Source organism: Bubalus kerabau, chromosome 4, assembly GCF_029407905.1.
Source record: "Bubalus kerabau isolate K-KA32 ecotype Philippines breed swamp buffalo chromosome 4, PCC_UOA_SB_1v2, whole genome shotgun sequence".
NCBI classification, from domain to species: domain Eukaryota; kingdom Metazoa; phylum Chordata; class Mammalia; order Artiodactyla; family Bovidae; genus Bubalus; species Bubalus kerabau.
The window spans coordinates 20,255,663-20,366,414 of NC_073627.1; the positions used below are offsets into that span (position 1 = coordinate 20,255,663).

The following is a 110,752-nucleotide window of genomic DNA, read 5'->3' on the forward strand; positions in this document are numbered from 1 at the left end:
GTTGTAGACGAGGATGGCACCGAAGCCAGGGACCGAAAGTCTTCCTTTTGAAGGCCTTGGACTGTTACAACCCTGTCCTGGCCTTTCCCAGTCCTTTTTTTTTTTTTTTTGCTTGACACAGATTTAATGTGTGCGGTCGGAGCTGGCGGGTTCGAGGCTTGTCCCAGACACCCACCCCCAGCATGGCCCCCTAGCTGGGGCCTCCAAGGCCCTCCCAGCCCCTAGGACTCCATCCCCAGGTCCCCTCCCCCACCGCGGGAGGGCGTGTTAGGGAGAAGCTTAGGCAGGCAACGATTGCACCATCCATGGTCTGAAAAGGAAGTGGAGGAAGCGCAGGGAGGAAAATCGTGCATCCCAAGGGCCGAGCCCCCAGGAACCAAACCCGTAAGCCCGCAACGCTCCTTCCAACATTGCTCACAGGGCTCGGATCCCTTGCCTTCCTCCCCCTCCCCAGCCCAACCTTTTGCGGGTACTGGCCCTTTAAGAAGCTGTCACGGTGGCGTTGTTGGCCCCGCCCGGCGGGGAGGGCCAAGAAAGAGGGGAGGGGTTGGTGGCGGCTGAAGTGGAGGTGGGGGGGGCCTGGGTCTATTTTTAGCACGGGGCAGGGTCACGTGACGGGAGTGACGTCTCCGAATGTTGTTGTTGGTGGCGGCGGCGAGCGGAGCCGGAGGAGCCGCCGCAAAGATGGAGGAGCCGTCGAGGAGGTGCTGCCGCTGTTGCCGCCGCCGCTGCTGCCGCCGCCGCCCGCGAAGCCGGAGCTCGAGCCGCAGGGGGTGAGCGCGCCGCACCAGCCCCGATCCCATCTCCCCCAGGCTCCCCGGACGCGACACAGCGCCCCCTCCTCCTGCCGTCGCTGCCCGCGGGCTCCCCGAGCGCGCGCCGAGCTCCGCGCCCCTCTTCCTTCCTCCCGGCGCCCGGGTGCCAGGCGGCGCCCCCCGGGAGCATCGCCAGCCCGGGAGCCGGGCCTCGGGGTTACTACCCGCGCCCCTCCCTGCCCCTCCCAGGCAGGGGCGCCTTCCCTACAGGTAAGGGAGGGGCCCGTCTTCCCGCGACCCACACCCCCAAATGGCCGGGAGACCGGCCGGGGCTGTCTGATTTGCCCTCTCCCGGGCGGCGCGCTGTGCGTTGCAGAGCGATTTGAGCCCTGCACCCGAATTCTTTGCAGACCCTTCTTGGACAGCCTTTCTTGGTACTCTGAGGTGAGGGGCGCCCCCACCCCACAGCGCTTCTACCCATACCTCGGAACGCATTCTTGATTTTGTGTCCTTGACTTACATGCCCGAGGAGGGGGCCGGTGGGCCCACCTTATTTCTCTCTCCCATTATTCGCACCCCCTCCCTAGTGAGGCGTTACTGCGTTTGTTCCCACCCTCTTCTCCCGTCTGACACCCTGGAGCCAGAGAGAGAGCTAGGAGATGAAAGCTACCCGCCCCCCCGCCCCACACACACACTTCTTGTCTGGGGTGGATGCCCCCCATTTTTCATCCTGGGTCTGTGTCTCACAGAGGGAGGGGGCGCTGCCCGTGCCTTTTAACTTGGGGGGAGCTGCTTCCTTACCCCACCCTTCTCTGGGGTCCTGGAGGAGATGAGAACTGGCTGGGTAATAAGTAATTAATCTGGGAGGCTAGTTGGTGGGGGAGAAGAGGGGAAGGTGGGAGTGCCGCATTTTGGGGAGGAGGTGACCACCTGATACTCCCCGGTTGGCCTTCTGAGGTGAGGTGTATTCCTAAAGAGGAAGGGTGGCAGCTGCAGCTGCTTTGGGGTGCTCAAGAGACCCACCGCTCTGACAGTGACCACTGTGCTTCTGGGGCCTGGAATTAGCTTCGGCGGTTGGGATAAGTGGGTTTGGTGGTAACTGGGTTCCAGGTCCAACTGGGAGGGAAGGATGGAGTCAGACCATAGGAACAAAAGGAGGCAGGGGATGAGAGATCCAGGAGTCTTAGCCAAAAGGACCCCTGACCAGTCTGCTTTGGAGGACTGGAGCCTGGAGATGGGTCCTGCCTTGGGCCTCTTCAGGTTTAGAGGATGTAGGCAGGAAGGGTCCTCCGTTTGAGTTCTAGGCACCAGAGTTCCTCAGCCTGTGCTGGCTGTTGAGACGCTGGGCTGGGCTGGGCATGGTGGGTGAGCCATGTTGGGGGCTGCCTTCTTTTTCATTTCAGTCTTCCCTCCTTCCTCTTCCTCCTAAACACAAAGCTTGGGGAGCTCTTGGTTTGCCTTCTGCCCCTTCTCTTGAAACCTCCCTTTGCTCTTCTCCCCTTGGACTTGCTTGTGGGCTGTGTCCAGACAAGGCAGGCGGGGGTCTCTGAGTTAGAGGACTGGGTCCCCAGCATCTCCACTCTATCCTGGGAAGGTATGCTTGTGCGGGGCCGGAGAGCAGATACAGGGTGCAGTTTACTTGGGGGCAAGGATGGAGGACACATTAGCTTTGTGCCAGCCTCCCCTTCCCAGTATACCCTCCTCTGTGGCTGGATGGAGTAACGGGGTGGGGGTGGGGGGGTGGCTGGCAGTATCACATGCCCCACCCACTCTAAGTAGCTGCAGAGACAAAGGTTTGCTTTCCCTTCCCTAGGGGTAGCATGTTAGCTGTGTGTTTAGAAATGGGGCCTGGGGATGTTGCCGGGGGCGGGGGGGGGGGCACGGGTAGTTTGTGTTTCTGCAGGGGGGAGGGGGGCAACAGCTATAGGAGCTGGGGGGAGTGCAGTTGGTGCTGAAGTACCAGCTGCTCTTTAATAATTAATTCTTCCTACTCACATCCCTTTGAGGAGGGATGTCTGGAACACGGCATCAGGCTCAGCCAGCCTGCTAGAGGACGCACTCCTCTTGGTGGGGGGTGGGGGGGGAGACGGCTAGGGGGGGCGGTTCTTGGCGTTTTTGGAGCACTGTCGCTTGCTCATGAATGAAAACCTGATGCAGCCCGTGAGGGGGCCTATTGTAGCCGACTTTGGCTAATTAAACTTTCTCTGCCTTTCTTCTCCCCCACCCCACCTCACCCCAGCCCCAGCCCCAGCCCTTTCTTGAATGGGGACCCTGTCTGGTACTGCTGGTGAGGGGGTATCCTTCTGCCTGAGGTTTTAGGGCAAACAGACCCGGTCTTCTGCCCTCTGCCTCATCCCTCCCTCCCCTCTCACCACCCCCCCTCTTTTTTTTCTAGAAATAGCAGCCTCCCTCCATCTGGCTTGTGCAGATGCCTGGAGCTGCGTCTGAGCAGACAAACAGAAATGGGCCGATTGCAAAAATGAATTTGTCAGCCTGGTGCCTTTTTTCCTCCCCTGTCGCCCTCCCCCCTCCCTTAGTTTGGGCCCTGACATCCAAGTCAGCCACCCCTCCTGGCTCTGATCAGCCTCCAGGCTTCTGGTGGGCCAGCTTGTGGGAAGGCTCCAGGCTGGAGAAAGTGATCAACCAGGGCCCTGGTCAGGAGGGGTCAAGATGAGAGTTCCTTTGTGCCTTAGGATGGGATGTTTGGGCTCCTGGCTTTCTGATGAAGACTTTGGGGGCACATCTCAGACTGGGAGTAGTCTCACAGGATTTGGCCTGGACAGCTCACCTGGGAGGGGAGGGGGTCCCTGGCCAGCCTCAGTGCTCAGGACTTGGGCTTGTCTTGAGCAGGGCTGGAGCTGGTGTGTTGGGAGAGGGAACTGCCTTGTGGTGGTGGAGTTCAGGTTCCTTGAGGGATGAGATACCTGTGGGGCCACATTGTGAACTTGGGGCTTTTGAGGCAGCGCATCCTTGCCTGTCCCTCACTTGTCTGCCCTTCTCCTCCCACCCTCCACCGGAGATTGTATTGCCTCTGAGTGGAGTGGGGCATATCACCCTAGGGTGTTTTGCCCTTCCTCCCCCGGCTTAGCCATGAACTTGTAGGGTGAGATGCAGCTGGTTTTCTGCCGCCCTGGCTGGAGGTGGGAGGTGGGTTTGGATCCTGGAGTGGGACAGAGGTCGGACTGGAAGACAAGAGTTCTCAGGGGGCGCGGACAGGACCCTGGGGTCTGCCTGCTTGTGATGTCATGGAAGCCAGGCTGCTCACTGCTCCCGTGCAGGGAGCCACGGAGCTCTTGGTCCCCAACTGCCCCCCGCCCCCGACCTTCCTATATCAGTGGTCAGCAGTGAGTTTCTCTGGCTGAGGAGGGACCAGACAGCTCAGGTTTTCACCATTAAGCTCCCCTTTTCCCCCTTCAGCCCTTCCCCCCACCCCCAGTCAAATATCTATGCCTGTCCCCATGAACGATCAAAGTGAACGCTGCTTTGTTTCCCAGGGAGGCTTCCTGGGAGTGTTGGCAGACACTCTTTGCAGGTGGACGGGGGCCCAGGGGTCCTGTTACATGCGGTAGGGTGGGCCGGAGTGCAGCCTTTCAGAGCCCAGAGCCTCCTGGGAGTTCTGGGAGCCCCTCCCTTCCTCTTCTCTCCAGGGGTTGAGGACTGATGGGGGCTCAGGGCGGATCTTAACCTAGTTTTTGGCGAGTGGAGACCCTGCCGCTCCTGAGAGCCCTGTTGTGGAGGTTCCTTTCACTGAGGAGATGGGCTGGGTCACTCGGGCTGCTGGGAATCGTGGGAAATTCTGAACCTGTGTTCCCCAGCCCACGGGAAAGGGTGTGAGCAGGACCGGGCGCCAGCCCCGGGGTGGGCATGGGCTGAGCTGTCTGCCCACACGGGCCCTGCCAGGGCACCAACAGCCCCACCTGCTGCATTCCTGAGCTTGGCCCCAACCCTGCACAGCCTCTTCTGACCTTGCCCTACACCTGTGCCTGCTGGGAGCCATTCAGCCCCTTCTCTCGGCCTACTCCCATCTCCCAATCTGAGCGCACCTTTCCCTGGCTACCGAGTCAGGGATTGGTTGGCTTTGTGACCTTTGTTTTGGTTAAGCCTGTGCCCCCTCCTGTTGCCCTTTCCATCGTGACATTGTCCGGGCACAAGACAGAGTAGAATGCCAGCTGGGGAAGGCTGGGCTCCTGAGATTCACCAAGTCAGCTTTGTCGATGGGCCCCTTCCTGTTGGGATTGTGGTCCCCACTCCGAACCTCCTGCCAGAGCCTGCCTTCGTTTCCCCTGCAGGGGCTGTTCCAGGCGTTAGATGTAGAGAGGTCTGTGTGACTCTAGTGCTGGAGGGTGGGCTACCTTGACTTCCTGCTTCTTCCTATGAGGCTGGGCTGGCGAAGGGGAAGGAGAGGCCTGGTGGGTTCTCAACAGTCCCTTGGCCAGTCCCAGGGGGCAGTAGAAGACTTGAGATCTTCCTAGTATATGTGCAGTATACCTGTGTGTGTGTCAATGTTTGTGTTCTTGTATCTCTGCCATGGCTGAGTCCTGGGCTCCTCGGCCCTGTATGGACCTCATGCCTGGCCATCCTTGATGAGAATGCAAAGTTTACCAAGAATTAATCCGGACAGGAGGTAGGCTGTCCAGGGGCAGAAATGACTGCCTCTTCCTAGTTTTGGGAACAGAGTTAGGGTTTAAAACTTGGCCCCTGCCTATTGCTTCCTGTTCCCTCCATTTCACTAGGTGTTGGAAGGCCTGCTTTCGTTTGGAAAAAAATGAATGAGATCATGTCTAGGGTGGATCATGAACTCTTTAGGGATGGGCCCAGGTGGGTGCGTGTATAGTGTCTGAGGCTTGAGGGCTAGCTGTGGGGCTAGAGGGTGTTGGGGAGTTGGAGGAGTGGAGACAGTTGGCAGACACATGGTTCTGTAATACTGGGACATCCTCTCTTACTCTACTGGCCTCAGCAGGCCTGTTGCTGGGTCTCTTGGTGTCTTTGTACAAACTGGAAAACAGCATCCCTTATTCTGGGTGGATTCAGCCTGTGTAGCTTGGCAGGCAGAACAGAGGCTGGATTTCAGACCTCCTTGCGTGGGGCACAACCTATACAACACATGCAAGGCCCTGGGTGTGGGCCTTGGACCCCTAGTCCAGAGGGCACTGGATGTGGGATGAATGCGTCCGTCTTTCGAAACTCTTAGAAACAGCATGGTTAATGGGTAGAGAAAGAGCAGTTGTTGCCCTCTTTCTCTGAGGGCAACCTGTTGTTGAATGGGGGAGACCAAGACAGAAAGAAGCACGTGGCGTTTTCAGGGTTGGGTGACGTCAAGGTCCGGGAGTAGGGAGAAGATGAGCACCAAGCTCAGGCTGTGGGGCTGGAGGACCAGTCTCGCCCTTAAGTTCTTTGAGGGGCTCCAGATCAGCCCTGCGTCTCTCCACTGCCCTGGGCAAAGTTCAGAAGCCTTCCTGCACTTTTACCTTCGCGCATACCCTATCCCGCATTGGGCACCCTTGGGAGTCTCCAAGGTCTCCCCACCGACAGTGGACATGGTCACCTGAAAGGGAGTTTGGATGTGGTTACCGTAGCCATTTCCCTTCCTGTGAGAGCCGGCAGCCTCACCAGTTAGAAAGAGAAGAAACTAGGTCTGGTCCAGTGCTGTGCTGCTGGGCAGGTAGCCCTCCCTCTGTTCCCTAGGTGTAAGTGACAAGCTCCAAGGTCTCCCTCCACCCTCAGGTTCCTGAGTTGGGGCCCGCTAACCCTGCTCCATCTCTCCCCAGGAATGCCGTTCTGAATGCCTGACTGCCTCGCCCCGAAGGATGGCCTCGGATGGGCGTTAGAGGCACAGCGGCCCCGGGCTCCTGTCCCGTCCGTCTGTCTGTTATCGTCTGTCTCTCTTGACATCACCGCAGCTCCACCCCCTCCCGTCCCAGCCCCCAACGCCAGCTTCCTGCAGGCCCAGAGCCGGCATGAACTCTCCCACCGAGTCGGGTAAGAGTTGGGAGGCTGGAGAAGGCACCTGGGGTGGCTTTGGATGTAATGGGCTGTATGGGTATATATCCACCCCAGACCAGCTGATCTTCAGGGTCTGAGCCATAAGGGAATGAGGGGTCAGCAGTGGAGAAGCATAGTGAGAAAAGGACAGAGGCAAGCCTGAAGTGATTGACTAAGGGGTAGACCTGAAGTTGATGGGTCGATGGTCCAGCCTAGCCCTGGGAGGGCATGGGTCCAACTGTGATCCCAGGCTGGCCCTCTTGACTCAGGGGCTTTCAATTCCATGCCACCCTGCCCCTGTTCACCAAGACAGGCAGGGGTAAGGGGACTGTGTGCCCCTGAACCCCTCTGGGAGGTCTGGGGATAATGTTGGAAGAAGTTCCCTCTGATAGCTGAATGCCCAGCTTCCTTGTCGTGGTGGTGTCCTTTCTTCTTGCTGAAGTTCCATACTTTTTTCCATACTCTGTGTTCCATACTCTTTTTCTTGGTGGAGGTTTGCAAGGCCTCCAGCCTTAGCCTGTGCTGGGATGAGTGGTTTTGGGGTGAGGAGTGGGCAGTGACACGTTGGCAGAGGAGACTTGGCTCTCTTCTTTGAGTCCAGGTAGACATGCCCTGGACAGGGGAGATTCTTAATTTGGGGTCTCCAACTCGGAGATTTCTTATTCCCCTCTGCTCCTAGGAGCCTGCCTAGTGCTGCCAGAAATAGTCTGTGGGTGGGACTCCAGGCAGCTCTGTGCACGGGTGAGTCTGGATGGCTGCCCATGTGGTTGTGTCCAAGCAGCCTGAGCTGGACCCTCAGGGGTTTCACAGGGGGGTCATGGGTCAGTGTGGTCAGAGTAATAACTGCTTTCCCTCCTTGGCTGTCTCCTTCGGCACAGACTTAAAAGGGTCAGAGTCCATCTTGCTCAACTTTAACCACCACCCCCCCACCACCCCCCAAGTCCTTCCTATTACTTACATCTTTTTCTACAGGGGTGGGAGATACCTTTCATTCTTTTAGAGACAGGGAAACTAGGGCCTGGAGACTGAAACCAGTTAGCAGGACGGTGCAAAGCAGGATCAGGGAGGAGTCGAGGCCCATCTCATTCCCTGTCATCATCACTGTGTTCGATCTGGTGGCTTCCTGTCGTGAGGACCGCGTGCTGGTGACGTGTGGCCCTGACCACAGTCCTAGGGCTTCCAATAGATTCAGGGAAGCCAGAAGCTGGTGGGATTGGTTGGCTTTGTGACTTTTGTTTTGGTTAAGTCTGTGCCCCCTCCTGTTGCCCTTTCTATCGTGACATCGTCTGGGCACACGACAGAGTAGAATGCCAGCTGGGGAAGGCTGGGCTCCTGAGATTCACCAAGTCAGCTTTGTTGATGGGCCCCCTCCTGCTGGGATTGTGGTCCCCCCTCTGAACCTCCTGCTAATGCCTGCCTTCGTTTCCCCTGCAGGGGCTGTGCCAGGCGTTAGATGTAGAGAGGTCTGTGTGACTCTAGTGCTGGAGGGTGGGCTACTCTGACTTCCTGCTTCCTCCTATGAGGCTGGGCTGGCGAAGGGGAAGGAGAGGCCTGGTGGGTTCTCAACAGTCCCTTGGCCATCTCAGCTGGATGCTGCCCCTCGCAGGGTTGGTTGTGCCTAACAAGAGTGCCAACTGAGCTACAACACTGACCTGTTTGGGAGCCATATCTAGGCACACCAGGCCTGGGGTCTAACCGTTGGCCAGGGGAACGGGAGCTGGCCAGAGGCATCTGCTGGTGGCTCCAAAAGGACATTTTCCAGCTTTGGGATTTTAGTGCCTTACGGTGAAAGGCTAAGACGATCAACCTCGGCTGGATCAGGTCAGAGGGTTGTCTTTCTAGATGCAGGTGGGCTGAATCTTCCATGTAGCCTTTTTGTCCCAGAGCTGGCAGGGGCTTGAGGGGTCCATCAACCTTGAGCCTGGCCGGGAGGGGCCCATCGAATTGGCCGCGCCTCCTGGCTGGCTTTCTCGCTCCCCCCAGCAGGGGGAGATGCCGTCTGCTTGTGTTCAGCAAGGAAGAAGAAGGACAGGGGGCCAGAGATTGGAAAGCTGGTTTTAGGACTGTTGCCAGGCTCAGACTGGGATCATTCTTCAGGGGCAGCGTCCCGAGGCCCTTCCTACTGAGTTTTTCCAGGGCTCCAGGCCTCCTCTCCCCAATGTGGAGTTCTAAATGCTCTGACTGGGGGAGTGGGCCAACTTCTGCACAGCCTCCCCCATCGAGGGGCCCAACATCTGCCATTCCCAGAGCGAAGGGTGTCATCTGGGCTGAGGCTGCGGGTGCTGGGCACCTGGCAAAAGCCTGGAAACTGCTTGCCTGAACTCCACGCAAGTCCAATGAAACCACGAGTTGTAGTTGGTGTCCCTCGCAGGGAGCTTAGGAAGAGCATGAAGCCACAGGCCTGGGGCTAAAAGTGGGGATGAGGAGAGTGGTTAGTCCCCCAGGTCTCTGAGCACCCCACCCCCACCCTCTCCCAAGTCCCTGAAGACTCACCCCTCTCTTCCTCAGGACTCAGAAGGGCAGGCCTGGGTGAGGGGCAGTTTCCCTCCTTTTGTCTCAGGGCAGGATCTTTCCTGTTTGGAAAAGAAAAATAGGAGATGATCCATCCCTGCCCTCACAGCGGACAAGTTAGTGAGAAAGCGTCTTTCGGGTGAGGGGTGACAGGTGGAGATCTCGAGAAATTTACTTCTGGGGCTCCCCAGTCTTCCCCGGGGAGTGGGAGCTGATCCACTTCCCTCTGGGCTGGGCCAGATGCCAGCATCTAACCTGATTTGCCTCTTTTGCAGTCCTGGGAGGACAAGCAGAGGCCATTGATGGGGCTGCCCGCTTCCCTGAGGAGGCTGCTCCCTGGTATCTGGCTTCTCTTTAGGCACCGGGAGGCTTGAGGACTGAGGCTTCATTTTCATTCCTGCTCCCATCAGTGGATGTGAAGGACTGACAGGATGTGCCCCCTGCCAGCCTGGAGGAGCTATCCTGGGGCCTGGGCCCACTCTGGTCCCTCACCGCCCTGTCCTCCGTGCTGTGGCCAAGAGGCGTGGGCACTGGGAAGGCCTGCCTCTTGAGCCAGTCTAGATGGCTACAGGGCCCCAGGAGGCGGCGGCCAGGTTCCTTAGCCCTAGCGTGGGAGGGAGACAAGCTTCATGACAATACCTGCCTGCCCAGAACCTCCCAGCTCGCTGCACACTTTCTCTCCTTCCCTTTCCCGGCTGCCCCCTCCTTTCTGGGTGACCAGAGAAACTGGGGCATAGGCGTGGGGTGGAGCCAGGAACCTCGGCGTCCTGCCTCCCAGCCTCAGGCTCAGCCTCTGCCTCTGTGCCGCCGGGGAAGGAAGAGAAAGTGGGTCAGAGGCATCATGAGGCAGGGGTCTGGGAAGTGGACTCTGGTGTCCCTTCTCCACTTTGATGCCCCCTGGCATGCCTCTGAACTCACTGTAGATTGAGATCAGCGCCATCCTCCCCTGTCCCACCATTCCAAAGGGATTGAAGGCTTAGCATGGAATAGTCGGAGGAGGCAGGGTCAACCCTGAGGGGATGTGGAAGATGCCACAGTAGGTGTTCACATTTTTTCTGGGCTGGGTCTCAAATTAGAGGGTTTAGCCAGCACCCAGCATGGGACCTGGCATATGGCGGCTCCCGGGCCATGCTGACAGGCTCCAGCATGACTGACTCCGAGGACAGGAGAGAACTGGAGGGCAGGCAGGCCTGCCTCCAGGGCCCCATGGCAGCTTGCACCCTGCACTCCCCCCCCAGCCCTCGGCTTTTATACTCTGTACAAAGCAGATTTCACTTTCTTCCTTACAGTCAGGGCCCCACCCCGGCCTTTGGGCCCGAAGATGGGAGCCTTCGCAAGCTCAAGGAACCACTTTAGGTCCTCCTTCTCCACATTTAAAGGGTTAGGAGGCCTGAGCCCAGCCTCCAAGGGAGGGAGGGAGGGAGCAAATGAGGTCATGGTGGCTCTGGAGGGGATGGTGCCTGCTTTTCCTGAGGCTACTGTGACCCGTTCTTGGTGGGTGCTCTGTAAGATCGGTGGGGTGACACATGCATGGGAGAGCTGGGGAGGGGGCATGGAAAAGAGACATGAACCCCGAGGAGAGGAGCTATAAAGCAGGAAGGATTGAGGTTAGACGTTAGGAAGATGTTGCATCACTTGAACCTCAGAAGAAGAAAAACGAAACTTGTCCCCATCCCAGGCCTCCTCTCTTATTGCCCTGAAGGATTCTGGGAACTATGCTGAGGATCATCTGGCTGTGTCTGACACTTTACTTCCCACTTCAAGCTGTTGCTGAAAGTCGTAGCAGTGCTGGGAACTGCCCTGAAACCCTGGCTCTGGCCACCTCTGGGTGCCCAGCCTCCCAGGGGCTCCCAGCTTCCCTAAACAGGGAGCTGTGTTTCCTTAGGGTTCTGACTGCTCCACGTTCCGGGGGCCCTGCCTTTTGAGTCATTGTAACTGATGATTTCCTCTCTTCCAGAACAGGGTTCCCCTACCATACTCTCCTGCGCCTGGGGCAGGCAGAGAGAGAGCCAGGACAGGGCTAGCCAGCCCTTCTGGTTGCTTTCAGCGTGGGTGGGTGGAGTCTTGGCTGGGATGGGCTGCTGCCCCCAGCTTTCTGGGCTCCATCGAGACTGCTGCCTGTCACCCTGCTGAGGAGACCTTGACCTTCCCTCCCCTTGCTCTCTGGGGATCCTGGTTGGCCAGGATGAGTTTGGGGTGCATTGTGCCGAACGGAGTCCCCAGACCTACTCTGAAGTGTCCACCAACTCCAGACCCCTGTGGGGAACACTGCTCCATCACCAGTTTTCTGGAGTCTGTCCTGACTAAGAAGCTGAGGCTCAGAGCTTTCTTTAGCTCCTGTTAACCTCCAGCTTCCCTCATACCCATCTTACTTGCCAGTCTAGCACCTGGGACAGCCCACCTCTGCCCCTTCCCCATCCATGTGATCTCTCCACCTGAGGGCAGGAGGCCCCTTTGCTCTCCCCAGCTGGCAGGAGCCACATCTCTCGTGTCCTTGGTTGGCCAGCTCCTCCTGGGCTCCCGACGGGAGGGTGAGGTCATCCAGTCCAGGGAGAGGACAGGTGTCCCTGGCTCCATGCCTAGAGTTGGGGGCAAGGAGGGGCCAGGAGGGGGCTCCAAAATAGCAGCTGTGACATCAGGAAGGGGGAGGGGGACACAGACCCAGGAATAACCAGGCTATTAAAAGGCTCCAGTGAGGTCAGGGGGCCAAGTGGGATCTCTGTATCAGTGGGAGGCACAACCTCAGGAGAAGGGATGGGCCAGGAGTGGGAAACGTAGGTGGGGGTATCACCGGTCCTCATGGCACACCAGTCTTAGGTCCCAGCAGGGCCTCAGGAGCGGGCCCTGCTCTGCCAGGCCTGAGGCTGATGGGGAAGGGCTGGATGCTGGCAGCCCCTCAACTCTTCTTACAGGGGCTGCAACCCCAGGTCTCCGCCTACCTGGGTCCCGGGGAGGGGGGGGGGTGGTCATTATACCTGTTATGGGAAACCCTGGGGCAGTTTCATGTGCCTCCTGTGCAGGAAGCAGGGGCTGTGGTGGTTAGAGCTCAGACATGAACTTCAGATGTCCCAGCCCTACCATTCAAGCGGCTGTATGACCTGAGTGACTTCATCTCTCTGTGCTTCTGTTTCCCCGTCTGCACCTCTCTCCCGAGGTCATAGTGCAGAATAAACGAAGTGATCTTAGTGCTACTTAGCATTGCACTCACCGCGGGAAGAGCTACCTGTGGTCTGAGCACAGGCAGGTGCTCCCAGATTCCCTTCTCTGGGTGGAGTGAGGCCTGTCCCAGAAGGGTCTCACTGCCCCCTGGAAGGAAGCTGAGCAGCCTCTGGAAGTGACACCCCAATAGGTAGGAGGGAGCCACTACTTAGCTGCTGCTCAGGGATCTCCCTGCTGGTCGAGGGGGGCGGGGAGGCACCTCCCAGGTCTGAAAGAGGGCAGAAGGTAAATCAGCTCCCATTGGCTGTTAGGACTACCGGGAAGATGCACGATTTGGCCTGGTGGCCCTGTCTGCCCACCTGTCCCAGACCCTTTCAGTTGCTTTATCTGCTCTGGATGGTGCGAGGGAACATAGAGGACGGAGTCGGGCTTTTGGGGATCTAGCCCCTTGTCTGCCAAAAGCAATCCCAGAGCTGCTCCCAGATGTGTGGCTATTCCAGCCCGAGCCTGCCCCAGCGCAGCCTCTGGCCACCCGGCTCTGTGGCCTTGGCCCTGAGTGCAGGCTCTTCCCGGTTCCCATCCCCCTCCCTGGCGCTTCCTCCTGGGGTGGAACGCGCCTCCCCCTCCCCCCCGCCATGGGGCCTCCGCCAGGCCCGGGCTCCTGGCAGCCGGCCGGCGGCTCCCTGAGCATGCTCCACCTATTTATAGACAGGGCCCTCCCCCAACTGCTATTTCAGTCTCCTGCCAGCTGCCGGCGGCTCATTCGGGAAGGAGGAGCAGGGAGCCGGGCCCAGAGCTGTCACCCAGGGCTGGGAGGGAACACAGAGAGCCCGCCTGCCTGCCCAGCTTCCCTTCCTGTCCCCTGAGTGCTCAGCCAGACCCCGCTCCTGGGACCTCTGGAGAGGCCAGTGGTCGGATGCCCCTCTAGAGGGGCGCTGGGCCCGTAGCTCTGGGGCTCTTGGCTCCTCCTGCCGCCAGAAGTGCCCAGGCCGGATGAAGCACCTCCCCATCGTGCTGGTCCCAGCAGCTGTGGCCTGAGGGAGCCCCCGAGCAGCCTCGAGGGCCCCACCCGACCACCTTCCCTGGGGCTGACTCCCCGCCTCGGGCGGCCCCTCCCGGGCATGCTGCTAGTGCCCAAGGCTCAGGGGCTGGTGGAGATGCTGCAGACCATCTATGAAACGGAATCCTGTTTCTCAGCAGATGGGATGCCAGGCCGGGAACCAGCCTTGGAAATCCTGCCCCGGACCCCTCTGCACAGCATCCCCGTGACAGGTAAGTGCCTCCGTGTCCCCGCCTGCCCTCTGCCATTGGGCATCCTCGTTTCTGCGGCTGAGCGTCTGGCTCCAGGTCTCACCCAGCTGGGGTCCTGCCTAGATCTTTCTAGAGGTCTTTGTTGAGAATATGTGCAGTCATGGGAGGTGTGCTCTCTGAGGTGGGCTTCCCTGCTCTCCCAGACCTGCCCTCCCACCACGCCCTCCAGCTGCACTGCGCAGCATCTCTTTGGCCGCTGGCAGGGTCGGCATCCACTGCTGGGGGCTGTGGATTACTAGACGGTCCTGGCCTAGTTGGCACCGTGGTCAAGAGGGGAGAAAGTGGGTCAGTGACCTGCCTCCAGGCCGTCCGCTTCCCAGGTCTGGACAAGAGAAGAAACTAGAGCCGGAGTGTCCATAAGAATAAAGACTTCCCCCCGCCACCCCGCCGGCTCCTCTGGTGTGTTCTTGAGGTCAGAGGGTCCATTGCAGTGATTTCTGCCAGTCCATAGGTAAGAGTATCCTGGGAATCAGACACCTAGGGAGGAGGCTTGTCCAGTCTGGTTGAGGAGGAGGAGTCTGGTCGAATTAGGCAGAGGCTGGCAACTGAGATGTTGGGGGCCTTAGCTCCCTTGACCACCCCTGCCCCCATATCTCTGCTTCCCCCAGGCCTTGGTTTATTGTCAACACATGAGGATGAAGGAATGTTACTCAGGCTCACAGGGCTTGAGGACTCCCTAACCCTGCCCCCTTCTCAGCAGGGACTCTTGGCTGGGGGTGGGATCCCCCAGGGCTGAGCCACTCCCTCTCTCCCTCCCAGGAACCTGTTGGCAGCATCAGGCCTTCCTGGCACAGCCTCCCCACCAGGCCGGCACCACCAGATGCTTCCTTTAGGGAGGGGCCTGCTGGACCCATGCCTGCTTGGCCCCTCCTGGCAGTGGCTTGGCACTTGGGTGTGGGTGTCTGTGTGTGTATGTACGGGGAGTCTTTGCCTCTGGGTAGGTGGGTGTGGGTCCCAGGCTTTGGATTGGAAGGTGGGAGCCATGTGCCTGCAGAGGCACCCGTGATTTGGCTCTAAGCTGTCCAGGGATAAGGTTGCAGCTGGACTGAGATGTGTCAGAGGATGAAGGTTTGGGGAAGATTGGAAAACCCTTCAAACAAGGCCAGCTATCTGCCTGGGCAGGGATGCCCATGCGGTCTCCTGAGGTCGTGGCATAACCCTGGGGACCAGCCCTGAGGATGCCTGCTGTGCAGGCCTCTGGGATGGGACTGGAACCCTAGGGCCAGCGGTGCAGAGTCTGCATAGTCCTCTGGGAAGGGTGTAAACACAGGGGGCCAGTCTAGCCCTGGTCCAGTCGAGCCCACAGCTCTAGCTGAAGACCCTATCTGCTGACTTCTGCCTTGAACCCCCTGGGAGTCAAGGTGGTCTCTTGAAGAGCAAAGGGATGACTGTGCAGAGCATCTCTGCTTGGGGGAGCCACTCTACCCCATTTGGCAAATGCTGTATCAGTCCACCCATCCTGCCCTGTCCCCACTGTTCTTGCCTTCCAGAAGCAGTTGGCCGTTGGCCTGAAGTTTCCTCCTCAGCATGTCCTCTCTTCTTTCAAGTTGGACCCCAGAATCTTTGCAGGCTGGATCCCTGCTGCCCCCATCCCTTTCCTAAAGGCTCCCCATCTCTACATAGACCCCTGCTGGCCCCCGCAGCCAGCCCGGCTCTCTAGATCCCTGTGGGCCCCCCCACCCCCCACCGAAACCGACACACGCGCACTGCCTAACCTTCTGAGCGGTGGCGTGGTCCATGCTGGCAGGAGGGAGGCGTGAGTCACCTCAGCGGCTCGGGGAGAGGGCTAAGAATGTTCCCCCTGTGCAGCTCTGATGCTGTGTCTGTGACGCGGCTGGGGACAGATATAGGCCTGGATCTCGGCTGCCTTGTTTTTTTTTTGGACTCTGGAATGTAAATAGATGTTTCAAATAGAAACGCTTTAACCTTTGGGTTAAAAAAAAAATCCACCCTGGATAAACACAGCCATGAGGGCCAGGCAGCCTGGTGTTCCCCCCTACTATCCCCTGCTCCCGCCCCACCCCATTCCCCGCCCCACCCCCTCTCCTCATCTCTTGATCAGTCTCCAGACAGGATGCAAAAGCCTGTGGCTAAAAAGGCAGGTGTCCAGGAGCACTTTGTGGGTAGTGTGTGTCGCCAGGCCTCCCCAACCCTAGGGTTTGAGGAAGGGGAGCTTTCCAGGGTGGGTGTCTGCCCTGAGCTCTTTGCCCACTCCAGCAGCAAGTCTTTGGAACCCTATTTGAGGGGTATCCTTGGCTCTCTGGACTGTGTTGTGCAGTCTTAGCACAGTGCCTGGAACATGGATGAATGAATGTTGCTTGAGGGGGCTGGCATCCGGGGTTGGTTGACAACAGGATCCTTGGACTCTATTCTCAGGCTTGGCCCTCTGGGTGAATAGACAGATATGGTAAGTTGCCCCAGTGGGTGAGCCAGAGTCCTGGCAGGCGAGCCCACGAAGGATGCCGGGTGCTCTCCACTATTCCTGTTGAAGGAGGGGGACAAACCACAGCTTCTTCTAGTGCTGTCAGGGCTTCCCTGATGGATGGGGTCTCTGCCTTGGCTCCCCCTGCAGCCCACAATGGGCACCCTTCTCATCCAGGCTTGGTCTCGGCTCAGGATACCCAGGAGTTTGAACTCTGGGTGTGGGATTCCCAGGGACGTGGTGCTGGGGGTTCCCCTGCCTCCATTCTGTTGGGCCTTGGGTTTCCCTCTGGCCTGGATTGGGCAGAGCTGCTGCTTGGGCAATGTGCAGGATGTTAAAAGCAGGCATGGAGGAGGAGTTCTCTTTCCCTAGTGAGGGAGGGTGTGAATTCCGCTTATGCCGGGAAGGAATGCTGTGGATGTTAGGAAGTACCGTGGGGTTTGTGTTTGGTATTGGGGTTTCCCCTAGATATTCTTTTTTTTTTTTAATTTATTTATCTGTTTGACTGTACCAGGTCTTAGGGCATGTGAACTCTTAGTTGCAGCATTCCTAACCAGGGATGGAACCCAGGTTCCCTGCATTGGGAGCTCGGATGCTTAGCTACTGGACCACCCCCAGATAGTCCTCTCCCCTGGACATTCTTGTTCACATTCTTCATACCATTCCAAGTTTGGCTATGTAGGTGGGTATGTAGGTGTCAGGGTGTGGGACGATGGAAAGGGTGAAACTAGGTGGGAAGGAAATTAATATTATAATGTACTAAATGATGGGTATCGGTGCTTTCCTTACCTGTTTCCTTTGGAAAGGTATTAATAGTTATGTTTTACAGTTGAGAAAGATCTGAAAGGTTGTGGAACTTGCCAAAGGTCACAGAGTAAATGACTTTGGGCTTTGGACTCGGGTTTTTGTGTAGGGCCACCGCTAACCTACACAAGAGCTTCCCTGTGCAAATTTTTAAAAGGCAGCCTTTCTTCCAGGTGGCTATATACTCATACCAGAGTGGATCGCTTAGCATGCTTGGAGCACGCTCTAGATTTTAGCCCCCAACTTGACCGTTCAGTCGGGGGCCCTTGTACAGTCACAGCCTGAACCACCGGACGTGGTGTGCCTGTCTTTGTGCTCCCAAAGTTTGTGCTCCTCGACAAGAGAGACCAGTCTGGCCTTGCGGACTCCTGAGGTTTCCGAGAGGAGACTCTTTTCTCTAAATCCTGGGGGCCACTGGATCAGCTCTTTTCCTCCGTGTAAGGATTTCGACCCAAGGGAGAGAAGCGGGCTCAGGAACAAAGTTGAACACCCTGTCATCCCATTCAGACAGTCTCCCCTGCCCCCATCCCCTCCTACCTCATCCTCTCCTCTTATTTTTGAGACCCTCAGCTGTCCCTTCCCTGCCGCACAGCTGCCAGACAGGAAATCAAATTAACTGTGTCCAGGCACACAGCTGTAACACCTGTCAGGTTGGCAGCAGAAATGAGTGTCGCCAGCCGGGGGACACTGTGAGAAAGTACTTCTCAAACTTCCAGCCACAGAATTACCAAGTGGATATGTTAGGATGCAGATTTCCAAACTACTGCTCCCCTCAACCCTAAGTTTCAGATTCCACAGGGCGGCCCCAGAACCAGCATTTTAAACACATCTCAGATGATTCCGATGTGAGTAGGTAGGCTCAGGCCATGCTTGGTGTAAGGGCTTTGTGGACAGGGGTCCCGTGGACAGGGGTTGTGGGGCCTAGCAGCCTGCCAGTGGGTGTCACCTGTCTCCCTAGAAGGCCTGGGTGAGCTTTGGGACTCTTGGGAGAAGGGCTTACAACAGAGGGATGGAGGCCTTTCCCCTGGTCAGAGTCAAATCCAGCCCCCAGCAGCCTGGCAATCTTGAGACGGAGGGCATCTTGAGACCCTGGGGAGCAGGTGTCTAAATGCCAGCGGGGTTGGGGATTAGGACAAGTGGCCAGGGACACAGGGCCCAGGGCTCAGGGCTGGGCTGTGCTTGTGGAGGAGAGACAGAGCTCCTGCCCTGGGGCCCCTGCTGTCCATCCCAGGTGTGGAGCAAGCAGTCCCAGCAACAGCTGCAGACTCTGAATGTCTTTAGTGTGCCTTTTAATTGCCTCTAGTATAGTGCCCGAGTGGTTCCTGAAAATGGCTGGGCTGAGAGAAGTGAATCTACTTCTTCAGAGAGCAGCCCAAGACCAGTGACTCCTTCCGTCTTCACTAGCGAGAGATGATTTGTGCCTTCCACCAGGGCCCTAGTCAATCCTAAAGGAAATCAACCCTGAATATTCACTGGAAGGACTGATGCTGAAGCTCCAATACTTTGGCCACCTGATGGGAAGAGCCGACTCATTGGAAAAGTCCCTGATGCCGGGAAAGATGGAGGGCAGGAGGAGAAGAGGGTGACAGAGGATGAGATGATTGGATGGCATCATGGACTCAATGGACATGAGTTTGAGCAAACTCCGGGAGATAGTGAAGGACAAGAAAGCCTAACATGCTGCAGTCCATGGGGTTGCAAAAGTCGGCCACGACTGAGCGACTGAACAATAACAACATCCAGGGCTCTGCATCCCTTATGCTTAAGACTTTGCTGCCCTTGAGAGGCACAGTCTACCTCCAGGTTTCTGGGATTCTTTTCACTTGGTCCCCTTTTCCCTTGCACTCCTGGCTCTGGTGTTCTGGCGGCCAGCCAGGTGCCCCGTCTAGATCCCTGGACCCTCATAGAGTCTAGCTTTCTGCCCCATCTCGCATTAAATTTAGGAACAACTTTCTAGATTTCTCTTGGTTTTTGGTGCAAGGCAAGGAGAGCCGGGCTTCTCTGATGGCTCAGTGGTAAAGAATCCGCCTGCCAATGCAGGAGAAGTGAATTTGATCCCTTTATCAGGAAGATCCCCTGGAGAAGGAAATGGCAACTCACTCTAGTATTCGTAACTGGGAAATCTCATGGACAGAGGAGCCTGGCGGCTATAGTCTGCTGCTGCTGCTAAGTCGCCTCAGTCGTGTCCGACTCTGTGTGACCCCATAGACGGCAGCCCACCAGACTCCCCTGTCCCTGAGATTCTCCAGGCAAGAATACTGGAGTGGGTTGCCATTTCCTTCTCCAATGCTTAAAAGAGAAAAGTGAAAGTGAAGTCGCTCAGTCATGTCCGACTCTTAGCGACCCCATGGACTGCAGCCTACCAGGCTCCTCCGTCCATGGGATTTTCCAGGCAAGAGTACTGGAGTGGGATGCCATTGCCTTCTCTGGGTGGCTATAGTCTATGGGGTCACAAAAGAGTCAGGCACAACTCAGCGACTAAACAACAGCAGCAAGAAAGAACCAGAAGACCCAGGATTAAGCCCTGCTGCCTCCTTTCCGGGTGACCTTGGATGAATTTCTTCCGTCTCTGGCTTTACTTTACTCTTCTGTCAACTGGGGGAGTTGAGCTGCGGATCCTGCTGGCCCTTCCTTCAGTGACATTCTAAGAGTCTTTGAAATCAGTTTCATGTTGCTTTTTAAAAGATTTACTTATTTTTAATTGGAGGATAATTGCTTTACAATGTTGTGTTGTTTTCTTCCATACGTCAACATGAGTCAGCCATAGATATACATATATTCCCTCCCTTTTGAACCTCCCTCCCACCTCCTACCACATCCCACCCCTCTAGGTTTCATGTTGCTTCTGACTAGAGGGAGCTTAGGGTCCCCTGGAGTCCTGGCCTCAGGAGGATGTAGAATGGTACCGGGGAGAGGAGTGTTGTGTGCAGCAGGTACAGAAAAGTTAGATGCCTTTATAGGCTTTCCCACCGCTAGAACCTGGTTCCCCAAGGGCACAGACCAAAACTTGTATTCATCTGAGTTAAGAAGTGCTTTGCAGGGACGGAAGGACCCCACTGCTGGGGGGTGAGCCTCAGAGGACAGTGTGGTCCTTCTTGGAGGTAGCAAGGCAAGGGAGATGGGAGAGACATGCTGCCCTTGGGAAAAGGCTCCTCCCAAGGGGTACCTCCTCCAGCTCTGGGATCCAGTTTCCAGCCACACCAGCTTGTGTTGTGCGGGGCCCACCAGAAGGGATTTGATTGGGACAGGACCACAGAGTGACCTTGGGACAGTCTGACATGAGAGGGCTAAGGCTTCATCCTGGCAGAGGTCTGAGCCTGACTTCATTAGAATTCAGGCCATCTATGAACTTGTCCCCATGGAATCCTGAGTATTTTCTTTCATGCACTTTAGAAACATTCTGAGAAGTGGTCCATAGACTCTGCCGAAGTGGTCCAGGACATACAAAAAATGTCAGGAGCCATTAATAGCCTCCACCAGTACCTCCTGAGATTTTCCCAGGCTCTGTGCCAAGCTCCACTGCATGTCTTATCTCTCTGGAGCCCCAGCAGCTCTGGGAGGTGGGTGCTTCCTCTCATTTCACAGATGCCCGCCTAGAGCCCAGGGAGGGGGCTCAGTGTCTTGCCCCAGAAAGAGCCTGGTTTGAACCCTGGCGTCTCTTACCCCAGAGCCCTTACTCCTCACCATTACGTGATGTGTGTTGGCTTGCGTTTCAGGAGGAGTTGGGAAAATTGCTAGGTGAGAGTCATCCCCAGCTCGCACATGTGGAAATACTGTCTGCATTGTGGTAGAACCTGTCGAACCTAAATTGGCCTCGCTAGTCACGTAAGAGCACAGAAATAGATCATGGGAAACCGTCCTCAGTGGGGAGGGGTCATAGGCGTCACGGGGAGGAGTATGAAATGCTGTTCCCTGCTTTCTTCCAAAATCCCTCCAGGCCAGGAAAGGGATGAGAGCCTTTCCCATTCTCCAGAGGGACAGAACGAGGTCACTGGATGTTTAAGAAAGTTGCTGACTCCCCGGCCTGCTGAGGGAGCTCCTGGGGGCCTGGGTGCTGGTGGAAGGCACTGCCCTCCAGGATGGGCTGCTAGTCTATTACTCTCTAGAGGGGTCAGTTCTCCAGGGCCCGGGATGCCCCATTGGGGTTCGTGAACCCACTTGAGCCAGGAGTCAGGACACCTGGGTTTGAGGCCCTGCTACTTCCTTGGAGGGATCTCCTGCAGAGCCGCCTCAGAGGCTTGGTCTTCTCGTCCATGTTACGAGCCTGCTGAAACAGAATTCCTTTTCTCCCTCTCCCCTCTTTTTGGTGATTTAATTTATTTATATGGCCACGGCACACAGCCTATGGTATTTTAGGTCCCCCGACCAGGGATTGAACCCATCCCCCCTGCGTCGGAAGGACCGAGTGTTAACCTCCAGACCATCAGGGAAGTCCCTTCCCTCTTATTGTTGGGGGTGTGTAGACATTCCAAACTGCTTAATGCGCTCTTCCCTCATATTCTTTGTGCCCTGGCTCCCCTCCTTCCCTTAGCCTTCTGTGGCTGATGGCTTCCAGGAGCGGGGTCTTTTTAGAGTCAAGTGTTCTGCCGCTTAGGTCTGCTGGGTGGATCCACACGCTGTGGAGTGCCCCAGGACTTTTCTCCAGGGGAACTCAAGGTACCGTTTCCCTGCTGCTAGCGTTTGGGTCACAGGCACACTGGAGTTGGTGACTTCTCCAAGAGAAGGCCTGGGAGCTGGGGCATAGCTTGTGGTCTGTTCAGAGCAGGAGGCAGGCTTGACCTTGCCCTTGGGCAGCTCCATCTGTTTTTTGTTGTGAACCCTTTTCCCAAAGGTGCTGCTGAAACCCGCTCCTCGTGTCTTAGAATCCCTTGTCTGCCTGGGGGCAGTGTCCCTTTGCCTGGGCACTCTCTTTTTAGTCTAAGCCTGTGCTGGCAGTCATCCCAGAGGTTACCCTGTCAGCACCTGCGTCATCTCCCCCGCCCCCCCCGCTCCCCCCCCACCCGTCTGGTGCGCCAGGAGCCAGGCTATCCCTGGTTGTACCGCCCAAAGAATCTGCTGTGGGAGCCCCCACTGGGCTGATGGGGTGATGGGGTTCATGGAGAGACTGGAAGCCCAGCGAGATGGGAAGGAAGTGTCCACTAAAGTGTCACTGGTGCTGCTCAGTTGTCCCCATGAGCAGGGCAGAGCGGTTCCCTCTGAGCCAGAGCCTGGTGTGTGCAGGGCCACACTCTTGACGGCTGCCCACCTAGCTGCCTGGGCTGGGGCTTCTCCAGGGAGACAGTGTTGGTTAGTCCTGCCGAAAGCTGGGGGACAGGATGCTGTTACTGCTTGTTCCTACGGCCGCGGCTCCTGGCCGCGGCTCCCGGGAGGCAAAGTCAGAGCTCCCGGAAGGGGTGGAGTATGGAGCAGGGCAGACCTGGTCCCTTCTGTCTCCCTTTGCAGGAGGTCCCTGAGCCAGCTGCTGGCTTCCTTTCGACTTCCTGCAACTCTGTCAGGCGGAGGCATGGGATAGGGGACTGTGCCCTCCCACGTGATCCCTTCCCTGGCCTTGGCTAGCCAGGGTCCCCAGCCTGCCCTCTTAGGGTCCAACAGTCCTTGCTTCTCCTTTCTTCCCTTTCCAGAAGTCCTCCCGTCCTCCTCCTTCCACCAGGAGGCGGTCAAGAGCTTCCTATCATGACACACCCATTTCCCCTCCAGGTGTTTGGTTCTCATGGCCGCCACTGCCACCTGCTCTGCTCATGCCAAACTGGGCGAGGGCACAGACCCTCAAGGGGAGGCAGGCTCTAGATTTTGTGCCCAGAAAATTACATCTGGGGGGCTCTGTGTCCCCCCCCACCCCACCGCTGACCCTTTCCCTGACTCCAGCTGTCCAGTCTCGGCACCGTCCATCTTGGATGGAGCTGGGTTACTACCTGGCAGACCCAGGGGGTGCCGCATCCTGTTTGGGCCCCACAGGGCCTGCAGATTAATATTCCCCAGTTGCCTGTGCTTCTTGCTTGTATGGGAACAAAACTGCGGTGGAGCCCGCTGGCCGCCCCACCACCTGCATACCAGCGGGGCTGCGGCTGCAACGGCAGCGCAGGACCCAGCCTCTCCACTGCTGCTGTGGCGGCGGCGGCTGCACAGGGGCCCCGGTGGGAGAGTCCCCACAGCTGAGCCCGTGGCCTCTCTGCAGGGCTCCGGCAGGGGAAGCCCGCACTGCTGGCGGCAGTTCCAGCCCAAGCAGGGTTATCTGCTGGGAGCCAGGAGCGCTTGGACCCTTGCCCTTCCCTGGATGGGCGGGCTGGCATCCGGCTCCTGCAGCTCTGGAGCTGCCGGGAGCAGCAGGTTGAAGCCTGTCCACCTCTTGGCCGAGCGATCAGAGTGCCACAGGCCAAGCCAGCCTTGCCGAAGAACAGATAACTCTCCAGCCAGCCTGGGGCCCTGCTGGGTATTTCCAGGGCTGGGGACACCCGAGCCTGGCTGCTGGCTCCTTGCTGCCACCCTGCTTCTGCACCCCGGACAGGGCCGTCCACCTCCAGAAAGGGCCTCTGTAGTTCCCTAGGATCTTTCCTCCTGGTGTTGGGGCAGGACATGGGTTGGGAAGGAAAGTGAGCGAGCGTGTGTGTGTGTGTAACCCCACCCTCCTGGCCACATCTGGCCACTCCTGCAGATGTGGCTCTGGCCTTGTGGCCGCAGAGTCGTCAGTGTGGCTGGCGGGCAAACCACAGAGGAATGTGCCCGGCTGTGCTGGGGGAAGAAGGGCTGCTGGGGAGCGAGGGAGATCCTGTGCTCAGGCTACCTTCCCTCTCCCACCTCCAGTGGGCCTGGGGGCCACGTACAGCCATGAGGATAGCATGACCTTGGCCTTCAGCAGGCCTTGCCCCTGCCTTGATGACATTCATTCAGGCTTCCTGGAGAGAGCCAGGCTCATAGACCGCAGAGGGTGTGGGAGCCTTTCTTATTAGCCCTTCACCCCCCTCCCAGCTCCCTCTCCACTCCTGATAAGGGATGGTGGTAGAGGCCTGGGCCTGTTTGCAAGGGCAGGGGACTCTGGCTGCCATCAGAATGGTAGGGTCTTTCCGTCTCCAGGCCTGGGTTGGCGTGGGCTTCCTTGCCACCGGAAAGTCTTCCCAGCTCCCCGTGACCTCCCTGGATCAGAGTGGGGGAAAGTGAGGGCTGTCTTTGGAGAAAGAAATGGAAAAGAACAAGACGGCTTGGCTCTGCCTCTCTCACTTCCTCCTTCCCAGGCAGTGGGTAGCCTGCCTTCCCTTTCCTGCAGGCGTCAGGAGGCTTTGTGGGGTTTGGGCTGGGCTTGGAGCTCCCTGCTGGCGTGGTGTTTGCCCAGTTGCCCTGGCAACCACAGGGCAGTGGTGGGGAGTGATGACATTGAGCGGCCAGAGGAGAGTGTACAGGGATCAAGAGGTCGAGACCCATCTTTTCCCATAAGTCCATTGGAATCTGTTGCCATTCCCTGGGGCCCCTTGGCCCATTGTCCACTTGGGGGCCTGGACCCAAGGTCTGGGGGCCCAGCAGGTCCCTCCACTCCTTTTCTCTTCCCAGCGGGTTCTCCCTGGGACTGGAGTTCTGAGATCTCTGCCTAGGCTCCAGCCCCCCGCACCCCTGCCATTACCCTTCTTCCTGTCTGATTCCCTTTCCTTTCCTGTCTCCTCCTCCCACCTCCTCCCTGCGCCTGCCCGCCCATTCTCTCTCTCTCCTCCCCCCTCCCCCCAGGCACAGCTGCTGTTTGGCTCACTCTATATATAGCGGCATTTTCAGGGTAATTACAATAAAACTGTTGAAAGGAGATAATCCAGCAAAGGAAGCGAGTCTGACTCCCAGCCCCCTCCAGTCCCTGGTTTGGTGCCGCCCTGCACCCCCTTGCCTTGCAGCCTCCTGCTCCCACCCCACTCCCTGTTCCCATAGCCTCACCCTCCCACCCCATCTGCCCTAGCTGAGTGTGAGGTAGGGAACAGGAGAATGGATAGACTGTCCATTGTCCATGGGGGTGTCCACAGACCTTTCCTAGACTTACTGAGGCCCCTGGCTGCCAGCCCCATCAGTTCTAGAACCAATGTCGATGCCTTGGTTTCTCCTGTACTATAGGCTTTTTGGCAGGGACTGTGTGGTGTTGAGAGGTGGGGGAGGAAGCACAGGAAGGATGGTGGTTAAAAGCATAGGATTTGGATTCACATCTTGGTTGATTGATCACCTGGGCTGTCTTTGATCATGTTACTTAAACCTCTATAAAATCTCAGTTTCCTTATCATGAAAGTAATTCAGGAAGATCCCCTGGAGGAGGACATGGAAACCCATTCTAGTATTCTTGCCTGGAGAATCCCATGGGCAGAGGAGCCTGGCAGTCTCTACAGTCCATGGGGTCGCAAAGAGTCAGACACGGCTGAAGTGACTTAGCACACGCACACGCCAAATTCACATAAAATGTCCAGTGGTCATCTTTGTTAAATACTCATGATCTTCCAGGTACCCTGCTTTACTTATGCACATTTTTGTAGTGAAGTTCATGGCTTCAGTCTCATTTAATGAAGGCAGAAGGCTGTATTCACTGAGCAGAGGGATTTGACTCCCCTCACCCCCATTCTCCATTCTCTTGGGGTCTAGTAATCCTGCCTGGCAGCTTTCTGGGCCCCAGGCATGGCAGCCAGGGCCCAGTGCGGATGGCCTGCTGACCCCTTCCTGGTTCTTCTCTCCACAGTAGAGGTGAAACCGGTGCTGCCAGGAGCCATGCCCAGCTCCATGGGGGGCGGGGGAGGAGGCAGCCCCAGCCCCGTGGAGCTGCGGGGGGCTCTGGCAGGCCCCGTGGACCCTGCGCTGCGGGAGCAGCAACTGCAGCAGGAGCTCCTGGCACTCAAGCAGCAGCAGCAACTGCAGAAGCAGCTTCTGTTCGCTGAGTTCCAGAAACAGCATGACCACCTGACCCGGCAGCATGAAGTCCAGCTGCAGAAGCACCTCAAGGTGAGCGTGGGGGCCAGGGCACCCAGACCTCTGAGCCCTGCCCTGGACTCAGCTCACCTTGCCTCCCCACTGCCCCTGCAGCAGCAGCAGGAGATGCTGGCAGCCAAGAGGCAGCAGGAGCTGGAGCAGCAGCGGCAGCGGGAGCAGCAGCGGCAGGAGGAGCTGGAGAAGCAGCGGCTCGAGCAGCAGCTGCTCATCCTTCGAAACAAGGAGAAGAGCAAAGAGAGTGAGGCTGGGGTGCCTCTGGGTTGAGGGGGTTGCAGCTGGGATTACTGCCCCTCCCACAGCCGTGGGGTCCTGGCCCCCACCTCCTGGGTCAGCTGTGGCCTATCCCACAGGTGCCATCGCCAGCACTGAGGTGAAGCTACGGCTCCAGGAATTCCTCCTGTCGAAGTCAAAGGAGCCCACACCAGGCGGCCTCAACCATTCCCTCCCACAGCATCCCAAATGCTGGTACGACCCTTGACAGGCATGGGTTGCAGAGGTGCCCAGCTCAAGGGCTGCCTGGCTGCAGGCAGACATGGGGCTTCTGGGCTGAAGTCATGTAGGGGCCCTGCAATCTCTCCTAGGAGATGGGACCCCCCCCAGCCCCCCGCACTCCTGGTTTGTCTCCTCGCTGCCCTCCCCAAGATCCATTTCGTATCACCATAGGCAGTGGATGTTTCATAAATGTAGATTGCTCGGTTGCGGGTCCAGCTGGCTGGGTGATCCCCTAGACCTGTCTCCATCTCCTCCCTCTACCCCAAAGGCTGGGTGATCCCCTAGACCTGTCTGGCTGGGTGATCCTCTAGACATGTCCCCATTCCTTCCCTCCACCCTGCAGGGGAACCCACCATGCTTCTTTGGACCAGAGTTCCCCTCCCCAGAGCGGCCCCCCTGGGACGCCTCCCTCCTACAAACTGCCTTTGCTTGGGCCCTACGACAGCCGCGATGACTTCCCCCTCCGCAAAACAGGTGAGTACAGCCTGGCCGCCCAGGTTATGGGGGGGCGGGGTTAGGCAGAGGTGGGAATGTGGAAGGGCCAGGCTGCAGGTGTGTCCGCTTGCATGGACATGTCTGAGCCCCGGCTGCCTTCTCCCCAGCCTCTGAACCCAACTTAAAAGTACGTTCAAGGCTAAAGCAGAAGGTGGCCGAGCGGAGAAGTAGTCCCCTCTTGCGTCGCAAGGATGGGACTGTCATTAGCACCTTTAAGAAGAGAGCTGTTGAGATCACAGGTGCTGGACCTGGGGGTAAGCGCTCGTCTCTTGTCCCTGTTCTGAGGGCCGGGGAGTGGGGGGGCTGCTCCGAGCAGGCCCAGGTGACAGCCGCCTCTCCCGTAGTGTCCGCCGTGTGTAACAGCGCGCCAGGCTCTGGCCCCAGCTCTCCCAACAGCTCCCACAGCACCATCGCGGAGAACGGCTTTACGGGCTCGGTTCCCAACATCCCCACCGAGGTACAGGCCCACCAGGGACTGGGTGGGTGGGCCAGAGCTGCTTCCTGTCCCGTGCGGTCGGTCTAGCTGAGAGTGCCCAGCAGGGGCCTTTCTGCCCCGCATGGACAGACTGGAGGGACCTTTTGCCCTGAAGTGGGATGTGTCCTGTGGGCCTCTGCATGGCTCTGACCTCTCAGTTCCCCCAGGTGGGGCTTGGTGTGGGAAGTGGGGTGCCATTCGGAGCCCTCCGCCTTGCCCTGGCCCCAGGTGGCTGTCCTTTGCCTGCTCTCATGCCTGTCTCTCCCAACTGCTCCCCAGATGCTCCCCCAGCACCGGGCCCTCCCTCCGGACACCTCCCCCAACCAGTTCAGCCTCTACACGTCTCCCTCTCTGCCCAACATCTCCCTAGGGCTGCAGGCCACGGTCACTGTCACCAACTCGCACCTCACCGTGAGTACGGGGCACGTCCCCTCTGGTGTTGAGGTCTTTGGTCCTGGATGCCCCCAGCTGGCGCATTTGTTCTCCCAAGGTCCTGAGGGAGATCAGAAGGTCCTCCCCAAAGGTGGGGGTGGGCAGAGGGTAGGTGAGGGATGCTGGTTCAACATTGGCAGACCTTGGGGGGCAGTTATAAACCCTTCTCTCATCGCCATCTCCCGTCCCACCCCAGGCCTCCCCGAAGCTGTCGACGCAGCAGGAGGCCGAGAGGCAGGCCCTCCAGTCCCTGCGGCAGGGCGGTGCACTGACGGGCAAGTTCATGAGCACATCCTCCATCCCTGGCTGCCTGCTGGGCGTGGCCCTGGAGGGCGACTCGAGCCCCCACGGGCACGCCTCACTGCTGCAGCACGTGCTGCTGCTGGAACAAGCCCGGCAGCAGAGCACCCTCATTGCTGGTGAGTGGCAGGCAGCTGTGCGAGGAGGGGGTGTGGCCGGACCCCATCCTGAGGGCTCAGCTGGAGGGACCACTTGTCAGGGAGAAGTAGCCAGGGATACTCACCAGGCGTGTCACAGCGCCCCTCAACGGCATCATTGATTTTTTCCGCATTCTACAGATGCTATTGAGTCCCTGCAGCCAGCCAGGCACTGTACCTGACCTCTACCATCCTAATGGAGCTCCTATTCCAGGGCAGTGCCATCCAGTAGAAATATAATACAAGCGGCACATGTACTTTAAAGTGTTTGTTCTAGTAGCCACATTAAAAAATGCAAAAAGAAATTGGTGAAATTAATAACTTACACCTAACTCAGTCTATCTAGGATGCTATTATCGGAACATATAATGAATGTAAAGAGTTAGCAGTGAAATATTTTATTTTGTTTTTCATACTGTCTTTTAAACCTGGTGGGTATTTCATACTTAGAGCACATCTTAGTTTAGACAGGGCACATTGCAAGTGCTCAGTGGTCATGTGTGACTGGCAGCTATAGGATTGGACAGCATAGCTTTAGACAGACAGCCCATAAGGACCTGGCAGCATCAGAAGAGGTTCTGCTTAAAAGTCTCATGATCTTGGCCCCTAGGCTTCTCAGCCACGTGGGATCCATGTCCATGATCAGGGAGGTCTTACAGCTGGGGAGAACTAGTCATTGTTCATGCACAAGAAGGGCCCAAAACTGTGTATTTGTAAGTGACTTAAAGGGAGTATGTAGTGTGTGTTTGTTAGTCATTCGTTTCCGACTCTGCGGCCCCATGGACTGTAGCCCGCCAGGCTCCTCTGTCTGGGATTCTCCCGGCAAGAATACTGGATTGGGTTGCCATTCCCTTCTCCTAACCTACGGATCAAACCTGGGTCCCTGCACTTCAGGCAGATTCTTTTGAGCCACCAGAGAAACCCAGGAACTCTGATAGGTTGGTAAAAATGTTCCTGGGCCTACCATAAAAGTTTGACTAAATGAATTAAAGGGAGGGAACAGTGAATCCAGGAAGTCTTGCTGGAGGTGGTGACTCTGAGCAGCAAGACTGTTCAGTTGTATGGAGGAGGAAGAATAGGTCTCAGGTCTGGGGGCAGAGTTGCTCCAGGCCCCTCCCAGGTTCCACCCTCTGCCCCGCCCCAGGGGGTAGGGTGCTGTTCCAGAAGGAGGAGAGTCTGGGGTGGGAGTGGGGAGCCTGGTGCCCTAACAGTAATGCTTGCTCCCCTTCCCCCACCTCAGTGCCGCTCCACGGGCAGTCCCCGCTGGTGACAGGTGAGCGCGTGGCCACCAGCATGCGGACAGTGGGCAAGCTCCCGCGGCACCGGCCCCTGAGCCGCACCCAGTCCTCGCCGCTGCCCCAGAGCCCCCAGGCCCTGCAGCAGCTGGTCATGCAGCAGCAGCACCAGCAGTTCCTGGAGAAGCAGAAGCAGCAGCAGCTGCAGCTGGGCAAGGTGAGCTGGGAGAAGCCGACATCCGGTGCTGTGCTGGGGGCAGGACACAAGGGTGCTGGGCTGGCTGGGCAAGGTGAGCTGGGAGAAGCCAACATCTGGCGCTCTGCTAGGGGCAGGACACAGAGGGTGCTAGGCTGGCAGAGAGGGAGGCGCATCTGACCTCCTTGGCCACTCCCTGCTGCATCAGGGGAGTCACCTTGCCCTTTTTCTTTAGAGAATATATTGTGTGGTTTTTTGTGTGTGTGGGGGGGAGTATTTATATATTTTTAAAGCTCATTATTTTATTTACTTATTTATTTTTGGCTGCAGGCTTTCTCTGGTTTCAATGCACAGGCTTATCACTGCAGTGGTTTCTCTTGTTGTGAGGCATGGATCCTAGAGTGCGGGCTCTGTAGTTATGGTGCGAGGACTTAGTTTGCCTCTGAAAAGTAGGATTTTAGTTCCAGGACCAGGGATCGAACCTGTGGTCCCTCATAGGTTGACAGGTGGCTTCTTAGCCACTGGAGCACCAGGGAAGTCCCCACCTTGCCTTTTTCTGTCCACATCAAAGCTCTGTATGGGCTGGGTGGCTACTGGGGAAGGAGAAGTGCAGGAATAGACTCTCCGGGGGCTCGGGCTGCATGGCTGTGCCCCCCTCCCAGCTGATGGGCCTCCTGGCTCTGCTTCCAGATCCTTACCAAGACGGGGGAGCTGCCACGGCAGCCCACCACCCACCCCGAGGAGACAGAGGAGGAGCTGACGGAGCAGCAGGACGCCTTGCTGGGGGAGGGAGCCCTGACCATACCCCGAGAAGGCTCCACGGAGAGTGAGAGCACCCAGGAAGACCTGGAGGAGGAGGAAGAGGAGGAGGAGGAAGAGGAGGAGGAGGAGGAGGAGGACTGCATCCAGGTCAAGGACGAGGAGCGCGAGAGCGGTGCTGAAGAGGGGCCCGACTTGGAGGAGTCTAGTGCTGGTTACAAAAAGGTGGCCCCCTGCGCCCTGGCCCTTGACCACCAGCCGTCTGTCCTCCCGCCTCCTCTTTCCGCCTTTGCCCTTCCCTCTCCGCAGTCTGCAGTTTCCAGGCTGTGCCCAGGGGAGCAGGAAAGAGACAAGGGGCTGTGGAAGTGAGAGAGGTGGTGTCAGTCTTAGAGCTGTCTCTGCCCCGTCTGCCAGCCCCTCCCTCTGACTGTGACTGCCCCCGCCTGTCTGCTTCTGTGTGTGTGTGTGTGTGCGCGTGCGTGCGCACACGCACACTCGGATGCACATGGTCTGTGTATATCTGCGTCTCTGCCTACGTAGGGCCGGTTGTGCGTCGGTCTCTGCGTGCATGCGTGTGTACACACCCGCCCCCGCTGTTACTACAGTCTGCCCTGGCGCCGAGCGAGCGCACACTCCATTCATGGCGGACACAGCTGAGCCCTCGGGGCCTGACTCATCCCACCCCCTCCCACGCCCCCGTCCCTCCCAGCAGCTTACCTCAGTGTTTCTCTGGTAGCATGACTCATCTCGTCCCCCCATCCCTCCCCATCTCCTCGGGGATGGAGATGAAGATGGAGATGGCTAAGACTGGAGTGTCTCCTGTCCCTGGAGGGAGGAGCTGGAGGAAGGAGGAAATCTGGAAGAGAGGGTTGGATTCAGGCCCCCCGGGAGGCCCTAGGGCACCTGTCCTCACTTCTGTCTCGGCCTCAGCCTCACCCAGGCTCCCTCCCGCTCTCTCCTTCCCAGGCATTTGCAGACACCCAGCAGCTGCAGCCGCTGCAGGTGTACCAGGCACCCCTCAGCCTGGCCACTGTGCCCCACCAGGCCCTGGGCCGCACCCAGTCCTCACCTGCTGCCCCTGGGGGCATGAAGAGCCCCCCAGACCAGCCCACTAAGCACCTCTTCACCACAGGTGAGCCCTTCCCCCATGAGCTGTCTTTCCATTGTGTGTGTTGCGGCGGGGGGTGGCATGCTGTGCATGGCATGGCATCTGGTCTTGGGCGTTGTGAAGGGATGAGATATAGCCTCTGCCCTGGAGGGATGGCCAGGGACCCTCAGAGCACCCTGAAGGGAGGGAAAACAGGCCTTGGCTGTCTCCCTGTGTGCACAGCCACCTGGTCATGGTGGCAGCCTTTGCTTCACTGAGCAGGTGGGGGTGAATATCCATGTGCTCCGGGAGCAGCATCTTTCTCAGGGCACCCCTGCCCCATACCCAGGGACCACTGATTTTGCTTCCTCGATGCCTCTGCCCTAGAGGCCTGGGTGGAGGGAGCCCGCTATCTCAGTGGGGCCGTGCTCCTCTGGCTCTTTCCCCTCCCTTTGAGGTTAAGAGTGAAGGCCTCAGTCAATTCCAGAAGGCTCTTCCACGTGAAACTGCCAGAGCTGGGGTCTGTAGGGGCACGGATGGTCCCTTTGAGGGACCCCACTTGAGGATGGTCCCCACTCACTAATGGGGTGTGGGGGTGGGGGGCAGCACACAGAGGCTCTGACGGGGGATGAAGGGAAGGAGGAGGCGCCGTGAGGTTAAAGCGGATGGCGGTGTCAGGCAGCCTGGTGGAGACTTGAGGAACAGGGAGACTGCTGACAGGCGGTGATGGGGGAAAGGAATTTCAGGAAGAGCAGAGGAGCAGGCATGTGGGAGGGCAGCTGGAGTGGCCATGAGGAGGGGCTGGGACCAGGGTGGGCCAGGGAGAGCTCGGTGAGCTCTGCTGAGGGTGGCGGGCCGGGCTATAACACAGCCCGGAGCTGTGCTGGCTGACAGGTGTGTCTCCGGCCCAGGTGTGGTCTACGACACGTTCATGCTGAAGCACCAGTGCATGTGCGGGAACACACACGTGCACCCCGAGCACGCTGGCCGGATCCAGAGCATCTGGTCCCGGCTGCAGGAGACAGGCCTGCTCAGCAAGTGTGAGGTAAGGGGGTCCCCCCCTCCTTCCAGCTTCCACCTCAAACCCAGCGAAAGTCCTGTTTCTCGTGTCGAGGATGCCTCTGTCTGTGTCTCTTCCTCATTCTCTTTTCAACCCCTGACTTCAGGGTTAGGCCCCCATGTGCTTCCCAGTTTCATCCTTTGTGGCCTGGTGCCCGCCATGGTCCCCAGCTGAATGGGGGAGGGTCCTGGGCTGGGGTCCTTGGGGGACTGAGGCATACTTTCTCAAAACTTTGTATCTCCTGGGACTTCCCCGGAGGGCCATTGATTAGGATTCGGCACTTCCACTGCAGGGGACCCAGGATCCATCCCTGCTTGGGAAACTAAGATCCTGTGTGTTGCATGGCATGGCCAAAAATAAAAAGAAGAGCAATGTATCGTCGATTAATAAAAAAACCACAACCACCTTTGGATCTCCTGAGGCTAGAGGGTAGCTTCATGTGCCCAGACTGTGGGGCGGAGAGAGGTGTTGGGCCTGCAGCGCCAGCCTAATCACCAGCAATCCCCTCTTGCTCCCCGCTCTTCCGACAGCGAATCCGGGGTCGTAAAGCCACGCTGGATGAGATCCAGACGGTGCACTCTGAGTACCACACACTGCTCTACGGTACCAGCCCCCTCAACCGGCAGAAGCTGGACAGCAAGAAGCTGCTCGGTGAGCTGAGTGGCCAGCAGGGAGGGGTGGTGGGCCACGCTGGGTCTGCTGCCTGGATGGGATGGGGGCTGTCAGGAAGACCATCCCCTGGTAGGCAAGTGGGTCTCCGTGGTTGCCACATCACAGGCCTCCAGAGGGCGCCATTCACACAGATTACAGCACGTGGGTGGGGTGTGTGCAGGAGGGTGTGTGCAGGAGGGCGGGAAGAGACTGGTCAGACCTGGTGATGGGCTGTGCCCTTCTGCCTCACCTGTCAGGCCCCTTTCTCCCTGCCACCTGCCCCCGGGGAAGGATCGCCCCTCAGGATGGGGGACAGTCATCTCCCACCTGGCGTGGGGTGCAATGGCCTGTTCTCTGCTGGGGTCTGCCCTTCTTTCTCTGTGACTGAGCTCCCTGCCCACTGCACATGCCCACCTGTGGCCCTGGCAGCAGAGGCGCCTTCTAGCGTAGGTCTGTCCCTCTTCCTTTCAGGCCCCATCAGCCAGAAGATGTATGCCATGCTGCCTTGCGGGGGCATTGGGGTGAGTAGGGCACCGGCCCATGGGGTTGGGTGGGTGGTGCTCCCAGCTCCAGCCCCTCCCTTCCCCCCACCACGGTTGCACCCCCCTTCTTGCCCTCCCCCTGCAGGGGGCACACTGAAGCCCACTCTCCTGCCCCTGCAGGTGGACAGTGACACTGTGTGGAACGAGATGCACTCCTCCAGCGCCGTGCGCATGGCGGTGGGCTGCCTGGTGGAGCTGGCATTCAAGGTGGCCGCAGGGGAGCTCAAGGTGAGTGTGTGCGGGCTGGCCAGGGCGGGGGTGGGGGACGACTTGGTCTTGCTGCCTGAGCAGCAGGGGATTGGGCAGCCTCAGCTTTCCCACCAGTAGGGCACTGTCCTCTGTAATCTCACCTCGCAGGTGCAGGTGTGAGGAGGAGGTGACAGCTCCAGGCGGACTAGGGGGTGAGGGGTAAAGAGAGACGACCTCAGAAGGTCGCTTCTGACCCATGCCGCCCTCGGCTGGCCACACTCCTAAAGGTTGTGTGACTGATGTTTCTCACATGTGTTCTTTTCCTGGCTTATGCTTCTCGTCTGTGTCTACCCCAATCCATGGCCACTTTGCCTGCCTGTCTGCCTCTCGTCTCTGTCCCTCTGTCCACACCTCTTCAGAATGGATTTGCCATTATCCGGCCCCCAGGACACCACGCGGAGGAATCCACAGCCATGTGAGTACCACCTTATCCCTGCCCTGCCCGCCTCTCCCTCTCAGCAGAGCCGACACTGTGTATCTGTGGCTCCCGGCGCGAACGTCCAGTAAGGCTGACGCCCTGCCCTCTTCTTCCCCATCCCGCAGGGGATTCTGCTTCTTCAACTCAGTAGCTATCACAACCAAGCTCCTGCAGCAGAAGTTGAACGTGGGCAAGGTTCTCATCGTGGACTGGGTAGGCAGTGCCTGGCGGGATCAGGGTCAGCCTTCAGGAGTCCCCCACCCCAATCTTGTCCCATCATCCTCAGGGCCTGGAATGGGCTGGGCTGCTGACTCTGGGGTGTTAACCCAGCCCTCCCAGTCCCCTGGGGCTCCCTCTTCACTAGGGGAGACTCAAAAGTGGTTTTAGCTGCTGCCCCCCCATCCCCCGCAGCCTTGAACAGCTGAGGAGGTTTTTTTGCCTCAAGTGATAGAGATATCCCCTGCCATTGCTAGAACCCCTCTTGCCTGGGGACTGACACATGGTACTGCTTCATGGTCACCTCGCTTCCTAAGAAGTAGAATGTCTATTTGATAAATGGAGACACGGGGCTGCTGGGGGACTCACCCAACTAAAGTCACTTAGCTTCTCCACCCCTGTGTTTCTCAGCAGAGGGAGAGGCCCCTACTGCTCCCTGTGAGCTGGGGAGTAGCCAGGAGCAAGCCTTGGCAAGAAAGGATCTGATTTCTCTAAAGCCTAGCTTGGGCTTCAGGGTTCATCACACTGGATTCTTCTTCAGAATGTTTCAATTCCTGCCTAACCTTACTGTCCCCCTCTGCGTGGGTAGAGGGGCCTTGCAGGGGGAGCCACCACCATTCATCCCCTGGCTTTGTGTCTCCTCTGTGCAGTGCCACATCCTGGCCCATGGACCCTGGTTAAAGAAGCATGGGGGGATTTCATTGTGAATGGAATATGGATGCCCTGTATCTAGGGGCAAGCTGCACCCCCAGAGTTCACCACAGGGTGAGGGTTGGGGACAAGGTGAATTTTGACCTTTGGGTCAGAGCCTGGGCCATTTTTCCTGATGCCTCCACCCTTCCCCACTAGGACATTCACCATGGCAATGGCACCCAGCAAGCATTTTACAACGATCCCTCCGTGCTCTACATCTCCCTGCATCGCTATGACAACGGGAACTTCTTTCCGGGCTCCGGGGCTGCTGAAGAGGTACAGCTCCTGGGCTCAAACTTGGGGCCCACTGGGAGGTAGCAGAATGGGACCTGGCAGGGAGCCGTGGAGGCCCGTGGTGGTGCTGGTAACCTGGGGAGTCTGGGCTCCTAGTGGGAGGACCACGCCGGCCAGCTGCCCCTCCATGCAGAACAGAGGTCAGTGGAGTAAGGGCTGGAGGCAGGGCTGAGGGCGGGGCGACGTCTGGGCTCCCCAGGCACTGAGAGTAACCCCCTGCCCCCCCACCGTGCTGCCAGGTTGGCGGAGGGCCGGGCGTGGGGTACAATGTGAACGTGGCATGGACGGGAGGTGTGGACCCCCCCATCGGAGACGTGGAGTACCTAACGGCCTTCAGGTGGGGACTGAGAAGGGCCTGGGGACGGGTGGAAGCCTCTGGGCCCTGCCGTGGGAGGGGTAGAAAGCACAGTTTGGTCTGGGTGGAGGGGTCGGCCCTGTGGGGAGACAGGCCTGGACGAGTCACCTGCCAGGGTCAGCTCGGGCCCTCCCTTTGCAGGACAGTGGTGATGCCCATTGCCCACGAGTTCTCACCTGATGTGGTCCTGGTCTCCGCTGGCTTTGATGCTGTTGAGGGACACCTGTCTCCGCTGGGTGGCTACTCTGTCACCGCCAGATGTGAGCCTGCTGGGGGACTGAGGGAGGCTATGGAGCAGTGAAGATGGTGGGGACGAGCGGGAAGCTGGGAGGAGTGCTGTGCGTGCTTGCATGCCAAGTCGCTTCATTCGTGTCCAGCTCTCTGGCAACCCTGTGGACTGCAGTCCACTAGGCTCCTCTGTCCATAGGATTCTCCAGGCAAGAGTACTTTCCTGGAGTGGTTTGCCATTTCCTTCTTCATGGAAGCTTCCCCTTCTCTTATGTCTCCTGCATTGGTGGGCGGGCTCTTTACCACTAGCGCCACCTGGGAAGCCATGGGAGGAACGCGGGGACAGGTCTAGGACTTGGAATCATCCTGGCAGCATCCTCCATTCTTCTGCAGCCCTGGCCTTGAGGGGCCGACAGGTGGGGGAGTGTACCTCCTCATGAAGCTGTAGAGTGACGACCCTGCGTGTTTCAGGGGTGGTTTCTCATGATACTCCTTAGGAGATCTCTTCCTTTTGTCTTTAATGGAACATTCAATCCATGACATTGCGTTTTATTATGGATATCTGTTTTAGGTTTAAAGCTGTTTGTCTCATCTCTTGTGTTTCTTTTTCTCTTTTTTTTTTGAGTTGATTTTCTTTCATTAACCATTTCATCCTCCTCCCTTCACCCATCCCTGAAGGTTTTGGCCACTTGACCAGGCAGCTGATGACGCTGGCAGGGGGCCGGGTGGTGCTGGCCCTGGAGGGAGGCCACGACCTGACCGCCATCTGTGATGCCTCTGAGGCCTGTGTCTCGGCGCTGCTCAGCGTGGAGGTAAGGGGCGCACAGAAGGGCTGGGGTAGGTGGGCCGGTAGGTCAGGGACCAAGGGGCCAGTGGGGTGGGGGAGGGACCCTTTCTTGGGTCAGGCAGCACCCAGGGTCCTTGGGGAGGTTTTTTTTTTTTGGTTCCCAAGGATAGCTGGTAGCCAGAGAAGGCTTTCTGAATAGAGGTTTCTCAAAAGGCTCTGCTTGCCCCTGTCATGGGGCTGACTCGGGTGGTTAGAGGGGCAGCCACGGCAACTAACCCTAAGCTTGTTTTTCTTTCCCCTGCCAGCTTCAGCCCTTGGACGAGGCAGTCTTGCAGCAAAAGCCCAACATCAACGCAGTTGCCACGCTGGAGAAAGTCATCGAGATCCAGAGTACGTGGGGACAGGCAGAGGGGCTCAGGCCCCAGCTTGCTGAGTAGAGGCGAAAAACTTGACTGCATGCCAGGGCTGGGGAAAGTCCATACGGTTGGGGGTTTCTGCCCCTCCTTGACCCCCTGCCCACCCCTCATCCACAGGTAAACACTGGAGCTGTGTGCAGAGGTTCGCTGCTGGCCTAGGCCGTTCCCTGCGGGAGGCCCAGGCAGGTGAGACAGAGGAGGCTGAGACTGTGAGCGCCATGGCCTTGCTGTCGGTGGGGGCCGAGCAGGCCCAGGCAGCTGCAGCCCGGGAGCACAGCCCAAGGTGAGGCTCCCCCCCATCTCCCAGCCCTCGCCCAAGCCACCCCCACCACCATTGCCTCAACGCCTCTCCCTGTGCTTGTCCCCACAGGCCAGCAGAGGAGCCTATGGAACAGGAGCCTGCCCTGTGACGCCCTGGCCCCCATCTCTCTGGGCTTCATCATTGTGATTTTGTTTATTTTTTCTATTAAAAACAAAAAGTCACACATTCAACAACGTGTGCTGTGTGGGTCTCTCAGCCTTGCCCCTGCTGCTCCTCTAAGCTGCCTCAGGCCCCCCTTCCACCTCCGTGGCCCAGGTCTCAGCTTAGAAGTTTGCTCTTTCTGAGGGGTGAGGGGTATCCCGTCCAGGCCTTCTCCCATGTTCTTTCCCACACCCACTTTCTGCATCCTGTCCTTGTTCCCCCTGGAGCCTGGACCAGCTCAGGTGGGTATGGGGCCCAGAAAGTACCTTCTGGCTCTGGGGGCTCCCTGAGTGAGGAGGGAAGTTTGGTGCCTTGGCTTCAGCTGACTTAGGGAGAAATGCCTTAATTTCACTTTCCTCCCCTCTCCAGCCCCAGGGGAGGATCCCGAGGGTCTCTTTACAGTCTTAAGATGTGGAAGGGAGGGGAGGTGGGCTTCCGCCCTGCAATTCTCACCATTTTTCCTGGTGTCCTCAGCATCTCCACAGAGCCCCCCTCTCCTCCATCTTTCTCCTGGCCTCAGCTCTGTGCTCTAGGATGTGGGCAGGGCAGCCTTGCCTTGCACTCCTCAGGGCCTGTTTCCCCTTCTCAGGGGCTGGAGAGAGGGAAAGTGTGTGGGGAGGGAGGGGGCTGGACTCTCGGGTTCTGCGGGACCAAGAGGAGCTGCGGAACCAGGCCTGCTCTCCCTCGTAATCTGTCAGCCTTCCTGCCCCTCCGCTGTCACGGTGTGGGGAGGGGGAGAAGGTGGTTCCTGCAGGGGGACTCCAGGCTGGTGAGAGCCCCCTTGCTGTTCAGAACCAGATTTCCCCAGCCACCCAGCATATTGCAAGCAGAAGGGTCAGGGCCCAACTCCCTCCTAGGACCTTTGGCTTTGAAGCCTGGGGAGGGTGAGAGTGGGTGCGGGTTCTAGAAGGAACAGGGACAGAACCCAGGAGCCTGCCCTCAGCTTTAGCTTCCCTTCTGGGCTTCCTTTGTGGGCCACACCCAGGGAAACTAAGACCTGGATGAGGCTGGGAGCTGTCCTTGCTCTCCCAGGAGCCCGGCCTAGCCTTGCTTCCAGGGCTAGGAGCCCACAAGACTTTTAGGGAATGCTGTCCAGCCTGTGGGAAACCAAAGATGGGAAGAAGCTCCTGGGGGGCTAAGTCTTCCTCCTCCTCCCCAACCCTGCATAGTCTTTCTTTCTTCCCTTCCCCAGGGCCCCACCAATCTGTTTACATATTTATTATCCTACTGGGGGCCTGAGCAGGGTTGAGGGAGCCAGGGGAGGGGCAGGAGTCCCGCCACCACAGGTTTATCATGCACTGTGTCTTGCGTGTTGTTAGTGTGTTCTAGATCTTCCTGGGGTGTGGGGCTGAGCCCCAGCTCTGGGCCCCTTCCCCTCCCTCTTCCCATGGCCTGTCTGGTTCTCATGTAAACCCACTCCCTGCTTTGTCTCCCTGGACATATTTCAGTTAAGTATCCTGTAACCTGTTACACTGTGTGTCCTTGTAGAAATAAACTTGTTTCTGACAGTGCCTTCTGGGGCCAATGTCTCTGTTCTCTGGGGTTCCTACTCTTCTTTTCTCCAGTCCCTGGACTAAACAATTTAGGAAACAGAGGCTGGGATGGGAGGGAGTGGGATCTCTGTCCTGTAGGTTAAAGAACAAGGTTTCCCTGAATGTAGCCACAGCATCTCATGGGACCTCTGTGTGGCTGAGGTGGTGGTGCTAGGAAGGGGGCCCAGGGCTTAAGGGCTTGCTTTTCCTTCTGACTCTCAGCCTCTGTGGGCACAAGGTTGGAGCGGGTACAGAACAAGCAGTCCGGCAAGGGTTGCCCTACATGTGCATAGCCAAGTCCAGTGGAGATGTTCACGGAGGCATGAGAGGAGTCCAGAGGTGTGGAAGGGCTTTATTGGGGCTGCTCCGAGCCCCTCACAGTGTTACAGAAATCCACTGTTCTCACTGTTGCCTTTGCTCTTTGGGGACTTGGGAGGGAAGGCAGGAGGACCTTCCTGGGAGAGAAAAGGCCCCTCTTTGGGGCTGTGACCAGGTGGTGGGAGAAGTAGAAAATTCAACATGAGCAGGGTCGCTGGGGGCTGGAAGTGGACGGAGCTGCCTCCCAAGGGTGGAGGTCACAGAGCACGGGCTTTGTGAGGGGAGGTGGGTGTAGGAGGCACCTAGAGTCAGGAAGAGTGGATGGGCGGTGCTTCCTGGGCACTGAACATGTGCACCAGCCAGGGTACAAGGGCCAGGACCAGGCATGGCCAGAGGGTATACTTGAGGAAATTGAAGATGTAGAAAAGGCTGATCTGAGGGGGGTAGCCCAGCCAGTTCAGGGGGCCCAGCAGCCCCATGGCCAGCACAAGACAGACTAGTTTCTGGCCATATCCCAGGTGTGCCCGCCGTACCTGGGCATAGCAGGGAGAGTGCAGAGCGATGCCCAGACCCAGGGCGGCTCCTGAGTCACGGCTCAGGGAGGCAAAAGGCCGGCTGTCCAAGTGCACCCACTCGGGCCGCTCACACCACTTAGAGGCTAGGTTGATGGACCTGTGGAGAGCAAGAGTCTTTGCCAGGAGAGATATTCCCCTAGGACTCAGAGGGTGGATGGCTTTCTATCCCTTTGGGGTCTACCGCCACGTTCAGAAGACTGTATGTGAACTGGTAACGTGTCCCTATTTAACAACAGCGAACCAGAGAGCCACCAGGCCAGATAGAGGGGAGGCAGGAGAGGCCCCTACTTCCCCAAGCTTCAAACCAGAACTTACCAAGAAAGATCCAGGCCCAGTGTAAAGAGGGTCCAGTAGATGAGGCTGGCACCCAGCAAGAGGGCCAGCGAGGTCAATCCATAGAAACTTAGCTCCCGCTCCATGGGCACCTGAGGGGTCATCAGCCAGCCCAGGACAGCACCTAGGGAAGCAGGGTGACAGCAGCTTCAAGGAGTTTGGGGATATGACCCTCACCCCGAACAGCAGGGTAGTTTGTCAGAAGGGGGACTTGGGGTTGGCCGTACAATGGGAAAATCATACACTGGTCCTCCCACTGTCAATGGCACCCTCTGGGTCCATCCCGTTGCCCCAGTTGCTCACCAGTTATTAAGCCAGCCAACACCTGGTGAGGGAAATGTGCTAAGAGGAAGACCCGAGATAAGCCGACCGCCAGCAGGAAGGTGCAATAAGCCAAGCTAGGAATCACCCTCACCCAGCGGCTAAAAAGAAGAGAAGCAGATGGTTCATGAGATGTCCACGCACTGCTGGGCTTCCCTGAGCACCCAGGCACTTGGACCAAATAACCCGGGGTCCCCAGAACTCCAGCTCTCAGGCCACCCTGCTGCGGGGCTTTTGGGTCCAGGGTACCTTCACCCCACCCCCACTGGTGGGCGATGCCAAGGTGTACCTGTGGGCCCGAGTGGCCATCTGGGAAGAGATGGCCGTCATTATGGGCCAGAGGGCTGCTCCTGTGATCATACAGTGTCCAGAAGGGCTGCCTGCCGGGGGATTCAGAAACTCAGTTCGTGGTGGGAGCTGAGTTTGATGGGAGCCCAGGTACACCTGGTGATAGCTCAACACAGCTGCTTCCCTGTGGCCGTGACAGAGCCTTCCTCCAGCGCTGGCCATAGCTCCCTCTGCCCTGAAGCCTCCCCCCGCCCCCAAGCCTACAGTCACTGCTGTCAGACTTCTGCCTTGACAACTTGGCTCTAGTCAATACAAGGTTGGCATGGGCGCTCCTAGCACTTCTTCCCTGGATTTCTTTGTTCTCTGGTCCAGTAACTGGGAGACTAGGCCTCTGATGATTAGGTAGTCCCGGCTGAAAAGTACTATTGAACACTCACCAAACACTAACCACATTGGGCGAGGGAGGTTTGGGGCTTCTCACCTGGGCCAGTTTCACAAGAAGAGGGGAATTGGTGAACTTGGGCTGGAGCCTGGCTGTAGTACCCAGACTCATGGACCCACCAAAAGGGCCTGTCTCCAAACAGAAACCTAGAAGAGAGCAGATGCCATTATACACACACACACACACACACACACACACACACACACACACACACACACACAAAGGCCAGGGGAATGGGGGTGAGGCAGATGGACACCTGGAATACTCTGAAGGGCTTATAGGGTGGAGTCAGGACATCTGATTTTGGGTCACTGCCTTGCCATGGTTTTTTACCTTGGAACAGGAGAAAGTGTGCATTTTTTAAAAAAGTGATAAGGAGGCAAGAGATTGTGGTGTGTGTGGGCGTGCTCTGAGATGCTCAAGTCCCATTCTTATCCCTCCCACTGCAAGGCCAAGCTCTGTTCTTGTCATTTACAGAGAGCCCGGGACCTGACTCTCCCTCTCCTTCCCACACCCTCACTCTGCTGCTTCTCTTTTCTCCATTTCCCAAATTCCAGCCTCAGTTACTTAGGAAAGTCTCTCATGTTTGAAAATGGTAGTGGGGGCGGAGCTTCCCTGGTGGTCTAGGGGCTAAGACTCTACACACCCAATGCAGGGGGTCCAGGTATGATCCCTGGTTAGGGAACTAGAATCCCCTTGCTGCAACTAACAGTGTGTGTCCTGCAACTAAAGATACTATGTGCCACAACTAGGACCTGACACAGCCAACTGAGAAATAAAACAAATAGAAGAAAATGGGGCGGGACTTCCCTGGTGGTTCAGTGGTTAAGAATCCGCCTTCCAACACAGGGGTTGTGGGTCTGATCCTTGGTTGGGGAATTAAGATCCCACATGCTGCAGGGCAACTAAGCCCATGTGCTGCAGTCACTGAACCCACGTGCCGCAGCAAGAGAAGCCTGAGCATCCCCCAAGGAGAAGCCCATGTGCCTTAACTAGAGAAAGCCCATGCACCACAATTAAGAGCCCCCACGCCACAATGAAGACCCAGTGCCCGCCAAAATAATAAATAAAGTCCTTCTATTAAAAAAAAAAAAAAATGGAGGCGAGGAATGCACAGGAAAGCTGAGGGAGAATAAAGAAGACAAAACAGTTTTAAATCCCCTGGCTTAGCTAGGTGCTTCGCTGGACCCTGGAAAACATACAGCAGACTAAGAGGCTGCTGTGGCTAGAAAGAGAAAAGGTTGGGAGAACAGCAGAGATGCTGACCAGGAAGCCAAGGGCTGGGAAAGGGACCTGCCTCTCCCCGCCAAAAACTGAGCCTGGTTCACACACCAGATGCTCAACACATACTTAGGAAATGAATAGGGGCTTTGCCATGTGGGAATCAATGGTCTTAGGGGAACAGGACGAGACGGGAAGGCTGATACAGACTCCGAGGGAGAACAGCACAAAGCAAAGGGCAACTCAGTAGGAAGGAAATGATTAGACAACTGCTTTACCGTTTATAGTAGGGATGAAGGCCTGGTAGAGAGAAGTGGAAGGGAAGGTATTTGGTTTTTCAGCAAGTCATTCTAGCCCATTCAAGTGTCTCCTATGAAGCCCCCTTCCCTCCCCCAGGCTGGCAATATGGCAATAGATGGTGAGGTGAGGAGAGGTGCAGTTGCACGCCCAGCGGGAAGTATAGCTCCCTTCTGCACCCAAGAGAACAGGTGGCACAAAGAGATAAGCCCCAAGGGCCCTACCCACTTGCCTGAGTCTGTGTCAGAGCCTACTAGTGAATGAAGGTGAAAAGCGAGAAGAGAAAGTGTTCCCTAAAAGGCAAAGCTTTAGCCCCAGTGCTTCTTGAAATTTACTGTGCACACGAGCCACTTGGGGTCCTTGCTAAAATGTAGATAATGATTCAGGAGCTCCCACCTAGAGCCTAAGATTCTGCATTTCTAGCAAGTTTTCAAATGCTCCTTATGTTGATGGCCATGGCCTGGTGACCACACCTTAACTTGGAAGCCTTTTCTGTCCTGAAAAGCCAGTGTTGAAGCCTGGCACAAAGCAAGCTTCTTTAAAACTCTATCAAATAAATGAATGAAGAAATGAATTAAAGAGTGAGTTGAGAAGCAGGACTTTCTGCTACTTAAGTCACCATTGATTTTTTTAAAAATATAGATTCCCAGGCTCTCCCCTGGAGTTTCAAAATCAGTGTGTCTGGGATGGGATGGGATCTTTGCATTTTAAACACGCCCCCTTAAGTGATTTATCTGATCAGGCCCGTTAAACACTAGTCTAATGATTAGGACGGGGACTCTGAGGTCTGAGTTCAAGATGCACAAAGATGCTCAAAGAGGAAAAGTCAGTGGCCATGGGGTAGGGGTGGGGAGGTCTTAAGGTTCCCTGGGGGTGGGGGTAGGGGTGGAGGTAGGGGTGGAGGGGGGAGCCAGGCCTTTGAGGCAATTTCTGAGAGGAATCAGGGTCTGCACAAGGCTCAGGGCCCTTGGCGGTGGGCGGCCAGGCCGCCGGAGGGCTTAGCTGTCTCACCACTTGAAGACGAGGTTGAGCCACTCGGTGATGAGGCTGATCCAGAGCACCGCAATGCCCACCCGGCGAGACGCATAGTAGGCCGCGGGGAAGTAGAACAGAAAGAGGCTCTTGGGGTCCCCCAGAAAGGTGACCCAGAGCCACACGTTCTCCAACCAGGGCAGCTGGTTCTGCAGGGCCTCGGCCATCGCGATGCCCGCGCCCAGCGTGGACTCCATGGCGACTCCCGGGCTGGTCCGGCCAGGGTTTGATGCAAGGCGGAAGCCGAGGAGTCCAGGCGACGAGTAAACTGCTACTCACTGCCGTCCAGAGCCCACCCTTCGGAACCGAGGCCCCGCCCCCTGGCGGCGACCAGTGTAAACCCCGCCCTCGACCCCGCCCCTCGCAGCCCTAGGTTCGCGCGAGCCGGGCCTCCAGCCGGTACCGTTTCCTCCTGCGCTCTTCTCAGCCCTTCCTCTCTACTGGGCAGCGTAGGGGACAAATCTTTGCGAAGGCGTTTCCGCAGAGCCCCACGTGGCTGCTATTGCCGGCACGTGGACGTAAGGCGTAGAGGCGGCTCTAGCTGCTCTTCCGGGTCATGGGACGGACTAACCTGAGGATCGGCGGTGCGTCCAGGGTTCTTACTTTGCTGCTGTGAAGACGGACATGTAATAGCCAGAGCTAGGATTCCTTCCGGACCAGACTTTTCTCTTCCAGTACCGCTACCCTCCAAAGATATTTGGAGATGTCTTGGAGAGAAGGCAACCCCTGCTCCGGGAAGCCAGGCATCCCCTGTCAGCGCTGAAGTGGGACCCTGAATTTGCACACTCAGGTGGCTAAGCCGGCCCACACCTTCCTCCGCCAGTCCAAGACTTTCCTGCTTGAATTCATCCGCTGTTGATTTGGTGGCCGACAGATCAGCTTCTTGATTTTGAGGAGTCGTTCCTAAAGGCTTTGAGAGTTCTTACACGTAGCATAGACTTAAGTCACACTTCCTCCCAGTTCTAAGCTCGCCTTGTCCCTCTCCTTTCGTCATCCTGTCATCTTGCCTTCCAAAACCCCTCTGGGGAGGTAAACCTTGAGATAGCTAGGTTGGTGAGGGAGGAGAAGGAGCACACACCTACGACAAAAATTAGAATAATCCTCTGGAGGAACACACACAGAAAACAGAAATCTCAGCTACTCTAGGTGAGGTCTTACCTAGAGGCAGAGTTGAGGTGGGAGGAGATTGTTGAAGTGGTTGCTTCCCTACCTCAAGCAACTTTATTCTTCGTCAGTTCTTTGAAAGGTGAATATAAGGATATAAATCTGGGTTCTAATTGGAAAGAGATTAATTTCACTAATTAAGAAGGTATGGGGAAGGGAATCTGGATTCATATCTCATTTCATTCCCTTGCTAAATGTTTTTCAATTGCCCCAAGGACAAAATTCACATTTTCTAAGTCTTTTGAAAGTTTGCTAGTGCTCAAGCTAAGATAGCCTTTATCAGTCCAGTCCCACACTCAGTTTAATGATATATTTCTAAGCTACTTTATGCTCCCTGAAAGCACCAAGCTCTTTCCTTTTATGGGTCCTGGCATCTGCAGTTCCCTCTTGCTGGTACCTGGCCACTCTTTCTCTGCTTGTCCATCAGGTCTCAGATTTATCACTTCTTCAGAAAGCTTTTCCTAACAGTGCCTGGCTCTGTGCCTGAGAACCTATAATCACAATGTTACATGAAAAGCTGAGTGGCAGTTACGTATGACTTGTTATGGGGAAGACAAGAAAGTTCTCTGAAATAAGCCCAAATATACTTATTTCTGTTACAATGATTGTAGTAATATGAAGTTGATGTCCCTTGCAAGGCATGAAAACACTTTTGAAATTTGTTCATGTTAAATAGTGCCAGGACTGGTCCTTTGCCATCTTCTCTTTGCCTGTTGTTACATGAGGCTCTAGAATTTCTATAGTGGAGGGGTAGTTGGGTTAGGGATGGCGACTGGTGATATTAGGGTTGAAAATACATCTGCATCTCACTTACATGTTAAGAAAACTGTTTTGTATATTAGATAGTCATTAATGGGGGGGGGGGCCCAAAACTGTTGCCCCAAGGCTTCCTTTGTCACTACCACTGCTCCTCCTGGCTCTGGAGAGGGCAAGAGGGGTGATGGGGAAGCATCTTGAGTTTCAACGGTAATGGGTGATCCTGGAGAAACTACCACGTAGTAACTATATGTCATGCATTTGTACACATTATTTCATTATCTTCCACTCCTCCTAACTACTATGTGAAGTGTTACCTAATAATAGTTAAATAGCATAAAAGTTAATAGCACCATTTTTGGAAACAGACTGAATCTTTGCTAGTTGTGCAACCCTGGACAAAGTTTAGTGTAAGACTTAGTTTCTTCATCTGTAAAATGAGGCTATTGATTCCTACATCGAAGGGTTGTTGGATGCTCAATAAAGGAATAAACAGAATCAGGCTTAGTAATTTGCTCAAGGTCATGTAACTCAGTGGAATTCCGATTCTGGTTTAGCTAACTCTGTAGAAATGTCCTTTCCACTACCACTCTAATTAGGTGTAATCGTTTTGGGCAAGTTTCGTTTAGTCTTCTGAACCTCGGATTCCTCATATGTAAAAGAGAGTTCATTCATTAAACTCGTGTCAAGGTGTGTACATAACGGAGACTGCAGTTCTCTCCTGTCTCCCCTTTTCATTCCACATAGGTCATTTATCTTTAACTTCTAAAATGGACCTTGCAAGCACTTTACCAAGTCGGAGCAGCTGCACAAACATAATGATTCAGATCCCTCTTTTATTTCCTCTCCTTTCCTCTTCCACCTAGGCTCCCGCCCCACCCAGTCCAGGCCACGCCCTGGCGTATGACGTCAGCACGCCCCGTGCGTCGCGGCGCGGCGCTCACTGGGGGCCCGGCTTTCGCCCGCTGCTGCCGCCGCCGCCGCCGGCCGCGGCTGCTCTCCCAAGATGGCGGCTCCTCCGGGCGAGTACTTCAGCGTTGGGAGCCAGGTGTCGTGCCGGACGTGCCAGGAGCAGCGGCTGCAGGGCGAGGTGGTAGCCTTCGACTACCAGTCCAAAATGCTGGCTTTAAGTATCCTTCCCTGCGCGGAGCCCGAGGCCGGGCTGGCGTGTGTGTGCGGTGGTGGGGGGGCGGGGGACGACGGCGGTGGCTGGGGCCCTCTCCGGGCCTAGGGGCGACCGGCTACCGCGGCGCCCGGAGCGCATGCGCACGACCCTGAGCTCCCCTCCCCCTCTCCCTGGACCCTTGGTCCGCCTTGGGGGACCCTTGTCGCCCTCCCCTTGTGGGAGCTGGGCCGCGAACGAGGGTGGGTGGAGGGGGACTTGACACGCGGATGGCTTATCGGGGGGAACGCTAGGAGAGGGCACCCAGTGATCAGGAGAGGGGTGGTCGTGGGAGAGGGCTGGTGATTGGAGCCCAGATGGAAGAGGGGCGGGTGGAATCAAGTGGGGAGGGGGTGTGTTGAGTAAGGAAATGCTAGTGAGTGGGACATGGGTATGGAGTTCAGGAGGGGTTGTGTACTGATAGGACGTGGTCCACGGAAGGGCGGTGGTGTGTGACCAAATGGGCCTCGCTTGTTTGGGGGCGAGTTACTGCAGGAAAGAGTTTGTAGCAGAACTGGGGATAGGGGCTTGTTTTGCTGGTGCTGGTGTGTGCGTGGTGCCACTGGGGACGGGGTGATGAATTGTAGGCTTCTCAGTCATTTGGAAGTTGCTCTTTTGGAGATGTTTGTACTGGAAACCTGGTCCAGAGAGAGGACCACGTTTTTCAGGGGCTTGTGTATGGACGTGTGGGTTACAGGTGAAAGAGTAAGTTATCTTTTGCTCAGGCCAGCACAAGGAATCCTGACTTCTCCACAGTAGTAGCCTTGCCTTTTAAATGTGGCAGTGTTAAACAGAGTGGAAAAGGTGGCCTCTTTCTTTGGTGTGGAAATGATTTCTGAATTACTCCAGGAAGCTCAATCTTGGAAACAAAATACTTCCTGGTTGTAATACCACCTCCTCCTTATATTTGAGCCACAGGTGGATTTATTTGGATTTTTTTCTTTTTTTTTTTAAGAGTTATTTTTGTGGCACCTTTGAAAAGGAAGTTTCTTACTGGGTCTGCTGTCTTTGGCAAGTATTTTAACCAACTTCATTTAAACTTCACCACTTCATTTAAACACTGGTTGTAGATTTCTAGCTTAGGAAAATGTCCTTTGAAACTAATTACAGCTCGAATAGTTGCGTTTTCTCGGTTTTTTTAAACACAAGAATTTGTACCTGGACCATATAAGATCTTTTGCATTAGTGGTTTAGTTGGAAGGGTTTTGGAATGAGGAATTACTCTTTCAATTGACATGCAATATGCTTTTGAGAAATGGCTGGAGAATGAATGGATGGATGAGTGGGTTAACTAGCTGGGTCACCTTGAGTGAGCTTCCTTTCCAGTGCTGTAGTTTTTGCCTCTGCAAAATGGAAAGTCTCAAATCAGAAAAAGTGAAAAGAGTTGTTCAGATATAGGAAGTATACCAAGAACAGAAGGTACTTGCTCTCCTGTGTGGTTCGTTAGGTTCAAGACAGACAGTATACATACAGCATTAAAACTACATTAAGCCTCTTTGTAAAACCAGTAGAGAGAACGTGATGGAAACCCTGTTGAGGCTTCACGTTTTGGGTTGTGTTTGGCTTTGAAAAGCTTGAGATCTTTTGGTTATGGGGTTGAGCGGGAGGAAGGTGATAGGCAAAGATTTGCTGAGAAGAGCTGTGATTCTTGTGGGACTCCCACCTTTTGCTTGTGGCACACCTTTTACACAAGCCTTATGAGAACTGTGTTTTCCATGCCCCTTTGGGATGTGTCAGTGCTCTGCTTGCCCCTGTTTTCCTTAACTTTCTTTTTTTTCACCAGAATGTCCTTCTTCCAGTGGAAAGCCCAACCACGCAGACATCTTGCTTATAAACTTACAGTATGTTTCAGAAGTGGAAATAATTAATGACCGAACAGAAACCCCTCCTCCCCTAGCTTCACTCAACGTTAGTAAGGTAAGGACTTGAGGGCAGTTCTGGGTCTCCAAAATGATGGGAAATTTGAGTCTCATTGACTCTTGATGGTACATATATTGTCCTTTTTTTTTTTTTTTTGAGTGATTTACAATTGGCTTGCTTTGACATATTTAAAAATATACTTATATCACTGTAGTTTTTATCTCTTTGTTCCCTGATATCTTTCGAAGATTTTAAGAAAAGTCTTAATATCTGCTGAATAGAGAAATAGAATTGAGAGCTGGCTTTTGTCCTTTGTGAAAGAGAGCTCCCCGCTCACCCTTAACCTGTAGCCCTTGTGTGAACTTCCAGTGTTGGTGGGGTTGGCTATGGGCTTTCCTTCCGAACCTCCTGAAATTGTGTATGTGTGCACACAAGAATATACATGTATTTCCTGGGTGAAGATCTGGAGTATTTTTCAGATTCTCAGAGGGATTCATGACCTACAAAAATTTGAAAACTACTGACATAGAGCTTCATTTTTGTCTTTGTGCTTGAATTTCGAGGTCTAACAAATTTAGAGGCTTAGGATATTTTAATCTTGGCTATATAAATTGGTCTCTGGGAACTTGCAAATAACTTTTCTGATTCTTCAATTCTGTCAGCCGAAGTTCACGTTGATCAGTATTAGTACCCAAGCCCTGTTTGAGTTTTGCTGTTCTCTCTACTTGGAACACCTTCTCAAAATGACTAGAACCATATCCATCAGGACTGTTTAATGGCACATCTTTCAAGAAGTCTTCTCTGATCACCCAGGCTAAAGTGGTGCCTCCGTTATTTTCTCTTACAGTACTCTAGCCTTCAGAGATAAGGTGACGTATCATTTCCAGTCCAGTATGGGACATTTTCGAGAGTAGAGGAGGGCAGTGCTTTTGTTTTACACTGAGACAAGTTTAGATTGGTGTATCCTGGGCAAATTGGGACTTGTTATCCTATTCATAGCTTTTTTGTGATTATAATTGTGTATACTGTTCTATCTCACCAAACTTTGTTTTGTGGGAATGGTAACTATACCTGTTTTGTTCCTTACTGAATATATAGAACCTTGCACAGAGTAGGTGCTTCATAAATATTTGTTGAATGAATAAGTTAGGGCTTCAGTTTTTGTAGCAGCTGTCTTTCATTAAGTCTGTTGAATTAGTGTGATGAAATTTTTCCCTCTATAAAATTATAATAATGTATATTCTTTTGCCCCACTTGGGAATGTAGTGTGTTTGCTGCAATTCAGCAAAGCAAGGGAACACTCAGGCAGCTGAAACAACACAGGGTAACTGAGGCTGGCAGAGTGTAGTTGCCTCAAATCTGGAGCTCCCTTTTTTCTAAATTCCAGGGAAATGCCCCATGTGGTTTTTTGTTTTTTTTTTTCTTTTCTTTTTTTTTAGTGATGTCTCAGGACAGATTCAGAAAGGTCTTGGGTTTCATATTAAAGACTGTTGCATACAGACTATCTCATTCTTATACCTGTGGATTTTTGAAACTTGGCTTACTTCTCCTAAGAGATCTTAAAAGGTTTAAATAAAATAGCTTATGCCTGGTGTGTTGAAGGGAGAAAAGGCTCTGTGTTATTCTTTAATGTTAATAGGGTATGAGAAGTCTGTCACCAAGTAACAGCCTTTAGTAAGTAGTTGAGGAAAGATTATCTGAAAGAAGATAGATTTTTTTTTCAAATTTAAGAGATAACTAGGATTCTGCTCTTGTACCACAAAGTGCCACCATTTGTGTGAGAGAGGCTGGAGTGGCGTGGATGGGACTGTTAAATGTGGGAGCTGTTAAGAAGCAGTTCTTTGCTTACATTTGACCGTAGGTATAAATAGTTCTTGGTTATTAATTTGCAGATTATCTTTGCCTTTAAGGTTTTGCTTTCTGCTGATCAGTTGTCTTCTAGTATTATTGTAAACTAGTTGTTTACCCAGTCTTTCAGAAAACAGCAGGAGGTAATAGATTAGGGAATACCGGAAATCTTTACTTTTCTTACTCTCAGCCCTTACCACAAGGTCTGATTGCCAAGTCTTGAAAAAGGAGTCCGAAACAAAGACTAAAATTAGGTTGAAGAGCTCTCTTTGGGTCTTATTTATTCATTCTTCATTTGTTGAGATGTTTATGAGTAAGCTATATTGGTTTTCCCTTGAAACGAACCTTTGAGGATGCTTTGTGATTCTTGCTGAGATTCAGTTAGAAGAACCTGTTGGGCTCTTTATGTTACTGAAAACAGCTAATCTGGGTAGCTACATGTTGCTGGAAGGACATGAAAAGTTCAACTCATTTAAGAGCATGAGCCTGGGTTTTGTTTTGTTTTTAAGATGGAGGATTGTTTAAGCATTTTAGAAGGGAACTAAAAGTGCCCTGAAATCCCTGGAAGAAAACTGGTCTTGGGGAGTACTACCTGTGCAGTGGGAGATCCCATCACATGATGGCTCATCTTGCTGAAATAGTAAGTGCTGTGTTCAATTAAACCTGTTGATACAAACTGGATGTTGACTCTGACCCAACAGGAAATGGAAGAGCAGGCCTTTTAAAGGAAATACTTAATTCCAGCTCAAGTTGAGGATGGTGTGAACTAGCAGTTCTTGGAGATGAGCTTGTTTTGCTTTCGATTGGCACTTTCACTGTAACTAAGAGTCCTATGTCCGTCCACAGCAGTGGGATGTAAGAGGAAGCTTGAAAGAGGACAATGGGGTTGTAGAAGGTGGAAGCTTTGAATATTGTTTTATCTACTTCACAGTTAACATTGTACTCTGTAAAAATTGTTTCGAATTTCCTGACTTTAAAAAGTACAAAAGCACACGTGGCTTATTAGTTTACTTTTTAAAAAAATAATTTAGTTTGGTTGTGTCGGGTCTTAGTTGTGGTGCACAGGTTTCTCTCTTGTGTGGCGCGTGGGCTCAGGAGTTGTGGTATGGGCTTAGTTGCCCCCATTGCGTGTGGTATCTTAGTTCTTTGACCAGGGATTGAACCCATGGATTGGAACCTGCCCCTAGCATTGAAAGGCGGATTCTTAACCATTGGACCACCAGGGAAATATCCTTATTAGTTTCCTTTCATGAGGAAGGTTTAAATATTGCATGAGGATGAGAGTCCAGGGTCCGTGTGGTAGAGTGAAGTAAAATGTTTCTTAAGTTTTTTTGAATTGACTCCACATCTTGTTCTCTGGGCATAAAGATTGACCATCAGTTGTTAGTGCTCTCAGGTAATTTGGTTCATGTCAACATTAAGAAAGTTTTATGTTTGTAGCATTTATCAAACATTTACTGAAAATTATTTTATGCACAGCATTGTGGTAAGCTCTGTGGGGACCATTCCTTACATATTTCTAGTGCTTTACAGTTTACAGAGAGCTTTGACACATCTTGTTTCATCCTCACAACCATGCTTAATGGCAGTCCACTCCAGTACTATTGCCTGGAAAATCCCATTGACAGAGGAGCCTGGTAGGGGTCGCAAAGAGTCAGACACGACTGAGCAACTTCACTTACACTTTTTTCCTTTTAGTTTAAGAGATGAATAAACAGGTTTAGCAGTTTAAGTGACTTGCTCTAGGTTATATGGCAAGTAGCGTGAGAACCAATATTTTTACATGCCACCCTCTGAAATAGCAATCAGCAAATATCTCATTTACTTCTAACGGTAGTTCTTATGATGTGGGTACCATCATCATCTTCCCTGATAGCTCAGTAGGTAAAGAATCCACCTGCAATTCAGAAGACCCTGGTTCTATTTTTGGGTTTGGAAGATCCGCTGGAGAAGGGATAGCGTACCCACTCCAGTATTCTTGGGCCTCCCTTGTGGCTCAGCTGGTAAAGAATCCGCCTGCAATGCGGGAGACCTGGGATCGATCCCTGGGTTGGGAAGATCCCCTGGAGAAGGGAAAGGCTACCCACTCCGGTATTCTGGCCTAGAGAATACCATGGACTGTATAGTCTATAGGGTCGCAAAGAGTCGGACACGACTCAGCGACTTTGACTTTGACTCACCATCACCGTCTTACAGAAGAGTAAACTGAGTCTCAGGATGAGTCACTAGCTTAAGGTCATTCAGTTAGTAAGTAAGTGAACTGAGATTTGAACTCAAGTCTGATGTTTTGATGGCCAAGTCCCATGTATATTCTGCTTCTGTGTGCTTACCCAAAGAACTTTTCAGAGTGGGTTGGTGAAATGAAATGAGTATGTGTTTATAATCCTAAGTAATATTTCTGAGTAAAGAGAAACGTCTGTGTTGTGTGGTCAGAAAGAACATTAAAAGCAAGTGGGTATGTCTCATGTCACTTCTCTGCCTGTTAACTTTACTAAGCATCAGTTTTCTCACCACAGAAATAGAATCCTGTTAGTACCTATCTTATAGAGTTGTTTGGAGGATTGGTTCAGGTTGACCAGCGTTGACACATGTTAGTCCTATTCTCCCACATTAGCTATGTGCAGCCAGTGGGTGGATGTTCCTTGAATTATGGTTTAGGAGCAGGATGGGGGGAGGAGGGCATCATGACAAAGGAAAGCAGCCAAGAACATGGGCAGTGTTAGTTACTGTGTCAGTCTTTCCTGATACTGGATCTGACATTCATTCAGGTATCAGAACTTCCCATCCCAAGACTGGGGAAAATCAAAATAGTATATGGATTCCTCTTGTTGGTGACCAGAATTAACTTGAATTTCTAGGGCAGTGTTATCAAGTGGCATAATTAAGCGAACACTTGTCTGAGTACAGAAGATTAGAGTGAGCAGTCACAGAACCTAGGAGGTCATGCTTTCAACTTCTGAGACTCTGAGGTAAAAAACTCATTGAGACAGCCAAGGCAAGTGTATGTATTCATCTGTTTAGATAAATGCCTCCAGTACATCAAATGAGGTATAAGTTGTCTTATCACTTTGCTGACTTGGAGAAGACTTTCTGGAGGAAATATTTGTATGTTGTGAGGGGAGGCAGGAAAAGAGACAAAGCATGGAAAGTTGAACTTCACAGATAAGGCATCTACCTCCCTTACCAAACCACTGACTGATTTATCAGCCTGGTGTGAGTATTTATTGCCCATTTATACCTTACTAAACGAGTGATTAAATAGAGAAGAACCAGGAAGAAGAGATTTAAAGAGTTTTTCATCAGCAGATGGTAATGAAGAATAGGTTGGCTGCCTTTGGATAAAAATGACACTTGGAGCTTGGTCTGTGGAAGGGCCTGGAAAGGCTGAGAAAATGGGAAAGTCACAACGTTCACTTTAAAAAGTAACTGACCTTGCTTACCTTTAGGGATGGTGTCACACAGGGAAGACTTCACTTGGTTTTTGTTTTGAGTTCTAAGAAGTTTGAAAGCTAAGATTTAGCATAACCTTATGGCTTTTGTTGATGTGAGGGATAATCCTCAAGTATTAGCAAATTCCTGAGGTAGTTGGTAGCTACTGCATCGTGGCCTGTATTCATGGACGTAGTCTGTTATCTGGGCCCTTGACCATATCTTGACCCTAGTGTATTGAGGTATGGATTTGTCAGCAAGTAGGATCAGATGATGGAGAAGGCAATGGCAACCCACTCCAGTGCTCTTGCCTGGACAATCCCATGGATGGAGGAGCCTGGTAGGCTGCAGTCCATGGGGTTGCGAAGAGTCGGACACGACTGTGCGACTTCACTTTCACTTTTCACTTTTCACTTTCATGCATTGGAGAAGGAAATGGCAACCCACTCCAGTGTTTTTGCCTGGAGAATCCCAGGGATGGGGGAGCCTGGTGGGCTGCCGTCTATGGGGTCGCACAGAGTCGGACATGACTGAAGCGACTTAGTAGCAGCAGCAGCAGAAGGATCAAATGACCTAGCCACCCTATGAGTAGGTATAGATATATTAGTAACAGGTAGAATGTGTTCATATTATGTATAAAAGTAGGAAGGGAAGGAGCTTCCCTGGTGGTTCAGTGGCTAAGACTGTGCTCCCAATGCAGGTTCTATCCCTGCTCAGGGAACTAGATCCCACAGGCCACAACTAAGAGTTCGCATGCCGCAACTAAAGAGCCCTCATGCCACAACTAAGACCCAGTGCAGCCAAATAAATAAATTAAAAAAAAAAAAAATAGGAAGGGAAGTAACTACTTGTCTAGGGGAAGCAAGACTCTTCTATCAGGTGAAAATTTCTAGCTCCTGGAAGCTACAGTATTACCTATTGGCTCACTTGATTAGAGTATGTTGTCAAGGCCACAGTCCCAGGTTAGAGCCCACCAGTAAGTTTTGTATCTGGCTTTGAGCAGACAGCTGCTTCCTCACAGAAGTGTCATGAAGATAAAAGTGTAAGGTGAAGAGGAAGACCCTATCATTGCTAAGTTAATGGGCCCCAATAAGTAGTGAGTGGTGTGAGATGAAATCAGAGGTAGAGTGATTGATGCCACTTTAAAAATCACTGGCCTTTGAAGGAGGTCACGTTCAGTAGCATTCAAACTCTGGGGTCATAGCCATAGTAGGGGATGCAGCGCTCCAGGCTAGGGCTCCTGACTCAGTTCAGGCTGTAGTGCACAGCAGCTTGCTGATTTGGTGGGGCCTCCTTAGGTCAAGAGTTTGGTTCTGAAGGGGGCTCTCTTGACATCACTGCGTGGGGAGATGGGGAGGAGGAGATTCGTCCACCTGAAGACACAGATTGCTGGGCCCAAGCGACTGGCAGAGATGTGCCATGTGTGTTGTTGCAGCCCCCCCTACATTCTATCTCTTTGACACAGGGATGATTCAAACTAAGCGCTTTACTGATGTCAGCGCTAGTATCTCTTACAGTGTTAAGAAAGGGGCATTCTAACCTACAGTTTCCTGGCAGAGATCAGGCTTAGGGGGAAGAAAAAACAAGTAGTGCAGTCAAGTTATAGCGTTGGAATTTAAGACTAGCTTAGGTAAATGCCAGAGACTACCCTGGAGAGTGAAGCAAATTGTACACAAAGTAGAAAATTAGCAGGGCTATATACTGTGCGAAAAGCTAACAGTCTGGTGTGGTAGCATGTGGGGAGTTTGAAGAACTAGATTCTTTTCACAGCTGGGCTGCTAATGAATTGTGTGACCGTGTGCTAGTCACTTAACGATTAGGAACTCTTAGTTCTGTGAATCTCTGATAGTCGAGGTTTCTTTTCCTTTTATCCCACTTCCCTCTCCCTACCCCTCCCTTCCTGGTGCTGTGCATGTCACGATGACTAAGCCACTGCTTTTGCCCTCAAGAATCTCATGTTTGGGAGTGGTGAGGGGCAGTAGGCTTTAACTTTTGCAGGGAGCAGCAGACTTTTTCTGTTAAGGGCCCACTGATAAATATTTTAGGCTTTGTGACTATACGTCTCTGTCACAACTGTCAACTTTGCCTTGTAGCAGAAGCAGCAGTGGGTGATACCATTCCAGTAGAACTTAACTAAAACAGGTGGTTGGATGAATTTGGCCCACAGGTATGGTTTGCCAATGGTTGGCATAGAGTAGTGAACATTTTAGGAAAGGCTTCTCAGATGTGACAATGCAGTAGGGTCTTGAAGAATAAATGACAGTTAGATAAAGGGAGGGAAGGTAAATGGAATCAAGCTGATTGGGATTGCTATCAGTTTGTCCATCTCTGCAGTTTAAAAAGTTTTGCTGTTTTGTCAGTGAGTTAAAGCAGTGGCGGTTCTCAGAAGGAAGGGAGAGGACTAATGCCACTGTACTGGCACTGTTAGTGTTAGATGTATCTCTTAATGAACTCCAGTAACAACCTTTAGGATGGGCCCCCATGAATAGACTGAGGCTCAGGAGAAGTTATACATCTTGCTCAGGTTCATGCAGCTAGGGAGTGGTAGGTGCGACTTTGAGCTGGAATCTCTTCTGTTTGGGGGTAAGAAACAAGGGAGTGGCTTTTCTTTTTTATGTTGCTTTTTCTGCCCTCTTTAGAGCCCAGGAAATGACAGTACCTGGTCCTTTCACTGTCTGAATAAAACCAGCTCTTGATTCTGTAAGTGAAGCGCCCATTTTGGCACATAAAGTGCATTTTCCAACTTACTATTCCAGTTGTATTTTGGAAGAGATTCTGTTAAGGATTTATAGCTTCTCTAGCAGCTCTTACAGAAAGCAGAAGAGAGGGAGCCCTGAGTTCATTGGCTAAAGGAAGGTTGGATTACATGAATTTTTTTGAAATAACCTACAAGCCACCTTCTCTGTGCTAGTAATAATGATGTTATAATAATAATGTTAACAGTGCTATTTGTACAGTGCTTTAAACTCTCATAGTGCTTTCACCCGTGTTTTTCTTCATGGCCATGTGTGAGATGTTTAATACGAGTGTACACTCTCACAGACAAGTTGTTCAGGTCAAATTTCAGCTTACATCCCAGCCAGTTGTTTCTCTTTCCTGGCAGAGTCCTGTGGACGTTCCACAGTGGTGCTGGTGTCAGGGTCTCAGGACTAGAAAATTACTCTGTTGGTGTCCAGGAAGTTTAGTTGTCTATTGTAACTGTGGACAGCTTTTGGTGACATAATTACAAATAAGAAAAACTATCGACTTTACCAACAACTAGTTTTTGTTTGAAACCAGGTGAGCCACAAACTTTGCTTATGGCCTATGCTGACTGACTTGAGGCTGACCTCTATTTTATGACAACAGTATGATGGCCAGAGCCTGGAGAGTGAGGTGGCACTGTGGCCTCTGGATTTGCAGGGTGTTTTTCATCACCGCTCAAAGCACTTAGGTACCTTAACTTCCTAGTGCAGGAGACCTGCTTGACTTAGCTTCTCTAGTTTTGGCTCATCAGGAAATGATGGGTACCTAATCGTTATTGGCCCGAAATGCTTTCTCACACATGATCTGTTTTCTTAAAAGCATTCCTATGAATTACCTTTAACAAAACAAGTAAAGGATGTTCTTGAGATTTAGGGCAAGACTGGGGCCCTTCACTAAAAGGCGGACAATTGTGTTCTGGACAGGGAAACTTGATGGAAATGTCAGAATTCACTGATAAGAAGAGAAGATGACAGCTGAGTCTTTTAAAATATTTTCTCTTTTAAAAAACATTTCTTTTACATTCAAGTTTATAACTGTGTTTTCAACAATTTAGACTTACTTTTCTTAAGTGGAACCGTTTGGGTATAGTGCAGAGTTCAGAACACATGCTCTGGAGTCGGTCTGTCTGGGTTCAAATCTAGACTCTCCCACTTGTGACTTGGTTAACTTAGGCAGGTGTCTTACCAGCTGTGCCTTAGTTTCTCCGTCTGTTCAGTAGGCGTAATTTTAGTCCGTTTCACAGAATTGTTGGGCAGATGAAATGTTTAATACATGTTAAGTGTCGCTTAGTGTGTTGCGTGGAGTAAGTTCTCACTGAGCAAGTTAGCTCTTAGGGTTTTAGTGTTAACTGCCGGCCTCTTTGGGTCTACTGTTCCCTCGTTTGATTCAGTGTTTTCGTTCACCGTTAGGTATCCCAGGATGTGATTTCAAGCAGGGTTCTCTGTTTTTTGAGTTCTCAGCTATCTGAGGTTATAAAGAACAGTATTTTATTAGAAATTTTCAGACAGGACCTTTCAACTAGGGAGTAGGGAGACTTGGGAATACTGATAGTTGGAAGACATAGTTTTGAGGCTGCCTATTGGTGACAAAGAATGAGAGCTTTCCAAGAGTACTCCCCAGAATGAAAACAGCAGGAGCAAGCGGGGCCCTTTGGATGACAGTTGTTCTGGCCTGCTGCCCTTCACCCTCCATCAGGCCTTGCAGGCAGCACTGGCAGTTCGGGGCAGCTGCTGCAGTGCGCCCTAACCCCTCTGTGAGGACAGCTGGTTGTCTACACAGGGAAGACAAACCCAGAGTGGCTTAGTGGAGTCAGTAGGTCATATCCAGCAGGTTCTTCTCTGGACTTTGTTTCCATTGTTGGATCAGCTGTCACAGCCTGTTAAATACTTGCAGTAGGAGTCCCTCTGGATTCCCCACAGCACCTGTGCCTTCCTGGTCTGCGTATGTGGAAATAAGATGGCCCAGCTGGTGACCAAGTAACAGATGAGGCAAGATGCCTGGATTATGTTGTTGTTGGGGCTGCTTCCTCTTGTCACAGTGCAGGAAGAGAGATAACGTTAGTGTTCATTGATTCACTCACTCGAGGTTACCCAGCAGCAGGCGTGACTAGAAGCCTTTTGATATTGATGTGCTTTGGTGTCAAGTTCATGCACTTTTTTCTGTTGCCCACATCAAGGTCCTGTATATAAAATGGCCAAGGGAGGAAGCACTGGTTTGTCGACAAGGAGTGAATTTTTTCATTGGGAATCATACAAAATAAAAGGAAAGGAAGGTAAATGTAGGTTGTCTTGTGCAGTTGTTTCAGTTAGGCCACATGCACATTAGTAACGTGTATTTGTAGATTTAGGCAAACTGAGGTTTGCCTAAACCCAGTGTGTTTTTAAAGTTGGTGCCTTTAACATTCTTTAAGATTCTAACCAATTAGTGTTTCAGTTTTAGTTGGAAGAGGCTTGCATTGAAAATGGGGAAAGTATGGTGATAGTTACTGAATTTAAAAATTGCAATCCTAAAAAAAAAAAAAAATTGCAATCCTGATGACCCTCCCAAGCTTAAAAGGCATATCCGACACCTTCTCTGTTGGGAAGCATTTTTATTGGTTCTCTGGCAATTTGACAGTAACCATAAACTTACTAATTTGGAGTAACTGGACCATTTATAGATATGCATTAGTTTATAGAAATACAATGTGGGGAAATGTAGAGCTACAGCTGACTTGAGCGTAGAGAGAGTCATTTGCTTTGCAAAAGGAGGCTTATCCACATTTTTCACAGGTTTTCAATAACTTGTTTAAAAAGAGCAAGGTAATCGCCCTTCCCCTCTCACCCCAATTTTGAGAAAAAAACGTTTCTAGTTTCTTTTTGTTAAAGGTAATCTTCCTCATGCCCACTTGATGCAGTCCTCTCTGGGAGAAATTTACCCTGTTTATACAACTTTTTAGTGAAGCAGATCTCTGTAGTTGAATACTAGATTTACGCATTTTCAGATTGCCATGAAAATATAGTTCATAAACCAACAACTGGAGGCTTCAGGGTTTGCTGTGAATCTTAAGTCCTCAAACCACATTTGCAGCAGGTACAGGTGGAATAGTTGAGGGTATTGAGGTAAATTGAAACATAGTCAGTTTACACTGATTTCTGCTGACTTTTTCAAGGCTCTCCTTTGTATCATTTAGTATTTGGGATCAGTCTGCACTGTGGATTGACATGAAGAATCATCCGGTCCATTCTCCTTTGCTTTAAAAATCTTTAGAAGAGATTGTGCAGTGTATTTGGGGAGGGGGTAGTGTGTACTTTCAAATCATTTTTCTATAACCATTGTGTTGCTTTTAACTCAGGCCATCCAAACAGATCACTTCCAGCTGAGATTTATATTCGTTTTATTTTGCCTCTGGCAAAAATTCAAAAGTGGTTCTTCTTCCAGTGGTTCCCCAGCTTAGTTTGTCTATTTCACTCTTACATATTCTGCATAGAGCCTGGTTTTCCAGAACCAACTCTTGTCTTCCTGAACGGGTGATGTTACTGTCTAGTTGATACAAGCTTTATAGAAGCAGCTCTGTCTGACCCACATTGGGAGGTGTTTTTGGTCTTCAGGGACAAATATTTTTAAAAAGACCTCAGAGTGAGACCCTTCTGCCTGTTCATGGGGTAAACATCTGCCTGACCATGAGCCACTTCCCAGGAGGTCTGCAGGAGCTTGGTGAATCCGAGGGCATGTTGCTTCCCTCCAGTTTTCCCTTCGTTCAAACTTGGAGACTTCAGATTTCCTACAGGGTTGTTTGGAAAGTGAGACTCAAGGAAACCCCTTGTTACCAGGGTTTTCTTGGTGACCGAGTAAGGTTTGCTTGTTGTTGCTTAAAAATGCACCCCTAGCTGTTCTTGTACCTTGGAGGCTATCTGCTTTCCAGCCACAGGCTTCCTTGCTGCAGTTGGGATTGCCAGTGCTCACCGAAAGCTGTCAGTCCCGTGCTTTTCCTTCTCTGTAAAGTTATTGCCTGGTGGGTCCAGAGGGGCAGGCCCTGGTTTGAAAGATTATTTACTGCTGCTGTATCTGTCTCTCTCCACATCCTGGGGACCAAGTGAAAAGGGAGCTCTGGCTTTACATCCCTACAGAGTCTTGGCTTTTCTTCCCCCTTTTACCTAAGGAGACTGAAATGACAGCATGTGTGAGCTGTGCTCACACCCCCTTCTCTCAGACAGTCTTTGAAATTCAGAGGCAGTTGAGACTCCTCAGTTCCCCATAACCTGATTGAAGGGCACTTTCTCTCTTTTTCATAGTCAAACTCTTGCTTAATAAAGTGCTTCATTTTGCCAACAACTGGACACTTTGCTTATTTCCCCCCTGGTGGATCTATATTTGGTTTATAGTGTCAAGGGTTAGTCTTAAGGCAGAATATGAATGTTTAAGAACTCCAAGCATCTAGGTACTTTGGGAATGTGCTGGAGGTATGATCTCTGTTTGCATTAAGGAGCTGATGTTGGGGCCAGGTTGTCTGTGCTCATGTGTATGTTTGTGCATATGTCTTCAGTAGCTGCAGTGTCAGCATACTAAGTGTATGTTCTTGTTCATGGATCTGAAAAATCTCCAAGTTGTTTGTTTAACTTTCAGATGCATTATCTGCCTTTTGTTTTAACTGTCAGTATATTTCTTTTGTCTTACACTCAAACACATTTGTTCTTTTGTAATCCAGCAACCAATAGTGTGTGGTGGGACCAGAAATGTATTAGCGGGGCAGCAGGGATTGACATGATACCCACCCCTACTGGGAGCGATTTATTGGATTTGAGTAGACTGTTAGATTTTACTACAACTCTTGATCTTGATCAGCTTATGATTGTTTCACTAGTGGGCAGTTAAGGAACAGACATGAAATAGAATGTAGATCATTCTTTTTTTAAAAGAGCCTGGTAGCTGTAGCCCAAGTCAGTGGTGCCTGGTTAGGTTTCCTTGAGTCCTGGCTCCCCATGTGAGCACAGATAATGGTACTAGAATGGTTGAATTTTTAAAACCTCAAATCCTGGTCTTTGAAGGTGTGGTAGACATTAATTTCTAATCCTGAGGCTCCAGCACAGTAGCTGATAAGTATCCTTAGTTCTCTCCTTTCATACAAATGTATGCATTGCCTTTTGTCTCTGACCATCACTTTCTATCAGGTATACCCCACCCCCAGTCATGCTCTAAAACCTTGCCCTGCTCTGTTTTCTTCCCAGCACTTAGCCCTGTCTGAAGTTATCTTGTTTATGTTTTTGTTTAGCCCTGTCTGAAGTTATCTTGTTTATGTTTTTGTTTATTGTCTGTCTCCCTGCCCCTTTCAGTGCTGTATCTTTGGCTTAGTATAGTGAATGTATGGCACATGGTAGGCATTCAGTAAGTATCGAAAGGAATAGGTGTTTGCCAGGAATAGCAGAAACTATTCAGGTATATTGTGTGTGTGTGTTTGTTTCACTTTTTAAAATTAAAAAAAAAAATGTTTTTGGCCATGCTGTGAGGCATGTGGGATCTTAGTTCCCTGACCAAACTAAGGAATTGAACGTGTGCCCCTTGCAGTGGAAGTGCGGAGTCTTAATGACTGGACTGTCAGGGAAAAATCCCTTGTTTGTTTCACTTTTGGTCTCTGAGAAAACTGACTCTACCCAAACCAGTCTTTTCCAGCATCTTTTCTTCGACTTACGTCCTGATGTTGGGAAGGATGAAGGTGAATGTTTTTCTGAGTCTCTTTCCTCTCGCCCACCCTAGCTTGCCAGCAAAGCACGGACAGAGAAGGAGGAGAAGCTGAGCCAGGCCTATGCAATCAGCGCTGGTGTCTCCCTAGAGGGCCAGCAGCTCTTCCAGACCATACACAAGACGTGAGTTGGGGAAGCATAGGGGTCCCTTGCCTTGGGGATGCTGCCTGGCTGAGCTGTCTGGTGGCTGATTTGTGGGTAGTTGTGTTTCTGAATGTCACCAGGGAAGTTGGGTAGTGTGTTGGCAGTATCTTGCATCCAGGGATGTGGTGCTTGTTGTTTTTCCATTTGGAAGATCACTAACAGGTTATCTGTTCTGGGCTTCTGTGTTTTCATCTGTAGAACTTAGTTTTGGATTAGATTGTCCCTGAGGGTCCCTTCCACACCTTGTATGCCGTAATTTAGAACTAGTGATTTCTTTCTCTTTTACTGTTTTGATCTTGTACTTTTCTCTAAAAGCTGATGCAGTTTTAGTAAGGGAAAGTTTTATCTATCTCAGTCTTCCCAATTATCCATTGGGGTGAACATAGGGAATTAGGGAGAGCAGAAGGCCACCTTATTACCACCTCATAAAAGACATTTTGTCACAGCAGAAGTCATTTGATTCTCCACTAGCTTCCCTAGCTGCTGAAAAACTGAAACATTTGACACTCCCCCTCCCCCCTGCTGCCTTCTGTTACCCTATTTAACCACCTGGGTCTGGTGCACAGATGGCAGCTGGCATCAGAGCCATTTGAGGCCATGGTGTGAGTATCTGAACATTTACAGGTATGTGAAGGAACTCTCTTAGTAATATCAGCTGCCCTGGGTTCCCCTAAGTGTGAAATGGGATGGGTTTTCCCAGTCTGGCAAGTACCCAGCTGTCTGATAATTGAGAGGGGCCTCTTTGAGGAGCGGCCTTATGGAGTAGGGAGCAGAGTATAAAGATTGCAGTAAGATGCGGGAGTTTGTTCTCCTATCTTTTTAAAGGTGCCATATCACCCTAGGCTAAAGGTTGGCAAACTGCAGCCAGCAGGCCAGATCTCCTGATATGCTAATGTATCATCTGTGGCTGCTTTTGAGGTACAGCATGCAGAAGAATAGTTGTGACAGAGAGTGTATGGCCTGCACAGCATGAAATACTTGCTACCTGACACTTTATAGAAAAAATTTGCCAACTCTTGTCCTAGGCTGCTGTTTAAATTGGATCTAGTGGCCTGAGCCTAACTGTTTATTTGTAACTCAAATTAGTTTGGACTTCTGAGGTCGCCACCAAGTTTTCTGTGTTTTTTCAGGCCCCTAAAACTTCAGAGTAACACTCTGGATCATCCTTGGAATAAGTGTGCATCAGTTCCATTGCTTTTCCTAGCCAGTGGTACCCAGGAAGTGTTTCTTGGCTACTTCTCTCTGTGGGCTGCTGGCATCTAGTTATTGACTGAGTAGTAAGCTAGGAACTTGGGGTTAGCTTTCTGGAGTTATTTATTCATCAGGCAGGAAGTGTGGGATGCCTCGCAAGAGGTAACTTTCACCTGCTCTCTTTTCCTTCCAGCATTAAAGACTGTAAATGGCAAGAAAAAAACATCGTAGTCATGGAAGAAGTTGTTATTACACCCCCATATCAAGTGGAAAACTGTAAAGGCAAAGAGGGGAGTGCACTGAGCCATGTACGCAAAATAGTAAGTAAAAGAGCTGAGAAACCTTAGGGAGAGAATGACTGCTCGGCCTTCTCTTCCAGCATCAGGGCAGGATGTTAGCCACAGTCCCTGCCTTCTGATGGCCAGCCTGTGAGCAGCCTTGACCACCTTGCCTCCTTGCATGCTGGTGCTCTGCAGCCATGGTGTGGATACTCTGGTGGGGATGGAACCACCAGGCAATGCAGAATAAAGCGAGTGGTCAACCCTACGTCCTCTGCACTGTGGCTTTTTGGAATTACTCAGAGCATTCCGTGGTTTTGGGCCTGAGCAGTTCCTCTCCTCCCAGGCTGGATTCTTCTCAGGAAGGGCTGGTTGGTATACATCGGTGGCGGTTGGAATCCATGACCCTGCATACATCATCTGACTTTCTAGATTGAGTTGAAGCATTTGTAAAAACAAACTGAGTATTGGGAGACCCAACATGGTGGATGTAAAAAGTTTTAAGACTGTAATTCCCTACCTGTTTTCATTTTGCACTTGTGTAAGGAGAGGAGAGGAGTTTGGCTTATAATAGTCTCCCTTCGTTGTCATCTTTATAGATTTACCTTCTTTTAGACAGTTTTATCTGAAGCTGCAAAAAATGTGGCTGATACAAGAGGACCCCCACCTCCCTTGTTGGGAAGGTCAACAGACAGCAAGCAAGGGGAACAGTGCTGAATGATCCATGAGCTGGACAGCCAGCATAAGGCTGGTGAAGTCTAGAGTGAACTGTGTGGGAGGCCTTGTGTGCCCATCTGTTTTTCTGATCTAGGCTGACTGATGTCTTTCAGGTTGAAAAACATTTTAGAGACGTGGAAAGCCAAAAGATACTGCAGCGTTCACAAGCCCAGCAACCACAGAAGGAGGCTGCCCTGTCATCCTGAGTCCACACGTACGGAGGACTCTTCCAGCATCCAGCCAAGGAGGCGATGGTGGTGGCTTCAGCGGAGGCAGGCCGGGGGAGGGAAGGGATCCTATATTTCCGGTTGGCTCTTGTTAACAGAGGGTCAGCATTTCCAAATCTTAGACTTGAACAAACAAAACACCCAACAAAAAAGAACAAGAGAATAATTTAAAAGTTGAATCATTACTTGACTAACAGACTTCAGTCCACCATGTCCTTTTCACAGCCCCCTTCTGAAACAGTCACCTTGTTAATTTTATTTTTGAAAATTCCTTTCTGCTCTGCCCTTTGACCTCTGACTTTCCTTTCCCAGTCTGTCTCTGCCATTCTGTTTTTATAAGTGGCTACACTTGCCTTCCGAGTGATTGAAAGAAACTTTTACATCTTCTCTTCCAAAATAAAAGTAACAAGCTGACTGTGATACTTAAGTTGAGACTAGAGCAGCAGACAAAGGTCTCACTTTAAATTTGTCTTTTTTTTTTTCTTTTTTTCTTTTTTTGCACAGGGCATGGCTTGAATTAGTTTTATTTTTCTTAACTTTAAATATATATATGAAAATATATATTAAAATGTTCTCTAAATATTTTCTGCTTCTTGCAGGTCTCTTTTTACTAGATCATGGCCACTCTTCCCACCTCATCCCTCTGAGAATAAAAATGTATCGTCCTCCCCACCACCCATAGCCAGGCACCTAACTTAGTGCACAGCGAGGATCTCCCGCAGCACTTTGTAGAGCCAGGGTTTGCAGATGGGATCTGGCTTTGCGGGTTCCTGGTGGCTTTTTAGTCTTCAACTATACGTGTACCAGTCTCACATTTGGCAAAAACCTCAGGATTCTCCTTTTGCCTTTTTCTTACTTCATGGTACTAGAAGAACTTTCTCACCACCCTCCTATCTCCTCGATGGGAACGTCAGCTGCCCCGTCTCTTGTGCCCTCTGTAGGAAGAACTATTTTGCATGGCACATCTCAGCTCTTCCTTGAAGGATGGTTTTCTTTCATAAGAAACCCAGAGTCCACCTATCCTGACCTCTTTAAGTCTGTATCCAGAGCCACTAGCCCAGGAGAAAGTTTGGGTGACCTGCCGTTTCTCTTCTGCCAACCTACTGCTCTTATGACCTTCCCTACCATCCCTGAAATTTTACAAGCTTACGACAGTTTGTATGTGCTCAGCCAATGGGCAGAAAACCTGGGAAGAATTTCTGGACTTTAGCCCACCAGTTTGTCTGGTTTGACTAACCTGCTGAGAGCTACCTGGCACCCTTGCCCCTGTGCCTAGGCAGTCCAGAGGGGCAGAGTGTATCAGGTACTGTGGCGTGGGACATGGGTGATGCTCATGTGACTGGCTAGAGCTTTGGGGGTGGGGTGGGGGTTAATGAATATTTTTTTGGCCATGATCTCTTTCCCCTTCCTTTTTTTTTTTAATTAAATAAATGGATCAAAATTAAATAATTCAAGCCCTGCCTTCAAAATGAATTTTTTTTTTAGTATTGTTTAGCAAAAACAATAAAACCCAAATTTTTTTAACCATCACTCATGTCTCGGGTTTGTGCGTGCTTTAGAGGCCCCAGAGGGAGGTGTCTGAGGATGTGTGTGTTTGGTTAAACTTTACCTTTAAACTCTCTGCTTCCTACTCTTACCCTCTTTCCTTCTACCCCTGAGAACTCATCCAGAAATCCAGTGCCAAGTGTATAAGAAGGGGATCCAGGGTTGGGAGTTGTGTGTAAGTGGAGTAGAGGAATGAATTGGGTGGGTACATATGTAAGACCTTTGTTCCAGGACTGGAGGAAAAGTGAGAGAAGACTAAGAAGTATACTTTCATATCACCTGCCATTGGCCAGAACTTGATTTAAAGTACCAAGCCTTTGATTTAGTCTGCTTGGAAGTGTGGACTTCTGGAGAAGGTAAAAGAGGGAACAGAGAGGAGACCTACCGTGCAAGGTCTAGAAAACCTGAGAGATGTATTTAAAGAAGTGAATGTGATACATGGGAAATGGCAGTCCTGGAAAGAAGCTCTGTGTCACGTTGTTCCATGTCGTTACTTCCTCCCCATTAGTCTCTAGGTCTGTGAATGGGAGGCAGCTCTGGTAGGAAGCACTTTTTGACTCTGGTTTCAGTTTACGAAATGATGTGGGGGAACTTAAAGCAATTCAAGAGGTGGATCAGTATGGTGGGAAAGACAAGCAGTGTAGAAGGAAGAACAAGGGCTTTGGAGACAAAAACTTTGGCTTCAAATTGTCACCCTTCCATCTCCTCACTTCTGACTCTGGATAAGTCATTTTACCTGTCCATGCTTTGGTCTCCCCAGTTGTTAACATGAAATAATACTCATCTGGAGCTGCTTGTAAAGGTTCAGATAGGATGGTTTAAAATGGTTACTACTTAGAAGGTCCTCTGTAAATGTTAGTATGCATTTTAGCTTGTTCCTAGGATGGTTAAATCTGGAGATGAGACTGGATTAACTGGTTTTCAGAAGCTCCAACTTGTTTTAGAAGTCTTTGTCTAGATGTCATTTTAAGTGAGACTAATAGGTAAAACATTTGGGGTCCTAAGAACCCTGCCCTCTCTGTCTCTCAGATCTCATCTCTACCTCTTCACTGAAGCTTCTGAGGAATTTGATTATATGAAAACCACTCATTTTACAGAAAGTGAGTTGGTTCCACCAGGGCTTAAGTGACTTGCTGAGAGTACCGCCGCTGCCTTCAGTGGCAGAGCTGGAATGAACCCCAGGCTTTATGCACTCATGGGCTCTTTAATATTGCCCTGGGACTTGGTGAACTGATGGCATTTTCGTATTGCTCACTTCTATTAGCCAGGTTTGGGGTGGAGTATAGAGAAGACTGGTGAGTGTGGTAAGAATTGCCACCTAGATTTGAAGAAATGACGCAGTGTTGAGGGCTTGCATCTCTGATAGAACACGAACTGGTGGTTTTGCAGTGTCTGCTTGGTTTTGAGGCATTCTCTTTTCTCCTCAAACACACACACAAACCCTTATATCCCAGTGCCTGGTCACCACCCCACAGCCACATCTGTGCCTTTGGGTTTTCTTCTATTTAGAACATCTGATCAGTACGGTATAAACAGCCTTCCCACAGTGAGTTGATACTGAATCTGTACTGTATAAGTCTGAACAACTGATTGCTGATTTTTGTTTGGTGTTTTGAAAGTTGCTCACGCACTTCAATATTAGTTAAAGGGCTGCAGCTTGTGAATCGCTGATTCAAGGTAACGGCTCCTTGACGTTCTTGAAGCTACAAATTGTGTCAAAATCTGTTTTCCCATAAGACATAAAGGAAGATCAAGGACGCTTTCAGTCATACATGGAGACTCCTGTCCTGCCAGTGTGGCAGATGCTGAGAACGTATAATGAGCATGTTTGCTACTAGGAGCTGCACTGTATGGGTTGAGTGGTGGGGACCAGAGTTTGGGAACTGGGTTTGGTCATGTGGGTTGGAGGATGGTCATTGTTTACATAGCAGATATGCTTTCCCATCACTGCTGGAGGCCACTGGTACCAGAGCATTCCCCTTTAAGAAACTTGAATTGGGCATGTACTGCCTCAACTTCAGGGGTGTAATGTAACAGCATGAAGTACCTTACAGGTGAGAAAGGGGTGCTGTGGGGCTGCCATCCACTGGTGATGGACTGCTGCTGGGTAATAAAGTTTCAAAATGAGTTTCTTTTTTTAATATTATAAAAGCCTTACATGGCTCATTACAGGCACACAAGAAAGCAAGGCAAACACGTTCCATCCAGGATCACTCAGAACATTATTGACATCTTTCAGATCCTCTTGATGTTAACACCCTTCTCCCTGCCCCTTACATTTCTGAAAACACAGCATGCTTCGCTGCGTCAAAAGAAGCCTGCCAACCTATTCCCTCATCCCCAGTCCACAGGTGCACTCTGTAATCTCTGGGCGTCTTAGAATTAACACATACGAAAGGCATGGAGGCTGGGTGACCTCTGAGATTACTTACAGCCTCAATAATCTTCAGTTTTATCTTCTCTTTTCCTACAATGCCTTGCTTCAGTGCCACCTGTGAAGCCATCCTTGACAGTGAAAATGGAAAGTGATTACTAAAATTTATATCACTCACATGTGGCATTTATGACTTGCATTGTAATTATTTTGGTTTATTGTTAATGGTCTGATGGGGAATTTTGAGGCCCTAAGATAAGGATAATGTAGTATTCCCTGGCATTCAGCCATTGATGAAACTGAAGTCATTTTGAGTGTCATCATTTTAATAGCTGGATGAGTTGCCTGAGCCAAGATGAAAAGTGGTCCAGGCTGACTGAGTTTTGAGGAAAGCTTGGAGTCAAGTTTAGAAAACTGATGAGGGATCAGTAAAGAACATGGGAGGAACTGGGAAGGTGGGTATTCCTAGTTTCAGCTTCGAAAGCAGCAGGTTTCTCAAGAGACTGGCAGCTAGGACCAAGGCAGGTTGGACTGTGGCCTCCCTAGTTTTGTTGAAAAGACAATAGAGTAAGGTGTGGGTAAGGCAATTCTCTAGTGACTTCAGCCAGCCTCTCTTTCCCTAAACTAATCCTCATGCTGACTCCAGCAGTTAGTCTTTAGCATAGGGACTAAAAAGTGGCTGCTTTTTCTGATCTGGCCTCCTTTCTGGTCTGTCTCCTAGATTAAAGTAGTTGCTTATGCTTACTATAGGGAGGTCTGTGTACTACTCTAAAGAAAATATTCTGGAATGGCCTCTGAGGTGTGATTTAAGCTGAAATCTGAAGAACAAGGAGCCAACCAAGGGTGCTTGGACAGAGGGACCAGCAGGAACTAAAGCTGAGGTTGACAGGAATTTGGGATGTTTGTGTGTGTGTGCTCAGTTGCATCCTATTATTTGCGATCCTATGGACTGTGGCCCTCCAGGCTCCTCTGTCTATGGAATTTTCCAGACAAGAATACTGGAGCAGCTTGCCATTTCCTCCACCAAGGAATCTTTCTGATCCAGGGATGGAAACTGTGTCTCTTGCATTGGCAGGTGGATTCTTAACCACTATGCCACCTGGGAAGTCCTTGGAATGTTTAGGAACTGCTAGACTATAGGCCGGAGAAGGCAATGGCACCCCACTCCTGTACTCTTGCTTGGAAAATCCCATGGACGGAGGAGCCTGGAAGGCTGCAGTCCATGGGGTCGCTGAGGGTCGGACATGACTGAGTGACTTCACTTCCACTTTTCACTTTCATGCATTGGAGAAGGAAATGGCAACCCACTCCAGTGTTCTTGCCTGGAGAATCCCAGGGACGGGGGAGCCTGGTGGGCTGCTGTCTATAGGGTCGCACAGAGTTGGACACGACTGAAGCGACTTAGCAGCAGCAGCAGCAGCAGACTATAGGCGGCTGAAGCCTAGTGAGTAAGATGCAGAAATTGGCAGGAGCCAGATTATGCAGGGCCTTGAAGCTGTTGTCTTAGGGAGTGGAATTTGTTCTTGACACAGTGGGAGCTGTTAAAGGGTTTCAAGCTGTCAAGGGATTTAGGCTAATGATAAGTGGCAACAGTGGAAGTAGAAAGACTTTGTTCAACTATATTCCAAGATAAAAATTAAGAAAAAAAAAAAAAAAGACTTGGCACTATGAGGCTATTGCAGTGGTTCGGGCGAGAGTGGTGGCAAACGTGAGTGCTGGACTGGACTGGCTGACGGATTGGATGTGAGGACAAGGTGGTCAGGGAAAGAGGAGCTAAGGATGACTTTTCGGTGAATGGTGAACAGTGGAGAGGAAGAGGTTTGTGGGAAAATGGGGTTCTGTTTTGTTATTTTGTCTCACCCATGAAACGCTGAAGAACAGATGGTGAATGGGTAAGGAGCTTTGAGTTCAGAGGATAGGACCAGACGAGCTAGACATTTAGGAGTTGTGCCCTTGTCCTGAGCACTGAGAAATGGGTGAGATCCATGGCCATAGTAGGGGTTTTGGCCTCTGATTGAATGGGTCCCTTCCTCCATAATAAACAGGAAGGAAGGAGAAGACAGTACCATTGCAGGTGTGTTTGTGAATTTGGCAGGGAGACGAGGGTGAAAGAGTATGTAGCTGGTGGCTCAGTAAACACACAAGGGAACTCCCATAAGTTGCTGAGTGCCTTTAGAGGTGCATGCTCATGCGTTATGCTGTCACCACGTGGCCACTGGGGGAGTTGTACTGAGTGTGACTTGGTGTAGGTAGGTGGCTTCTTTGGTATGAGCAGAATAGGTTTATCAGGGAGTTCAACTGAGGATGTTTGCAAGAGAGGGTGGTTATAGCAGTGGCCCCTTGTCCCCTCCAGGTGCATAAGTAAAAGTGAAGTCGTTCAGTCGTGTCCAACTTTTTGAGACCCCATGGACTGTAGCCTGCCAGGCTCCTCCATCCATGGGATGTTCCAGGCAGGAGTACTGGAGTGGGTTGCCATTCCCTTCTCCAGGGGATCTTCCTGACTCAGGGATCGAACCCGCTCTTCCACATTGCAGGCAGACTCTTTACTGTCTGAGCTACAAGGGAAGCCAGGTGCATGGCTGGTGTCAAATACAGGTCAGTTCTAGTTCAGATTAGCCTTTATGAAAGTGTCTTGCTGTCAGTCGCATGCGCTGGCTATGGGAAGGGTATGTAGCCATGTAACTCCAGAAGGCACTATGTGAACAGTGCAGACAGCATGCTTCTAGTTCTAGGAGTGGCCCATGTGTGTATATGAAACTCAGCACAGGTGTCCTAGCACTTAGAAATGACCACGATCTTGGAGCTTCTATGGATATTTAAACTGCCTCACTGTTTAAATATCCTCACTTACAGCATCCTTGCCTGGCTGCCCCTACTTGAACACCTTCATTGGTGGGGAGTGCATTACTTTGAGAAGCAACATGTACTAGCTGTACCACACCCTTTTGTCCTCCCTGCAGCGGCTCTAGAACCGAGGCAAGAGCTCCTGTCTCCTGCGCTCTGATCCTTGCTCTGCATTCCCGTGAGTGAGGGGCACTGAAGCAGCCAAGCAGGCAGATATGACTGGGAGCTGTCTTGTTTTCTCCAGTGCAGTAGTCTTTTTAAGCCAACTATTCCAGCCTCTTCTAAGAACTTTTAAAAAATCTTGGTGCTACAATCCGGTGTACAACTTATCTATCCCAGTTTTGTGTTCCAGTTTATATAAACTTTGTTTTCATACTGCACAATTGCACTCATCTCACACACTAGTAAAGTAATGCTCAAAATTCTCCAAGCCAGGCTTCAGCAATAGGTGAACCGTGAACTTCCAGATGTTCAAGCTGGTTTTAGAAAAGGCAGAGGAACCAGAGATCAAATTGCCAATATCTGCTGGATCATGGAAAAAGCAAGAGAGTTCCAGAAAAACATCTATTTCTGCTTTATTGACTATGCCAAAACCTTTGACTGTGTGGATCACAATAAACTGGAAAATTCTGAAAGAGATGTTGGCATTCTAAATTCTAAAACAGCTGTTGGAAAATGAAGCATGCATTATACTAAATGATAGTATATATTTGCATCAGTTCAGAGACATATTTACTGGGTTGCTTCTCCATTAATGTGACAGTGGCACATGGTTTCAGTTGTAGCTTTATTCAGCAGACCACCTGACCTGCCTCTTGAGAAACCTGTATGCAGGTCAGGAAGCAACAGTTAGAACTGGACATGGAACAACAGACTGGTTCCAAATAGGAAAAGGAGTTCGTCAAGGCTGTATATTGTCACCTGGCTTATTTAACATATGCAGAGTACATCATGAGAAACGCTGGACTGGAAGAAGCACAAGCTGGAATCAAGATTGCCGGGAGAAATATCAATAACCTCAGATATGCAGATGACACCACCCTTATGGCAGAAAGTGAAGAGGAACTCAAAAGCCTCTTGATGAAAGTGAAAGTGGAGAGTGAAAAAGTGGGCTTAAAGCTCAACATTCAGAAAATGAAGATCATGGCGTCCGGTCCCATCACTTCATGGGAAATAGATGGGGAAACAGTGTCAGACTTTATTTTTTGGGGCTCCAAAATCACTGCAGATGGTGACTGCAGCCATGAAATTCAAAGACACTTACTCCTTGGAAGGAAAGTTATGACCAACCTAGATAGCATATTCAAAAGCAGAGACATTACTTTGCCAACAAAGGTTCGTCTAGTCAAGGCTATGGTTTTTCCAGTGGTCATGTATGGATGTGAGAGTTGGACTGTGAAGAAGGCTGAGCGCCGAAGAATTGATGCTTTTGAACTGTGGTGTTGGAGAAGACTCTTGAGAGTCCCTTGGACTGCAAGGAGATCCAACCAGTCCATTCTGAAGGAGATCAGCCCTGGGATTTCTTTGGAAGGAGTGATGCTAAAGCTGAAACTCCAGTACTTTGGCCACCTCATGCGAAGAGTTGACTCATTGGAAAAGACTCTGATGCTGGGAGGGATTGGGGGCAGGAGGAGAAGGATGAGATGGCTGGATGACATCACTGACTCAATGAATGTGAGTCTGGGTGAACTCCGGGAGTTGGTGATGGACAGGGAGGCCTGGTGTGCTGCGATTCATGGGGTCGCAGAGTCGGACACGACTGAGCGACTGAACTGAACTGAAAGGGATAGTATAGGAGAAGGCAATGGCACCCCACTCCAGTACTCTTGCCTGGAAAATCCCATGGACAGAGGAGCCTGGCGGGCTATAGTCCATGGGGTCACAAAGAGTCAGACATGACTGAGGGACTTCACTTTCATTTTTCACTTTCATTTTTCACTTTCATGCATTGGAGAAGGAAATGGCAACCCACTCCAGTGTTCTTGCTTGGAGAATCCCAGGGATGGGGGAGCCTGGTGGGCTGCCGTCTATGGGGTCACACACAGTCGGACACGACTGAAGTGACTTAGCATAGCGTAGCATAGTGGACTTGTGTGGGCACCTAGTGGCCATCATGTTTAGGTAACTGGTGAGACTTTCATAAGCCCTCTGAATTTTGTTAACAGTTGTTACACTCAACTGACTTTTAAAAATTGATACTTGTGTTCTGTTCTAGTCTCTGTCAACCTTCTGTTTGTAATGTTTTCTCAAAGATTATTGATAATGAAGTTTTTCTGGTATAATTTGCTCGAACAAGATCACTTGAATTAAATCAAAGGGGCTCAAGTCTGATCAACCACAAGCTGAGAGTAATATCCTAGGTTGGTGGTGGTGGCTCAGCTGCCCTTACCATTCTGGGCATCATATGTACTATTCACCTGTGACCTTGACATCTTGGGGGGGTGTTTGGACGGCACAAGGGATGATGGCCCACTCTTTGGGTCACTGTAGCTTAGTGGTTAGGTGCTTGCCTGGATTCAGACAGGCCTGAGTCATGTCAGATTTCACCTCTGCCACTAATGAGCAGTATGACTTGGCAACTTACCTAAACTTGCCAAGCATCAGTTCCCTCATCTATGAAATGAGTGTCTCAGTTGAGGATTAAATGAAGCCTCTAATGAAGCTTGGCTCTTGGTAACCATTTCTTCCATATGGCCATTATTATTCTCTTAAAGAGTTTGCTGGGTGGAGCTCCTGAGCACATTCAGGAACCTAGAGAGAAAGTAAATGTTTGGCCTCCCAGGGCAAGGCAGAAGCACTGGGTACCCTGGACCCAGGCCCCTGTTTCAGAAGGAAAGGCTGGGCACTCCTTGAGGGCCAGAGAGGAGTACTTTGACCTTTGGCCTAGTGAGAACAAGAGAGAACATTCCCCTCCTTTGGGTCCAGTTGTCTTAGGCAGGAAGTAGGAGTGAAAAAAAAGAGACACCTGTCTGCTTTATGACTTGAGGGAGGGCTCCAAGGCTTCTCCTAGTTGCCATGGTTGATAAGAAACAGAGGAGGGCTGGGGCTCCAGAAGAGAGAAGGAGGTGGAAAGGGGAACACCTGCTCTTAGAAAAGCAGGGCAGGGTCCTGCTCCCCTGGATAGAAGGCCAAAAGGGCTTGGAGACTTCCTCAACCTGTTCCCTATCCCCACCCTCATGATGATGGCTTCCTGAGAGCTAATTGCTCCTGCTTTGGGCGGTGGGGCTTGGCAGGAGACAGGCAGGCAGGTAACTAGAGCTGAGATTCCTCTTCCATTCCTGAGCTGCTGCTGCTGCTGCACTCAGCAAGTATAGTGCCAGGAAGAGAGGCTGAGTACACAGGGGTTCTGCTGGAGGTCTTGACCTCGGTGGTCAGATTAGGCCAAGATCTAGTTGAAGCTCTTTGCAGGAGGAGGGGGAGTTTCTGTGATTGTGTGGGAAATAAGTGAGGTGGAGTGTGGAGTGGGAGTAAAAAAGGTCTAGAGAATTTAAAAGGGTGATCTTCCCTGATTGCCTTTCATCCTAGTAGCAATAATAGGATGAGGGGTGGCTGGGGATGGGAGGGTCAGGAGGCTGGGATCTCAGGCTGAAATAGCTTTGGCTATTTTCCTAGCTGTTAACTGCTAGATAAGCAGGTAAGATCTTGAGAGATGGAGGGAAGGTGTCCTTGAGACCACATTGGGGACTTGGCATATGGTGAGGTCCTGAGTCGTGTCTGTGTTTATTTTTCTCTCCTAGCATCACCACGCTTCCCAATATCTTGGATGGAGGAGAGTAACACAAGCTCTCAGCATCCATGACTGCCTGGTGCCATCCTCACTTCATCTCATCATGGGGCAAGGGTGGAGCAGGTGTGGCCACGGCTACAGTGGGGCATCAGCTTTGCTTAGGGTCTGGCGGCAGGTGGCCAGCACCATGAAACTGCCCAGCTTTGGGCATTGTCTGGGCTGGGGAGGCCTCCACCTGCTTAGACCCTTTCCAGGTTCCCTGATAGTTTGGCTGTCAGAGCTGAGCCACAGTGGTCTCGGCCACTCGGCAGGTGGCTCCTTCCAGGGCCTGTGTGGACTGCGGGTGCTGCTGCTGTCTCCCAGTATCCTGTGGGACTTGGCTGGTGGAGCCCTGGGGGGCCTAGGTGTTCTGGAGCAGCTGTATCTCAGCCACACCAGCTGGCGCCCCTGTGCCCCGACTTTTCCATCACCCTGTGCTCTCTACTCTGTCTAGACCTCTTACAACCTGCTTGCAAGCCTGGACCCCTGCAGCCTATGGAGCCTGGGAACCTGGGGCAGCCAGACCTGAGCCACAACCCGGCTGAGCTGGGCACCGCTGGGGTTGGGAGCCTCTTCCACCTGTGCTGGCAGAGCTGGCTGGGAACCAGCACAGCAAGTCAGGGGTGCAGCCCTGGCCCCCATGCCAGCCTGGAGGTGCTCCCTGGCTGGGACTGACATTAGTCAGCTGGAGGCCGAGGCCTTTGTAGCCTGGTGAGCACTGGGCCTCCTCTCTATTGCAGGCAACCAACTGCAGCATCTCAAGTTCAAAATATGATGGGCATCTGGATAGCAGGCATGATGCTGCTGCTGCTGCCTCAAACCCCTGGGTATGTGACTGGCCTGCAATAGGCCATTAGGAACCTGGATGACCTGATGGCACTTGTGTGTAGCCAGCCTGGGTTACTTGACTTGTAGCCTGGGCAGCTGGTGGGGTGGTGCTGAGCAGTGTGGATTCCCAGCTGGGCTGGTCACTGTGGCTGTGACCGTGGTTATGGTTGAGTGCAAGTGCAGGCGAGGCCCTGGGGGAACCAGAGAGCAGGGGAGCCCTCGAGAGGCAGCTGGGGGAGGGAGAGAAGATGGAGCTGTGATAAAGGAAAAGGGATGGTCCTTAGAGGTCTTTGGGGCTCCATTGTCTGCCCAGGCAGGGTGGAGGAGTGGTGGGAGGGGAGAGAGAAATGGCTGTGTTCAACTCTCAGGGCCTAGGACCAACCACCCCTCCCTCACCTATTTCTCCCTGATCTAGCACAATGCTCTCATCTTTCCCAGCCCTGGGAAGAGCAGTCTGGCCCCTAGTCCTCAACACCTCTTTGGGAAAGAGGGAACTAAAAGGTAGAAAGACCAGAGGGAACTGGGGTGGGATGGGTACAGTCAAAGTTGCTCAGTCGTGTCTGACTCTTTGCAACCCCATGGACTGTAGCCCACTAGGCTCCTCTATCCATGGAATGCTCCAGGCAAGAATACTGGAGTGGGTTGCCATTCCTTTCTCCAGGGGATCTTCCTGACCCAGGGATCGAACCTAGGCCTCCTGCATTGCAGGCAGATTCCTAACCATCTGAGAGCCACCAGGGAACCCTATAAGGAAAGCATTCATCTTTGTCTCCTTTCTCTTGCTCACACATGTTCCTGGCCTCTGCTGCTGGGGACTTGATCAGAAGCTGGTTGCTAAAGTTATGATGGAGGTAGGGTGGGTAAGGGTGTTGTTCCCATGGGCACAAGCCAGGCAGGCTTCTAGAACTATTTTGTGGACATACACTGATCCCAGTTCTCAGCACTTTTCTCCTTCCTGATGGCTGGGCATTTTGTCTCATTTGAATCGGGGATAGCTGAGGAGATGGGAAAAAGAAAAACAGTTGGAAAGTTGATACTGTAGTATGTGCCTGTATTGTGTGTGTGTGTGTGCCTGTATTTTGGTAAAAACTTGTCTCATGTGGTGGTAGGGGGTAGGAAGGGTAGGCAAAATAACCTTTAACCCATTCTTTTTCTCATTCCCTTTGACTGAAGTTTTCCCACCCTCACCCTCAACTCCCCACCCCAGCAATCACACAATCTCATTCCCTAGTTTTTTACCTGGATATGTCCCTTTCTCACATTCTTTCTGATACACCCAGACTTTAATCATAGTGACTTTGTAAAAAAAAATTAGATATGAAAAGCGTTTTGTTGTCCAGCTTTCACTGGCTGATTGGGAATTTTAAATTCCTGTCTTCAGAAATGCTACTTTAACATAAGCTCCCTCTCCCTTCCCCAGGGAAAAAACACACCTCCTGAATTAAAGGACCTTACAAAAGTGCTTACAGAGTCTTCAATATTAGAAGATGAATTTGTATGTTGCAGGGTGGTAGAGGGGGTGCAGGAAGATAGGTGGGGGTGGCCGTGTGGTGACAATCCCAGAGTGCCTCGAACTTTTGCTCATTTGTTCAACAAACAGTTACTGAGACATGACATAGTGGCAACACGTTTTGTTCATTTACTTATCTATTTGGCACACATTTCCTGAATGCATCCCATCTACCTGGCCCTGTCGATATAATAGGCAGAAACCAGACATTGTCCTTGCCCTCATGGAGCTCACAATCTAGTGTTAATCTAGTCATCAATAGACAAATCACAAATATACAATTGCTAATGTACTAAGTGGGAGAAGGCAATGGCACCCCACTCCAGTACTGTTGCCCGGAAAATCCCATGGATGGAGGAGCCTGGTGGGCTGCAGTCCATGGGGTCACTAAGAGTCAGACACGACTGAGTGACTTCACTTTCACTTTCCACTTTCATGCATTGGAGAAGGAAATGGCAACCCACTCCAGTGTTCTTGCCTGGAGAATCCCATGGACAGAGAAGCCTGGTAGCTGCAGTCCATGGGGTCGCACAGAGTCGGACATGACTGAAGCGACTTGGCAGGCAGCAATGTACTAAGTGAGTCAAGGGAGAGGTGCCTGATGGTTATGAGAACAAAATAGAGGATCTGAGAACAAACAAGGCCAAAGAAAAAGTGGGGGAGACCAGTCCGAAGCCTGATGCAGCTAAACTGACAAAAAAGGGTAGATTGGGCTAGAGTCGGAGCACTAGAGCTGGAGGAATGGACTGCTTGAGTTGACCCATATGTCCTCGTCAGGTCTTCTTCTCTTGGGGGACAGAAGAAAGGCAAACCAAGACCAAAGTTCTCTACAAGTGGCTCTGAGGAGACCCTGTTACTCTAAATTTAAAACAGAAGCAGAGGGATTTCATGTGTGTGATTTCCTCTCTGTGTGTGTGTTGTGTACACCATTCACTGAAGCCCTACTATGTGCTAGGACCAACACTGTCAACATTTAAACTTCACAACCCTGTGACGTCGATGTCATTCCAGTTTCCCAGATGAATCTTGGGAAGTATAGGAGATATGTTGAAAGTCACAGAGTTGCGTTAGAATTGGAGCCCAGGTTCAGCTGTATTCAAAGGCTAGTTCGCTTACTATTCCTTCCTCTACTCTAGTTTTCAATTTTGCACCTATAAGAAAGGACCCTTGAGCCTCCCTGGGCAGAAATAACGGAACCCTGCAGCTACAATACTTTCTTCAGTCCAGAACTAGAGAGTGAGAGCTTTGTTTCCCGACGGAAGCGGGGGGGCGGGGGAAAAAAAAAACCCCCGCGAAACCCGGAAGTTGCGCGTCGCATCCTCGCGCCGGCCTCCCTGGCCGCCGGGTGAGGCTGCGGCGGACTGCCCTTCCTCAAGATGGCGTCGAAGATGGGTTCGCGACGGTGGATGTTGCAGCTGATCATGCAGTTGGGTTCTGTGTTGCTCACACGCTGCCCCTTCTGGGGCTGCTTCAGCCAGCTCATGCTGTATGCTGAGAGGGCCGAGGCGCGCCGGTGAGCGGGTCCGTGCGGTCGCCGAATGTGGTGGGGGCGGTCCGGCCCGTCCCAGGAATGGGGGTGCGGTGAGGTGGGGAAGAAGTTGTGGCCTAGAAGTTGGGACCCTTGGACTGGGAGGAATTGGGACCTCGGACTTGTTAGGGACTCTGGTCTGGAGCATGGTGGGCATCGAGCTTAGTGCGGGGGTTCTAGCCATGAGAGGGGGCTCAGGTTTGGAGAAGCAATGGAGCTTGCGGGAACCCGAGGAGTCTCAATACTCTTCTTCCCGCTTCATCCTGTGCTTCACTCTGTCCTCGTTCCTTCCCCTTTCCTACTCGCAGGAAGCCCGACATCCCAGTACCCTACCTGTACTTCGACATGGGGGCGGCCGTGCTGTGCGCTAGCTTCATGTCCTTTGGAGTGAAGCGGCGCTGGTTCGCGCTGGGGGCCGCACTCCAGCTTGCCATTAGCACCTATGCCGCCTACGTCGGGGGCTACGTCCACTACGGGGACTGGCTGAAGGTGAGCACCTCGCCCCTAGGTGGGACTTGGCTGTAGTGCCGGGGGAGCTGGTGCCTGGGACAGCTGGACAAACTAGCCAGGAGCACAGTGCTAAGCCTGGGAAGGTTGAACCCCTTTGATTTGTGGCGGTTATTACAGACCACAAGAATGGAAGGACCTTAGAGACCAGCAAACCTCCCCCTCAGAGTGCAGAAATTGAGGTTCAGAGATGGGAAACAGACTTTCCCAAAATTACACTGCAGTTAGCTTTACAGGTGGGACCAGAAACCAGGTCACCTGGTTCCCAGAACTCTACACCGTTAGTTTAGTTATCAGAACCAGGGAGAAAGGAACCTTAGAGAGAACCTAGTCCACCCATCAGATTTTATGAAATTTATCTAATCCGAGGGCAGCATTTAATCCTGTAGATTCCAGGACCTGTGCCGGGCACTACAGGCTTGGAGATGAGCCTGGACCAAGGCATTCCCCACAAGGAATGGACTGGCAGTCAATTAGGGGAGGCAGGTGTGAGAATAGCTACAGTGAGATCATTGGTTAGTTTGGGGAACAAAGTATACCCTATGGCAGAAAGAATATTGAACTTTGAATGTGCAGACCTGGGGATGGGCAGAGGGGCAACGCTTGGTATCTGGGTTCTGCCACTTTCTGTAGGACCTTGGACAAGTTTATTAACCCCTCTGGGCCTCAATTTCCACTTCTGATAAAAAGAATTCTCTTTCTCTGCTCTACCTGCTCATGGTAATGGTAAAGAGGGTTCATCAGATGAACCGGGATGTGTAGAGATGGGCAGTTCTGCACTCCGGGCAGCCAGGAGAAGTGCAATGGCTTCAGTTTCTGATCGGGGTCCCCTCGCCTTGGCCTAGGTCCGTATGTACTCACGCACAGTTGCCATCATTGGTGGCTTTCTTGTGCTGGCCAGCGGTGCTGGGGAGCTGTACCGTCGGAAACCCCGCAGCCGTTCCCTCCAGTCCACCGGCCAGGTCTTCCTGGGCATCTACCTCGTCTGTGTGGTAGGTTGGGGGATTGTCGACTGGAGGTGCTTTACTGGGAGTGAGCTGTGAACCGATGCTTGGTGCCTGGCAGAACCCAGGGAGGTGGACAGAACGAGGCATGCATGTAGTTCCTGAGGGCTTGACTCCCAGCAGTTGCCCCCTCCAGCTTCTGGGCCTTGGGAGCTTTTCAAGTGCCTGAGACCTGGCTGAGAGTCCCTTCTTCCAACATTATTGCACCAGGGAGAGAGGAGGATGAATTGACCATTCAGTCCCAAGCCTGAGAGCCAGGAGAACAAGAGGGACTAGGCCTCTCATGGCTTCACCCCCCAGAGGACTGAGAGAGGGGACAAAGGAGAGGTTTGGTAGAGTTCATGTCCCACCTGGGGCTTTGCCACTTAGAGCTGATGGGGCTTCCTGGCGGAGCCAGTTATATCCTCCCTGGTGCTGGGAGTGGGGCCAGTGTGGAAGGGAATGTCAACGGGCCTCAAGTCACTTAGCTTCATCTTAGATACAGAGCACCATCTCCCATGTGAAGAGCTCTGTATTCAGAGGTGAGAGCCCCAGCCTGACTGTGGACCCTCTTTCCTTCTGAGCTCCCAGGGTCAGGAGAGACAGAGACCCTGGCCTCACGGAGCTCCCTCATCTGAGGGGAGACACAGGTCTTATTTTCAGAAAGTCCCAAGTCTGAGAGGGGAGTCCAAAGCCCACCTGGTAGGGGCTGGCTTGCATCTCAGGGGTGGCCTTCCCAGAATAGGCTCCTAAGCCTCTTCAGAGCCTCAGAGGATGGTGTGTCTCTAGGCCTACTCACTGCAGCACAGCAAGGAGGACCGGCTGGCGTATCTGAACCATCTCCCGGGCGGGGAGCTGATGGTCCAGCTCTTCTTCGTGCTCTATGGTGTCCTGGCCCTGGCCTTCCTGTCGGGCTACTACGTGACCCTGGCTGCCCAGATCTTGGCTGTCCTGCTGCCCCCGGTCATGCTGCTCATTGACGGCAATGTGGCCTACTGGCACAACACACGACGCGTTGAGTTCTGGAACCAGATGAAGCTCCTTGGAGAGAGTGTGGGCATCTTCGGGGCCGCTGTCATCCTGGCCACTGACGGCTGAGTGGTGCAGCACGAGTCTGAGAATGGGTGCAGGGAGCCACTGAAGGCCACCCTCCGTTCCTCCTTGCTGGCCCAGTTATGTTTATTTATGCATTTTGGTCTGTTTGATCCTTTGCGTTATGTGCATGTGTGTGTATGTTGGCAAGAGGCAGGTCTCTTTCCCAGTTCCTGGGCTCAGGCCTTGGTGGGGTGGGAGCCCTGATGACTCTGCCCTACGGGTTTCTTTTTCCTGTTTGTTCTGAGGAGAGCTGAGGCCAGCTGTTCTCCTGGGTCTCCTGTCCCAGGAAACAGAGCAAAGCAGGGCTATGGGGGCAGGGGTTGAGGGTGGGGGACCAGGAACCGGAAGTGAGCCAGTGTGAAAGATCCCTCTTTGAGCCTGGCAGATGCAGCTAGGCTCTGCAGTGCTTTTCTGAGACTGAAACCGAGTGTGTGTATTGACACATGGATCAGGCCCAGGTGGAGTAGAGGGGCTGGGCACTACGGAAGTCGTGGGCTCTCAGGGTGTGCCAGGAGCAGACACAGCGCTAGCTGTCACCCACCTCTAGGGCAGAGCAGGCCCCAGTCTACTCTGGAGTGTGCAGGGGTGGGGCAGGCAGTGGCCAACTTCCTGCCTCTGGCCTTCTGTTTCCAGCTCCTGGTTGGCCTGTTGTGGGTGAGTGCCCTCCCAAACACCAGACCACACAGTCCTCCAAAATTAAACATTTTATATAGATGTTTGGCTTTGCTTCTCTGTTCTCCCCACGGGGCACTTTGCTATTGGCTGGGATTGATCTTGGGTTTCTTGAAAGCCCATACCCGGGTAAGGCCCACCTTGACCCACCCATGACCTTGGCCCTGTCCTGAGAATCCCCACTGTCCTTGTGCTCTCTTTTCAAGTCTGCAAACGCTCCCTGCAGTACACACTTTGACCTTTTTCACTCACTGCCTCTCGTGGCTTATCTTTTCCTCCCCATTTGGTGCCAGCTCTTTTGAGAGAAATCTTTGGCGAGGGCAACTAGAGGGAGAGGACTGATTAAGGGTCCACTCTGAGGCCGATGAATTTTCATTTCACAGATGAGGAGATGGAGGCTCAGAGAAGGTTGAGCTGCTAGCCTGAAACCACACATCTGGATTCCAGGCCAGGTCTGTCTGAAGCCCACACCCAGCTGTGTGCTCGACGCCACCCCTCTCTTCAGGGAAGACAGGCTGCTCTAGGGGAGTTAGTCTCTCAACAGCCCCTGGTCCCCTCCCTACACATCCACACACCTCCTGACAGAAAGTAGCCTCAGCAGCCAGTGTGGAGCCTTGCACATCATAGGGGTCAGAAATGCCGAATGCAACCTCAGGCTTTGGACTTTGGCCTGTCTGAGATGTCCCACTCCTGCAAAGATGGAGACACAACCTCCAGGGGGGCCAAGGGGAAGACCTCCGAGTCTGGGCTTGGCTCTGAGCCCTGCCTGGCAAGGGAGGTGGGGCTGCTGTCAGTCCGGTTTGTGGAATGGAAGGTGTTTCCTAACTGAGGGGTAGGGTAGCCCCTCAGGGGGCTGCTGACAGTTGGCTGATGGAGGTGGTGGCAGCATTCATCTCGGGGCCTTGGCCTCGTTTAGCTCCTCTCTTCCTCTAGGAGTCCCCTGGTTCCCCAGCCCGCAAGATGTTGCTCCCAGAGGGTCAGTGCTAATTTCAAGTGTGAGCTGACTTTCAGACAAGTACTTGCATTTTAATCAAGGCCTCCTGAGGTGTTTCAAGACCTTAAGGAATTAAAATGAATGGTGGAATATAAGGCAGATGTGGGTGATATTTTGGGCAAGGAAGCCTCAAAACAGCACAGTGGTCAAAGACACTGGCCTACCCTCAGCCTTGAGTAGAGCCCTTAAAGGCAAGCCCTCCTCCCTCCAAATTCCTAGACTGAAAATTCAGAGCCATCTGGTTGTGGCTTTGGAGCAAGTAGGGGGTCTTGGGCAGGCCCTTTTCCTTCCTGTGCTTGTCCTCCCTTGGGTACCCTTCACTGGGCAGGGTAGAGTAACGGCTGCTGCTTCCTCTGCAGTTCACTCAGCCAGCATGTCTGGTCTGGCCTGTGGCTGCCTTGGGTCTCCTCCAGCAGGCACGGCCTTTAGTCCACACTGGCTGTCCCAGGGCCTGAAGGGCTGGTGGAGAGGGTCAGCTGCCTGGGTCAGAAGCTGGCTTGCAAAAGGAGTCCGGTAGCCCCTTGGCATGGTTGACCAGCTCATAAGAGTCCCGGATATCGGCCAGACCAAACCAGAAGAAGATCCACTGCTTGTTGGAGAAGCTGCCATCGCTGTGTTTGAAGTACCTGGTGGGGGTGGGAGATAGGTTTTAGGCAAGGCCAGGGCTCACTACCGGAGAAGGCAATGGCACCCCACTCCAGTATTCTTGCCTGGAAAATCCCATGGACGGAGGAGCCTGGAAGGCTGCAGTCCATGGGGTCGCTGAGGGTCGGACACGACTGAGTGACTTCACTTTCACTTTTCACTTTCATGCATTGGAAAAGGAAATGGCAACCCACTCCAGTGTGATTGCCTTGAGAATCCCAGGGACAGGGGAGCCTGGTGGGCTGCCGTCTATGGGGTCGCACAGAGTCGGACACAACTGAAGCGACTTAGCAGCAGCAGCAGGGCTCACTACTCACTGGTTCATTTATTGAGAACCTACTACTGGCACACCACATTTTGTGTTTCACTAAGGTGGCGCTAGTGGTAAAGAACCCGCCTGCAAATGCAGGAGACATGAGAGACCTGGGTTCAATCCCTGGGTATGGAGGATACCCTGGAGGAGGGTATGGCAGCCCACTCCAGTACTCTTGCCTTGGAGAATCCTAAGGACAGAGGAGCCTGGCAGGCTACCGTCCATAGGGTTGCAAACAGTCAGACACGATTGAAGCAACTTAGCACGTTGTGCTTTGCAGATACTGTGTTTTTTACAAATTGAAGGTTTTCAGAAACCCTGTGTGGAGCAAGTCTTAGCAGTATCATTTTTCCAACAGACGTTTTCTCACTTCATGTCTCTTTGTTGCATTTTGGTAATTCTTGAAATATTTCAAACCCTCCACCAGCAAAAAGATGGCTGCTCACTGAAGGCTCAAGTGATGGTTAGCAGTTTTTAGCGATAAAACTATTTTAAATTTGAGGTGTGCACATTGTTTTTTTAGATATAATGCTATTTCACATTTAACAGGCTACAATATAGTGTAAACATTCATATACACCAGGAAACCAAAAAATTCATGTGGTTTGCTTCATTGCAATATTCACTTTATCGTGGAGGTCTGGAACCAAACTGGTAATATCTCTGGGGTATGCTTGTATGTGCTGTACACTCTGCTAGAACCTGAGGTTTGTACTCTGATTTTATTCTCATAGCACCAGCCAATAGCCTGGTGTTATGCTATTTTCACAGAGGAGCAGCTAAGGCTCAGAGAAGTTAGCTAACTAGCCAGAGTCACACAGCTAGGAGGGTTAGAGTGAGGCTGCCTTTTCCTCTCTCCACACTGCCTTGGCTGTGCAGCCCGGGGAAGGGTTCTTGTTCTGTTCTTGGTGCCCACAGAGCAGAGTAGTAGGGGAATGAGGGGATAGATAACTGCAGAAGGAAAGAGAGGAGGGGGTGTCCCACTGGAGATGCAATGGGTTCAGAGCTCTGGGGTCAGAGCTTGGCAACTGGGCCTGGACTAAAATGGAAAGAGGCTGAATTTCTCCAGACCCTGGGAGAGGCAGGCTGTGTCCCCGGTGCAGACTGTCTTCAAGGCATCTACCTTAACAGGACAAAGCAGAGTTAAGTGTGCTCTGCCTCTAGGGAAATCTCAGGCTCCATGTGTGGTCTGCTCCCTGGGGAATGTGGGGCCACACTGATGTGCGGGCCATCTCTCATGGGGGAAGGGTGGCTAATGAAATAAGGGGAAGCCCAGCCTTCCAGGCTGGTGGATCCCCGGCATGGCTGGTGAGAGCTGGAGAGGGGAGCCAGGAAGGGCAGAACCTACCAGGGATTGATGGGGTTGGTGACCCGGGAGCGCCAGAAAAGCGTCTTCAGGTCCCGCCGCAGGCACTCCCACAGCATCTGGCCGGAGCCTTGTCCCTGGCGGCTGGAGCTCACCACAAACTTGTCTAGATATGGGGTCCCCCCCAGTACCGGCTCCGTGGTCAGAATGGCGGCCGCGTTGTACCTGGCGCAGCGGGGGAGAGGCAGGCTGGGACCTCTTCTTGACCCAAAGCTCTCCGGCTTGTCCCGTGGCCCCTGCCCTCTGGGGCCTCAGGCTCACCCCTCAGAGAAGTAGACAGAGTGCAGCCTCGGGCGCAACGAGGCCAAGTAGTCGTCCCGGAGCTTTTTGCCGAAGCTGGCGTTGACCAGGTTCACGAGGCGGCCCTGGTCCAGGCTGTCCAGGCAGCGCACTCGCAGCGTCCGCTCGCAGGTCTTGAACAGCGTCCCCGAACCTGGGGGTGGGATGAAGGAGGAGCGGTTCGTTCAGCCCGAGATCCAGGTCCCCTCCACTCCTACGTTTGCGCAGCCTGGTGGAGGTTCCAGACAGGAAGGTGGCTGGTGGGACAATTACCTTCTTTGGCAGCTCCCCACAATGAGATGCTTCCTATGGTCTGCATAGACTTGTCTGTGCTTTTCACTCAGGGAGATGCTTTTCCTAGGCAGTTCGTCCATGGAGTTCCCCCCTCACCTGTGGTTCCACCTACTTCCCCTAGTCCCGCCCATCCCTGCCCACCCGGCTCCTGGCCCCGCCCACCTCTCCTCTGCTGTGTGTGTACTTAGTCGCTTAGTTGTGTCGGACTCTTTGTGACCCCTTGGAGGTAGCCCGCCAGGCTCCTCTGTCCATTGGGATTCTCCTGGCAAGAATTCTGGAATGGGTTGCCATGCCCTCTCCAGGGGATCTTCCGAACCCAGATCTCCTGCATTGCAGGCGGATTCTTTACCATCTGAGCCACCAGAGAAGCCCGAGAATATTGGAGTGGGTAGCCTATCCCTTGTGCAAGGTATCTTCCCGATCCAGGAATCGAACCGGGGTTTCCTGCCTTGCAGGCGGATTATTTACCAGCTGAGCTACCCATTCCACTTGGGTCCGCTGGGTCTGTGGTTCCTCCCACACAGCCAAGTCCCGCCCACCTGCCTAGTTCCACCCAAGTTCCAGCCCAGGCCGGTCCACCTCCTTGCAAACCTCCCCCAGGTTTGGCAAGGGCAGGAAGCCTTTACCGTGGCTTCTCCTGACCCCCCGCCCGCACAAACTCCGGCGCGCCCCTGCCCTCGCCCTCACCCCTGTTGCTGAAGAGCTCCGTGAGCAACATGCTGGCAGCGGTGATGACGGCGGAGGAGTGATGGGGCAGGCGACTGAGTACGTCCACGATGAGCCGAATCTTCTGGCGTTCTTTAGTGCTCACCCAGTCGGCATTGGTCACCAGGTCCAGGTCGGCGGGCAGATTCACGTTACTCAGGACCTGTGTCCCGAACTAGGGGGTGAGCCTCCGACCTGCAGCCGCACCAGGACTGCGTCCCCGCCCTACGAACCTCTCCTCACTTAACCCCTTTTCCCTTACTTCTTCCCGGAGTCCTCCACCAGGGAGAGCTCAGATCTAAACACCGTAGGCTGAATCCCTCCCTGACACTCCATTCCCGACCCATGCGGCTTCGAAGAGACTGACTCTGCGACCCATAAGGGAGACATGCAGGGGCCTCAAGAGAGACGCTCAGCGGAGGTGCGGAGGCACGGGGACTGGAACCCGAAAGGAAGAGACACACCTTGTGACTGCCGTCGTGCAGGCCGCCTGTGGTGTTGAGGAAGATGATTTTGGTGGGCCGCAGCGCCTTAGCCAGAGACGCGGTCACCTCCAGCGAGTCCAGGAGCACCGAGCGGCGCGCGGCGGTCTCCCCAATGGGACACAGGATGGGGATGCTTCCGGACTCCAGGCACCACTGGAGCAGATCGGTCTCCACGGAGACGATGCCACCGTAGCTGTGGGCCAGACGCGGGGCTCAAGGAGATCGCCTCCGGGCCCCGCGGGGCTGGGGCTGGGCAGGCGGAGTGGCGTGATCCGAGGACGCCGGGACAGGCAGGGTCGGCACTCACCTGGCGTGAGGGGCTGGCTCAGCAGCGCTCAGCACAGACCCGCCGCCAAAAAAAGGCACGGCAGCTGCCGCATTGTGCCGCAGGGCGTCCACCAGCACCTTGCATCTCTGGGCGAGCTGTGCCTTGGCTTCCCAGAAGGAAAGACAGCCCGAGGGCGCCGTGGGAGCAGGCAGCCCCAAGACCACCAGCGGCTTCATGTCCATGCGTTGCAGGAAGGCCAGGGCGAAGGCCAGGCTGGATACGGCCTTCGGGCACTTGACCACCTCCTCATCCACCTGCGGAGGCGTGGGTGTTCAGGGGGCAAGACGCCCACCCTGACTCCTTCCTCACCTGCTCGTTCCTCCAGCCTGGTCCTCAGGGTCCCCTCTGGGGGATCTCCATCCTGGCCAGGAGTTATCAGACCCCATTTCTGGTCACCTGCGCCCACCTGCTCTGCCCTTTGCCCTGTTGGGTCTTACCATCATCCTCTTATCTCATACTAGCGTTCCTCGCTCGGCTCCTCCCTGCGACCTTGGACTCTAGGACACCTTAGGGGGAGGGGTGACACAGGCAGCTTCTCTCCAGGTTCCCCTATGGCCAACTGAACCCCTAACTGTGCCCAGGGTGGGAGGACTACTCTGGCGCATCATATTCCACTGGCTGGAGACCCCAGACTCCTCACCCGGGCTGGGAGCCAGGCTTTTAGAGGGCCGCGGCCTCTCCCAGTCCCGGGCGCTCGTTAGGGCTCCGTTGATCCCCTTCCTGTTTCCCCTCCCCAGTAGACAGCCCGTCCTGCCAGGCCCGGCGACACATCGGCACACAGCCCCCACGCCCGGTCTGTGACCCAGCCCGACGCCGGGCTCGGCTCACCTCGATGACGGCGAAGGGCCTGTCGGCGGAGTGATGGCAGGCCTGGAACTGCGTGAGCCAGTGGCGCGCCTCCCCGGGACTGGCCCCGCACTGGTTCAGGAAGGTCTGGATGTCTCGCTGCACCAGCGAGCGGCCGGCGGGGGGCCCCGGGGAATCGGGGGGAACCGGGGGCGCGGGGGGCGGCGTCCATAACGGCTCCTCCGCTGCAGACGGATGGACGTCATCCTTGGCTCCCTCGGCCTCCTCTTGGGCTAGCTGGGCCGGCCCCCAAGCCGTGCTGAGCCGGCGTCCCGGGCTGGTACCCCTGGTCGCCTGCCGCTGCGCGCCGCAGCTCAGCCTTCGGGCGCTCCCCGTGCCTCGGGGGCCCCGGAGCCTCCTGCCCGCAGGCGCTGCCCACAGGGCCCAGGCCATCCGCACCGTCGCCATGACAACCAGACCGGATCGCCCCCCCACAAGTGACCGTCTGTCAGGAGCTCCTGCCTTCAGGGGCCTCTTAACCTGCAGCGGGGCGGGGCTGAGCCGTTCGGGGCGGGGCGACGACGGGGTAGGGGGCCGCGGGTCGGGCCATGGGTCAGAGGGCGGCGCTGACAGGATCCCCCGCCCCTTGAGGGGGGTGACGGAACCCACTAGCGAGAGTCACGAGGCCGAGATAAAGGGTGGCTGCGGGTCTAATCTACTGCCAAGGCCGGTTTCAGAAGGGCTCAGGGGCCCCAAAGGTGGCTCTGGCTTTCTGCAGGGTCTTGAATAATCAAGGAGGAGTCTGACTAGGGCAAGAGGGCAGAGCAGCCGCCTGACCAAGGAAGGAGGCTTATGGGGCAAGAGTGAAAGCCCGGAGGTCGGGGAAGCCTCTGCCCCGTTTGAGCTCAAAGAAGATGGAATCACGTGGAGGTTACCAGGGTTTGCCAAACCCCAGCCACTGGGTGCCACCTTGAAGAATTTTGTCTCTGTGGATAAATTTTAAATTTATCCTCAGGATAAATCAGGACTGTAACTAGAAGGGTGATGTCACTTGTTAAGAAAGCCTTACAAATAAACAGGTTAAAAAATATTATAAATTCCAGCTGGATAGTGTTGACTTCTTCTGTTGGAAACAAAGATGGTTAGGAAGCGCCAGGTGGTAGAGATCCCCTAGCAAGCTTGAGGCTTCTTCCTTGGTAGAATAGCTGCTGACACACGCAGAACACCAGGCCCTGGGCAAAGCACTTCACAAATAGTAACTCACTGAAGCCTTACAACGACTCCAGAATGGACACTCTTATTATACCCATTTTATAGATGAGGAGACTGAGGCACAGAAATGTGTGAGGGCCAAGGTCACTCAGTTCATGAGCAGTGGAGGTGGTCTTTGAGGCAAAGCAGTTTTGTTCCTGATTCATGTTATTAAGCAAGATGTGCAAACGACTTGAAAATTTTCATAGGATGTGATTCATTATTGCATAATACTGTATACGTGTGCTGCTTAAAAACACCCAGTGCGCAATCAGTGGTACACATCCTGCCCTCGGATACACTATCCTCTGATGGGGTCCCACCCTCTGTCCTTATGGAGGGTGAAACCAACTGCAGAGGGGCGACGAATTAATTGGCTGAGGTCACACAGCTTGTTAGTGTCACGGCCAGACCCTTGGCACCCTTGGGTCCCCCCACCCCACCCCCGCACAGCTCTGTGTTCCCTGTGCTGGAAGTCAAGACTCCTGGGGCTTTGCTTGCCTAGGGAGCACAGTCTGGGTTCTTCTCTCCCGAGAACCGCAGAGGATGCCGGGTGAATGCACCAATCCTTCCTGGGCCTCCCCCATTAAAAGACACATTCCCATGAACAGGTGCACGTCACACAAGCAGGCACACACACACACAGCACAGTATATGCACGTACTGTCCTGGCCAGGAGACTCCTGTCAGCAGGAGACAGGAGCTGACCTCTGTGATCTCCGCTGACTTTTCCATTTCCCTACTTCGAAATTCTGAGTTCCAATAGAGAGTGAGGCAATGAGAGGGAGAGTTTGTACACCTTGCCCTGTGGGGCCACCTCTAGGGCCGCCTTTCTCTTCTCTCTTTACTGCTGCTTCCCACCCCCTCCCCCGCACCCCCCCACCCCGCCCTGCACTTCCCAGAATCCCCTGGGGCATCTTGATTTTCCTTCTTTCTGCTCTCAGAGAGCCCCACCCTCAAATGCGCTTTCCCTTCCTGGTCTCTCCATCCAAGCCCCTCCTCAGAGTGCCCACCCTCCTCAACCCCTCCCTACTCAGTTTCCCGCTTCTGGGTCTCTCCTGCCTTTGCTGCTCTGGATCCCTGCCTCTGTCCTGGCCCCTCGTCAATTCTTCCAGGTCCTTTCCCCCCAGTTGCAGTTGAGTCCTGCCTCTTGCCAACTCGGGGTCCCTCTGAGGGCAAGGATGACCTCTCTTTTCAGACTGGGCTCCCTGAGGGCAGGGTTGGTGTCTCCCTCCTCAGCTGGGGGGCTTCCCGAGGGCCCACCAGGCCCAGTAGCCAAGAGCATCCACCCCATTTCCCCTGACTGGTGGGGCTGACGCTGGCTGGGGATCTCCATCCCTCTCCTTGGGCTTCAGCCCAGAGGGCTGTGTCCGCAGACAGCCAATGGGACCCAGGGATACCCCAAGTAGATGATTAACTCCAGGCCAGATGAGCCTGGGGTCACTATCCCTGGGGCAGGCCAGCCTATGGTTGGAACTGACCCTGCCTTCTGGAGGAGATGTCTGTGGGTGTGTGGGGTCAGCACCCTTGCCTAACCCGCCCTCTGACCTGAAGCCTGCAGGATCACTGTTGGTCTATGGTTCCAGCTTGAATTTTGTTTTTCCCTCTGGAGCTGGCTGATGTTTCATTTTTCGGAGCAAGATGTGTTGTCAATGGGCTCAGAACTGGGCTACTATCTTTTTTTAAAGAAGTATTTATTTATTTGACTGCGTTAGGTCTTACTTGCAGCACATGGGATCTCTGTTGCATCGTGTGGGAGCCTTTGTTGCGGTGTTGTGGCACGGGGACTCAGTAGTTGCAGCAAGCTACACTTAGTTGCCGTGAGGCATGTGGGATCTTAGTTCCCTGCCCAGGGATCCAACCTGCATCCCCTGCAATGCAAGGTGGATTTTTAACTACTAGACCATCAGGGAAGTCCCAGGGCACTTATCAGGTCTTGGGTCCTCAAGATGCAGGGAGCAGACACAACCTTCCAACTCCTCCAGACACCTCCCCTCAGCAGGGGCCTCAGCCCTGGGCACAGGGGCAGGTTTGAAGGATCAAGGTTTTCCCTCCTGTTAGAGTCCTCCTTGGCTGCCACTTAGTATAAGTGGACATGGAGGTAACAGGAATCTGGGCAGGTGAAGGGCCAGGGTTGATAGCTGACAGTCTCAATCATAGCACAGGAAGACACAGATCAGACAAAAGCAGAGACCCACACCATCCATTAAGATGCACACAGATATGCAGACACAGAGTACATAACCTGGAGACTCCCAGCATCTATGGTCTCACAGACACACATGTGCACTTGGAGAGATACACAAGTGTAGACACACAGATGTAGAGAGAGAGACAGTTCTGCTCAGACACACATTTGCATATTTGCAGAGACTTTCTCAGCAACTGTCATACATAGAAACATGTGCACATATATATGCAAAGGTACTGAGAGCATGTAGGTATACACCCAGCTGTAGTCATGGACAAGTTCAGGGACATGTAGATCTGGAGATCCCAATGTACACAGACTTGTGTACACACACATGCACACACACACACACAGCATCCAGAGTTAGAAGCCCAACCCACTCCTCCTTGAGGCCACACCCATCTACCCATGTACAGAGGCACACAGCTGCACTCATTCACATGCCATGATGGCATCTGGCATGTTAGAAGTGTCCGGCAACTATTTATTGGATGAATTATTGAAGAGAGAACAGAGAGAAAGAAGCAGAGGCTGTATGAGACTTCCCTGGCAGTCCAGTGGTTAAGGACTCCGTGCTTCCAAAGCAGGGGGTGCAGATCTCATCCTGGTCAGAGAACTAAGATCCCACAGGCCTTGTAGTGTGGCAAAAAATAAAAATAAAAAGCAGAGCCTGTGGCAAGGAAAGGTTGGCTTCATGGTTTGCCAGGTCTGTGGAATCTGAGTTCACAGGCTGCCCTGAGGCAGCCCTCTTCACTGTTCAGTACGTACATGCCAGGTACTGAACTAGGTGCTCTGAGGATGAGGTTCCATTTTTTTTTTTCTGGATGGAAGACAGGAGGCCTGGGCTCTGCCACTTCTTTGGTTATAGCGGTTTGGGCAAGGCATGTATTCTCTGAGCCTCAGTTTTCTCACCTGTAAAATGGGGGAAAGATCATAAAACTTGATCTCACTGAATCATGGTGAAGATGTAAAGCTCTTGGTGGGCATGCAGTCAGCCAATTCCTGGTACATTTTGTTTGTTCAACAAATTTCAAGGAAAAGAGGAGGAGGGGAAAGGATGAACATATAAGTCAAAAGATGTATTTTGAAAGTCCCTTTTCGTCCTTATTTGGATTCCTTTTTTTAAAAATTGAAGTATAGTTGATTTACAATGTTGTGTTAATTTCTACTATACAGGAAAGTGATTCAGTTATATGTGTGTGTGTGTTAGTCGCTCAATCATGTCCAACTCTTTGTGACCCCATGGACTGTAGCCCGCCAGTCTTCTCTGTCCATGGGATTCTCCAGGCAAGAATACTGGAGTGGGTTGCCATGTATATATTCTTTTTCATATTCTTTTCTATTCTGGTTTATCATAAGGTATTGAATATAGTTCCTTGTGCTATACAATAGGACCTTATTGTTTCTTATTTGAATTCTGATTCAAACAAACAGTAAGCATTTTGGCAATCAGGTTAATTGGAGTGCAAAAGATATTTTGTATATTAATTTTTAGGTGTGATATGATTGTGCATTAATGTTTTTTAAAATGATTCCATGTTTTTTAGTGTACATATGGGATATTTATAAATGAAATGATAAGATGCCTTGAATTTGCTTCAAAAAAGCCGAAAGAACAGAAAATGGGGTGGAGGAGCAAAACCACAAGACTGACCATGAGTTAGATACTTCAACAAGTTAGATACTTGTTGAAGCTGGGTGATGGCTCCAGGGGATTCACTATACAATCTCAACTTTTATGGGCTTGCTGCTGCTGCTAAGTCACTTCAGTCGTGTCCGACTCTTAGCGACCCCATGGATTGCAGCCTACCAGGCTCCTCCATCCATGGGATTTTCCAGGCAAGAGTACTGGAGTGGGTTGCCACTGCCTTCTCTATGAATGCTTGGACATTTGCACAATACAAGATTCAATGAATTCCCACATGTGTATGTTCCCAGTCTGACATAATGTCAACACTTAATAAAAACTAGTTTTCTCCTTCCAGGCAGTTTTCCTCTAAGGCATAAATATGTGAGATACTAAATACTCCACAAATACACAGTACAAGTTGGAGGAGGAAACCCGCAGATTTATGGATTTAAGATGTTCAGTTCTATGTGTGTCATGAGCCTCTTGTCCAGCAGGGGGCTCTCTACTCTCTGCCTCGCTCACCCTGCTGACCTGGCGATTTGTTAAAAGGAATAAATTATCCGCAGTTTAAGAAAGATGAGGCTGGCATGCAGACATACTAACATCTGATAGAGCCCTTCTATCTGAGATGACAGAAGGAAACAGAGGGAGAAAGAAGGATTTGTCCATAACCTTATGATAAGAAGCGTCTTTCTTGAGTTTATAATCTCTAGGTGTTGAGGATATTTATTTCAGGAAGGGCTACGATAATACTGGACTTCCTAGGTGGCACTAGTGGTAAAGACCCCCGCCTCTCAATGCGGGAAACATAAGGAGGCAGGTTCATTCCCGGGGTCGGGAAGATCCCTTGGAGGAGGGCATGACAACCCACTCCAGTATTCTTGCCTGGAGAATCCCATGGACAAAGGAGCCCTATAGATTCTCACTTGGACAAAGAAGGGCTATAGTCCATAGGGTTGCCGAGAGTCAGACACGGCTGAGTGACTGAGCACGCACTATAGTAATAGCAAATTCTGGGAATGCTCAGGTAGCCCAGGGGTCAGGACTTGGTGCTTTCATTGCTGTGGCCTGGAACTAAGATCGCACAAGCTGTGCAGTGCAGCAAAACAAATAAGGCAAACTCTTCCTGTTCTAGGCATGTGATATGTATTAACTTGATTCTCACACAAGGCCATGAAGTTAGGCATTACTTTTTTTTGGCCGTGCCACACATCTTCAGTTCAGTTCAGTTCAGTCGCTCAGTCGTGTCCGACTCTTTGCGATCCCATAAATCGCAGCACGCCAGGCCTCCCCGTCCATCACCAACTCCCGGAGTTCACTCAAACTCACGTCCATCGAGTCGGTGATGCCATCCAGCCATCTCATCCTCTGTCGTCCCCTTCTCCTCCTGCCCCCAATCCCTCCCAGCATCAGAGTCTTTTCCAATGAGTCAACTCTTCGCATGAGGTGGTCAAAGTACTGGAGTTTCAGCTTTAGCATCATTCCATTCAAAGAACACCCAGGGCTGATCTCCTTCAGAATGGACTGGTTGGATCTCCTTGCAGTCCAAGGGACTCTCAAGAGTCTTCTCCAACACCACAGTTCAAAAGCATCAATTCTTCGGCACTCAGCCTTCTTCACAGTCCAACTCTCACATCCATACATGACCACTGGAAGAACCATAGCCTTGACTAGACGGACATTTGTTGGCAAAGTAATTACTCTGCTTTTCAATATGCTATCTAGGTTGCAGCTTAGGGGAACTTATTTCCTTGACCAGTGACTAAACCCATGCCATTGGCAGTGAAAGCAGAGTCCTAACCACTGGACCACCAGGGAATTCCCACCATTATTACAGAGATCCTAGGAGGCTAGTTTTAGACAAGTGGATGTAAGGTGCTTTCAGGGCATAGGCAGAGCTTCCTAGCAGACAATTGGAAAAGGGGCCTGGAACTCAGGAGAGAGGTCAGGGCTGGAGAGGCATGGAGAGGGTGATAGATGAGCCCCTGGGCCTGGGCATGAGCTGCCAAGGAGGGCTGTAGGAAGAGGAGAGGTTAGAGGGGGTGCAGGGCAGGAGGCCCACCAGGAGTCACCCTGAATCCATGTTTCAAGAAGGAAGGGGCAGCCCTCTGTGAGATGTCCCAAAGCCTGAGAAAGGGCCATTGGCTTCACTCATCGGTGACTGTTCAGTGGGGTGGTGGAGAGGTAGGGTGGGGAGTCAGGTGGCAGGGAGTTGGGAAGGGGTATGGGATAAGACCATAGCATGAAAGTCCTGGGGAATATGAGGCTGGAGAAAGAAGCAGGGCCACAGAACTCAAAGTGTGGTCCATGGCATCACCTGGGAGATGGTTAGAGATGCCCAATCTGGGGTCCACTCTAGGCCTACCAAGTGAGAATCTGCAGTTTAACGAGACCCCTAGGGGACTCTATGGACATTAAAGTCTGAAAAGTAATGCTGTAGAGACATAGGCTGGTCCCTAGAGGTCAGGAGTGGTGGTTTTCGATTTGGGGAGGTCCCTAGTGAGTTTGAGGAGGAGGAGAGGGAGAGGTGCAGAGGGCGGGGCTGGGGAGCTGGACTGAGGGGTGTTGTGTGTGTGCTTATGGGTGTCCGGGGACTGAGGTATTGTGTGGCACTCAGGGCTGAGGTATTGTGGTACTACTTGGTATTTCTGTGTCATTTGGCTGAAAGCTCTTATGTTCTCCAGAGGAGACAGGAATGTGTGTGTGTGTGTGTGTGTGTGTGTGTGTGTTGCATGTATGAAGATGAGATGTGGGACAGAATTCATGCGTGTCCTTTGTACTGAGATGTTTTTGTGTGTTCATTATACGTTAAAAAGGTCAACTAATGGAAATTTCATGGGGTTAATCCTGAGATGTGCATGTCTAGAGGTGAGGTTAACGTGTAGGTAGCGGGTTAAGGGGCAGTAAGTTTCAGGAAACTGTCCTAAGGGTGAATAGTCAGCCTTCCGGACTCAGGAAACTCAGGGCACAGCTCCACACCCCGAACTTCGCGTCTCGTCCTCAGCGGGCGGTGGACGCGGATTTCCCTGTGTGCCCGCAGGCTGTAATTACACACTGTTGCCACGAGGGGGTGACGCCGGCCCGGCCACGCGGTACAAGGTCCTGGTGAGCCTCCGACTGGCCGCGTCCCATCCGCCTGTGTAGCGATCTCCGCAGTAAAGCGATCTGCGCAAGGGGCCAGTGGGAGCGCACCCTTGGGCGGTGGGTCTGGGGGTGGACCCCGGCGTCCTTCGTGGCCCGACTTACGCCCCTCTCCGCGAGCTCTGGCCATCCCCACCCCGAGCCAGCACCTTCCCAGAGCCACCCCATCTTAGCGCGCCTCTCTCGGATCCAGTTACTCCAGCCCTCTTCCCTAAAAACTCAGCCCGGGTCGACTGAGACACCCTGGGGAAAGTACCCGTGTTGCCGCCTGGACTGTTAGTGTGGTGGCGCCCTCGAAGGGGAGGGAAGGGCTCAGCTCGAGGGTGGGTTGAGGCCGGTGCTGTGGGTGCAGATTAAAGAGCCTGAGAAGCCAGTGAAGGACTTTTGAGGAGGAAAAGTGGCTGGGTCCTAGCCAGGCTCTTGGAAGAAGTCATGTATGGATGTGAGAATTGGACCATAAAGAAGGCTGAGCACTGAAGAATTGATGCTTTCGAACTGTGGTGTTGGAGAAGACTCTTGAGTCCCTTGGACTGCAAGGAGATCAAACCAGTTAATCCTAAAGGAAATAAATCCTGAAATGTGAAGAAGGCTGAGCGCCGAAGAATTGATGCTTTTGAACTGTGGTGTTGGAGAAGACTCTTGAGAGTCCCTTGGACTGCAAGGAGATCCAACCAGTCCATTCTGAAGGAGATCAGCTCTGGGTGTTCTTTGGAAGGAATGATGCTAAAGCTGAAACTCCAGTACTTTGGCCACCTCATGCGAAGAGTTGACTCATTGGAAAAGACTCTGATGCTGGGAGGGATTGGGGGCAGGAGGAGAAGGGGACGACAGAGGATGAGATGGCTGGATGGCATCACTGACTCGATGGACGTGAGTCTTGGTGAACTCCGGGAGTTGGTGATGGACAGGGAGGCCTGGTGTGCTGCGACTCATGGGGTCGAAAAGAGTCGGACACGACTGAGCAACTGATCTGATCTGATCTGATTTGATTCATTGGAAGGACTGATGCTGAGGCTAAGGCTGAGGCTCCAATACTTTGGCCATCTGATGGGAAGAGCCCACTCATTGGAAAAGACCCTGATGCTGACAAAGATTGAAGGCAGGAGACAACAGAGGATGAAATGGTTGAGTGGCATCACTGACCTAATGGACATAGTTTGAGCAAACTCTGGGAGATGGTGAAGGATAGGGAGGCCTGGCATGCTGCAGTCCATAGGGTTGCCAAGAGTGATACGCAACTGAGGGTCTGAACAGCAACAACAAATTCATTTGCTAGGATCGCCCTAAAAAGTACCACAAACTAGGTGATTTAAAACAGCAGAAACTTCTTGTCTCACAGTATTGATGGCTGTAAGTCCAAGATCAAGGTGTTGCCAGGGCTGTCCTCTCTCTGAAGCTTGTAGGGAAGAAGCCTTCCTTGCCTCTTCTGGCTTTTGCTGTTTGCTGGCAATCCTTGACATTCTTTGCCTTGTTGACGTGTCCCTCCGATCTCTGATTCCACGGTCACATGGCTGCTTTCTCCCTGTGTTTCTCCTCTTCTTATAAGGACACCAATCATATTGGATTAAGTGCCACCCTACCCAGTATGACCTTGTCTTAATTAATTACCTCTATAACAACCTGCTGCTGCTGCTGCTGCTAATCGCTTCAGTCGTGTCCGACTCTGTGCTACCCCATAGACGGCAGCCCACCGGGCTCCCCTGTCCCTGAGATTCTCCAGGCAAGAACACTGGAGTGGGTTGCCATTTCCTTCTCCGATGCATGAAAGTGAAAAGTGAAAGTGAAGTCGCTCAGTCATGTCCGACTCTTCGCGACCCCATGGACTGCAGCCTACCAGGCTCCTCTGTCCATGGGATTTTCCAGGCAAGAATACTACAGTGGGGTGACATTGCCTTCTCCGCTGTAACAACCTAGACAGCATATTAAAAAGCAGAGACATTACTTTGTCAACAAAGGTCCATCTAGTCAAGGCTATGGTTTTCCAGTGGTCATGTATGGATGTGAGAGTTGGACTATAAAGAAAGCTGAGCACCAAAGAATTGATGCTTTTGAATTGTGGTGTTGGAGAAGACTCTTGAGAGTCCCTTGGACTGCAAGGAGATCCAACCAGTCCATCCTAAAGGAGATCAGTCCTGGATGTTTATTGGAAGGACTGATATTGAAGCTGAAACTCCAGTACTTTGGCCACCTGATGTGAAGAGCTGACTCATTTGAAAAGACCCTGATGCTGGGAAAGATGCAGGGCAGGAGGAGAAGGGGGTGAAAGAGGATGAGATGGTTGGATGGCATCACTGACTCAATGGACATGGGTTTGGGTGGACTCCGGGAGTTGGTGATGGACAGGGAGCCCTGGCGTGCTGTGGTTCATGCGGTCGCAAAGAGTTGGACACGACTGAGCGACTGAACTGAACTGAACTGATAACCATCCTATAATGTGATCCAATAAGGCCACATTCTGAGGTACAAGGGTTAGAATTTCAACATATCTTTTTGGGACAGAATTCAACCCATAGCACTTCCTAACGGTGCCTTGTAGTGACTCCTTAAGACTTCAACAAGGGTAACATTCTCTCATTTATGACTTAATCAGCTTTCTATTATTAAATGCCTAATTTGCATCCAATTTACATACACTTATAAATAATGTCCTAGGACTTCCCTGAAGAATCCTATGGACAGGGAAGCCTGGCATGCTGCAGTCCACGGAGTTGCAAAGAGTCAGACCTGACTTAGCAACTGAACAGCAACATCAAAAATAAAAACAAACACAAGAAGACATCCAGGTGCCCACGGACCATGAAGATCAAAGTAGAAACCACCATTCTCAGCACAGCTTCATCTTTGCTTTAATAGAGGGTCGAGCAGCTGGGGTGCAGGGAGCAGCCAGGGGTGACAGCCGATCCAGAGGGACCCAGAGTGGGTGAGCAGTAGGGTGGGGGTCAGGGAAAATTCCTTGCAGGGCTGAATCTAGAACACATTAGGAGTTAGACTGGCAGACGGAGGTGATCCAAGCCGTAATATTGGCTATGCTTTTATGACAGGCACACATGCTTAATGCTTCCATGGGCACGGCTGCTGTTGACCTTTCTCTCTGTGATTTCTTCCAGTGCTTTTATGTTCGCTCGTAAAGAGCTCTTTCCTCAAGAGTTCTGATCATCCTGTTTCTTCCTGGTTTCCTAGGGTTCAGTCTATTTTTGCATTTAACTCTCTGATCTATCTGGAAATTATTTTGGTGGTTGATGCAGGGATCAGGGACCCCAGTGGAAGGGCAAAGAGACCGACAGGGGAGGTTGGGTGGCTGCAGGGAACCCTGTCTTCATTCCTGACATGGTGGCTCCTGGGCTCCCGCAGATCACCCTCTACTCCCCGTGGTTCTTTTAGGTGGTAGCCGGGGTGGGTGTGTGACTGAAGTATTGGGTCATCGGAGGTGACAATCCAGTAAGACCATGTTAGCCTAACAGGATGAGAGATGCAGAGCAAACTGCTGTAAGAACTTCCAGGATAAGGATCAAGCAAGATGGGAAGGAGGTGTATGTGTCATCTGTCCTTGCCCATTCCCTGCCACCCAAGCTATCATTCTCTCTCTGCTCCCACTCTCCACCTCCTCAGAAATAATTTTATTTATCTGTTTGTTTGCTGGTTTGGGGCTGTGTTCCTGCTAGACTGTGAGCTCCTAGAGGACACACATACCTTGTCTCCCTTGCTCCTTGTCGTGTTCCCAGTGGTGGGAACAGGGATCAGCACCAAACAGGTGCTCAGGGAATATTGGGTGAATGAAGGAAGGTTGGCCTCTTCGGGCTGGTCCTATGGGGGGTGTGGGCAGGTAGGGGGCCAGGAGGAGCTGTCATTCGGAGCATCTGCTCCAAAGCCGGAGGGCAGATTCTTTGGGGGCACACTGAGGATCCAACCTCCCCCCAACCTGGGGAAGATCCATTGTGTCTGGTTTTCGGGTCTGCATTTGATCGGGGACAGGGAGGTGGAGGGGCTGGGGGGGGTCTCCCTCCCACAGATGCTCTCTGTAGCTGAAGCGGGTCAGAGGCAGAGGCTGGGCCTGTGTCTGGGTCTGAAGGGATGGGGCTGGGGGGCAGGGCTGAGTTATGGAGGCGGCCACTCCTGATGAAGTTTCCCGTCTGGGGGCTCCGAGACATTCATTACAGCCAGGAGGAGAAGTAATTAAGCCAGAGAGCAGCAGGGGTGGGAGAGAAGGGCCTGATTTTCTCAGGAGGCTCTCGGTATAATTAATCAGGGCACAGGAAGGCAGAGCTCTGCCCAGTCTGGGAATATAGGTAATAGAGACACGGCCTCATGGCCTCAGTCACCCACGATTGTGCTGACACCAGAGGGGCAGGGGTCCAGGAGTGCGCTGGCACCCGGCTCCATGAGGCAGCCTGAAGCAGAGGAATGAGCTCTGGCTCTACTAGACTGGCATGGCCACCTGCTTGGAGAGGGACCTGGGGCAAGTTGCTTCACCTCTCTGAGCCTCAGTTTCCTCATCAGTAGAATGGAGCTAATAACTCAGTCCTCACAGGACTGCTCTGCAGATTAAAGGTAAAACAATGAGCAGAGTGTTTAGCAAGCAGCACACACACGTAGAGCTGGGATCCAAAAAGTAGTTTGTGACAGCTGGGTGTGAGAGTCCCTGGCGGAGCAGATGACCGGGTGGGGAGGAGGGAACTTGCAGGCTGCCCTGACGGTGGTCTGTGGTTCTGAGTCCTGGGGCAGGCACAACAGCCTCGGGTATTGCTAACAGATACTTACTCTGTGGTTTTTTGTTGTTTGTTTTTTTCCCATTATGTGAAAAATATAATGGGACCACATCCATTATGTGTGTTCCCTGCAATGATCCTTGTAAGGGTGTTCTCATACCCATTTACAGATGAGGAAACTGAGGCTCAGAGAGGCAAAATGGCTTACTGAAAACCAGAGAGTTGTGAGCTGGGATTCTAGCTTAGGCCTGTCTGGTACCATATTCCTCAAATAACCCTTTCCTTTAGGCTGCAAGGCTATAGAAACTTGGGGTTCACAATGCCCCATCACTTCCATGGGGAGTGATGGGGCACCCAGCCTCCTCCTCAGTCACCCAAAAGGCCTTCTTCCTGGACATACACTTGGGCATGTGTCTTCAGGAGAGAAAGAGCTGGATACTCACTTCTCTATGGGCCTTCGGGGTGTACCTACCCTGTCACCTAATCCTGGCGAATCATGGGTCTCTCCTCCTCCCCGGTCTGGAGTCTGGTCGCTACTGTTTCCCAGCTGAGACCACAGCCCCTCTGGGGTCTGGTCCTAACTCAGGCTCCTCATTCCTGACCAGAGACTGGAGGAGGTGGGAGGGGGGCTTGGACTTTGACACTGGGCCAGGAAGACGGCGGTCAGTTCCACATTTTTTGTTCTCATTTCGTTTGTTTTTAATTTTTTCAATTAGCACTTTTCTGATTCTAAATACATATTCATTGTAAGCTAGAAAAAGTAGAGAAATGTAAAGAAAAAAAAATCTATAATTCCATCCCAAGAGATATTTACTGTTAATATTTGTTTTAATTTTAATTTTTAAAAAAGTTTTATTGGAATATAGTTGATTTACTATACTGTGTTAGTTTCAGCTGTCAGCAAAGTGAATCATTTATACATATATGAGCATTTTAATGTATAGTATATCACTGCAGGATTTCTTCCTAGAAATAGATATATAGAAACATTTCTTTCTATAATTATATATGTATGTGTTAGTCACTCAGTTGTGTCCAACTCTTTTCGACCCCATGGACTGTAGCCTGCCAGGGTCCTCTGTCCATGGAATTCTCCGAGGAAGAATGCTATAGTGAGTTGCCATGTCCTTCTCCAGGGGATCTTCCCAACCCAGGTCCTGAACCTAGGTTATGTATATATAAGCACATATATATACATAACATATTTACAAACTCAGAATCATTCTATATGAATGATTTTTTGTACTCTGCTTTTCCCCCATTTAAGCACATGTCCTAAGCATTTCCATACCACTTAACATTTTTCTAAAACATAATTTTTAATGGCTCCATTAATGGTACATATTTCCTGCATACTATAATTTGCCTGTTGTTGGACATTTTTGGGAATTTGTGATTCCCTTATTGTGTGTGTGCTGTTGTTAATTGCGGCTGTGATGTGTTTATCCCTGGGTGCTTATCCCTGGATGTATCCATTGGTTACATTCACAGACATGGAAACTCTGGATGAAAGATTATACACATGTTACCAGCCTTCTGAAAGTTCTCTTGTAGTCTTATCTCTAGTGTTTGCAAAGTGGCCTGGGCAGCATTGGGCATTATCATAAAAAAAAAAAAAACTTTGCCAAAAATTTTTAATAGGAAAAAAAGCATCGATTTGTTTTAATTTGCATTTTTTGATTAACAGTGGAATAGAATCAATTCCCATTTGTAAGTTATTTGTGCATTACCCTTCCTCACAGTTTAAAACAGGGGTCTCTGACTTTTTTCATGGACTTATTTAACTGGACTGGATTTAATTAAGAGCAAAACCGAGATGTAACAATGTCGCAGGTCCAGATCTAGACTTAGATGATCAATATCAGCAACTCCAGAGCCAACCTGCTGCCTGAGGCCTGAATGCAGTGGGCAGGGCACAGACGTAGCACACCACGGGCTGTCTGGGAGTTGCCTTCCGGATTGTGCCTCAGTTTCTCCATCGGTAGACTCAGGAGGCTGGATGAACCTGCTGGTTTCTTGTGAGGTGGGTGCAAGCTCTGGATTCATGCAGCATCAGGTTCGAGTGCTGTGTGCTAAGCTTTTCAACTTTTCTAAGTCAGCAGTTTCCACTTCTGTGAAGTGAAAGTCACTCAGTTGTGTCCCACTCTTTGCGAATTCTCCAGACCAGAATACTGGAGTGGGTTCCCTTCTCCAGGGGATCTTCCCAACCCAGGGATCGAACCCAGGTCTCCCACATTGTGGGCAGATTCTTCACCAGCTGAGCCACCAGAGAAGCCAGAGAATACTGGAGTGAGTAGCCCATCCCTTCTCCAGCAGATCTTTCCGACCCAGGAATCGAATCAGGGTCTCCTGCATTGCAGGCAGATTCTTTACCAGCTGAGCTACAACGGACACCCTTCCACCTCTGTAAATTGGGGGTGAATAACAATGCCTTCCTCACTCAATTGTTGGACAGTGGCTGGGAAGATGAGATCAGATGATAGTGATGCTTCTCAGGCAGCCCTGTGCCCCAGTGAAGCTTTGGTCACATTAGATATTATTCTGATGATGATATTATTTAGTAGTAGTAGTAGTAGTTGGAGCAGCAGCAGCAGCAGTGGGGTGTTGGGGGTGTGGGGGGGTAATTTTTAGGAATTCTTGTTGAGTCTCCTGCTCCCTTTCATTGAGAATCCAGGTCAAGATATGGGTACCACAAGGGGAAGGAGGCCAGCACAGACAGGCGTCCAAGGGGCAGCCAGCCTGATGGCCACAGTCCCAGCTGTCTGGAGAGGAAGGGATCAGGGCTGACCGAGCAGGTATGGGGCAGCTGCGGGGGAGGCGCTGGAGGTGCTCTGGCCTCCCAGGGGTTGGAGCTCCACTGATAGAGATCCGGTCACTTTTCCTGGCCCTACGGGACGATCGGAGGCCGTGGGGTGCCAGGGAGGGGTGGTGCCCTCCACTCGACCCGCTCTTTATCAGTGATGGCCGGATGAACGCGCCGGACGAAGGGTTCCTGGCCCGGGCCTAATGCAGGCAGGCAGTGGGCGCTGTGTTTGCGAGAGATAAGCGCGAAGCTCTGTACACAGATGCCACTTAGCTGCACAAACAGGCGCCGCTCGCCTGGCTGCTCAGGACCCTGGGCAGGCGCGACCGTGGCTTCCTGGCCGGAGCTGAGCAGTGTGGGGGATGGGAGAGCGTGGAGGGGCATGGGGCAAACTGCGGGGCGCTGTCAGTTTCTGGAGTGTCTCCCCCTGAGCCCGGGGTTGGGGGTGGGGAGTGTGTGGGTCAGAGCGGAAGCATGTGTGCTGTGTCCATGTCCCTGAGGGTGAGAGCTGGGTGCCCGAGCTTGTGGGGGAGTTGGCAGTGGGCGCTAGTAGGCCTCCTGTGGAGTGTGAGCCCCCAGGGCACAGGCTCACATCCAGCACGTCCCCTCCAGCCAGGCCGCGGGGACCTACTTGTCCACTGCCCCTTGACAAGCCTCACCTTACTGCCCTTGGGGACAGGCACCCACACCCCTGGGTTTCCAGGAGTGGGAGGCTCAGGCTGCCTGTGTTCCAGCAGGGCTGGGACTGGGGGACACTGAGCAGACCCCAGAGTTGGGGGTGTCACCAGGCAGGGGTCAGGGCCAGAGAGCCCCTGGAAGGTCACCCCCAAGTTTCACGTCCTCCTTTGTCCCAGGGCTGTCAGCTCTGTCCCCACATCCCTCCTTTGGCCCCCATCTTCCACTCCAAGCTGCCTTCAGAATCTCAACATACTGCTGGGGACCTCAGACTTGGGGCCACCACCCTCTTCTTCCTCCTTAGGGCACCCCCTGCCCAGGGTTGTCTGTGGGAGAAACCATCTTATCTAGAACAAAATGAGCAGCTGCCCCAGACCAGGGAAACCTGCCAAACATAGATGGGTCATAGGCATATGGCCCAGATTCCCAGTTGAGTACAGAATCCAGTTTGGTCCAAGCTGGCCAAAAGAGCTGGACACAGCTTGGCGACTAAACAACAGCAACAGAGCCTTACTGACATCTGATTAGGTTGAAAGATGGTCCAATTCTGTCCAGTCATGTCTGAGCAGACACAGGAGCCTGCCACATGCTTAAGTCTGTCTTTGTATTTCCTTACTTTGGCTTGAGCCATGGCTCAAACTTTCTCTGATTTTGCTCTATTCCTGCTTGAAAGCAAGACCGCCAAGTACTAGGATCCAGGTTGTGCACTGCACAAGAGCACTGACTCTCAGGGGCACCGTTCACATTGTAGACATAGAGTGGTGTATATGAGCATGCGGCAGCCTCCCATGAGTCCTTGATCAGGAGGGGAGGCCACACAGGTTCCCAGGGCCATGTATATGCGTGGGAGAACACAGTAATGGCTCGCACATGCACAAGTGCTTTGACCCCATCCAATCTGTGCTCCAGAGTCTTCTGGCCTTTTCTGACAGCCTGCCACTCTGAGATGTAATTCTCAGCCCATTCACTCTGAAGTGGGGGTGCTTGCCAGTTAGTGTTGACCTGCCATTCAGATTCAGGGTTGGGGAAATGCGTGTGGGTGAGAAAGTGGGTTCAAGTGTGCACGTGGCTAGAGCTTCCATCCTCTGGGGTTCTGGAGACCCCGTCCCTGCCCAGGCAGAGCTAGACAGAGCTGGAGGTGTGTCTATGCAGTGAATGCATATGTTCTTTGACTGCCGACTTAAAATGTTTAGGGAAATTGATAACATTGGACTGTAGTGATCATACCACTAAGAGAGTGGAAAAGCAGGCCACAGAGTGGAATAAGAGATTTGTACAGGACTCATATCCAAACATATATAAAGAACTTGTACAAATCAATAAGAAAAAGACAATTTGATTTAAAAAATTGGATAGAAGGCGTGAACAGGAATTTCACAAAAGAAGTCAATAAACATATGAAAAGATGTTCAACTTTATTAGTGATTGTGTTGTGGTCACTTAGTTGCTAAGTAGTGCCCGACTCTTTGTGGCCCCATGGATTGTGCCCCCCAGGCTCCTCTGTCCATGGGATTTCCCAGGCAAGAATATTGGAGTGGCTTGTTTCATTTTCCAGGGGAATCTTCCTGACTCAGGCATCGAACTGGAGTCTCCTGCACTGGCAGGCTGATTCTTTACCACTGAGCCACAGGGGAAGACCTTATTAGTCATTCAGTTCAGTCGCTCAGTCATGTCCGACTCTGCGACCCCATGAATCGCAGCACGCCAGGCCTCCCTGTCCATCACCAACTCCCGGAGTTTACTCAAACTCATGTCCATCGAGTCAGTGATGCCATCCAGCCATCTCATCCTCTATTGTCCCCTTCTCCTCCTGCCCCCAATCCCTTCCAGCATCAGGGTCTTTTCCAATGAGTCAACTTTTCGCATGAGGTGGCCAAAATACTGGAGTTTCAGCTTCAGCATCAGTCCTTCCAGTGAACACCCAGGACTGATCTCCTTTAGAATGGACTGTTTGGATCTCCTTGCAGTCCAAGGGACTCTCAAGAGTCTTCTCCAACACCACAGTTCAAAAGCACCAATTCTTCGGCACTCAGCTTTCTTCACAGTCCAACTCTCACATCAATACATGACCACTGGAAAAACCAGAGCCTTGACTACACGAACCTTTGTTGGCAAAGTAATGTCTCTGCTTTTGAATATGCTATCTAGGTTGGTCATAACTTTCCTTCCAAGGAGTAAGCGTCTTTTAATTTCATGGCTGCAGTCACCATCTTCAGTGATTTTGGAGCCCCAAAAAATAAAGTCTGACACTGTTTCCACTGTTTCCCCATCTATTTCCCATGAAGTGATGGGATCAGATGCCATGTTGAGCTTTAAGCCAACTTTTTCACTCTCCTCTTTCAATTTCATCAAGAGGCTTTTGAGTTCCTCTTCACTTTCTGCCATAAGGGTGGTGTCATCTGCATATCTGAGGTTATTGATATTTCTTCCGGCAATCTTGATTCCAACTTGTGTTTCTCCCAGTCCAGCGTTTCTCATGATGTACTCTGCATATAAGTTAAATAAGCAGGGTGACAATATACAGCCTTGAGGTACTCCTTTTCCTATTTGGATCCAGTCTGTTGTTCCATGTCCAGTTCTAACTGTTGCTTCCTGACCTGCATATAGGTTTCTCAAGAGGCAGGTCAGGTGGTCTGGTATTCCATCTCTTTCAGAATTTTCCACAGTTTATTGTGATCCACACAGTCAAAGGCAAATGCAAGTTAATACCACAATGAACTACTACTACACATCCATCAGAATGGCCAAAATGCTATGTACTGACAGGGATGTGGAGGAACCAGGACTCTTTTCCTGCTGGTGGGAGCATAAACTGGTACAGCCATTTTGGCAAAACTGTTTGTCTTCCCTATCTACTAAAGCTTAACATATGCACCCTATAATCCAGCAGTTCTACTCCTAAGGATATACACTCAACAGAAATGTGTACACACAGGACTTCCCTGGTGGTCCAGTGGTTAAGAGTCTGCCCGCCAATGCAGAGGACACAGGTTTGATCCCTGGTCTGGGGAGATTCCACATGCCAGAGAGCAACTAAGCCCACGCACCACAACCACTGAGCCTGTGCTCTAGAGCCTGTGTGCCACAACGGTTGGATCCTGCCCACCCTAGGTCACTTGTTTCACAGCTAGAGAGTAGCCCCGCTCACTGCAACTACAGAAAGCCTGTGTGCAACAACGAAGACCCAGCACAGCCAAAAATAAATTAAAAAAAGAAATGTGTGTACACAGTCACCCAAAGACCGTTCCAAGGATGTGTTCATAACCTCAGTTTTCATAATGTCCTCAAACTCGAAACTACTCAAATACCCATCAGCAGTAGAATGAAGAAATAAATTGTGACATATTCACACAATATTCACAGAATATTATATAGAGATGAGAATGAACAAACTAATTACACACAAGAATGAATGTCACACGCATAATGTTTAGTGAAAGAAGCTGGACATAAAAGAATACCTATGTGATTCTGTTGCTGTGTAAGAGGTAAAGTGACTAGGCAGGGACGTGATGGGAGGGGCGCTAGTAGGACTTCTGGGGGGGCAATGGTAATGTGCTGTCTCTTGTGCTGGGTGCAAGTGACACTGGTGAAAGTTACAGTGGTGAAAACCCACCGAGGGACCTCCCTAGTGGTCCAGTGGCTAAGACTCTGAGGTCCCAATGCAGGGGCCCCAGCTTCAATCTCTGTTCAGGGAACTAGATTCCACAGGAGATCCCACATGCTGAAACTAAGACCTGGCACAGACAAATAAATAAATAAATTAAAAAAACACATTGAAGTGAACATTTACAATTTGTGCATATTAATGTGTGGGTACTATTCTCAAATAAAAAGTGGATTTTTTTTTTTAACATTTATGGAGCTCCTGTTTGGATGAATTTCAGCTCTACACCACTGATTCAACTCTCTCTGCTCTGTCCCCACCCCCATCCTCTCGCCCTTTTCTACTCTTGGACTTCATTTAGATGCCCACATTCTCATTTCCTCCAGGACCAGCCTGCTTCTGGTTGCCCAGGTCATATAATTATATCCAAATATATTAAATTTTTTTTGTTAGAGGAAGGAATGCTTTAAATTTGTTTTTCACAAAGATGCTGTATAGGCAAGTGCAGTCCTTGCCTGGAAGTCTTATTTCCCATTTGATGTTTTATCAGTTGGAATTAGGTTCACTTTGAGTAAAGATAAACTCAAATCAACAATGCCTTAAACCAGTGGTCCTTAAACTAGAGCATGCATCAGAATCACATGGAGGATTTGTTGAAACACAGATTACCTATTGTAAATCAACTATGTCTCAATTAAAAAAAAAAAAAGTTAAAACAATAAAATAAACAGTGTGAGATTTTAAAAGAAAAAATCATATTTCTGGACCCCATCCTAAGATTCTGATTCAGTAGGTCTAGGATGGGCCTTGAGACTATAGTTTTAACAAGTTGCCAGGTGATAATGTTGCTATTATCTGGAAACCGCACTTTGAAAATGACTGCCATAAGTACACAGGGTTTTATTCTCTCATATAAAAACCCCAGAGGTTGGAAACCCAAGTGGTGTGACAGTGAGTTGTCAGGGACCCAGGGTACTTTAAACTTTTCTTTCTGTCCACCTCATGTGTCACCTGCCTCATGGTTCATTATGGCTGATTGAGCTCCAACCATTAGGTCTTCCTCCAGCAAACAGGAAAGAGGAAGAAGCAGGAAAAAAACAAAAATCAAAAAACCCCCTAAAACCCATGTCGTTATGGTGCCTTAAAATGTCTTTAAAGAAACTTCCTGGAAATTATAATTATAATAAGCACTTCCATTTGCAATTGTTTGGCCAGAACTAGTTTACATGTATAAAACTAACTGCAAATGAGGCTGAGACTGTTCTTTTCTGGATGACCAGGTGACAGCTAAGTCAGGAGTTCTCTGACTCATGAAGAAGAGAACTGGGGGTCACCAGGAAGAGTCAAAGAGCACATCCCACCCTATCTGCACAGGAAGAGGGAGCCCAGGGTCAGTGGTTAAGATTAGGTGACCTCAGGTAATGCAAGTCAGCT

The 110,752-nt window shown here is 52.0% G+C and overlaps 5 protein-coding genes across 17 annotated transcripts; 3 read left to right on the plus strand and 2 right to left on the minus strand.

Moving 5' to 3' along the window:
- The first annotated feature begins 614 nt into the window (after positions 1-614).
- HDAC5 (histone deacetylase 5) lies at positions 615-37,899 on the plus strand. 11 transcript variants are annotated; one of them, XM_055575741.1, is made up of 27 exons: positions 615-773; positions 6,524-6,734; positions 13,605-13,679; positions 25,640-25,899; positions 25,981-26,125; positions 26,238-26,352; positions 26,723-26,853; positions 26,982-27,128; positions 27,219-27,331; positions 27,629-27,760; positions 27,978-28,200; positions 29,459-29,670; positions 30,340-30,633; positions 31,375-31,540; positions 32,407-32,540; positions 33,086-33,206; positions 33,678-33,727; positions 33,869-33,976; positions 34,357-34,412; positions 34,541-34,628; positions 35,481-35,600; positions 35,858-35,955; positions 36,115-36,233; positions 36,880-37,013; positions 37,294-37,378; positions 37,522-37,687; positions 37,775-37,899. In XM_055575741.1, exons 2-27 carry the CDS (start codon positions 6,713-6,715, stop codon positions 37,812-37,814), a joined length of 3,354 nt encoding a protein of 1,117 aa, XP_055431716.1. In that variant the 5' UTR covers positions 615-773; positions 6,524-6,712; the 3' UTR covers positions 37,815-37,899. The 11 variants fall into 11 exon arrangements, 10 of the variants coding, with proteins under 10 accessions (XP_055431716.1, XP_055431718.1, XP_055431717.1 ...); XM_055575743.1 differs by having other exon boundaries at positions 25,643-25,899; XM_055575742.1 differs by having other exon boundaries at positions 13,608-13,679.
- Positions 37,900-39,733: 1,834 nt separating this feature from the next.
- Positions 39,734-44,535, minus strand: G6PC3 (glucose-6-phosphatase catalytic subunit 3). Of its 3 annotated transcripts, XM_055575746.1 has the most exons (6): positions 44,206-44,535; positions 41,716-41,822; positions 41,236-41,326; positions 40,929-41,047; positions 40,608-40,749; positions 39,734-40,389 (listed from the first exon to the last, which is right to left on the minus strand). In XM_055575746.1, exons 1-6 carry the CDS (start codon positions 44,421-44,423, stop codon positions 40,026-40,028), a joined length of 1,041 nt encoding a protein of 346 aa, XP_055431721.1. In that variant the 5' UTR covers positions 44,424-44,535; the 3' UTR covers positions 39,734-40,025. The 3 variants fall into 3 exon arrangements, with proteins under 3 accessions (XP_055431721.1, XP_055431722.1, XP_055431723.1); XM_055575747.1 differs by lacking the exon at positions 40,929-41,047 and having other exon boundaries at positions 40,608-40,772; XM_055575748.1 differs by lacking the exon at positions 40,929-41,047 and having other exon boundaries at positions 40,230-40,389.
- A 2,506-nt stretch (positions 44,536-47,041) lies between these two features.
- On the plus strand, positions 47,042-66,997 carry LSM12 (LSM12 homolog). The gene is made up of 5 exons (XM_055575750.1): positions 47,042-47,276; positions 49,092-49,225; positions 62,924-63,033; positions 64,439-64,565; positions 65,354-66,997. The coding sequence occupies exons 1-5, from the start codon at positions 47,153-47,155 to the stop codon at positions 65,444-65,446; spliced, it is 588 nt and encodes a 195-aa protein (XP_055431725.1). The 5' UTR covers positions 47,042-47,152; the 3' UTR covers positions 65,447-66,997.
- A 12,640-nt stretch (positions 66,998-79,637) lies between these two features.
- TMEM101 (transmembrane protein 101) lies at positions 79,638-83,150 on the plus strand. The gene is made up of 4 exons (XM_055575752.1): positions 79,638-79,847; positions 80,171-80,351; positions 81,215-81,361; positions 82,142-83,150. The coding sequence occupies exons 1-4, from the start codon at positions 79,711-79,713 to the stop codon at positions 82,448-82,450; spliced, it is 774 nt and encodes a 257-aa protein (XP_055431727.1). The 5' UTR covers positions 79,638-79,710; the 3' UTR covers positions 82,451-83,150.
- Positions 83,151-84,381: 1,231 nt separating this feature from the next.
- NAGS (N-acetylglutamate synthase) lies at positions 84,382-89,782 on the minus strand. The gene is made up of 7 exons (XM_055575751.1): positions 89,357-89,782; positions 88,508-88,782; positions 88,180-88,393; positions 87,698-87,878; positions 86,699-86,870; positions 86,420-86,602; positions 84,382-84,739 (listed from the first exon to the last, which is right to left on the minus strand). The coding sequence occupies exons 1-7, from the start codon at positions 89,780-89,782 to the stop codon at positions 84,586-84,588; spliced, it is 1,605 nt and encodes a 534-aa protein (XP_055431726.1). The 3' UTR covers positions 84,382-84,585.
- Between the last annotated feature and the right edge of the window lie 20,970 nt (positions 89,783-110,752).

Bases quoted from the DNA above. Each gene is read 5' to 3' on its own strand.
- G6PC3 (XM_055575746.1), bottom strand. From the start codon at position 44,423: ATGGAGTCCACGCTGGGCGCGGGCATCGCGATGGCCGAGGCCCTGCAG. The intron at 41,327-41,715 runs GTGAGAAGCCCC...ATCCCCCGGCAG, and splicing joins TTCTTGTGAAACTGGCCCAG to GCAGCCCTTCTGGACACTGT. The intron at 40,750-40,928 runs GTGAGCAACTGG...CTGCTTCCCTAG, and splicing joins GTTGGCTGGCTTAATAACTG to GTGCTGTCCTGGGCTGGCTG.
- LSM12 (XM_055575750.1), top strand. From the start codon at position 47,153: ATGGCGGCTCCTCCGGGCGAGTACTTCAGCGTTGGGAGCCAGGTGTCG. The intron at 47,277-49,091 runs GTATCCTTCCCT...TTTTTTCACCAG, and splicing joins GTCCAAAATGCTGGCTTTAA to AATGTCCTTCTTCCAGTGGA. The intron at 49,226-62,923 runs GTAAGGACTTGA...CGCCCACCCTAG, and splicing joins CTTCACTCAACGTTAGTAAG to CTTGCCAGCAAAGCACGGAC.
- HDAC5 (XM_055575736.1), top strand. From the start codon at position 6,713: ATGAACTCTCCCACCGAGTCGG. The intron at 35,601-35,857 runs GTACAGCTCCTG...CCGTGCTGCCAG, and splicing joins GCTCCGGGGCTGCTGAAGAG to GTTGGCGGAGGGCCGGGCGT. The intron at 37,014-37,293 runs GTAAGGGGCGCA...TTCCCCTGCCAG, and splicing joins CGGCGCTGCTCAGCGTGGAG to CTTCAGCCCTTGGACGAGGC.
- NAGS (XM_055575751.1), bottom strand. From the start codon at position 89,782: ATGGCGACGGTGCGGATGGCCTGGGCCCTGTGGGCAGCGCCTGCGGGC. The intron at 86,871-87,697 runs GTGAGGGCGAGG...TCCCACCCCCAG, and splicing joins GGAGCTCTTCAGCAACAGGG to GTTCGGGGACGCTGTTCAAG. The intron at 84,740-86,419 runs GTAGGTTCTGCC...CACCCCCACCAG, and splicing joins ACCAACCCCATCAATCCCTG to GTACTTCAAACACAGCGATG.
- TMEM101 (XM_055575752.1), top strand. From the start codon at position 79,711: ATGGCGTCGAAGATGGGTTCGCGACGGTGGATGTTGCAGCTGATCATG. The intron at 80,352-81,214 runs GTGAGCACCTCG...GCCTTGGCCTAG, and splicing joins ACTACGGGGACTGGCTGAAG to GTCCGTATGTACTCACGCAC. The intron at 81,362-82,141 runs GTAGGTTGGGGG...GTGTGTCTCTAG, and splicing joins GCATCTACCTCGTCTGTGTG to GCCTACTCACTGCAGCACAG.